Source organism: Lytechinus variegatus, chromosome 11, assembly GCF_018143015.1.
Source record: "Lytechinus variegatus isolate NC3 chromosome 11, Lvar_3.0, whole genome shotgun sequence".
Classification (NCBI taxonomy): Eukaryota; Metazoa; Echinodermata; class Echinoidea; order Temnopleuroida; family Toxopneustidae; genus Lytechinus; species Lytechinus variegatus.
Window position 1 is genome coordinate 3,485,684 of NC_054750.1, and position 126,315 is coordinate 3,611,998.

Genomic DNA, 126,315 nt, shown 5'->3' on the forward strand with positions numbered 1-126,315 from the left:
GGAGAAAGTGAAGAGGACAAAATTTAAAATGCAAGATAAAATTGCATCGGCTGTTTTTTTTAATAATTACTCATAACATTTGATTTTGCATTTTGCATTAGTAGAATGCAAAGAATAAAATCTACAATATTTCTGTTGATCGAGGGCGGGATGAAAAATGATTTTTAAAAAATACTTGTTTATCATAACGCAACAAAATAATAAATCTAAAAAAAATAATTAAAAAAAAACGTAGCAGCAGCCAGCATACACGAACGTTAATGACAATTACGAGTTTTTATGAGATTATTTTGTTTCTTCCAGGAAAATTGCGCTCAAAATAATAACTTACACCGTCATATTTACTATTTTTTTGAAATATAATATACTTGAAACAATATTCATGCATGCTGGTATAGTGTTTCTTCGTTGCTAACTTCCTTATAAGTCTGCAATGAATATTTATGATGAGCTATAGCTCCTTTAACATGTGGAATTACCATCTTTTTTTAATTTTGTGGTTCAATCAAGAGCGACTTTAGGCTTATGTTGTCAAATCTGTCAAAAAATATTGTATTATTCAAACAATGAATAACAAGAGAAATATTGAGTAAGTGACACCATCGTCTCCCTCATTTGCATAATTATGAGATATGCAAAAATAATGTATTGTAAAAAAAAACAAAGTGCAACATTAAAAATTTCATAACTTTCTCATTTTCGCACCCGATTCTGATGAAGTTTTCAGCGATATGTTTCTTTGAATTTTCTCTGGTGATTCAAATCGACCTTTTCTGGGGTCGACTTGACCTTTGTATTTAGGATGACAAATTTTGATAATAGGATGTTTTTAGTTGAGATATTCCGATGTCTGGATAATATTATTTTGATCGTTTTTAAACGTCACTGTAGTAATGATGTAGGCGGAGAAAAACTGCCGTTTAATGTCACTTTCAATTATCTTATTGATAAAAGAATGACAGCTCGCATGCCTTCTTCATTGTGACACAGAACTCTCATTTCCTGCAATGTAATTGGTTTTGAAATATAATGGGCAGAAGAAAGGGATGACTCTTATAAACTAAAAAGAAGTCAGAATAAAACAATAAGGATAAATCCTCTTGAAAATAAAGAATCACTTTTAAGGGACGCTATTCCTTTTTATTTTTTTAACTTCTGAACCCGAATTAAATATCCACCTCTAAAATAAATGATTATGAAAATAAGAATTAAAACTTGTATTTTGGGGGCTGAAATAAAGGTCCCTCTGAATTATCATCTGTTTAATGATAAGGGTAGGACTTGGAAATGAATATGTTGAATTGACCCCAAATGGGATAAGTTTTTGGTTCAGTCCTCGTCCACAGAAAAAAAAACAAAGACATATTAACATTGTGGTGGATGTTTTATTATATTTGTGATATAATAAAGCCCCTGTTAATCACCGTGGCGTTATAAATGAACTAAAAATTGAGGGGCACAAATAGTCGCGAGAGCAGGAAGAGAGCGACCTAAAAAGAACATAAAAATCAAAATTTTGAATTTTTACCAGTTCTCCCTTTCATGTTCTTTATTTTATTTTTTTTCTCAATCATGAAGCTTTTGAGTGTCTAGTGCCCCATATGGCAAGCCCCTCCCTCCCCATCTGTGCACTAGCGAAGAATTATGCAAATAGTGGCGTAATGAGCCAAAATATTTTGAGGGGCAGGACATGGCGTATATAGGGAAAATCTTATAAAAAGATGCAAGAAAGCGAAGCGAGCGAGCAAAACAAAAAATCGACATTTTTATAACAAAAATCCAATTTTGTGACAGATTTTGACATAATATTCAGCAATTAATATCATATTTTACCCTTCTGCGCCACTGCATGCAAGTTTTTACCCCTTATGATCGGTAAGTCTGTAACTGTTGAGTCACACCGATTAATGTTCTGCGTTCAAGATTCCTCTGATAAGCTATATAGGGGCCAGGGTGTGAAAATCGGAAAGAATTGGAACACTCACTCCACATGGGAACTTGTTAATCATGACTTTGAACTTCAAAAAAAAACTGACGAAGACAGGGCACGTGTACGCAAGTGTGAATTCATTTCCACTGACTAAACCCTGATACTTATTTTTTTTCTATTGGGGAGGGGTGGCACTGGAGTGTCGATAGGGGCTTGAGGTCTAAAATCCTAAAAGTTAATACGACCATGGGAAAAGGCAAAAGGTATATAGGAGAAAATAAAGAAAATGATAAAATATGATGCTTTTTCCTGAAAACTATGTAAAAATTAGATTTTCATATAACAATGTTTGCTATAGCCCCGACTGTTAATTAAGAAGTATGCCTCATAATATACGCTGGGTTTTTTTTTTTTTTTTTTTTTTGGGGGGGGCATTTATACTGCACTGAAGGGGGGGGGGTAGGGTTCGTCGCCTGAGATAATTATGACTCTTTCATTTTCATTGCTACTCACTGAAATGAAATTAATTTGATGTTTTTTTTCATTTGATATTTCTCTTCTCCTCCCCTTTCACCTTCTTCTCCTCCTCCTCCTTCTTCTTTTAATTCTTCTTCTTCTTCATCATCTTCTTCTTCTGTTTCATTTCTCCATGGACCATGATTTCTCCTTCACCCCTCTCCTCATCCCCTCCCCTCTCATCTTCCTCCTCCACCTTTTCACTTTATTACTCATCGGATACCGAGTCGGTTTGTCTGTGTTTGTTCAGGTTAAAAGTTCATATCAATTTCCTTATTCTCTAATTTATTTTTTATTCGGACAAGATCCAAGATCTTTATATGGCTGACCCGTTTGTCAAAATCATGTTTCAACAAACCTAACGAGACAGAATTTGACCCTTCCTAAAAGGGGGGCATGGATTTTGACTCACAGTTTGATATTTCCTAAAAAAAATTGTTGGAAAGATTAAACTCTTGATGCTGTAAAAACAAATACACGAATGGTGAATTAAAAGTATATCTTGGTGGGAGAAGTGGTAAATCAAGAAAAAAGCAGTGACGAAATAATATAGCAGTAGTAGTAGACAGGGGCGTCGATCTTTGTTTCGAATGTGGAGGGGTGCACTGAAGTGAAACAAATGTCAAAAAATTTCAGCTCGCTCTGCGCCCCAAATGATGTAAAATACAGAATTTCGCGCGCAAAGTGTTCCGAAAAAATGGCAATATTTTCTTATATAATCAAAATAGCAGTGCTTTCCAATGCTCTTATTTTTTTTTTAAATTGTCAAAAATCACTTCTTGCCTGAATTCCAACATATTTGTTAGCCCTTCTAAATCATATATCCCAGGAACCCGGGTGATATTTTAGCTTGATAGACATTTTCGGCGTAACTTAACGCCTCTGGCTAGACAAGTATTATGATGATTATCGGCGATACCGCAGTCGCTCATCGTTTCCGATGTCGGATGTGGGAAGGGGGTGTGCAGGGGGTGTGTCCGGGGGAGTGTGAGAGGCCTGTCCCTCAAACGTCAACACTCTGTCAATCTACAGGGTGTCTAAGAAAAAAATATCATCGGTTGGATATTTTTCGTTCAAGAAGAAACGAGGAACCCTTGATAATTACAATACTTTCCTTATAGAAAAAAGGTAAATAAAATAACATAAAATATAAACTTGAATTGAAATTAAGTTCAATTCAATTAATAACTTTCTGCAATTCTATTCAAAGATTTCAATTTTATGTAGTCGATGAGGGGGTGACGAAAATCAATAGTAAGTAATTATGACGTGACGATTCTTTTTTTTCTTCTTCGTTTTTAAAAAAATAATTTTATCTAGATAATCAGATGATTGCATTCATAATAAATAAAAATATTCAATTAAATACCCAAGCTTTCTTCTTTAATAATACTCAATTTGAAGACAAATTTGGTCCCAAAAAGAAGGGGTCATGTATGAAGACGATATAAGATGCCAGTCCTATCTCGTATATCGTGACTTTTTTTTATTCAAAGCCCTGTAGTTTTAAAGAATATCGAATTCTTCCCAGGGATAATCTGTGACATTTTGAACTTTCTTTTCCTCAAAAACCTTCTCGATGTATGAGTAATGCGCAGTTACAAGATCCAAGGGATTCAATTCGAACTCATTTTTTTTAATAGGACTAGCATTAAGCCCTTATTACTCAGTTTCCCTCCATGGTTTGTCGAAAAAGTGATTAAAGCGTATTAAAGTCGTCTCTTATGGGCGCGTGCCAAGAAATTTCATTTTCTATAATTAATATTGTCTGGGAGGTACGTCACACTGGAACGATGCCAAAACAATTTTAGTTATTATAACAAAGGCTTGACATGCATGAGAATATAACATGATGTTGACAGAAAAGGAAACAATGTCTCATCAATGTTTGCAAATTGGTAGATAGAAATTGATGCACCTGTAGACCGGTCCTGCGGTCTATTTTTGGTCTATTTAGAGGAGATCAGATAACAAACTTGGCTTCAAAATGATCAAACCAATCAATAAAATGTTCGAAATGTAGCCGCCTATCTTCTTTAATAATTGGGACAAGAACTGGTGGCTGCGAAGGACATGCAATTCAATTTAAATGTCAATATCCATGTTTACATCCGAGAGGAGGCATCTGCTCCCATCCACATCCAAATCCAAACTAAACAATATTTTGCATAACCATTGTATAACACCGCATCAGTGTCGGAATACACGATAAAACACTTCCAACAATGTTCAATTTCTGATATTAATTGCCTAAATGTTGAACATTATTTGAACTCTTTAAGAAAAAAAAAATAACGTAAGTTATTGTTAACCAGTTGGTTTAAAATTCATTCATGTTATTTTGTTTCATTTTGTTTTGCTGTCTAAGGTGCGGGGCATGTGGTTTCAGCCCTTACATATTTTTAAGAGACCACCCCCTCCCCCCAAAAAAAGGAGGAAAGGGAGAAGTAAAGAAAGGTAACAACAAAAGGATAGTACTGAAGGGGGCTGGTTCATAGAACTATATCTACCCCAAAAATTATTTTTGTTTTCATATTTTTTAACCAATTTTTATTGGTGAAAGTGAAAAAGATGAAAATTATAGAAAAATGACCAGATAGGGGAGGCCCTCTGGAATCACTCGGACCCTGCCCCATTTTTGAGGTGAGATGAATTATGTTTGAGAGCCACGTCACCTTATCACCATGGCAACATGCCATAATTTTCTATTCTCTATGGAAATGTTCGTAATCATAGCCCAGAAATTTTGAGGGGCACAACATGGCGAAGTGAAAAAAAAATAATAAGTCGCGAGAGAGCGAAAATTTTGAGAATTTTAAGATGACAAATCTAATTGTGTGATTGATTTTTTCATAATATTCAACACATAATATCATGGTTCATCTTTTCTCCTTAGCTTTCCTTTTCCAACGTTATTCATGTAGCTTCGGGTAGATAATCCAAATAGCTCAACCCCAGCTCCTATGTAACAAGATGTTTACCAGCTTATCTTTATGGAACGCTTTTCGAGAAATCGTCAATAATATTGATATTTCTTTATTATCATCATGAAGTATTAACACCTTTAGAAATTTGCACTATACGAATGATGGCACCTGTTTTGATCTAGTTTCCACGCTCTATATAGAGAATTTGATTGTTTTATGTAAGAAAATTGAAAACAACAGCATTCAAAATATCAAGCAGATTCTCTCTCAGTTTACATATTTATTTTCACTTTGTGTCCTTTGAAAAATATTTTTTTGTTGTACATTCTAGATATGTTAATAGCATCATTATTACATTTCATACTCAAAAGAACTATTTTAAAATGTCTGAGAAAAAGGGTACACCCCCCACGTGCATAAAAGCTTCATAAAATGGACGCATGATAATTGATAAACATATATTGTTAAGTGCTGACAGTGCAAATTAAATTATGACATTTTCATCTTTCCATTTCAGCACATATTTTATTCTATGGTTTAAATCGAAATATTGTTTGTCATTCATACGGGCCTCATTCAATAAACATGCTCAATCCAGCAGTATTTATATCAAGCAGTGTTGTAATCAGCCAAAAATTTTATAGAGGGCCGGTCATGGCGTTTGGGAGAATATTTATTTAAAAAAATTGCGAGAAGCGAAGCGAGCGAGCAAAAAAACAACAACATCTTTTGAATACAGGAATCCAATTTTGTGATAGATTTTTACATAATAATTCAGAAATGTAAATTATATTTTACCCTATTTCCTTTTCTTTTTCTTCATATTTTTTTTTGAAAACTTTTAGGGGGATGGGCAAAATTAATTGCCGATAGAGAAATAAGGGAGAAGAAAGCGTGTCAAGAAAGAGGAAAGATGTCTTTATTGGATCTCGACAAGACAGATGTACAAATAAATACTAGTAAAGCAAGTATCAAAGTTGTGAAGTTAGAAACCAGGTCAGGGCGTCGAGCCAGAGTTCAACGTACTTTTTGTCTCTCCTCCGTCTTAGCTTACCAATCCCAATACCTAGCTAAGAATAGATGCTATCCAATTTAGCATCTTGGCAGTGTTGCCAGTGATCTATTTAGGAGGAGGTGGTGGTGAGAGATGGGGGTAAAAGTAGGACACATCGATAGCAGGTCAAGATGGAGAACGAAAAGCTTTGTTGTGGTTGTGAGGACATGGAGGACGAGCTTGTTTTTGGACCTATCACATAATGAGATGATAGTGAAAGGCAACGATTGCACTTTCCCATGATGCAATGCATAGTCCAGATAATTTAGATTGCGATCAGGTTCATAATTATTCCGGATCCCAATCTTTGTTTAACTGATAATAATATCATCGTAACATTACAGCAACATTCTTTTCTTATTTATTTTTCCTGATGTGCGTTGAGACCTCTTAAAAGGTCTGATGTGCTGAATAAATACAGTTGTTCTTCTTTTTCCATTATTATTATTATTTTTAATCATTATCATCATCATCATCATAATCATTCTTATTATTATTATTATTCATTTATGCATTTATTATTATTATTTTGATTATTATTAGGGGGTTAAATATGATACTATTTCCTGAATATTGTGTCCAAACTCCAAACCTATCGAAAAAAAACATTTCTGTATCAATTCAAGCTCGATTTTTTTTGCTCGCTCACATCCTTTGAGAAATTTTGCTCCATATGCCATGTCTGGCCCCTTATTTTATATTATTATTATCATTATTTTTTTTTTTTGGGGGGGGCTCATTTCGCTACAGCCGTTCACATCAAACACAGTTAACCATAATCTCCTAGATATACAATCGCTCATCATCATTCTCAACTCATAACCAAAGAAACATATATGTGCATGGATTTTAGATATCATGTATAATGAATGTGGTAATGACTCAAAAATTTGCGATTAAGTCTTATCGCAAGTGGAGTAGCCACGTTGAAGCGAAAAATCTGAAGTTTGTTCTGCATTATCCGAATTCTAGGTTCTAGGTCAGGTAAAGTAGTGTCCTCGTTATTAGCCATGAATTGAGAAACCATATGGACAGCTAAAGAAAGTGACCTACTTTGTAATTAGCGAGTTTTCGCAACAATACGCAGATGCTTCCGGGGACGCAAGGAATCTATTGAAAATGCCCGTCAAATCACAGTGAACGGCTGAGAAGTCATTGTCGAAAATTGGCGAACCGGGACAGCAGATCGTCCTAAGCTTCGGAACTGACGAAAAATTGAAAATATGTCGTTTGTCCAGAGTCAGGGAATAAACACTGCTTTTTTTATTCACTGATGTTCGACAAAGACTCCTTTGTCATGAAGGGCTTTTGACACTGATAGATTTCCAACGTTCCAGAAAGCGGCTGCGTAGTGTTGCGAAATTCCCGAGAGTGATTCAAGACTCAACCCAGAAATGCAGCCATAATGCAATGCATCATGTATGAGGATATCTGCCCTATTAAAAATACACGATGGTTATTGATACAAAACAACAGCAATAGAACATTAGCATAAACATGAATCAAATCAAGCACGTTCAATGAGTAAATGGGTGGGTTTCTCATTTTATTCTTGAAAGTACAATTTTTATAATCATTAGTTCAAATTTATATAAAGTAATATTTTGGGAAATGAAAATAATTCTTTTTTTCATCGTTTTACTCACCTATTGGTTGTTATAACTAAAATCTATATAGATCAGAAACTTTTTAGGAATGCAGACATGAAGTTTGGGACAAAATTTCTGAAAAGTCTCGAGTGAGCGAAGAGAGCGAGCAAAATAATTTGACCTAATTTTTTGATATATTTTGACATAATATTCAGAACATGATATCATATTTTACCCCTCTTCTTTTCCATATCTTTCTCTCTTTTTTGAGTCTTCAAAATGCTGGCTTCCATGGCCCCTCAAGGCCACCCATCTGTACACCAATGGGAAAGAAAATGACGATTGTGATGTTAACGTTGATGATAACGATTATGATGAATAAAAAAAATCGTTATAGCAGACCTGTTTACACAAATAATCAAATGTTATGCATAATCTCTCCAACAATGACTGTTCTCGACAACCCTATAGTTTGCATGGCCTTACCTGGCATAGCAGCAAATCATATTTACAGTATGGATTCCAACTTAGTAACCGGTTTTAAGGCCTTAGCCCCGAGGAGAGCAACTTCCATAATTTTGAATAACTTAATACGAAGGCCCATTCCTTGTTCTGATTTCTGTACTTTTAAATCCCTAAATGTGATTTTTTAATTATTTATATGCTTTGAATGTGATTTTTTTTATATCTCCAAAGGAGCTAACCATAACAATCGTTGCCGTTTTGAGGAGCCACTTTCGACCTCTGCTAGTTCTTCGGTGATGGTCATCATCATGGTCGTGTAACAGGAATTTAACGAATGTACGATTCGCTTAATGAGATCGTTCTCACTTGCGACCAAGTCATCAGATCAACTTACACAGTGCATGTGAGAGGCCGCTTGTTGTTGCAGTTGATCGTGTGAACAGAAACACCAGATGACACGATACAACGAATGAATTGGTTACATCCAGTAGGTGCAGTGCGGTGCATATTTTTTTCGGGAGGGGGGGGCAAGATACGCAAGAAATTTCGAAGAAACTCGAAACCGAGGGAACGAAGCGATCGAACTATGTGGATGCTTTTGCATTAAATGAAATGATATTAAAGGATTTCGTGCACAATTTTGTGAAAATTTTCAAAAATTTTCCGCCACAGCAATTCAGGGAGACTAAAGAAATAAGTGAAGTACATTTATTTTCCAATAACAAAAGCATCAATACATTTTATAAACTTGAGCAAAACAATGGAGGTAGCAACTCAGAAAGCACAGCTTGTGATGAGTGCACCATGACATAAATAATAAGTACATGAAAGAAACTTATCTAAACGGAGTACAATACAAAACAAGGGGGAAAATGGGGGGAGGCAAGGCAACTTTATATAAAATACTAGTATGTCATTTGAAACAGTAAAATTAGTCGTCAAACCAATCATCCTACAACTAAATATATAAGGCAAATCATAGGGAGCAGACGTAAGTTTTTTTTTTCTTTTTATCTTCAAGTTATTTAAATGACCTCACTTGCTCTTGCTTTTTTTTCATGCCTTTCTTATTTTTGTTTTCTTTTTCATCTCATTTACTTTGTTCTTCAGCCATTTACAAAGTCATACTTCAAAATAATAGCTGTTCCGATGTGTCAATTTTCTAACAGCAAATGTGTGGCAGATTAGTTACTGCACGTCTTGGTTGACCCTAATGATGGCGGACCCCCAACGATGGTGACATCAAAGGAATGATGATAACGTATGGGTGCCAAACTGATGGGTGCACATCACGTTCCTTAGTCATAGTTATTAAAGAGTGCCATAGCATGATAGAAGGTGTGATTGGAATTAAGATAAGGGACGAAGTGAAAACAGAAAATCAGTGAAGAAACGCAATCATGAATATTCATTTCATTTTTATTTAATTCAATTTCATTCAATTTATTCTAATTTCATTTCATTCCATTTCGTCCCAATTCGTTCCATTTCGTGTCATTTCATTTCATTAATTCATTTTCATTTCGTTTCATTGGTTTTCGGTTCATTTCGTGTCAATTCGTTTCATGTCATTTCCTTTCACCATGCACCTTTCCATTCTCAGCATAACAACAACAATAATACAAACAAAATATACTTTCAGAATGATACCATCACATCTGAGCATTACATAAGATGTTTTTTGTACCAAGAAATGAATGTGTATTGGCATCCCCCCCCCCACTCAGTGGCATAGTAAGTCAAATATTTTGAGGAGGCCAGTCAATGTTTATCGGGAAATTATTGTTAAAAAGCTGTGAGTGAGCGGAGAGAGCGAGCGAGCTAAAATTTTGACCTTTTTATTACAAAAATTTGATTGTGTGACACTTGCAGATTTTGACGCAATATTCAGAAAATTATACCACTTGTCTCCCTTTTCTTCTTCTTCCCTTTTCTCCTTTTTTTTGGTAGTGAGAATTTGGGGGTCCATAGCTCCTAAGCTACCCCCTATCTGTACGCAAGTGCCCCCAATATTTTATTGATAATCACGAGTCACTGTCGAGAAGGAGACTTTAGCCAATTTCAGGCAATTTTGTTCATGAAGTTCCTTTTTGATTATTCATGTAGCCACAAATCATATTGGCTCTACCCTCTTACACCAACATTACCATGACTACTGCGACATTGAATTCAATCTTTTACACAAAAGAAAAAAAGATAAATTTCTACTGTTCAAATTTGGCGTTGCTATTGTGGGGCCATTGGGGTAATAACTTTTGTTCTATTTTATTCAGAGCATGATATAAACGCCCCACCGCAAGCACCCGGGACATTCAGCAATGTTCTTTTATTCCTTTTTTTTTGTTGTTGTTGAAGGAATCAGACTAATGAATGCCATTTTGGAATGAAAATAACATATCTTGTTGAGTTCAAGAAGAAAATTCGTAATATTGTAGTTTGGGGAACCTCTAAATTTCTGTTCCATCTATAATGCTTAATGTTTTTTATACGTATAACCCTATACACAAGCAGACCATCTTTGTTACCTCGCCCTGCCCCCACTCACCATCCCACCCCCCCCCCCAAAAAAAAGGAAATCAAATCAAAAATATATATTGGGGAAACAATGATACGAAGAAAGGAAAGGAGAAAATTGATATTAATTTTAAAAATGTGAAAATGACACAAAAGCACTGCCCCGAAATGTCACTCTCTACTCCAATTAGAATCATGCTAATTCTATTCATTTCTCTACGTCATTGGTGCCCCTGCCCAGTCCGCCCCCATGGGTGAAATCTCTTCGCCATTTCTACACGCCTCTGTTTACATCTATTCGAATGGTAACGTCATGGTCTACATGAACGTTGACAGACAAGCTCATATACGTCAGGGGGATACCTGCTAACATTAATTAATAAAATGCCTACCTCATCAAATAGCTCCCCGAATATCACCATCGGCATGCATATCTGGGTCATGGCAAAAAGTACAATGAACTTTTACATCTCATCACGTTATAAACATTCATCAAAGACCGTGCGTCTGCACGCCTATTTAGAAAATTAATTCTCCTTTCAATTCAAATTGCAATAAACATGACAAATTGATACGACCTTCATCATCCCGTTCTCATGAAATATTGTCAGCGCAACCTTTTAACATTTAGTATTGATGTTTACCTCGCTTTATCTCCTTCTCTTACGAAATTGAAGCTGACGATCGCAACTAGAACATCATCATCATTTAATATCTCTGCATTATTTCTATTTCATGGAAAATGTTTTTTAATTTGTGTCTTTATATTTAAATTATGAAATCAACATATCATGAATAAGAAAATAAATAAACGAATTAATAAAAATTAATCATCGCATTTACAATTAAAGTTAGGGGAGAAGTGGCTTCACATTAAAAACAAATAAAAGCATGGTTGATGGGGGCGTCGTGGTCTAGTGATTAAGAATTGCGTCTTTTAATGAGAGGATCGTGGGTTCAAATCCCAGCCATGGCATGTTTTCCTTCAGCAAGAAATTTATCCACATTATGCTGCACTCAACCCAGGTGATGTGAATAGATACCCGACAGGACTGATTCCTTTAATGCACCAAGCGCCTTTAGCAGCTAGAGCTATACAGCCGGGGTAATATATTAAATAAGCAGCTAGAGCTATACAGCCGGGGTAATATATTAAATAAGCAACTATATAAATCGGCGCCTCATAAAGACTATAAATTATTATTAAGTTTTTTTCTATAATCCGATCAGTTTGGTATATTATAACACTGTAAAAACTGCCGGGTGTTAAAACTGAGACCAATTGGTGTTAATAGAGGACCACACCCTGAGGTGTTCAAATACACTGTTAGAAAAAATAAAAGAAGTTCCTGCAGCAGAGTCTCGAGAACACCTGTAATCTTACCGAATTGCGTAATAATCATTCTGTAAATTCATAAAACAAGAATTTTTCTGCAATTTAACAGAACAGGTCTGTTTAAAAAGGGGAAAAGGGTGTTTTATTCAAGGAAATTTGTAAGATTCCATACATCAAATACCAATTTCCTGTAAGATTACGCAATTCGGTAAGATTACAGGTGTTCTCGAGACTCTGCTGCAGGAACTTCTTTTATTTTTTTCTAACAGTGTAACATGCACCCTAGAGATTGAACATAACACCAAAGAGTGTAAATGTAACAACCATAGGTGTTGTAATAACACCTATAGGTATTAAACTAACACCACCAATTTGACACCAGTGTAAAATAACTGGTGTGGTCCTCTATGCACACCAAATAACACCACAGTTTTTGCTGTGAATGTTCATGTATTTCAAACCCTGTGTATTGGTGTTATTCAGAGTGTTGCATCTACCACGCCACTAAAGGAATTTAATGATCTCACAAAGAGGAAAGACTCATACAACATAGGAGTTTATTTTTTTTTCGCTTACTTTTTTCCTTTATCTCAAACTCCAATGTCACTTATTAGAGACATTATTTCACGATTTAGGTGATAATTACATGTAGATTGGTTTTGATATCAAATTTGTAAGTGAAAACTCCGTGTCATTTAAAATCTATTTCTCTTCTCTCAGTCGTTCCTGTACAAATCAAATTAGATGAGTGCAAAACAAAGCATAGCCCCCACAATGATAATGATACTACTTCTACTACTACTAATAATAATATAACAATAATAATGATAATAATAATAATAAAAAAATCTGTTGAGATCGGAGGCATTACAGTTCTCCCACCTCTCTTTGAACTCTGATTGTGGTACATCATTGGTATACCACGTTGACTAGAAAGTATATAGAGATATATCCGACCTATAAAAGGAAAATAGTTTAAATATTTGCATTCTTTGTTTGTGTACAAACAATGAAAACTACGTCAGTGGAACGGAAACAGACAAGAGGGTTTTTTTCACACAGCAGCCGACAAAGTTTACTCCTAAAATATTGATCAACGGGGCGTATATCATAGATTGGGTTTTGGAGATGTGAAGGGGGTGGGCTGTACAACCATATTGTATTTCATTTTAAATTGAAATGAGAAATAGGCCGACACATTTGGCAAGGAAGTGGTACTTTGTAGGGCCTATATATTTTTTCCCCTATTTCAAATCTCATTCTCTCTCTCTCCCCCCCCCCCCTCTCTCTCTCTCTCTTCCCCCCCCCCTCTTTTTTAGTCTTATACTCTCTCCCTCACAATCTCTATTGTTCTATTTATCCATAATTATGTTTCCCTTTTCTCTCCCCCCCAGCTTTGCCATAATGTAACATCGCCTTCCCTGCGTGCATGATGTGGGAGAAGAAGGGGTGGAGGGCTCCTGAATATCCCCCCCCCAAAAAAAAAAAACCCTTCCAACTATACTCCTTCGTTGAACTCATTGATCGGTGTCGTCATGGAGATCGATGAATTCCAGTTACAGCTGTGTGAAGGATGGGCCGAAGAAGGTCATGGGAAAGGCGTGGTCGTTGTTTTGGTTCTGTTCGGGAATTTTCCCAGCATGTCTGTTTGTGTTATGATTTGTTCTTTTTATTCTCACGTGAATGGGAATGACAGTGTCAGGTCACCTTGTGATCCATTTTGGTTTTGCCTTCGTCCAGTACCAAGGCAAGTTTCAAACCTTAAAATAACTTTTAAGGAGAACTCCATGCTGAAAATAGAAGACTTACATGAAAAGTGTAAAATTTGACGAACACAATACCAAAATTTCATCGAAATCGTATGAAAAAATGATTAAGAACTCGAATAAGCGAACTAATTATGTACGGCCTTTCCCGTTTTTTAAAATGATTTTTGTTACGTGCATGCATGTAAAGTTATCCTCCTTAAACAAAATATATTACAGAAATGGTAGAGCACAGATAATAATGATTGAATAATAATTGAATTTATATGTAATAAAATACAAGAGATGTTGTTCGTTCATTGTAGTTGCAAGAAATATTGTCAAACTTAAAGTTCCATAGCTTCATCATTTTCATTATATATTTTCTATCCAGTTGCAATATTTTGATTTGATTTGATTTGATTTATTTCTGCACTCACATCAGTATCAGAATTACAAAATACATATACACAATATTTACAAAGGTTATACATTTTGTCAGTATTCTACTTCTTAGATTTTACTCTCTGATTTATTTATTTTTAGCCTGGAGTAGGCCTATCTATTTTTAGCATTATCATTGAACGCTATGACTATGAGTGGCGACAATGTTTTTCCTACTCCCACCCTAACCAAAACATTACTAATAATAGAACTGAAAATAGGTTCATAACTAACCATCTAACTAACTAATTAACTAAGTAGCTAACTAACTAACTAGCTTAGTAACTAAGTAAATTTAAATAAATAAATAAGAATAAATGATTAATCAATTAAGTAGATAAGCAGACAAATGAATAGATAAATAAATAAAGAAAGAAATTAATAAGATAATTGATATATTTTTAAAATAACATTTCATTATTTTTTCTATGTTTTTTTTTAAATGTCAACGTATTCTAAAATGGGAAATCTCATTCCCAGTCGACTGAGGAGCAGCAAGACCAGCAAAAATGTATGACAACTTGACTGATGTAACCATGTTATAGTAAACCTACCGGCAACATTTAACCACTTAAACATAATTCTTGGAGAAGCGGAAAACGTAAATCTTTTTTTGTCTTCAGATAGTCTCCATAAAATCGAAGGATAATATTTATTTAACAAAGGTCAACGAAAATAAAAACCTCTTTATAATCACATGAGTTTTGGAATTAGGTCTAAAATAATTTCCGATATATTGCGTGAACTTCTAAGCAAAGGACTTGTTATACGACCACAAAAGCAAAGTATACACATTAGGCGCCACGATGTACAAATTTCATAGGGGCAGAACAGTCTATTATCTATCCATTTTTTTTGTGCCGCTGCACATTACAAAATAATATATTGAAATAAAACTTAAAACCTACTGCGGTGCATGATAACAGATTTTCCTTTAGTATTTTTGGTAAATCTAAATCGGTGCACAGCAAAAACTGTGGTGTTAACCGGTGTACATAGAGGACCACACCAGTTATTTTACACCGGTGTTAAATTGGTGATGTTGGTTTTACACCTATAGGTGTAATTACAACACCTTTTGTTGTTACATTTACACTCTTTGGTGTTATGCTTAATTTGTAGGGTGTAATTTTAACACCTCGGGATGTGGTCCTCTATTAACACCAATTGGTGCCAGTTTTAACACCGCAGTTTTTACAGTGTGCCATCTATATCATATTCAAGCGCAATATCACACATCTCTTAAAAGAAGAAGGGGAACAGGAAAACAAGTCCCAAGGCATTCCTCCTCTTCAAAATTCTGTCAAAAGACTCGGTTTCTTGATTAGAAATTCTCAGAAAATTACGACACTTAAGTAGTATACAATAATACTGCCAAGAAGTAATGGATTGTATTTTGTGGTAAACACAAGCCGTTATTAGTCATAGGCATGGTTTTATACTCTCTGAAACTATTTCACAGACGACACATCTCTTTGGTCCCATCGCGAATTCCTGACCAACGAAAAATGAAAGGTCTTGTTGTCTGAAAACAAAGTATGTTTATTTTATTTTCTACGAATACTCGGGGTTATGATATATCAATAATAATATTAATAATAATGATGATAATGATAATAATAATAGTAATGATGATGATAATAATAACAATAATAATAATAATAATAAATAATAATAATAATAATAATTATTATTATGGTCCGTTTATATAGCGCAGCTTCTATATTATTGCACATATTCTACTGCGCTTGATAGTTGGGGTATCATTGTAGCTGAGCACCCATTATATGCGCTAAAGTATTGAAGGAATTAATCATACCGGATATACCCATTCACCTCACCTGGGTCGAGTGCAGCACAATGTGGGTAAATCTCTTGCTGTAGGAAAACACTCCATGGCTGGGATTCGAACCCACATATTGATTAACAACAGAATAATGAGATTGTGGCAAAGTCCCAATACTTTTCCTTCAATGTTTTTTACAAAGCTTAGAATACGTTTATGCGTGTATTATGTTTTGTAACATCATTTTTTATATCATATTTCCATCTATTTCTTTATTTATTCATTCATTTATATTCATACATTTTTTATTGTTATTATTATTTTCTTTTTTTCTGGGGGGGGGTCTTTTGGGGGGCAACCAGTCAACTTGACTATTTTTGCCATACGGAGTCAGACATACCTTGTAGACCGGTTCTTCAAGAAACTTCGATGCACATTAGTCGTATTATTTTTATTTTTAGGGGGCGGGGAATATCTACCCTCCTGACCACCCTCCCCCCCCCCCCCCCATTAAAACAAAAACAAAACTTCCCAAACAGTCTGTCTAACTGTGCCGACGTTGTCACCTTTCATTTACTTTCTTCTTTTTTTTCAATTACGACTGTAATTATTTCACTGGTAGATGGCGACATTCATTAACTTTGAAAGGACTGCATCCATTCCCGTTACCGACAAGTTACGGGTTTTGGTAGATCGGGCCGGCTTCGCCGACAAGTTTCGGGTTTTGGTAGATCGGGCTTCGCCGACAAGTTTCGGGTTTTGGTAGATCGGGCTTCGCCGACAAGTTTCGGGTTTTGATAGATCGGGCTTCGCCGACAAGTTTCGGGTTTTGGTAGATCGGGCTTCGCCGACAAGTTTCGGGTTTTGCACTGGTGTTCAGATGGGGGGATTGGGGAGGGTTCTTGCCGCCCCCCCATTTTTTCACGACCCCCCCCCCAAAAAAAAGGAAATATGAAAGAGAGAAGAGTTAATTATGATGTAATTACAAAATTTGATTTTTTAAATATAAATTTTACGTGATACGCCATATCAAGCCCCATTAAAATTTGTGGCCCAAGTTAAGTGTTTTGACAGTGCGGGCTTCACCGACAAGGAGGGCTCATGGAACAATTTTTTTTAACAGGGGTATAGGTTTAAATTGGACAAGCAAAAAAAATGTCACTAGGAAATGAATCTCAATGATTTTGTTTAAGAAAAGTATCAAAGAGTTATTGCTACAAAATGATTAAGGTAATTTTGTTTCAATATGAGATAAATAGATAGATAGATAGATAGATAAAAATGATTTATAAACAGATCATCGCAGCCGCCTAAGCTGCAGCCAAATGCCAATAATATTGTGATCAATTTTACAAACATGCAAGTTACATATAAAGTTCCCATACAAATTCAAGTATCGTAACATTTTCTCAAAGGATACGCAAACCTATTATGTAACCTATGTGATCTTAGAAAAAAAGAGTGTCAGTGGAGAAAAAGAATAATGCAGTGGAAGGTGAGCGAAAAGAAAGAAGGAAACTAAACGAAGGTAAATGGAAGTCATGAAGGTGTAAGGATATAAATGGAGAGAATGGAATAGAGAGGAGAGAAAGGGAGGAGAAACCAGAAGGAGAAAAGGTAGAGAGAGAGAAAAAAACATATCACGTTCGTCACATCTTGACCATCTTGACATGTATTATCACTGGCGGACCCGGGGGGGGGGGGCACAGTCTGCCCGTGTCCCCTCCCCGTTGAGAAGTAAAATCAAAATTTGTGGATGTCAAATGCCCCCTCTTTTGTGCCTAGTATAATTTACATATTTCAAAATCGTGTAAAGAAACTTTCAAAAGAAAAAAATATTTTCCCTCTGCTATTATAGAGGTCGATCATTGTTTTAAATATGTATCGAATATGTTTTAGGGTTCAACATGAGAATTGTTAACCATAATTGTTCAAGAATGTGACCTTAGTATCTTTAAGGTTTCTTAACTATTATCTGTAAGGGGCCCACTATAATTATTTATATCTATATATCTTTCTCTCTGAATCTCGTATCTATATTTATTTATATATATTGGATTTGTAACTTTATGTTTCACTGTAATTGTCCACATTAGTGTTTGTTTTGTAAAATTGAAAATGATCCAATATGTGTGGATTTTGATAAATAAATTTTGAAACTTGAAACTTTGAAAGTGAAGACCCACTTTTTTTTTGCTTGTCAAAATTTTCCTCCGAAAAATGTGCCCCCCCCCCCCTCTTGAATCCGCCCTGTGTAATATCCTATCAGTTAGAGATGGTAGGAGGTAAAATGCAGTGAGATTATATGAAAACAATAAAAACGTTCAATAAATATACATAGTAAAATTTTGATAGCAAATATTCATTACAATACGTAACAGTGTTCCAGGGTGTGCTGCCAATGGTGAATAATAGGCTACATGCATCACCCCCCCCCCCCCGGAAATCTTGGGGATGTTTCAGCTTCAGCACCCCGGCCACACTTCCCAGTACCATGTCGACAAGTTGCGGGTTTTGGTAAATCGGGCTTCGCCGACAAGTTACGGGTTTTGGTAAATCGGGCTTCGCCGACAAGTTTCGGGTTTTGGTAGATCGGGCCTCGCCGACAAGTTACGGGTTTTGGTAAATCGGGCTTCGCCGACAAGTTACGGGTTTTGGTAGATCGGGCTTCGCCGACAAGTTACGGGTTTTGGTAGATCGGGCTTCGCCGACAAGTTACGGGTTTTGGTAAATCGGGCTTCGCCGACAAGTTACGGGTTTTGGTAGATCGGGCTTCGCCGACAAGTTACGGGTTTTGGTAAATCGGGCTTTGCCTATGGGTTCATATTTCAGGAGCAATGTCAGAATATCAGTTTTCTGTATAGCGCCATCTAGTGATCCAATGTACATTTTTACCACAGAGATATTTTTGTATGTATCTCTATGATTTTTACATGATATAATAACGCAAACTATGAGTTTCTTTTTTTACAATCGAATGGACTCAAAACCGTCAAGGGGGGGGGGGGGGGATGTCGGGTGCGGGGACTGAAGGATCAAGGGGCGATTTACAAAATTAGCTACAAATACTAAAGTGTCTCGGTAAACTTTTTATGTATTATCACCATCGTTTTTGTTATTTTATGATGATGATGATTTATTTTTGTTATTATTGATTATTAGGCCTACTGTTATAATTTTTATATCAGTGTTATAATTTTGATATCAATGATGTTATTATTTCATCATCATTATTAATGTTATCATCTTTAGCATCATTATCATCATCCCCACTATTTTATTTACATCATCATAATTATTGTATTTTTTAAATTAAAAAAACATAGTAATTACTCTAGGACTACCTAATGAAAGTGAAGTAAAGGAGCTCGCCATGGGGTGCTTTTGCATTTTTGAAAGTAAAATTGAGAGATTTTGTGCACACTTGGTGAGTTTTGTAAACATTTGCCCATGGCTCCCCCTCCCCGCTGCGTACTGGCATGACTGAAAGTTATCTTTCCATTTTCAACTCCATGAATATTTTTTTTTAAATTAATATGTATTAATAGTGAGAGGTGAAACTTAGACTTATGTCCAAAATTTTATGCATAACTTGGTTGAAAAAAAATAATGAAAAATAGTACAGAAATAATAGACACGAATGATTACATTTTTAATAAGTGATTGTAAAATTATTGGACTAGCTGGAAATGATAGCCATAAAAGGTATCGTAATATCCACATGAATTAATAACTGAATGAACTTTATTGATCCTCCTTGAAAAAATAACATATTACAAGATACATGTACAATTATATGCTAACGCATATGTCGAAAACGTTTAAAAGCAACAAATATCAATAATTAAAGGAAAGTAATATAAAGACAAGGAAGACGAGGAGACCTTTGGAAGCCAGGCTTGTTCTACGGCCCCTCAGTATTGAAAAAATACGTTTATTTGTTTGTTTAAAGCAAAACTTGATTCTAGCTAAACTGGTTGATAATACTAAAAAAATAGGTTGTACTAAGGTTATACAAGGATATATATGTGGTTAAAAACTATTTACGGAAGAATAATGGATATGTTGGAAAAAAAGTAGGTATAAAAAAAGATAGATAGATAGACAAATATATATAACGGGGGGGGGGAGCACGTGTAATTCATTTAAAAGCAACACTATACTTGGAATGCGATAGTTTATGAAATTTATTGCACTTTTGCACTCATGAATTTGATAACGTATTATTCATGACTTCATCCGTTAAGATGTTTTTTTCGCCCAGCTCTGAGGTCCGTGCATCAAGTGGTGCTATCGGGATCCATATATCCCGATCGACACAAGCAGCGTTCCATACACAAGTGTGATTGATTGAAGAGTGGGCACATCGGGCGATTTGGATCTAGATCTAACCTTTGGAATTTTACGAAATGTGAGTAATGCATTTCATGTTTAATGTTTCAGTTATAACGCTAAATATGTAAGAATAAATGTCTTCGTATTTTGATAATAATTCATTGCATTTTATTCTTTGGATGACTGTAAATTTGTCGGGTGGTCGGTGTTATAATCACGGAGCGGGCATTCATGTGAGTGCCACGCCGAAACTCTCCGCTATAGACAAGTCAACTGCATGTTTGGGTTGGTTGCCCCCGCGCCGCATTTGTGCTTTCTCGTGTTCGTGATGACATGTGAAGAATTTTACTTGTGTCTCAACAACATCACTGTCGTGTGACGGTCGAATGACACTTCTGCTGATATGAATTGCTTAGCTTTAATAGGTGCTTATGGATGTTTGGTAGTGCAAGTGGTACCTGGCTTAGTCTTGAGTTCTTGAGGACGCATGATGATGATTTTTTTTAGATATGGCAGGGCTCCACACTACACTAACCCATTTTTTCTACTGGTCCAACCTATTCATGTCGGACCAGTAGATACCCAGTTTTTCAAATTTTTACTGGTCCGAACCTAAAATCTACTGGTCCCAAAAAATAAAGAAAACATTAAGAAAAGGCGCAAGTTTATTTTTCTAGCCTTTCGTTACCCCCCCCCCAAAAAAAATGAAGGAAAATGAAGGACAAAAAGAAAGCAAGACAGAAACGAAGGAAGGAAGGAAGGATGGAAGGAAGGAAGGAAGGAATGAAGGAAGGAAGGAAGGAAAAGAAAGAAAGAATAAAAGAAAGGAAGAAAAAAAGGTAAAGAAAGGATCTATGTGAAGGAAGAAAAAAAAGTAAAGGGGGGGGGGGGGAAATGGTTTGCTGTGAATTTGACCATTTCTGGAAAAGTTATTGGCCCAACAATGGTTTTTATTACTGGTCATGTCGAACCCTTAAATCTTGCTATTTTTGGAAAATTACTGGCCTGACAATGATATTTTTTACTGGTCATGTCGGACCAGTAAATCTTCCAATTTCTGAAAATCTACTGGCCCGACAGCGATTTTTACCGGTCTGGGACCGTCGGACCGCCGCTAGTGTCGAGCCCTGGATATGGCATATAGTATACTTCTTCATCATTGACGTCTTGACACTCTCTCCATAGTGTCTTAAGCGGAGGACCAAAACAAAGATGGATTTCCCTAAGAAATCCATCTTTTTAAACCAAAATCACAAGAATTCTATTAATTTTATTCATTCTTACACCTTCCTACGCCTAATGCATAGGAAGGTTTTAAATATTATTATATAAAAATATTAAAAAAATGAAGATTTCTTACCTAACTGATGCCGCGTAGACCCCTCGTTCCACATGTAAACAACGGGATTACAATAGTGTCGACCCTTGAACCGCTTATGCATGACGTACTGCCGGAAAGCAATGCCGTCTTAACAAACAATTTAGAGATATAAATTCTTATTTAACAAAAATTAAAATTTATTCTTTAATCATGAATAATTCATATCAATATAAATTATTTATGATCACAAATAAATGTTAATATTTGTTAAATAAGAATTTTTATCTCTAAATTGTTAAGACGGCATTGCTTTCCGGAAGTACGTCATACATAAGCGGTTCAAGGGTCGACGCTATTGTATTCCCGTTGTTTACATGTGGAACGAGGGGTCTACGCGGCATCAGTTAGGTAAGAAATCTTCATTTTTTTATATTTTCATATAATAATATTTAAAACCTTCCTACGCATTAGGCGTAGGAAGGTGTAAGAATGAATAAAATTAATAGAATTCTCGTGATTTTGGTTTAAAAAGATGGATTTCTTAGGGAAATCCATCTTTGTTTTGGTCCTTCGCTTAAGACACTATGGAGAGAGTGTCAAGACGTCAATGATGAAGAAGTATATGCCATATCTAAAAAAAATCATCATCATTGGGTCCTCAAGACTATACCTGGCTGCCCATGGCTGGAATTTTTTATTTTTCTTTCAATGATTGATTTCAGCACGAGATGGCATGCCATGGCAGTTTCACTCCGGCGGATTAACGATTTCGAGGAAATTTTCCCAGCAGTAATTGTTTTTGAATATCATATCAACTAGCAAGTCCCTCAATCACATTTCAAGGTGAATATGCCCACCGATTTGAACATGCAGCATACAAATGGTTAAGCTACCGCAGGCAAATCTGTTGGTCACGCAGCACCCCCAAGGAAAGTCTTGGAGGTGCACCGTGCTTCAGCACCCCCTGCACCCCTTCTTCCCAGGACCATGACAAGTTGGTGGTAATAGTCAAACTAACTGGTCGCTATTAATACCCAACAACAAACCAACTGTTTTTGGTACATCTGACTGCTTTTTCACTTGCCCAAGGAAATAAAGCAATTAGCGAACATGGAGGTAGAAAGCTGCATTTTATTAATTTTGTCAAACGTCAGACACCGGCATTTAAAATCACACGTACAAGATTCAAACATGGGTTCTATTGAATATAATGATCTGATATTGATGATGAGATAGTACTCATGGGTATGTAAGGTATTACAAATCAGTGTTAATGAAGATGATAAAGATGATAGTGATGATGATGATGATGATGTTGATGATGATGATGATGATGAAGATGATACTGATGCTGATGATGATAAGCAATGGGTTCATGGAGGTTATCATTAACTACCCTTTGCTATTTATGAAATGAATGATCATTTGATGATGATGGTTGTCATAATTTTACTTTAAAATATTGATACATGTACATTTAATAGCCAAGCAATGATTGTCATAATGAAAAATACTATAAGAAATATTTTAAGTACACAGTTTGATTAGAAAAATAAGAAAAGCATATTTTTTTCTTTGAAGGAATTTAAATCAATAATTAAGGATTGCATTTATGTATAAAATGAATGCATATAGGACAGTCTATTGCAATGTGCCCTTTCAAATGCTCGCTTGTCCAGTATAATGAAATGAATTTACATTTTCAGTTATACTTGTAATACAATCCTGTTTTTCTTATATGGCAACCTTAAATTTGCTATGAATGCTAAGCAATTTCTGCCAAGAACTTTAATTGGCTGAAAATTCTGTAATGTGTATGCGCAACAGAAGAAGTTTCTTTTCTGTGCAAATTCACAAATCATGAATTCATCTACATGTACTGCATGGATTGCATGATGATTTTTGCCAATGTTGCCTTTTGAACTTGAAAAGTATTTGATAGATTTTACTAAGCTCCATTCCCCTATGATAATTAAAGTATACATGTAGCCCTACATGAAGTTATCCTGAAAGGAATCCATTTGGTGTTTTCACATAAGTTGCATTAGATTAAAGAATAACTGAAGAAAATATGTGTATGTGTTAGTTTGGAAGAAAACGTGAAAATTGCAAATTTGCAATTAATTTTCCTGTTATTTTTTGTACTGTTTCGACCTTGCATTTTGTTTTTACATATCATTTATATACGACATTGCCAAACTTATTTTTCAAGCACGAGATAATAAAGAAGATTGTATTAATTAAATTTACTCTGTACTTGCAGGCCAATTTTTGACAAAAAATATTGCTTCCCCAATTAAATGTAGTAAAACAAATCGAGATCCCCCATCTTATGCAAAGCTTGCAGCACTTCTGGCACTACCCCTGATGCCTTCTTCAAGGAGATGCAGGCCTAACCTGAAACTTCCTGGATAAAGTCAGCTTTAAAAATTTGTTGGAATAGCCCCCTTGTTTTTGAAATATGGAATTACTCTATCAATAAAACAAAATGTGTTCAGCACCATCCTTTAGGTGGGCAATCTCATGACGCATTTGCCATTACAATAATTTTGCCAAATATGTAACCACATCACAGAAGTAGTATTACAAATAAGCTGCCTTATTGTACGAAGAGCATCATAGTTTTTGAAAGTACAATAGAGAGAGTCCATTCTGTATAAATTCTAGTTTTCACCCAGCCTTGACATTGTAAACAATGTTGTAATCTTCTGTCATGCTTCGAGAAGTTGAATTCCCAGCGCACTACTGTACAATTGAACAAGTCTGAGTTGATTTTCGCTCTAATTTGTAGTATAAATTCATAATTTTATATTAATAGTTTTATTATTAGTGGTGTAAAATGTCACATTCACAGGAAATGGCAAATTCCAAATAAACTAGACGTTGCTGAAATCTAATGTTTTTTTTCTATTATGGCAACTACATGTACATGTATAGGTCACATAAAAAAAGTTTTGAAAAAAAAAAAACATCCCAACAATTAACTATTTGTTAATGTCTACTCGATGAGAACACTCCCACTTAAAATTAAAGAAAAAAAATCACCACTGTCAAATTGAATGCTGTTGTGTATATTAAAGACTTCCACTTAAAAAATTTTGGGACCTTATTTTGATACTACCATATGCAAAAACTTGTTGCATCAAAGTTACATGCATTCAGCAATACCTCAGTCACATTTGCTGTACAGGGACTGTACGGCAAGTTGGAAACAGCCAATTCATTTTTGTTCAAACCACCTATTTGTAGCAGGTACAAAAAATGTTAAAACGGCCGTTTTGACTCACCGTAGAGCAAATGTGACCGAGGTATTAGTAATGAAAATGGCCCATTCAGTTCATGATATCCTGTCATGCTTGACCAGCCAAGACAGCAGACATGGATCAATTGTTCTCTTTTCAAAGCACAGGAAAACCACCAAACAATACTCAGTTTCTTTAGAGTTTGCTACATGTCAAGGCTGTGGTAAGAATGCTGTAGGCTAACCAGGAATGTAATTCATGAAAAATGAATTGTAAAGTGTAACAATTATAAATAGTTTTTTTTTCAGAGAAATAGTTTTCCCTTTATTATGTCAGTTTTGTTGTACAGGTAAGTACAGATCGTTTTTTTTTTTGGGGGGGGGTAGGAGTACAATTATTAAAGGCCTAAAAAATTGCATCAGACCTCAACCTTAACTCTGGATAACAAATGCAGAATTTGAACACATATATGTATCCAACTTATAATAATAATAATACATAAGATTTATATAGCGCACTTTCCATCTTGATTAGATGCTCAAGGCGCTGCAGAGCAGAACAACAAAAACTATTACATGTAATACATGTCTGAACAATATAAAGTCAATGTCTATCAAAAAACACTTTTATACAGGTAAGTTTTAGGTTGCCCTTGAAGGTGGTCGCTGAAGTCTGGGTTTTCAAACTGTGTGGGAGAGAATTTCACAGGCTAGGTCCTGCATGAGCAAAGGCCCGCTCCCCGCATGAATTCTTAGCAACTTTAGTGAGCTATGGATTTTATCATTATGCAAAAAATGCAACCTCTTTTCAAATACTGAATTAGATTTTAAATAAAGCAACAAATTTTTTATTATGATCTAGGTATTCTCTGTTTTCTGTCACTTTTTTTAGCTCACCAGCAGCAAATTGTCTGCTTCATTATATTTACAACTTGTATTGGACTCTATGAGTTTCAGGGGCACTTTTTATTTTTGTCAGGACCATTGGGGGCATTTGGTTGCGAATTCACCCCAACATCCCATGTAATTCTGTTAAAAGCTGTCAATGCAACAAATGAACAGTGGTACATGTAGCTAATCAATGGAAGCATAGAGAGAGAATCAGTTGCATACTGTACCTAATGTATGTATAGGATGAAACCATAGAACTCTACCATCATGAATCAAAGATTGCTGCAATCTCTGAAGAATTTAAGGGTATGATTAGGTTGAGCTTTATAACTCGACAAGAAAAGTGTTTTGCTTGGCTGGGTTTAATATACATGTATGAAAGAAAGGTATCCTGCTTCTGTATTTCATGTAGGTATACATGCAGATAAATACTGCACAGTGCTAGAAAGTTTAAACCCCACTTAAAAATGAATAGAAATTAAGTGTTCAAGTTTTAGATATTTAATTGGGATGTCAGGTGATAAAAAATTACATTTAATAAAGTTTTTTTTTCTGGGCTTGCTGAACATAATATTGTTGTCTGCCATGAAGGAGTTCATTTTGTACTGGGGTTCACTAACTTTGCACACAGCTGTAGCCTACACTGTATATATCTGGGACTACATCTCGAGATCTCTCCTTGAATTGTATAGGGCCTACTCTGTTCATGTAGTACATACAGTACCTGAAGTCCCTAGAACATGATCGCTACATGGAATGGAATTTGAGGGCAATAACTTCCAAATGGTACAGTACAATAGCTTTTAGCCTTTCTCCAGAACACGCTGCAAGTTCATAGGTCTCCCAAAGCCCCAGGGGCTTTGGATACCCTCCCTACACAATGATTACCTCAGTCAGTACCAGAATCACTGATTGCACTATTACATGTATAGCTTAATATCATGACTGATACCCCCCCTCCGCCCCCCCCCCCCCGTTGCTTAATTTCACCCCCCTCCTTGACGAAGTAATTAAGTTCGTGATCTCAGCATTTGCTTGAGGCCTCTGCTGGGATCATAGTGGATGTTGGAAGTTGTTTTGGTTGGTGCCCTGTTGGAGGAATCTCTTCACATTTTGGGTCAGCACTCAGCAGCACTGACATGTGGAACCCACATTGCAAGGTATTTCTCGGCCTCTAAGCCCCCAATCCCCACGCATTGGAAATAATTGTGTTGGTGTGAAAATTCCATCGCTGGTGATTGGGGACTCAAATGAAGCCATATTGAGCACTCTATACATGTAGCTTACTTTATACTGTTGTAATGGTTTTGACTATTGGCCTACATGTGCACCATGCTTTTGGAAATATCCAAATGAAATTTTATTGATTTAAAGGTAGAAATCACTTTCTTATGGTCGATTGATGATTTTATGGAATGATTTTCATTGCCAATGACTTGTTTAAGAAATAAAGAGCTTTTAAATTATCTGTCAGTCCACATTTAGGCCTTGAAAATTGGAGCGGCTGATCAAGGTAGCTGTGCTTAATGAAGCCAGTGTAATAGTATTCTGCGCTCTAATAGAAATAATGAATGAAGCGCTATAATCTCACATATTATCATCACCATCACCATCATCAGTAGCACTACCACCACCATCATCATTAGTTCAGTAGTAGAAGTACAGGTAGTAGTAGTATTGTTGTTGTTCAAGCCAGACCTTTTCTGTCTCTCCCATATAAATGTGACTTGAGTTTGATGCTCTATTGATCAAGTGTTACTGACTGCTCCTTTGATCATGAGGATAGTCCCATAAATCTTGTCTTAAGTCAAATCATCTTATTTTAATACCTACTTACTTGTATCATTAGGTGGTTTCAAACCACCTCGATCACAAGAATCCCCGTTAAATTACGGGAACTGTTTTCGGCTAAAAAATACCCATTGATTATTCCTGCATTCACACCGCCCCGAAACATACCCTTCGGGATAAGTTCCTGAAGTTACGAGCATGCGCATAGTGCGGTCTGATAAGCAGGCAATGCGCTAGATTCAAAATCACTAGCCCAGCAGCCACCCACGGCGCCGCGCCCAACGACACGCTGGGCTAAATGTTCCCGTAATTTGCTTTCACATCGCCAAAATACCTGCGACCTTGGAAATATCCCCGCGAAAGTTCTCGTAATTTCGCCAAGTACCTACTATATAGCGGGTATTTTCTTTTGGGGAAATTACGCGTAGTTTGCTTTCACATTACCAAAATACCTGGAACTGACAAACTTCGAAGCGGTCTGAAACCACCTATTGTTAAAAGAGATTTTTCAAGATATAATGGAAGTGGGCGTATAAAATCATACCCTACCTGTTAATACTTTTGAGTTTTGATGCATTATCGCCAGCCAGAAAATCCTTTAAGTAACGTGATTAATCGGAGTGGACATTCATATACAATCCAATAGTCTGTATTTGTATAGATGTAGTACCTTTTAATTTTAGTTACGAAGCTCTGCACACACTACTCCATGGTTGGGCAACTTAAAAACAATAATTCAACACCTTAGAGTGTTTGGATTAGTCCATGTGGTGGATGTGACAAAAGTACAAATGTGTTCTGCATGGCAATTTTTGAAATTACAAAAAAAGCTTTTCTTTAATAACTCAGTCAAAAGTTCACAATATCTTTGTACAGTCATCTGCAAATATTTGTAAATGTCTTTATTCTACCCTCCCCATGATGAACAGTTGAACACACCTATTTATGAAACAACAGACAAGGAATGGGGACGGGTGATGTAAACATACTTGTAATTACAATTATAAATTCATTTTAAATTTAGAGAAAAATATCATTACCAAGAGAAGGTGCTATATATTCTCAAAGGTAAAATTAAAGTGAACACAAAGAATGAATGGATATAAAAAGATTGTGCAGTCATAATACATGTACCTACAGTACACCAATGTATGATAGATATACTTGCAGTATAATTCACAGTTTAAACCTTTACCAAAGCCTTTAGACAGTCTTTAAAGGGGAAGTTCTCCCTGAAGAAAACTTTGTTGTAAAAATAGCAGAAAAAATATTAAAAATATTGGTGAAGGTTTGAGGAAAATCTGTTAAAGAGTAAGAAAGTTATTAGAGTTCAAAGTTTTGGATTTGTGACGTCATAAACGAGCAGCTGCCCCATGTGTTATGTAATATAAAATGCAAGAATTTCAAATTTTGTATGGTTCCTGATGACTTAATTTTGTTTTCCATTTATGATCGGGTGTGAAATGATTGGTCTATTGATATACAAAAGGTACAGTGAAAACCATTTTCAATTTTCTGAGAAAATGACATTTCATTGATTTTTTACCATTCGCTATGTAGGAATGCTGCTCGCATATGACGTCACAAATCAAATAATTGAAATTCTAATAACTTTTTAATTATTTGATGAATTTTTCTCAAACCTTCAGCAATATTTTTTTTTATTTTTTCTGCTATTTTTACAATAAACTTTTTGTCAGGGTGAACTTCCCCTTTAAAGTGAAAGTTGGTCATTGGTAGGCTCAACAAGTTTTCAAGGACCTCCTTTATGTGACCATTCCAATGCTCTTTTCATCATTCTTATACCATGGTCACATTGTTCTACGGCGGCCGTACGGCGAGTCGAAAACAGCCGTTTTATCAATTTTGATTCAAACCACCTATATGTAGTTGGACAAAAAATGTTAAAACGGCTGTTTTCGACTCGCCGAAAGGCCGCCGTAGAACAAATGTGACCATGGCATTAGTTACTCTCTCTTTTCTTCCCATTCTTAATTGTATGATGAAAACATCTATTCTACTGTGGAATGCTGCAATTTTTTTCATCAGAATGAAGATATATGGGCACTTTTGATTTCAAACTCTAATACATGTACATCAGGCCTGCCTATGTAGGCCTACATCCATGTAGCATACATATCCATGGAATGTACATGCACAGTCAAAACACTGTTTAATTTTTTTTACAGTTCAAGTATTAGAAATTAAACTTTGTTGTTTAATGTTTTATACACTTGTTTGAACTGTTTGAACAACTACTGTATAAATGTCCATATAATGAAAAGCATTATATACTAATTTTAAACAGTTTTTTTTTACTGTGTGTGCTGGCCTACATATAATGTCCGTTGTGATAATAATTAATTATAGTCAGCTTTTAGACCTACATGTATATGTTGTGCTTTATAGGCAAATTCTGAAGGCTGTATAGCTCCTTGATCTTTGCCAGATTAATTTGTTTTTTTGAAATATTTTTTGAATGTTAGATAATTCTATTCCAATTACTTGAGGCCTGAGGGATATTTATATATACTTTGATATAGTTTATTTGTCAAGATACAGATAACTTTGAAAATGAATGAAGAAGAAACAGATACAAATACAAGGGGAAAAAGGGATAGAAATGGTTATCAGAACACCTCTTGAACTGAAGGTAAATTCAAATAATAAGAATTTAGAGTAAGGGCAAGCAAGAAGATGTATTGAGGGTACAATCCATTTAGAACTTAAACCTGGAAAAAAATGATATTTTTCTCCCAAGGGTAAATCTTGTACATTTAGTCAATTGATCAAGTAAAAGTTTATTGCATTGAAAATAATAGTCAAGGACAATTGTGATTACCATGTCAAGAAGTTTACATGTATAATGAAATAACCACTATCAATTTTGGGATACTCTGGGTTTAACCTATTAAAAGTACCAAAACAGTTCTAAGTTGTCATTTAAATTAAATGACATTGAACTTTAGCATCTGAAATGAAATGAACAGCCTTTATATTTGTCGGAAAAGTGGTCTCTATGCATAGTACAATTTAAACAAAACTGTGGGAAGTTTGGAATTTTTTATTTGTTTGGGGACATAAATATCGAGGGAATTAAGTATTTACCAACTTGGCATATCTTGAGCATGATGTCATGGAAACAATTGGCTTGTTATATGAAGTAATTCCCCATGATGGCAAGAGAGAAAGGAAATTGATCGGTCGAGCACACATTGGTGACATTAATGGAAGAAAAATTGATTCCAATTGACTGGAATTTTAGTAACAGTGGTTTATTTCTTTTGCTGATGTACAGAATATTCAGACACAAAGCAAAGGGTCATGAAATAATAAAATTTTCATTTTGTTGCTGGTGTATGGCAAGCCATTCAAACATACCCTTTGGCCAATAAGATAAAAAAATATTGTGTAGATTAGCAATTTTCCTCTGAGTATGTGATATGGTAGTCTATCTAGGAGAAGGCTGTAGCTGCATGTACATTGCACAATAACATTAATGAGGTACTCCAGGCTGAAAATATTATTTGAACAGATAAAGAAAACTCAGATAAAGAAAACACTGAAAATCTTATAAAAATCAGACAAGGAACATCAAAGTTATGACATTTATAAAATTTGCATTACCGGTATTTTGGTAAAGCAGTTCTATGTAGGTTTACATGAATATTCAATGAGCAAATTGATAATTGTCATACATGTATCTCCACATGTTCTTTTATTTTATTGCATTAATTTTTGTCCTCCATATACATGTACTAAAGAAATTGGATTGAAAACTGATCGTTACTTATGTTTATTTTTTTTTATAAGGGAATCATTATTCAGACACAAACTGATCAGTGTCTTGGGGCTGTTTATGAAGTAATATCTCAGATATGAGTTGATTTTCTCATGGTTGTCATAGGGGTTATGCATGAGGGAGGTTGATCACTTACAGCTGTTAACATGGCAGCTTCTTGAATGCTACCAAATACCAACCAGAATAATTTAGACTACCGTATTCATCATCATGTAGGACCTACATGCGAAGTGATATCCCAGAGCGAGTATGAACATGTACCCCACTTAACGTACTTGTACATTCTCACTGATAACATCTCCCTTCATCTACATTTTGTCTGACCCACCAGAGGTGAAGGCAAGACTTACGGATCCAAATGTCGTCCCGTCTGTCACAAACCTTATGACACATAAGTCACTTTTCAACCAAACTGGGATGGTAGATGGACCTGCATCTTATGCTGCAGTTGGAGGTCACTTTGTAAGGTTAAAGGTCATTTTCAGGTCAACGTTAAAGTTTACATGCAAGACTCTCTTATGATACCTAACTTCGCAACCATAAGTCACTTTTCAACCAAACTTGAATGGTAGATGGACTTGGGGGACCTGCATGTTATGCTGCAGTCTGAGGTCACATGGTAAGGTCAAAGGTCATTTTCAGGTCAACGTTAAAGTTAACATGCAAGACTCTCTTATGACACCTAACTTCGCAACCTTAAGTCACTTTCAACCAAACTTGAATGGTAGATGGACTTTGGGGATCAATTTCACCTGTAGTACCCATTTTCCCAGAATGGGCCACATTTATAGATGTGTGAGTTCACTGACCCTGGTATCATCAGTCATCACATTAGGCTGACCCCCAGATGGTATCACCAAAGGAGGTAATAAATGTTCCTATTGATCAATACATTTACCCCTCTCTGTGTTCCGGAATCATTCATAGGGGATCGATCAATAGGGGAGATTATCCCCTCTTAAGGGGCTAATTATTGTTTTGTCATCTCTAACTCTGAGGTGATGATATTCTTGCGGGTATTATTATGAGGAACCGAGGATGGCACACAAAGGACGAACATAGAATCGTGTCATAAAATAAATCCTGGGAAATCTTCTGTCATCATGATGAACATTGAAAAGGATTTGGCCTCCTTTTTTATCCAGTGGTTGTATAATGGACATCAGTGATTATTGCGCATAAAAAAATTCAAGGGATGAGTGATTGTTGGAAACTTTGAATTACACACCCCAAATTTCTTTGACCCGTTACACAGAGATATTTTGATTATTACCCTACCCATTTGTAGGCCACTCAAACTGCTGTGAAATAAGATAATGCATTTTATGTGGGAGTATTATCCAGAGTTACCAAATAAATAGCATTTTGATGAAAACTAGTTTCTTTCATTGATAAAAATGTGGGTGGCAAATAAAGACAAAAATTTTGGGTTTTCATTTGATTTTACATGTACATGTGACCAACTTGCTGTTTTGTAGCTGATGTTATCTCTTTTTTTGGTATAGCTATCGTTTAGCCAGTAAAAAAACCCCAGAAAATGGCAAATTACATGTATGTCTATTCAGACTTTGTAAGGATTGGTCAGTGCATGAAATGGCTACAAAAACTGATTTTTCTTTTTTTCAATTTTCAAAGCTTGGTTCACATATCGTATTGCATTATGCTCATTTTTCATTTCACTGTCTTTTATAGGCCTACATGTACTCAAAATATCTATATATCTCTCTCTCTCTATATATATATATAGGTATATACAGATGGTAGAAAATATTGTTGCTAGTGTCATGTCAGATTAATGAAGTATGAATTCAGGTAGGAAAAAGCAGAAAAGATCTTCAAATCAATTCAATAGCCCCTATTGATTTACAGAAGGGGGGGATTATACCCCCTTCTTTCTATGAAGAAGGTATTTGGTAGCCAATCCCCCCTTTGATAGTTCTTCTGATCCCTTTTGTTATGCAATCTATTGTCACTCTGCCTCACAAATAATGAGTCACTTGACCAGAGCATAGGTGAGACCAATGAATGACTATTTTTGTCTCACCTGCATGGTTTAGTAGTAATACTGGACAGGTGACATGCTAAATTCAGCAGCAGTGCAAGAGTGGTGATGGTGCTGATTTTGCATTTAAATTTATGTAAAAATGTGTAGGCCTATCAAACGTTCTTAACTTCATTTCTTTATTATGGTATTATACATATGTATAATGCTCCAACAAGGGATGAAAAATGAAGTTTCATTAATCATCTTCCATATGAAATTGAAGTTTCTCGAAACTATTTTCATAGAACAACTTAACAGGATTGCAAGAGAGTGTACTTTCTCAAGGATAATGTGGATCTATGGGTTAGCAGATTACAAGGCTACTTAATAAGGAATTTTCGTATGTACATTAAATTGTTTAAATCTCTAGAATCGAAGCAGTTTAATAAGCACCCTTCTTGGGTGATTTCGCCTAAAACAGATTTTAAATTTAAATGTTATTTCAATTAATATCCTTTGTATGGTTTCATTATATACAGAGACTCATTTTGCAGGCATTATATACAGAGACTCATTATCGAGGCATTGGATCATTGTTCACTCTGGGCTCACTGTCAAATTAGTGTTACATTGTACTTCTGTCAGGTAAGAAATTATTAAAATACATGCAATAGAGCAGTGTACATGTACATGTACTTGTAACAGAGACTGAACAGGCATGGGCCACCCTGTTTTCAAAGGTATTCTTCTAGGGGAAGTTCACCCTGGCAAAAAGTTTATTGCAAAAATAGCAGAAAAAAATAAAAGGAAAGTTATTAGAATTTTAATTATTTGATTTCCTACATATTGTATGGTAAAAAATCAATGAAATGTCATTTTCTCTGAAAATTGAAAATGGTCTTCACTGTACCTTCAGTATCAATAGTCAAATCATTTCACACCTGTTTGTATCACCACTTACCATTAAAAAATTGAAAATTTGCTAATTTTTTATTACATAACCATGTAGGCGGCTTGTCGTTTATGACATCGCAAATCCAAAACTTAAAAGTCTAAAAACTTTTTTTATTCTTTGATGGATTTTTCTCAACCCCTCGCTAATATCTTAGAAATTCTTTTTGCTAATTTTACGACAATCTTCTTCAGGGTGAACTTTCCCCTTAAGCTTAAAGGACAAGTCCACCCCAACAAAAACTTGATTTGAATAAAAAGAGAAAAATTCAACAAGCATAACATTGAAAATTTCATCAAAATCGGATGTAAAATAAGACAGCTTTGGCATTTTAAAGTTTCGCTTATTTTCAACAAAATAGTTATATGAACGAGCCAGTTACATCCAAATGAGAGAGTTGATGACATCACTCACTATTTCTTTTGTATTTTATTATATGAAATATGAAATTTTTTTATTTTCTCGTCATTGTCATGTGAAATGAAGTTTCATTCCTCCCTGAACACGTGGAATTCCATTATTATAACATTTTGTGCTTCAGGCAATGAGGTCCTAATCGTCAAATTCGTAAAAATTGAAATATTGTATAATTCAAACAATAAAAAACAAAAGAAATAGTGAGTGAGTGATGTCATTGACTCTCTCATTTGGATGTAACTGGCTCGTTCATATAACTATTTTGTTGAAAATAAGCGAAACTTTGAAATGTCATAACTTTCTTATTTTACATCCGATTTTGATGAAATTTTCAGCATTGTGCTTGTCTGATTTTTCTCTATTGATTCAAATCAACATTTTTCTGAGGTGGACTTGACCTTTAAAGGAAACCAAAACCCAAGAAGAGAAGCAATCTAATCTAAGCGTGCATGCCAATTGTGCGGCCTTACCACACGGTTGATGTACCTTCCCCCAATCCAGCCATATGATCTCACAAGATATTGTAATTTTCTCAATATAATAACACTTAACACTGTACATTTCCATAATTATTAAAATTTAATATTAAGAACATGTACTAATTATGCATTCATAAAGTTGTGTTAAGTTGTACTTAACTTTAATGAACGGCTTTATGAAACACTACCGGAAAACCTTGTGTGTTTTTGATAAGATCAATACATATATCTGCAATGTATTTGCAAGCTTGGTTTGTATTTTAAGGCCACTGCACTGTAACAAACAATATTTTTATTTAAAAATATCGCCTCTAGGACACTTAAATCATAATGGAGAGGAGATAGCAATTACATTTATTCATTTCCCTGGCCATCTATCATTGTATGACAATACTGCGATCAAAAGGCATCTACACACAAAACACTATACAGCAGTTGTAAACTAAATATTTTCTCATAGTGGTACGCTCGCTCTCGGTGGAAATGCGCCTCATTGCTTCTCAAAGCGATGGTTTAAATGGCTTAAATGCCCCTTTTGACTGAAAGAACATTGTATTTACTCACAACTTGGGCCTACAATGTGGTATTTGTAAATGAAACTTTAAAGAGAAATTCCAGTAGTTGTAGTAAACACTGATTTCATGAGTAAGTCTGTAAAACAAGGCTTAATTGTCAGTATATCATCTAGGATCTGGTACAGTTACATTAACTGAACTTTGTGAAATCTTGAAATCTACGCTGAAAAATGTTCACACCGAAGATCCCCAACACAGATAAGCGCACATGGGACAATGTATAATTATTGCTTAGAGCGTCGGGCCCGACGCTCTACCCGAATCCTGTGCTTATTTGCTGATTTCTCAGCAATTACACAATTTCTTCCAGAATCCTTTGGCACATGCGTAATACAAACAGACACTTTGGTGGTAATTTCATTGGATTCTGTACGAACTCATTTTGATACTCGTTACCAAAACTAGCATTTACCTTTAAAGTTGATCCGTTGTGACTACTTGTACACATACATGTACTTCCAATTGGTCTAATGCCAATTCATCAAATTACCAACTCATCTGCTATCATTTGGTCTACCATCAGTTCATCCAATATCCACAGGGTCTAATTGCCATTTTGTCCTCTCACCATTTGGTCCAATAGCCATTTAGTCCATGATATACCATTTGGTCTCATTAGACTATTAATTGGGCGAAATAAATGAAAAGAAAATGGGTACATGTACATGTATTTGTTTATTCGACCAACTGGTCATGAGATGAAATGGTCATAGACGAAGTGGTTATTAGACAAAGTGATTATTGGACCAAATGGTTATTGGACCAAATGGTTATTGGACTAATTGGTAGCCCAACGAAATGTTGATGGACTGAATGACATTAGACAAAATTAAGGTAGACCATGTGATGAGTGCTCGAGTTGGCAATCTGACAATTTTATACCCACGTTTAATGGCAGATATGTATATATCATCAATTGGTTACACGTATCTATTTCATCGATTGGTTACATATATCTGTGCTGTTGTGGATTTTTTTATGAGACATTCACAAAACATACCCTGCCCAATATGTCTGTTTAAACAGTGATAAAATAAATGCCACAGGTTCAGACTAAATAATCCCTATTGATTAGATAAAGAAACAAGGGGTTACTAGGCTAATCATCAGCTAAATTGGGCCATTAGGTGCTTCCATTTTGAGCAGTATTTTTACACTTATGACAAATAGATTCAGAACCAATGGTGTCATGCACATTATTTTCTGAATTAGCAAATTTTCGAAATGTCATAATTTTTTTATTTTACATCCAAGTTGGAAAAAATGTTCAGTGTCTTGCATCTCTTATTTTCTCCTTTTGATCAACTTATTTTTGAGGGCTATCTCCACCAGCCCGAGTTTTCAAATTAGCCCGCTATTTCTGATCTGGCAAATTATCCCAATCTGAACAATCTCAAGATTAGTGAAAATGGAGACACAATCATTGGGATAGTTCGCTGGATTAATATCGAGATCGCAATCCCAACTCCACTGGTGGAGATGGGGTTTCTTGAATCTCTAGATTAATCACGAAGAGGAATGATCGGGCTAAAATCTCAAGATTGGGCAAACTCGGGCTGGTGGAGCACCGTATTTGGAGTGGACTTGGACTTCAAATCCTTGTACTTTCGGTCAGAATAGCCTTTAGAATTGAAATTGTATTTCTGATAATGGGTTTTTGAAGAAAACTGAGAATTTCTTGATCAGAAGGAGCATGGACCTATAAGGAGAAGGCCAGGTGGTGGGGGGAGGGGCACAGTAGTTATTCTGATACGAGTCGATTGGTTAATATCCTACATCTAGCATCGCGCTATTCAGGGCCCTGTTGTACAAAGAGTTACATTTGATCCGATCAATCGTAACTATGGAAATCCATCAGTGTCATAATTTTTTTCTACAGGAAATTTGCAAAATGTCCTTTGTAATCAAAGGAGAACACTCCAAATTGTCAAGAAATCAATGAATTTATGGATATGGATTCATATCTAGATTTTTTTTTGAACAAACATGCATTTCATATGTTGACTTTGCTGGCTTTCCATAGTTGCGAGTGATTGGATCAATCGTAACTCTTTGTACAACGGGGCCCAGAAATTTCTGTAGACACATTTGTTTCTCTATTGGGATGGAGGGGGAACTGACTTTTTCACCCACGTACCACAACAGTTAAAATGTCAATACCTTCCATTTCCTTCATCACTGTGGCCTTTCCAGTCCGAACGATACACGTTTCTTTCGGTGCACTTTCGATGCTATTACCTAGCGAGACTTTAATTGTATTGATGTAACGGGAGCACAGACCATGGGTGTAGCAATGATGGGGCGAATAGAATGGATTATCGCCCCTGGGTCTTCCCTGCATTACCCCCTTTAATAAACAACCCCCCTTTCACTGCTCCTATTCATGCTATTTCGAGCTACACATTGACCGTCTTCTGGAGAGTGGTAAATAAGGAAATTCGAGCGAAGAAGTTGGAAAAAAGTTGAGAGAGAAAAACAGCTAAGATATGCAGAGAAACTCGAATTAGATATCTGACAAATTCAATAAATAGGCCTTGAAAAAATAAACATTTTAAAGCGTATTAAAGCTATTTTTCCAAAATATTTCTAAGGAAAACAGAAATTTCAGTTTCTTTGAATTGTTAAAATTTAATACATGTAATGTTACTCTGAAACTTGAAGCTTTTTTTTAGATGAGAGGGCAAACATTTTATACCTTGAAGAACTTTTTCCATTGTGCAAGTAGACCTAATGGTTTGAAGTTACTTTGAACATACATCCCTAATGTTTTATTCAGAGTGCATAAACTTCAAGGTCTGTATTTACATTTGACCCATTTAGATAAGAATTTGGAATATGAATATAAACTATTCAAGAAGTGCGACCCACATCTGTGGGGGTTACTCAATCTTAATGTTGATATTAAAGTTTAATGTATTGATAATATCCACTGAAATATACTGGTCATATTTATATAACAGCATCCAAATACAATCTAAAAGTATTTTGATTTAATGTTGATATCATTTCTTAAGAAAGAACAGTTCCTTATTCATTATGTTTACTTGTTGTGCAGAATAATTTTTAAATAAGACATAAATCCTGAGTCTGCCTCAGCATATTGTTCAAAGTTTGTGTCATAATGGGTCTGTATGATAGTAGACTACATGTACACCTGTGACATTGGATTGGAACAGACCAAATCTCACCTGAAGCCAGGTCAAAGGTCATGTTGAATTACTGTATTTGAAAGGTCATGCAATCTCATACTACTAGCAAGGTAAATTATTTGCGTCATCAGGTCAGTTTAGACCCACTCGATACAAACGAAAATGCCTGTATTAAAAGTCACAATCATTTTTAGGCCTAAAAACTACTGGATAATTATTTTTCATCCATCCAAACTAAACCCTTTAGACTTTATACGAGGCTCATGTTTTACTTGAGTTTTGAAAGTTTTTCCAAGCATCTTTAAGTTGATTTCTTAAAGCTCAGAAGTGTATGCAGCTTGTTGTGAGTATTAGTTCCAGGGGGAAAATTACATGGGGGCTTAATTTGGGGGCGATTTTGCGGTCGAAGTGCTCGCAGCAGCCCTGATACTGTATGTAAAAAAAGAGCTGCTAAAAATGACATATCATTGCAATATTAAAGCTTGTCCAATGTTGCAGATTTTGGCATTTGGTTGTGGAAAGTAGCCCTGGAAGATAAACAAATGCAGAATACACTTGAGATCTTTTCTGAAGTTTCATCAAGCTTCTCTGTTTTATCAAGTACATGATCATTCTTCATCTCACGTGATAGTACTTGAAGATTAAAATTTGTGAGAGGAGGAAGGGTGCTGTCATATAAAGATGTGTCGGGGTCTGAAGCACTGCCTTTCTGGTTCTCTCAGGAAGATTTATAGGATATTGATCCATCATCGGAAGGATCCAGAACACTCCATAGTAATGATTTCTCCCATATCTTGGTGGATTATGGCTCTGATTGGGTTACATCTGCCCCAGATATTAGGACAAGAAATGTGCAAAGAATGCTTAGCATCCTGGGCCCCCATTTTACTAATACCGTGTTTACACAGTGACACGGCTCGGGGGTTCGACACGCGAGCCGTGCTCAACACGGCAATTTTATGCTGTGTAAACGCGATCAGAGTGATCCGCGAGCTGTGTCGAACACGGCTTTTTTGATCCGCCAAAATCGTAGGTTTCAACCCGCGAGCCGAGTCAGACTCGGCAATTTTTTCGTGTGTAAATAGAAAGCCGTGTCGAACTCTCTTGACCAGGTCACTGCGCGCGCTTTCACTTTTGGCATTGTTGTTGTTCGCACGGACAAGATTCGATTCCGGCGGTGAATTTCCCACGTTTAATTTGCGACGTCATAATTCTTCTTCCGTTCGAGATCCGCGAGCCGTGTTGAACTCGCCTTTTTATATGTACGTATAAACGCGATCTCTGATCCCTTCTTCGCAGTGTTCAACCCGGCTCGCGGATTCAACACCCGAGCCGAGTCAATATGTAAACACAGTAAAAGAGTTACAATTGATCCGATCAACATCACCTGTATGGAAATCCATCTATGTCATAATTTTTTCCTACTGGAATTTTGCACAACGTCCTTTGTATTAAAGCAAAGAGGAGCATACCGTATTGTCAAGAAACAGTAAATATTTGAGTACACATCATAATTAGGAAACAGTTTGTGAACAAACATGCATTTCAGTTTTCAGGTGTCAGCATCGTTGGCTTTCCATAGTTGTGGTTGATTGGATCAATCGTGACTCTTTGTGAGATGGGGTCCTGGTGTTCTTTGGATGTTTCCATGAGAACGGATCGATGCAGAGGATGAAACCGTACACTGTTCCACTTGTTTCATGAATTCTTCCGCAGACTGACTGGTATGTTTTTCATCTTGATGAATGTTTTGCCCTTTACTACATGTAGCTCTGCCAAATTGTCCACATGGAAATTGTCTTGTCGGCCTGTATATCACTTACTGACAATTTACTCTTTTATTCAATAAATATCACTCTTTCGTGACAAGTAAATTGCACCATTTCTCTTGATAAACAAGCTTGAGTTTGCACCAGTTTGACAGTTTACATGTTTGGTCAGACATGTGGGTTTTCCACCGTAATATCAAAGAAATACTTGTATAAACATGTTTGGAAACAGAAAGGAAGTAATATTTCTTCATTTGAGTTTTTACAGACATGTATGTCGATGACATGAAGTCATTATCATGCTAATTTTGTCTAGGACTGACCTTAAAAATCTGTATAGTCCATGGTTCTGTACAAGGTACAATTGAAACCTCCTTTGAGAATATGGGCCTATATGATGATGTGATATACATGCACATGTATTGGAAAGCAAGGGCACATTGTTCATGTCCTACATGAAGGAAGAGCGTGAGATTGAATCATGTTCGATTTTGGTAGTGGACGAAGGAGAAGATGAATTGAACATGTGCCAGTTCTACCAGATCATTAACAGATTTTTACATGACATAGAGGTACATATAGGCCTCCATGTATCATCTGAACAATAATTACGTTAGCCTTCAAGACGATACCCATCATGTTATAAGACCAAGGTCGAGCGTAGAGGTGTGATCCTCAGCGAATCATGTCACAAGCCGCAACAAGAAACCATTGGTGACATCATGGTTTGCGTGGCCGTGATTGATGTCTTCATGGTCATTACTGATTCAGTTAATGAGTCTTAGAGTAGCATGGTGGATGACATTAAGATCACGTTCCAGTCTTAAGTGTTTTTACATGCTTCTGTGCCTCTGCCACGCTTTAAAGGGAGGAAAATATTAATTACAGATAATTTTCTTAGATTAGACCCGTAATATCTTGAATATTATCTGATTCCCATAATTTATGCATTTAGATGAAAGTAAAAGCAACTGTTGATTTTCACACACATAAAAATGTTGTGTGTGTGTGTATAATTTTTCAAAGTTTCAAGTTAGGTTTATTGAGTATTTAAAAAATCTGAAATTTGCAAAACATTTGATCTGTGTTCTGTAGATATCTAATCAGCATTAGGCTATGTATTAGTTATCATTGGTGTGTGTATTTTATGAAATGAATATACTGAATAAATCTCTTTCTTTCTAATTGTAGGCCTAGATGCCTTTTCAGCTGCATATGTAGGCTATATTAGAGGTAGATATTTATGATATGTATATTTTTTTTTTTGTTTTGCTCATTTAAAATACATGTAGAAACATTTTTTAAGGTTATAATTGTCTAAATATAAACGCAGCAAAGAAATTTCACCCAATCTAATACTATATTAATATCTTAATAAGATTATTATTTTCATCAGAGTACTTCATCTTGGCGTTTAAAGTCTGTATTGCAAGGCTGGGATGACATTTATATACTGAGTGGTTGCAGATTATCAAGTGCATGCTTGACGATGGAGCATGCCCCCTCACTTGATTTATCTTCCACATACGTTCTGTGAGGGGGACTGGAGGGGAACTGGAGGAGGACTGGAGGAGGGCTGGAGGGGGACTGGAGGAGGACTGGAGGACTGGAGGAGGGCTGGAGGAGGACTGGAGGGGGACTGGAGGAGGACTGGAGGAGGGCTGGAGGGGGACTGGAGGAGGGCTGGAGGGGGACTGGAGGAGGACTGGAGGGAGACTGGAGGAGGAATGGAGCGGGATTGGAGGGGTACTGACTGAAGGGATGCTGATGGGGGACTGAAGGGGCAACTGTAGAAAAAATGTTTGACCCAAAGCATTCAATTTTTGGGATTTTAGGGGTAATAGGAAGAGAGTAGACAATGGGGTGTGTAAAATTAATGTACATGTACTAATAGATAACTCTGAAGGTCCTCTTATAGCCACTTCTAAATTCAACCACTTGATGTACAAAGCTGAATGAAATAAGTTTTTTTTAATGAAGTTATATACGTATGTATGTTTGGAATGTTTAAAAATTAGAATTGGATTGAAGGGCTTCTTTTTTAACTTACCAGCCCCATTTGCCACATGCCATTGTAGAGTTTTCTGTAAACCATAAAGACAGGGATATGATTCCTGACATGGTATCTATGCCCTTAAGCAAGGCATTTTGTCCTCATTGTTCTTTCATGAAAGTTTCATCATACATCAAATTAAAAAAAAGTACTATCTAACATGTATGAATACCAAAATGTGCACATGTTTCAATATAAAATGTACTGAAAGAGCTGTTATTTTTATTTACAGATTTTTTTCGTGAATCATGGGGGTTTCCAACATATTCGAATGTTAAATTTGCAGCCGTTTGACAGTTCGCAAATTCCCCAAAATAATACCCTTGCGAAAGTAACAGTTTCTACGGTAAATGTCATAAATAGGTATTAGTTTCTGTTTTAGTGTATTTTTTGATCTATTTACATGTAGATTTAATTTTCACAAGTATGAAAAATGAAAAGCTTTGATTGCATGCTTTGTTATAAGAAAACACACCTGTGCATCACTAACCCTGTCTCCATCATCGAAAGAAGAGCGATTCCTCCTCGAGTGAGGCATCGATGCATTATGGTCTGACGCTGTGAATAAATAATCCCGAGTGCATCTGCACCTACGAATTAGCGCGATACTTCGTAAAATAGCGCGCTATTTTGCAAATAATCCCAAGTTGACCTGGGATTGCAATCTCGAGATTAATCCTACAAACTAGCGCGATAATTGCGTCTCCATTGCAAAAAATCTCGAGATTGTTCAGATCGAGATAATTTGCTGGATAAGAAATAGTGCGCTAATTTGAAAATTCAGGATGGTGCAGATGGCCCTACTTATTGCAGAAAGCTACAGGTTTACCCCCCCCTCCCCACCCTTGTCATGAAAACGATTTGCACATTAAACTCGGCTTTGCACTGGCTCTATCTCTTTATCTCCTACAGACAGAGCATGAAATTTAAAGTACCACAAACCTGTACAAATGGTAATGAAATATTGATTGTTTGTGGAGCGGTGATGAAAAATGGATTTTTCAATTACTGTGCCCTCTTTTTGATCTGTAGTTCCTGGGAATATAAAGGGGGTTGTGATTCATTGCGGGTTTGATTTGGACACCCTTGTACCTGGCTATACTGGTAGTTTTTCTAATATACATACATTGCATGCCTTTGCGATTAGTTATTCAATATTGTGCGGTAGATGTAAATGTTTATGCTGTAGCAGCCGTAGGTTTGAAGAGTAGGCCTACTTGTTTTAGGCCGTGTTTATGCTTCCACTTTTCAGGCCAGAATCAGAGTTTCCAAACGTGATTAGTCCAAAAAACGGTGGCATCCATGCTTACTTTCATTTAAACGCTGTTTCAAAACGCCGATCGTAAACTCACAAAAAGGTGCGTTTGTAAACGTTGTTTGACCAGAATCAGGCTTTCTGGGGAAGTATAAACAGAACCATGATCGTAAACGTGTTTAAATGACGTCATTTGGTACATGCTTCCGGTGAGATGAAAATCCGTGGGCAAAGACAGTCGTATTGCTCCATGTTATCTCCACGTAATAACAACAATCGGAAAAAACTTTCGAAAAAAGGCGCGCCCAAATGATTTGACCCCAATTTACGATGCGAAGCCAGCTGGAGATCATGATTTGCTCTGAAAAGTTAAGCTAACAGCACTCCCAGAACCATGTTTACGATCAGCGTTTTGAATCAACGTTTGAAATCGCTGATTCTTTCCTCGCAATGGAAGCATAAACACACCCTTAGTCCAATGCAGAGTTTTCATTTTCTGTGTACATATATGTACATATACATGTTCTTTTATTATTTTTAATGGGGAAATACTCTATAATGAGCCAAAATTGCTCAAAATGCACAAACTGACTGGGCATTTTTTAGTCCCTGTGATTATCATAGGGAGTATCAGGGAGTACTAATCAAGGATTTGCAGACTTCAAATCTGTAACCATCAGTATTGGCATCTTGAAAATGATGTTGAAGGAAATATGTAGATAGGCTATGTTTGGAAAAAAGTAAGTCATTTCTGACAGGTCTTTAAAAACCGAATTTGAAGCAAAGGAATCTTCTCTGTGTTTTTATGTCAAAACATGCTTGTCATTAGTGGGAATTTGTAATATACAGATGCACATTTGGCAACAACATCAGTAGAGACAGCGATCCACCCTGTCCTGTGCTGTGGAAACACTGTTCAAGGGTGGTCACATGGCTCACGTTCAATAGCCAAGGATGACTTGAAATCATACTAATTTAAACCCTCGCAAAGAAAGTTTTTGCTTTCACAGAGGTGAAATAACATCGCAATGTGTCAATGATAATACTTGACCCTGGAAACATTTTGCTTTGAATGTTCCATTATAGAATACCAGCCCATTAAAACTGTAGCCATTGTTACATGGGATTGTTTGTTCCTTTGATGTGGACAATGTCTTTCTATCAATTAACAATACTGTTACCTTGGCCTTTGTTGTTGGATACAATGCACGTTTAACATCATGACCTATTAAAAATACACTGGAAGCTATCGTTTGCATTGAATATACAGAGAGTTAGTGCATTAGCTTCCCATAGAGCCTACATGGCTGACCTAGGAGTGGGTAACTTGCCAATTCGTCCACTGCCAACTCGTCTACTCACCACATAGTCTACCTTTAATAGTCTAATGCCATACCGTCCAACATTTCATCTAACAACCATTTGGTCCAACAGCCATTTGGTCCAATCATCATTTGGTGTCCACTCCCAACTCGTCTACTCCTCACATGGTCTACCCTTATTTAGTCTAATGCCATTTTGTCCATCAACATTTTGTCTAACAACCATTTGGTCCAACAGCCATTTGGTCCAATGACCATTTGGTCCAATCATCAATTCGTCTGATCACCAGTTGGTCTATGACAATTCTGTCTCATAACCAGTTGGTCTAATATTTGCTTTATTTTTATTCATTTTGCCCAGTTAACACTTTAGTCTAATTAGACCAAATGGTATATGGACTGAACGGTATATGGACTAAATGGCTATTGGACAAACTGGTCATTAGACAAAATGGTGAGCGGACGAAATGGCAGTTAGACCATGTGGATAGTGGACGAACTGATGGTAGACCAAATGATAGTAGACAAGTTGGCAAATGGACAAATTGGCATTGGACCAAATGAAAATAAACCCATGAGTATCCCCTATCATAGAAAAAACCTTGCAAACATGACTTGGTGATGACACTACTCTACAAAACATTTCTACCAATGTTTTCTGAAAGGAATTTAGCTTTCTTTCATCTTTTTCTTTTCTTTTTTCCCATCACGTCTATTTCAAATTAGCGATGACTGTTGCTTCAACATTGGGAGTCCATTGTAAGCAGGAGACTTTTAGCATATCAGTTGTTTCAATATTTATAGAACCATGTGTCATGGACCTAATCTGGAGAGATGTCAACAGAGATGGAAGTTTGTTTTTGTGATGTAATGCATCCAGATAATTGCTAGACAGACTTTCAATAAGCAGGGTTTGGGATAGTGTGAACGATGGAGGAAGAATGGAAAGAGGGATTGATGAAAGACAAAGGATGGAGATGAAAAAGAAGACATAAAACAGGATGAAACAAATTTATAAGAACAAACAAACAACACAAACATTGCTGTGAAATATCTATAGGCCAGCAGACATTGTAAATGCCATCAAACAATATTTTCTTGGAATATTGATATTCATCTTTGCTGTCCTTGACAAAAAAGTCACCAGACATGTTATTTCATGTACACATTGCATGAGTGAAAGTCTGTCAGTCATCATAAACTATTAAAAATTGGAAATTTCATAAGAAGTTATAACCCATGGCAACAGGGAAAAGATAATACAGGGGCCTTAGGGCAATGTCAATGTTGAACTGCTCAAAAGAGCCCTCAAATATCCCCAGTCATTGCAATTTGTACAGCTTTTCAAATGTTGGAGATGAAGGTAGTAATATGTCAAAAGTAGCCCCATATTAAAACAATGGTAAATTTTTTTGCCTGCATGGCGATTATGATGCCTAAATGTATATGACAGCACAAAATTGAAAGTTAAAATAATGTCATAATTCTGATATTTTTTGATAGAATCTCATTCAACCTTCACTGATACGTTTGTTTTATTCTGTTTTCACAAGTCAGGATGAACCTTCCCCTGTTTTACAGAGGCTTTATGATGCCTCAAGTTATGGCCATGAGCATTCCAACAACTCACAATATATGCAACACCTTTTATAGACTTGTTCAGTGTTCACAACCTGAAGCTAAACTTCAAAGGATTGATCCTTTACCTAATGGTCCATTTACAGCCATTGTCAATATTGACTTCTGGACCTTTTTATTCACCCACTCAAATACCTTTTCTTTTCTCTCTTAACTGCCATCTATTTACGAACCACCATGGCTTAATTTATTACAAAAGAAAGGCCCATAGCATTGTAGTGACTCTTATCTCAGACAATTAATACCACTAGGAATGGAGACTTGATGAGGAAGAAGTGTTCCATTTTTGAGAGGATGTTTTGGACTTGCTTCTGTTCCTTGATTGGGCCACACAGGCTTACTATAGATTTGACAGGTGAGAAAAGCTCTTTAGAGATTAAACATTATCAAAAACTTGAGAAAGATTTCCTCCATTTTTTGGTGAGTATACATGTAGACATATTTACATTTTGAGGGACTTCAGAAAGAAAGAAATGCACTGGAATCTTTCAGGTTCAATATTGGTACCTCGAGTTTTAACATGAGAAAATGTGGGCTTTGGTTTAAGTCACCACAGTAAATTTCAGCTTTATTATAAAGAAAAATGTGTAATTTCTGCTTTTATAAAGGGGCTTCATGAGAGTATGTGAAAAAATTGCATTTCACACATTGGAACATCGGACACATCTTGTGAAAATGGGGGGGGGGGGGGGTGAATATAGCATGCAACCTGAATGGAAATTTTCAATGCAAATTGCAGAAATGTTTGTTTTGCATTGAGATATTTTTTGATGTATCAGCAGTTACTGCAAATTGTACAGTTCAATCAGGTCAAAAAATATCCAAATAGTTATATTTTACAAAATACAAACAAATGTTTATCAGATTTTGTCACTGCACTTTTCAGTATTTATCTTGTTTTATAATATTGGGCCACGTCTTCTGATGTTTGGGAAATGCCAACGATCACCTGAATATAGGTAGGGCATCCAGTAGATGGAAGCAGTCAATAAAGGAATAGACCCCTGAGGCTGTGCGTTCTTCACAACCCAGATACTATTGTCTTGACGGGATGTTTCACACCCATCAGAACAGGAAAAACTTCTATAATTTACAAGAGCTTTGTAAACAAATTTTCGGCATTACTCCTTTGTGTTTTAAGATCGCATGCTCGATCTGTAATGAAAATCACAATTTCTGACTTGTGATTTTCATTAGAAATCGAGCATGCGATCCTACAACACGTAGGAGTAATGCCGAAAATTTGTTTACAAATTATAATTCCCTCCTGTTAAAGCCTCTTATTTATTACAAGAGCTTATTTCATACCCGAGTAAACTTCTTTTTAATTGCTTTCTGTAAGAAAAATATGTATCCATAACATCTTTCTCTGTGCACAGCAATTAATGCACAAGACGCAAGCTTCTCAAAACACCATGAACAAACAACAACAACAACTACAATATTTGCTGATCATTTTTGCATATTTTTACCAGCCCATTTGCTTAGATACTAATGTATTTTGCTGAGATAGATTTAGTATCTCTTACGGAATACTTAAAAAGCAATTAGTGAAAAAAATGTTTTTTCCAATCCCCGAAAATATTCATTTGGAAACATTTATCTTTCTATTCATTTGCTTTCAAAATGCCATTAGCATGTGAAAGTTTTGTTATATTTTCCAAAGGACCTATTTTAGAAGTATGCTGTTTTGTACCTAGTTGTTTTATAGAATCATGTGGTAATATACCTTATGCATTGACGTCATCGTGTCTCCGCTGCCATCTTAGAAGCCTATGCCATTGCCTTGCATGTATTGGTGATCTGCAGCTGGGTAACTCTGACAACTCTGTACTTGTGTATTCCTATATATACTCTGAGGGAGGGCGCTATTTAATTATGACATCACATGTACAAAGTCTATACCAGGGCCCCATCTTACAAACAGTTACAATTGATCCAATCAATCTCAACTACAGTATATGGAAATCCACCAATGCCATCATTTTTTTCTGACAGGAAATTTGCACAATGTCCTTTGTAAGCAAAGAAAAGCAGACTGAATTTTCAAGAAAACAATGAATCTATGAATATATACGTTATTTTGAACAAATATGCATTGTAGATGCCAACATTGTTGACTTTCCATCGTTGTGGTTGATTGGATCAATTGTCACTCTTTGTAAGGCGGGCCCTGATCTTAAAAAAGGTATTTTCTAGATGGAAGGAGGTGTGAAAGTGGTGATGGGTAATTCTCCATCTATTCTGATCTATTTGGAGTTCTTCCCTCAGAGGATACATCTGTTGCTAAAGCTTTATTATTCCAGCACGATACCCTGCATGGAGGGTGTATGGAGATAAATAGTGAAGGTGATGAAAGAAGGAAGGGGCAATTGGAGAGGAAGGCAGGGAGGTAAAGGTGGAGAAGGGGGAGGGCAGAGGGGGGGGGGGGGGGGCGAGAAGTAGAGAAATAGAAGGGCTACTTCTTTTAACTTACCAGTCCCATTTGCCACAAAATATTACAAGTTTATATTGGACCTGATGGGGATTTCAAATTTTAGGGACTCTTTTTTTCAGTTTTCTGGGACTTTGGGATACAGTGGCAAATCCCCCCAAGCTCCAGTGTAATTCTTTTCCTTTTAAAAATGTACTCATTTAGAAAAAATGGCCAAAATTATTATATGCATTAAATTTCAAATTGACTTTAATAGCCTTTTGGGTCTTTATTTTTAATACCCCCTCTCCCCCCAATTCCAGATGTTCCAGCAAATAGCCAACCTGTACTATAAAAACACAACACAATCACCATTTCCATTAATGGACATAATAGCATTCTTACAGTCCCGGAAGTCATTGCCTGATTTAGCGCCCATCTGACGTCCCTACAGTTGACAATATACTTCTATGTACATTTGTAACAGCTGGTAGTTTCATTTAATTTGCGTTGTTCAACATGGGGGGGGGGGGGGAGCCTGTGGCGTAGGCAATGACAGTTATTGTGTAGTTACAAGAGTCAGGTCATCCCATGTCAAATGGCTTGTCAACGTATTGAATTAGAGATCCGTGTAAATCTGACTTGATGGATGTACAGGGCTTCGATTACAACTGTTTGAATAGGAAAAGAGATTATGATGTCCATGACACAATAAAGACCTATGTGCATTTTATGATCTCGTATTCTTCAGATTGAACAAGATTAGTGTATAGTGGTCAAATCTGTCTCTAGCAACTTCTAAAAATGCAACATCTTTTTTCTCTTGTTCAATTTTAGTGGACTTTAAAGCAAATCTACATATAGGTACTGTTGACTCTCCATTAAAAAAATCTATTTCATCATGTATATTGAAGAGCATTGTTTTGGTATTGCATATTCCTTTCCTGCTGATTATAAGATTCATGCTAATAGTATTTAAATCCTCTCATTTTTAAAAACTGAAAAACCACATGTGAAAATTAAATTTTATATAATAATAGCAAGAAAGTGTATTTTTCAAAACTGTATTCATAGGATTTTTATTATTTTCATTAATTATGAAAACCAATACAGCTTTTAAAAATGTATTTTATGCTATATTTAATTTGCAAATATATTAGATATGAATTATGATAAAATTAAGTTTGTAAATCTATGGGAAATCTTTGAATGTAAAACTGTCGTAATATAATGAATACTTTGATTATGGGCATTGAAAGAATAGCAGATGCCTCCTTTTGTCTAATTCAACTCAAAACCATTTTCCATTGTGGTTTGTAATGACCTTTAAAAAATGGCCATTCCGTAGGTGTTTTTGGCTCTGGACACAGTGCAAGGGGATATTCATTTAACGGAAGCCAGAGCGATAAATGGAGGAGCAGTTACAGATGAGTTTCAAATTTGCGATTCAGATGATGCCGCAGCATCAGAGATGGTAGCGGTTGTGAGTTTATAGAGCGAGATCGTAGCTCGGAGACAAAATTGAATTGAAATTCATGAATTGTGGCTCAAATTTATCAACCTGACACTTGGACGTCCGCATTCCATCTTTCTCCATCGGAGGAAAGGATCGAGTTAAAGTCGTTGTCAGAATTTGTTTTTAGTGGAAGTTTACACCAGGCCTTTTTGGATTTATATTTTTTCTTTTGAAGGTGATCGATTGTATAATGGGGTGTCCAAACTTCGCAAAGTATGGACACACATGAAATTTGGACTCACTGCCATACTCAATCATATTGCAGACATCTGAACCATTCTTAGAAAGAATTTGACTCTTTGTCTATTCTGAACTATTGTTCCATACAATTGTTTTCTCAATATTTTTTCTGCATTATTTGAAAAATAACTTTGTTCCCTTTTTTTTAAAAACAGAATCCTTATTTTCCAGGTTGGGAGTTCTGACATTGGACTATTTATAAAATCAAACTGAAAAAAAAAACGTTTATGATAGGCTTTATCATTGCCACATTAAACAACATTTGTGTTCATTTATTTCTCCTATCAGTATATAAATTAATGTAGCTTTTGAACAATGGGTACCTGGCAGGAATTCATTCCTTGATATGCCATTGTGCTGTAAAAGGCTGTGCTAAAGCCAGGGTAATAATATCCAGGTCATTTGGAAGTGCCCCTGCTGAAACAGAATTAAAAAAAAGTAAATTTATACAAAAAGTTATACTTCAAATACTTTCATCTTCTGCTTTACTTTTATTGTATAAAAGGTTGGTTTGGGGGTTTGATAGAATAGTATAAGAAAGGGGAAATTGGTGCTTGATGCTTTGCAGATGAGAGAAACCACCAAACAATGTTGGAATGAAAGGGGAGATTGGATGTGGTATAAAATGAAGTAAAGAAAACCTTTTGGTCAATATTCTTGGCCAGATGTACCGGTATTGTGGTCTAATAATGTTGGGTTTGACGACATGTAATGTATAGCCACGTCTAGCCAAGCAGTATTTATGATCTTGGGAATAAAAGTTGTGACAGTGATGATGCATTTTTCCTTTCAAACTACATTGCTCATCATTGTAAAGTTGATAGATGGGAAGTTATATTTTCTCATATAAAGTACAACAAGGTTAAACCTCATTTGAATATTACAGAGTGGAAGAAATTTCAATGTTTAATTAACTGCCACTAGACAAATCTTATTTCTGTTCATTTTTTAATATCTTCTCATTTTCATTTTTTTAATTATATATATTGGTAATTCCTTTTATAAATAGGGTGGGTCCAAAATTGACAAGATGTCCATGTTGCTTCACTGTGGAGATCAATTCAGATGTGGCAATGTGTGGAAGTTCTCTAACCACAGAAATTCATGTTCAATTTTGACATCTTTTCTGGATTTATTTTTATGGTTCAAATCAGCTCTTCATAACCAGCGTTACATGGATATCACTATTAAATCATGTATCATTGGCAGTAGAAAGAATATCAGGTCTGAAATTGCAATATATCATGATTGTTCGTTGGAAACCTTAGTGGGACACCAAGCTTTTGCAGAAGTGATCAACGGAAGATATTTGTTTTTTTTAATGTTCTGGTGGGTGTTTCATAAAGCTGTTCGTAAGTTAAGAGAGACTTTAAGAACAACTGGTGATCCTTTCATTTGGTAAATGGTTAATATTCATTGATGATGATGGTGAAGCGCATTAGAAAGGTTCACCAGTCATTCTTAAAGTTGCTCTTAATTTACAAACAGCCTTATGAAATGCCCCCCATGGAATGATCCATGTGTAGATTGTATCAGGGTAGATGCTATTCATTAATAGTTCCCCTTTAAGAAGCATCTGAGATGGAAGGGGAGGGGGGGATGAGGTTTCTCTCAAATGACTAACAACCGAGGATGGGCAAGGAAAACCCATCACACATAACCAGATCAGACATACGGTCTGCTGGGACATGCTTCCAGTACAATTCCACCTCTGTCAGCCACCACTACCCACCTCCATTCTTAATAGTGTGGGACCAAGGGAATTGAAACTTCAGGATTCATATCATATCACTGGGTACTACTTTCATATGCCTTTCATTTACGACTGGGAACTGCTGCCCTCTGGGAGATCCGTACTTGACCTTTGACCTTCGGCAGAATCAAGAGGGTAGAAACAGTAAAAAAAGGTTCAAGGTCCATTGGATCTGGCAGTAAATCAACTGGAAGCTTCATATCCATTCTGGAAGAAGTTATCTCTCTAATGGAAGATGAATATCACCCAAGTGGAGGATAAAACTTAAAATGTGTGTGTATTCTTATTGAACAATGTAAATTTAAAGTTTCATCGACTGAGAAGGGAAGACATTAGTCTACAGGCACAGACCCTGATTGAGACTCTGATCAACAAGTGTGTCTCCATGCAAAGACTAGCACATACAAAACTTGCTGTTTCAATTCAGGGGCCTTCAGTATGTAAGGCATGAGTAGGCTGCAATTCAGACACTTAACTTGAGTAAAGGGTTTGCACAGCAGACTAGGAAGACATGGGTGTGGGCTTGAGTTGGTTTGTTGGCCTTTGTAGTAGTTACAATAGCACCCCCTCTCTATAAAATTTATTTTCAAATGAACAGAAGTTGGAGAAATAAATAGCCCTCCTCCTACAAAGAATATTTGATTTTCTAGGCTGGGATGGGGCCCAGCAAACAACTCGACCCCCCCCCAAAAGACCCACACCCAGGTTACATCTTCACTTCATCTCGAGGCCTATCCGGTTATACACAAGGTATAAGACCCTTTTTTTTCTTGTGTGAAAAATGAAACAAAATGATGTAGACACAATCTGACCTGGGTCAAAATAAAAAAAACACATCAACAATGCTTACAAATTATTTTGCCTTCAGTTGAAGCCTCACATTATATGATTGGAAGTCCTTTTTTATGAGTTCATTTTCATTGTATAGCTCGATCCTCAGGAAGTCATTACAGATAATTTCAAATTCAGCATTGAATTTTAAAATCCTTCTGTCCTTGCGTCAGGTAAAGCTCCAATTTATCCCAGTTTCATAAAATGCCCATTAGTTAGCTAAATGGTATAACGTCTAATTATCTTCTGACCGTTTATCCAAGAGCAATTAGCCGTTGCCCAGTTTAGGGGGAATAGTAATTATTATGACCCTGATTATCCAATGTTCATCTTTCCATTCACTGAATCTCAATCAAATCTAATGGTATTAATAGATACCATGGAATAGGTCAGTTTATATGGGACATTCTTTATTAAAACCAGGATAATATCATTGGTTCTGCATGGAGCTAGAGGGGTTACATATATTCTTTATTATTGGCCCATATCTGTTTGCTCAACTATGAAGTGCCAAATGCAGCAAATATTTTAACAGAATATATGTATTTTTTTTAATTCAGCAATTTTAGCATTCAAACTTGAAACTGTATGGCATAGAATAAAAAATGCAGATCTATACAAGGGAAATTACATTATTTGTACAATAATTTATTGTGGAGATTTACAGAATTATGTTTGTATTCTGTCAGGCTATCATTGTTTAATCATAATTCATCTGCTTTTTTACACATAAATCACAATTTTTGAGTATCGGATTGGGGTGGCTTTGGGAATAATAAGTTGCTGATGCATTTATTGAGGCCAGTGAGTAAGCTAGATTGAAATACAACGATAAATGCACCTTTTACTCTCAGAAAATAAACCTAGAAACAGGATAGATTCATTCTCACTTCACGGCACAGAGGGAGTTGGAAAATTACTTGCTTGTAAGTTTTCAGGACATTTAACCGAAAATGGCATTTTTTTTGCTCGTAAGAACTTTGCCGGTTGTATGTCTTGGGATGGAGCCGTTGTTATGAGTATAAATAGCCAAAAGGTACAGTGTAATTGGAAAGACAGGAAAGTGTTATTTGCATTGTGCTTCAAAAATTATGCATGCTGTTGCTCTCAAATGCCGTGGAAACCGGTAGTTTGCAAAGTTCTGTTCAATTCAGGTTTATGAAGCACGTATCTATTTTTTTGTTTGCCTGATTTAATTTTTTTTAGATATGAAATACTATATGATCATGATATACTTCTCTTATAATGATTAGGAATGAGAAATGTCACGAATTGGTATTTCATGAAATTCAGAATTAATAATCACTAAACCTGACAAATAAGATTGATTGAGATGAAAGATGATGAAAGTATGAATTATTCATTGGAGTATGGTTTACTGTTCGAAATGATGACAATTAATATATTCTTCTTATTCCCCAAAGAATTATGCCTAGTCTAGGTACCAGATTGCTAGCTTCCTTGACGTCATTAAAATATTAATAGATTATGTTGCTTTTATTCAGGGCAATTGTAAGTTTGATAATACACTAATGGGGTGTTGCAAGAAACTTGCGATCAATTGCAAGTCAATTTTTGGTCCCTATATCAACCATATGTCTTGCAGTTAATTGCAAATTAGTGATTGATTGCTCATTTGCTCCATGAAACAAGTTTAATATGATTTGCTACAGCTAACGTCGATCTATCAGTTGTAAATTTGCAACAGAATATTTGCAATTGATCGCAAATATTTTCTTGCAACACCCCCTGAGTCTCCTGGAAACTGTATATACTGTAGTACTAGTACACATTCAGGTCTATGCATTTGCACAAGTTAAAGAGAAATTCCAGTAGTTGCAGTAAACACTGATTTCATGAGAAAGCCTGTAAAACCAGGCTTAATTGTCAGTATATCATCGAGGATCTAGATCTGGTACAATTACATAAACTGAACTTTGTGAAATCTTGAAACCTACGCTGAAAAATGATCACACTGAAGATCACCAACACAGATAGGCACACGTGGGACAGTGTATTAATATTGCTGGAATAAAGACCCGACGGAAGTGACCGAATCCGCACTTATTTTGCTTATTTCTCAGCAATTACACAATTTCTTCCAGAATCCTTTGGCACATATTTTTTATTCATACAAACAGACACTTGGGTGGTCATTATATTAGATTCTGTAAAAAGTCATTTTGAGATAGTTACCAAAACTGGAATTTATCTTTAAGCAGTTTACCCCCCCATTAAAAAAAGCAAGTCTCTACTCTGATTACAGATATTTGAAACAGTGACAAGAAAATTAGCTTTTACCTTGCGAAGTGAAAAACAAGGCACACAATTTAACGACCTGAGAGAGAAATTCAAATATGCTTTCAATAATTGTTTTGCACACCCTGTGTGCCTACTTTACAATTCTTGCCATTATTTTCTGTCATTTCAATTTCAGTAGGGTTCTTTTGAAATTTCTCTGACCTTGTGTAAACAATATGCAATTAATTTTCCCAGTGAATTTGTCAGAATTTGTCTCAGTCTGTTCGGGAGTAGCGTTGTAGCATTGTTGGAATTTGTTCAAGCGTTGGTTTGTGTCAACCAGAACATAATAGTCTGTGAAAACTGACACAAACTGACTGCTTTCACATAGAATTTTTAGCATTCTAATGATGCGTTCTCATTTCTGAAGTCTGCAAATTTGCAGAGTTTGGGGATTTCATGAATTAAAAGCATGCATCAGCAACTGTTCTTAAAGCTTGTGTATAGTTTTGGTAAATCCACCAAAATGCACCTATCACTATTCCAATTCATTGCTAGCTAATATGAATGGATATGCCCTATAACAGTTATGATGTGGAGGATATGAAATGAAAATGTGTTTTACAGGAGAAATTTTGCGATTTTACATGGAAATTTGACTTGGTCGGGTCACCCGATCAAATTAAAATATCTGTGTGTTTTTGTCTTTCAATTAAATCCTATTCCAAATCATGGTATGGGCTGAAACTTTCAAGATATGTTCTTTGTCTGTAACTTTTGGATATCTAATCACTAAATTTATAAGATAAGTGCTTGAATGCCCATTTTTTTTATTTAAAACAAGCATCGCCGAGAGAGGGCGCTATATATCCAAGATTTGAATATTTGAAATTTTCTCAGAGAAATGCAGTTGGAAAAATATATAACGGTCTATACGCTTCAGTACGACTATCATATTAGATGATATTCGATTATCAATCACATTATTGACCCTTTACCAAAGCTATCCACAGGCTTTAAACACCTTTCAGACAGTGATTTGGAGGTGTTTTCTTTGTAATTGTTGCTTGACAATCATCTCAAAACACTCGTCTGAAAAGCCCTATCCCGTTTTTCACTCATTTATCAGATCATACTCAGCTGAGAAATATTTTAATTGCCTCTGTGTTTACTTTAAAAAAAGATAGTTTTGCCATAGTGGGTCATTTCATGTTTCTGTTCACACAAAGCAGGCCACCCATAGTCTCTATTATCAATTGCACTGTGTCTGTACTTTTAGAATTTGTTGTGCATGGATGCAGGCGCGTACGCAAGGGGGGGGGGGTTAGGGGGTTCAAACCCCCCTTTTCGTTTCCTTCTTTTTTTTGTTTTGTTTTTTGCTTGTCTCCCCAGAGGTCGGTCTGGTCAAGGAGTTATCGGGCAAGCGCCTGATAACTCCTTGGTCTGGTTACGGACAGTTCCCCTACCCAATAATGTATATGACAGCAATAATGAACAGAAACACAGAAAAATTTTTATTTCCGCATGTCGCCGACATGATCACGGTATCGCCATTAACAAGGCCATACATGATTATCATGATGTATACTTATGAATACACGTGAACCAAGACAAAGACATACGTTTTCTTACAAAATATGTTTTACCAATATGAAAACCAAAATGAAGGAAAACGCTAAAATGTCGGTTAGCTCGCTCTGCTCGCTCGTAATAATTTATGAAATTCCATAAGTATCTAGTCTCCTGTTCAAGGCCGTATTATGAGTGTTACGAATAGAAGGACATGTAGCATCGACTAATACTTGATTTACTAACAAACTATTGACAAGAAATGTATGTTTTGACGGGAAAACGCGAAAATTTCGGCTCGCTCACCCCGCTCGCTCGTAATCATTTATGAAATTTCTTAAGTTTCTAGTCTCTTGATCAAGGCCATATCATGAGACTTACGAGCAGAAGGACATGTATCATCAACTAATATGTAATCATTACCAACAAGCTATTGAGAAGAATTGTATGTTTTGACGGAAAAACGCAAACATTTCGGCTCGCTCGCTCCGCTCGCTCGTAATTATTCATGACATTTCTCAAGTTTCTAGTGTTCTGATCAAGGCCATATTATGAGTGCTACGATCCGAAGGACATGTAGCATCGACTATGATACCAACAAACTATTGACAAAAAGGTTATGTTTTCAACGCAAAAACGAGAACATTTCTGCTCGCTCGCGGGTCATGACCGCACTGTTACATACCCCATCCCCACTTAAATGTTATTGTCTTATTTGCAGCGCTGAAAAAAAAAAGAAAAAAAAAATCATCACCTCCCCCCGCTCATCACTTTTTAGAGACTGGGCGGGAGATTTAAAAAAAAAAAAATCAGCTTGAAAACCCCCCCCCCCTTTCAAAAATCCTGCGTACGCGCCTGCATGGATGTTGTTATGATGTTCATGTTCAACTTGGTAAAACTGTCATATAAATGATTTGGTATTAGATCACATGTGGGATGTGAACAGCTGTGAGAAATTAAATAGGTGCTCGAGGCTGAAATAACATGATTTAAAAGGAACACAGCAAAAACTGTGGTGTTAACCAGTGTACATGGAGGACCACACCAGTTATTTTACACCGATGTTAAATTGGTGGTGTTAGTTTTACACCTATAGGTGTTATTACAACACCTTTGGTTGTTACACTTACACTCTTTGGTGTTATGTTTAATCTCCAGGGTGTAACTTTAACACCTCAGGGTGTGGTCCTCTATTAACACCAATTGGTGTCAGTTTTAACACCGCAGTTTTTACTTGAATATCGGGAAATTACAGAAAAACAAAACATTGAAACTATCACCACTTTCGTATTTCACATCAGAGTTTGATGAAATTTCCAGCATTCAGCTTGTTTTTGTTTATTAAATAAAAATACTTGTTTTGTTGAGGTGGACTTGGCCTTAATCCTTTAGTCATCAACACCAAGTACTTTAGCTTGTAAGAAAAGTCAACAAAAACAACAGCAACATAATATTGCATCATATGTAAATTATGTGTAATGGAAACATTAAAAAAATGCTGTATTGTGTTCTTATATGTTAATAATAATAATGTTGAAATCAATTGACTTATTTTTACCAATATTTATCAAAGAAACTTCCTAGAATAATGGTACTATTTTTCATTTTAAACAATCTTTATTCAGACAAACACTGACTGCAGCTCAGAAACGAAAGACTATCAATAGTGAATGTTGGATTTTCTTTCAGGTAAGATGCATTTACTTTAGTTTTCTTCATTTAGACAATGGTTTAAGCTTTTTTCAGTTTTAGATTTCTTGTATAATTTGTTGTTCATCTTATTTTCTTCTATTACTTTTGATCACTATTTTAAATTTCTTAGACCAAATTAAATTCAATCTAAGTGCTTGGTATTATAGATGACACCACGATCAGATCAAGATTTTCTTATCAATAAGATTGATTTTCCACGTTATAAAATCTAGAGTTTGAATCTAATTGTGGCTATATATTGAGTTACTTTGTGAGATGTCATTTAATGGTTAAAATTCAAACACTGTTAAGTCATCATTTGGAACATTTAACATATTACTTAATAGTAAATTTCAATTACTTGTAAATATTGTGATTGTACACAAATAAATACTAATAAATCACAAAACATGATTAATAAAAAAAGAAAAAAATTAAGCATATTGCAGCAGTCAAGAACTTCTTCAAAAACACCTCAGCTTATGCCTGCCCTAATCTCCTTCAGAAGCAGAATTGATGGAGCTGTTATTCGCAAATCTTCCTATTTTGGGCTGACATGGGGTGGACAAAAGTCTTCTTCTAAATATTGACATTAGTCCCAGGCAAGCATTGTACATGTAAATGTAGGTGGACCTCAATTTATACAGGACAGCGGGGAATCAGTGTCACCCGAGTGCCAAAATCTATGCACATACCAGGCTCAATATAGATGATGATGATTGTTGACAAACAACCCAGGAAACTACAAACTTGTCTGGTAAAATACTTCCGAGTCAGTCTGTGTGAACTCGTATGTCAAATGAAATAAATGCACTTCTTGTTTGGGCTTTCAAAGCAATCAAATTATTTCATATGTTTATGTGCATGCATATCCCTGCAACAGTATGAATTTCAGAATGCAAATCAGTTATTTTCAAAAATTTGTACTGGATTTTCCTTTATTTATTGATTCATAAATTTATTCAATTTTAAATTGAAATCTATTTTGATTTTCACATTGCATTATTAGTACTGCTTTATTTTTCTTGGGGCTATAATCACCCCTCCTTGCTTCTCTGCATTTGCTCCTGAAAGTATATTATCTGTTTATTTTGGACCCCCATCTTTATTTTTCAATCTTTTTTGGGGCGGAGGGCTCCAAAGGAGAAACAGGAGAGGAACCACACAGGCCCAGCTTTTAAATCGCTTTTTACCTCTCGCACATTCTCGTGTAAACATGAAATCAGTTTGATAAACAGAGTCTCTTCATACCAACAAAAAGAGAATCTCCTTTGTCAAACATCTCATGAATGTAGAAAACAGAAAGGCCTTCCAGCTTCTGTACATCAGCAAACGTCTTGAGAAACTGGATCGTTTGTGTTGCATCAAAACAAGTTGACTTCTTTGTTAGATTTTCTACTCAGTCAGTGAGAGCTCTTTGAGCTTGAGACACATGTTCAAACATTGATCTATTGTGGATTAAACGAACACCCCTAAAACTGATTCTTGGAGCATCTTAAGATCTTAACAAGGATAAATGATGGCAATGCTTTGAATTGTTAGCTTAACATTGATGAATCCAGTGAGAGGAGATTGATTTAATAAGCTTTCAATGAAATGATTTATAATGTATGATGGTTGAATGTTCAGGGAAGCCCTTTAAGGTACTTTGATGTGGGTTAAGAAGGCCAAAGTTTAAATCAGATCATTTTTCCCCTTCAAAATCTAGTGTAAATGATAAAAATAGCATAAACCAGAAACGGAAAACATGCAAGCTTTTACAGAGCTGTCAAATAGTATTGATTTTCAGTATTTAGTACTGAAATGCAAAGAATGCTGATGGTTTCATGCACAATACTGATTTCTAAAGTTTCATGTTGTGCTATGGTATTTTTTGTTGACAATACTGTTTTCCTCACCAAAATACTGATTTTCAGCTTTTAACATACTGAAATGTTCCTGTTCATGTTGGCAGCTCTGGTCATAGACTTTTAATTTGATCTAATTTGAATTGACTCTCAAAAGGTTTATACTGGTAATAAAGATGTTAATAACTCTTAATAAATCAGACAAAGCACCTTAAGTTTTGCTCTGTACTCTAGGCTACCAGTACATTTTCAAATTGTGTTGACTTGTTTATTTAGATACCTTTAATTGAAACCAAGAGAATATTTCCTTTACTTTTACTCCATTTCTCATTTTCGAAATAAAATTCAGAGATATCAGACCATTAATACTATTCATGAGCCTCTTCCCCCAAATTAAATGTAAAAGAAAAAAAAATATGTTCTCATTTTGCAGGACAATTATTTTCAGAAAAGTGTGAAGTCTGTCCATATTGAAGGCTGAATTTGCATCATTGAGATGATGAGCTACTCTCAAATTGAATATTCACACAGTAATAGCATGGACCTGTTGGTAATAGAAAGCCTCTTATGTTAGTCATCCCTTATGTGTGAAAATCTGTAATTTATGTTAATAGGGTAATTTTATCTGTTACTCATCTGGTATATTTTTTAAACAGTAATGGGAATGGACATTCTATGTAGGAAGCCTCTTAAATATACTTTTGTAGGCTTCAGTTCTAAATTGTTGATTTCATTTAATAGTTGGAGAAAGGACGTTTATCAATAACGACGGCCACAGAGTACAAAATGTAGTCTTGAATCAAATAAAGGACAAATGGGGAATGATTATTAAACCTGAAGAGTAGAATTTTAGAGGAGAAAATAAGGGGAAAGAAAAGGAAAAGAAGCGAGGAAGAGGGAGAAACACTGAGAGAAAGAGAGAGAAAGGCAGAGCAGAGGGAGGAGTGGAAGAGGGGATAAGGAGGGGGGGGGGGGGGGTCTGCAGGATCCTCATGCTAAAAACTTAATTGTTATGAGAAATTGAAAGGTTGGAGGAAACACTACCTTTTTCCAATGTTGCATTTATTACTTTAAATGGTTCTATCCAACACTTCATATGTTGAATTTCGCTTTATACAAGCTTGAATGTGACATTTGGAAAAGGTAGTTGCTCCTTCAACCTTTTAATTACTGGTTTAACGTTTCTGTTTTAAACATGCAGGGGAGGAGGAACAAAACGAATAAAAAAAACATGAAGTGATATAGTAAAAAGCAAGAAAATTTGAAAAACAGGGATAACAGTACCAAAAAATATGTACTTTAACAACCTCTCTTGAACTTGCTTGTCAATTATTTATAGACTCCAAACCCTGTAGCATTCCCTGCTTTGAAAATATTGTGTTGATACAATTCCAAGCCATTAAAAGACTTACAAGAAAACTTGATAGGAAAGCATTAAAGCAGGTCTTGGACTCCTGGCTTGTTAAAAGTCAAACCACGCTCAAGAACTCGAGATGGCGGCCTAGTCCGCCGCCAGGAGCACCTCACTTTGCAATTTCCGAAGTATTTCACACGACTGATTATGATTTTGCATGTCGTTGAACAATCGTGTCCTCGGGGTAATTAACGATTTTTGGTTTGGCACGCATGTCTTCTTTGTGTCGTTGAAGGGGATTTTGAAGTGCTGTGTTGTGTTAAGGATAGAAAAATCATGCTCACATAATAGGTGATAAGAATGGAACGTGAATGAGTTATTATATCTTGTTAAGGTATATCGTTTTGTAGGCTTCAGATACATGTACATGTAGGAGTCTCTGATGGAAGTTTTGAAGCCTTCATAAAAATGCAGGGTTTATATCTTGATTATGTATTTTTTTCATTGCCAGGAATGCAATAGCAAAGCTCAATACACTGTATAATCTAAATTATGATCAAAGATTTTGCAATATAGGAGAGTAAGAAAGCTCAAACATTTGCTTTTTCTGATATCATCGATATTTGGCATGCAACAAATATGCTACATTATAAAAGCAGAAATGAGCACACTTTCTATGTAGGTATTAAGAAAAAATCCTTATAGGCTTTGTATAATGGTTTCTAGCCCAACTGCAACTGTGAAATCATTACATTAGTAATATTTAAATTGACAAAAATACTTGTGTACCTCCTGCAGTAGAGAGTCTTCACATATTATTGTGTAGATAGACTACATTTCGCTTAGGAGTCAGTGGTAATGCCTATAGGACTCGGAAAGACTTAGGACAGGAGGACGTGGTAATCGGCTTAATAATTCTTTCAGGATATGAAGGCAATAGACAATATGGATGTATTATCTGGATTAAAGCATTTGAAAGCAAGGATATAAACTACAAGATGTTTTATGCTTTGGTGCTATCAACTCCAAACTCCCTGGTAGTATCTATGCAAAATTCTGCATGTTATTTACTGTGATGTAAGGTTTCGTATAAGCATATTTTTAATCCTTCAATTGGCTCAAGAGTTATAATGATCATAGATAATAAAAAAAAACTTGACTTCTACACTTTCGAGGGTTCACAAATTACTTTCATTGTGTTTCGTACTGTCAATTGGTCTTCCCAGGGAATTTTCTAAACCACTTACACTCGGTAAAATGAATTTCAATTGTCCTACTGATTTTTCTCTCGTGGCAATAATTTTAAAATGTGATTGCGAACAAATTAAAGTAGCCTCTCCAGAGAGAGAAAGGTGTAGTGTGAGGCTTTCCTTTTCATGCAAGACATTCTTGATATTCCCTATTGTTGTTAGAAAGCAAAATTATTATCATTCATTGTTTAAAATATATGAGAAAATAATGTAAGGTTTCATATATCGGCCTATATTCACAATAAGAAACTCAGATATCATTTGCTGTTGGTGACCTGGGGCCAATTGCACGAAAGGGTCTTTGCAAGGACCGTCTTTCGTGTCGCCCATCTTTTATGATCGCCATGTGAATCTCATTTTAAATAAATCATCTGCAAACATACTTCATTCGTCCGTTAAAATAAACAAAATATGTGTTTATAAAATGATGTGATATATCAAGAAATTGTATAAATTTGATTTAAAAGCAAGCTAACGAATCTTATTCTTCATCATAAATTTCAGAAACACCCCGCTTATAGCGTATGATAAAAGATGGGCGACATGAAAGACGGTCCTTGGAAAGACCCTTTCGTGCAATCGGCCCCTGGGTAATTCAAAGATTTTTCTTTGAAATCATTAACCTTTACTAGACTTTTAATGAAAATGCTAAAACTTACAGAGAATTATGACTTATTCCACAAAGTTGCATGTAACTACTAATTACTTGTTCACGGAGTAATTGATCTTGCATAAACATTTGCCTTGGTTTCACGTTTAGTTTGCTTCAAATGTAATTGGAGTATTAAAGTGCTCAAAATCTTTGCCATAAACAGATGTTAGTAGTATACATTACTCTTGTAGAAAATAATTTTAGAAGTTCTAATTTAGAAATTCGTGTAATTGTCAGAATAAAAAACCCAGACATTTGACAATTGGGTATAAGCCTAAGAAACGATTCACCCAAGTTTCATCCTTGAAGGCTTAGTTACACCGAAACCCAATCATTTGCGAACTCATCAGAGTACACATATTTGAGTGGTTTCGGGAGTTTTCTGTTCTCCCTCTGCGAATGCAAGAAAATTGAGGAAGGATTCGGGAACATTCAAATCCACCGAAACCATTCAAATTTGGCCAAATTCGGCTAGAATTGGTCCGAATTTATTTCGGAGAATTCAGTGTTGGTGTAACCCTGGCTTTACTGATTTAAAGATATTGAACATTACCTTTAGTATTCTCATCAATAAATTAATCTTCGCTTTCATGTGAATTGAGGTCTAGTTTCCTGAATGCAGTCCATCCCCAGAGCTTTCTGAACAGCCCAGCCCTGATACCTTGAAATATTTATGCCGCTGTAATTCACAACAAAACCCTGGCGTTCACCTTCAATTAACTCTTTACAAACGCAACTGCATCTTTCATGAGCAGTTCGATGAACTTGATTAAGTGGAATGCAATTTTCATATGGCCGCGATCGCCGTCATTGGGTATAAATGAAAATGTGGAAATAATCATTACATTCATGCCTTAAAAGAACTAGGTCACTTGCTGTATGGACTACACAGTACTCATTATATCTAGCATCACCGCATCTTTAATGAAATAAAAAAAAGAATATATCTCTTGAATGTCAGTAGAAATTTACTGATGTTTGAGATGTATATGGGTATAAACTTTGGAAAAGATTAAATATTCCAGTCTTGGGTTTCTTTATATCTGATAATGTAATTTCAATGCAATTGTATGAATATGAAGTAAAATATTGCTCATAATGGGGCATATTCATACCCGCCCAGGTAGAAAATAGCTGTATAAGTAACAGTTAATTTTTTTGGCTCCAAGACATTTGCTCCGCCATAAATTCGACATACTAATTGACTAGCTTCAACCCAGGGTTTAACACTTTACCCTTCACAAAAACTCAACCCTAAACATAACTTAAATTTGTTACGATACTGCAACAAATAACAATCACGATGTAATTTAAATTTTCCTTTTTTTTATTACAGGAAATAATTATACATAAATAAAACAAATAATGATCTTACATAAATCTCTTGAAGTGTCCGATGTAAAATCCCGAAGTGATGATACTATATCCAAGTAATAATCCAAATGATAAAATCCCAGTTGACTGGCGAAAATTCACAATGATGGCGATGATGAAACTGATGTTGAAGTCCGATGAATAATAAGAGTCACTGCAACGAGTTGAAATGTCCGTGAAGACGATGTTGATGATGATTAACAGTCAATTTCAGCAATCCATGGGTTGAAGCGTGTTCATTGAACAGGTTGATGATGTTGATGATCTCGATGAGAACTGATAATTCTCAAAATAACTGCAAACAGTTCATTGATGCATAAACTGCTCTGATCTGATCTGGTGAAGTGATCTCATATGATGTGATGTGATCTCCTGCTCTCATATGATGTGATGGTGTGATCAAGCGATCTAATATGATGTGGTGATCATCTTGAAAAATCTGCAGCTTTTATACTAATTACAAGTGTTCTAGATCATTCTCAAATTTCGACTAATCTACAAGCTTCTAGAATTGTCTTCCAAAAGAACTTTCTCCTTTCAGGAGCAGTCAAAATCCAGAACACTCTTGAATGACCTCATTGAAATCAACAGTGTAAACAAAATACCTAAGCCTATTCATTTCCACTACCAATACAATTCTATTGTTTGGCTTTTCCTTATTCAACAATAAAACTCCTTGGCCTTTAAATAGGCAAGGCCTGCATAATAAAAAGACATCCTGGAATGTTCTTTACAATTCTTGGCTATCCTTAAAGGGAAATAACTAATAGATAAATGTAATTGCTTTTAAAATTCTTTTACAATTATTCATATATGCTGTCCGGATAACAAATTGATATTCTAACCCTACATCTTAGATGAAATTAAGCCCGGAGCAATCGTCTAAGGAGCAAATGTCGTATCCTCACTTTTTGAGGCTTCGAAATACGACATATCTTGCGCCCCCACACTGACCCGAACAAGAAAAAAATCTGGAAACTATAAAAGCCTACAGTATATCCAAATATCTTTGGCGCAAATATTCACTACTGAATGACATGCGCCGTATAAGCTAAAAAAACAAGAACAACAACAGCAACATCTAAATATAAGTGTATTTTGACCATATGAATGAACTTTGAGACAGTATCTCGGACATTGTTCTACATTATTGATTTATGATTCATGTAAACAACTCTTTTGTAGTTGGCAGCTGGACTCTGCAGTGCAAGGATGTCCAATGCTGGAAAAGCACCAGGGGGACTCCAGCAGAAAGTGTTAGCTAAACTTTTAACAATCAACCATAATAAAATTCTTCAGACTGGAAAAGATAAGGCCTATAGATTATCATTTCATTCTATTCATGCAGTATATCATATAGTCTAGGAAAAAATAAACTTGTGGGTGCTTGGGACGTTTGTGCCTCCAAAATGCTGGAAATTGAAAAACGAGCCCTTGAAAAGTCCTGTGTTGCACCAGTATAATGTTGTGGAAAATAGCCCCAAAAACTGAAAAAAAAGAGTTGGGGGGGGGGGGGGGGGCAGAAGATACTATTTTGATAACAGTTTATGTGGAATTATTGTGTATGCCATGTGCATTTTTACCTTTGTATGTATATTTCATTATGTTTTTTATGTAAATATTTTTATGTGAATGCAGGGCTCTCTGGGAGAGCAGGTCCAGAAATGGACTTGAAATGAGACCACCCTGTTGAAATAAAACTGAAATAAAATAAATAATATAATATGTGAGCACCTCCTCCCAAGTAGAAAGATCCTTTGGGGTGTTTTCATACTGAAGGCGAAGTGGAGTTACTCCTGTGTAACTCCGGATTGAGTTGATGTGCTTGTACTGCGGACCGACATTACACCCCCTGTCAAACTGGCAAGCTCCACAATGGTGGTGTATCGGCAGTCATTTCTGTGGTTTCCAAGCGAGTTTTCGCCATATGTGTGGCTCGCAGAATCTCCCCCATGCGGAAATTAATGAAGTTAATACTGTATGCGCGAGAAGGCGATACTGCATTTCCGGTGCGGACTAACTCCATTTGGAACCCTCATCTCAAAGTGGGTTGAGTACTCCGCTTTGAATCCGGATTTAAACAGTCCTAGAATTTTCATACTGCCCTCCAAAGTGGAGTATTAACTCCTTCTGGACTCCGGAGTGACTCCACTTTGGCTGTCAGTATGAAAGTGGTATTCGTGATTTATACTTAGACTACCCGAGGTGAATGAAAATTGTGTACTCCAGCTTTTCAGCAAATTAGAACTGGTACTAGACACCCATAAATGCTGTTTTTTAATGCTAAATAGGGTCTGTCAGTTTTAAACTAGTTTTAACAAATAAGTATTGTTCTTTCTGGTTGTAAATTGAATGATTCATCAACAGAACTAATAAAGGCAATCATGTATATATTTTGGGGAAAGAAGGGGGGGGGGGGTGGTTTGAAGGGGTCACTTCCATGGCATCCCTTCAAGTACACTGCTCCTGCCCATGGCAGGTTGTTCATTCCTAGATAGCTTCTCAACTTCCTGGTGTCCGACCACAAACTTTCCTGACATGGAACATTCATGATGTCTCCTCCAGCAGTTGACCCACTGTGTGACTTTTGTTTATACTGTAATAGAGTGGTGTCTCCTTTTTTCAACCATAGAGACACATTCATAAACAAATCGAAGCATCTCCTCCTCTTGGGCTTATTCAAGTTCATTACCCCAAGGGAGAGAAAAGCGGTATTGATTGCTTGCCTAGTTCAATGAACTCATTAGGAGAAATACAAGGGTGAAATTACCTGTGCGTGTACATGCAGACTATTAATGCCTCCTCCATAAAATCAAATACAAGATGAAATACAGTGAAAATGCAGTCAATTAACTCATGATTAGAATAACAAATTTGATTTATTTCTTTGCATAAAGGTGTGGTTTTTTTATCTTAGTTTTAATATTGATTTGGGACTTAAAAGGTATATCCTCTTTTTTTTTTATATGAAGAAAACATGAATAATTAATAAATTTTGATATTTATGTTCATCTTTCCATTTTAGAGGATAAACTTGAGATTGTATTAAAATGTCACAAATCTGGTTTGTACTCGAGAAAATGTTTCCTTTTCAGTTTTTTAAAATTGCCAACAGTTCCTAAATGTTGTGTATTAAAAAAAGTTGTTACTTTTAATTAAATACTTGATCTTATAATATAATATGATATGATATGACATATTATTACCTGAATGAGGCATTTTGGAGACATGATATAAACGCGTATTTATCTGTCTAACTGATTAACTCAACATAAACTACGTCACAATGGCTCGGTCAGCGATCAGCTGAATGACGAGTGACCATAATATTCGTACACCCCTCCTTCCCGAAAAGAGCAATTTTCTTACTGCACCTACGTACAATAATTAGCAGTCCATAATATCCGTATTCCGAGCTCATCAATCCCCAGCGCATTTGTGGATGCGTATAAAGAGATACGCTTCATAAGGATCCGCGCACCAATACACAATATACGTCATAATAGACAACGCGGGATCCGAGCGCTTGTAAGTACGTCATAATGGTAAAGTGCAGAATTGACACTAGAGGCTTGACCAAGGTAAGTCCAACAATTTAGATATATAATCTATAAATATGTGAATTTTATGTACCAAAAAGAGGTAACAGGTGATAATAATAATATTGACTGGTGTTACTTTCGGGAGATACCAAAAATATTTCCCTCACTAGACCCATATTGCCCTTGTCTTCGACTCGGGGCAATATGAGACTAGTTTGGGAAATATATTTGGTATCTCCCTCAAGGCCAGTCAATATTATATAAATATATAATGCCAATGTAGTACACAGGAACATTCCCCTTATAGCTTACTTGCGTCTCCAAATCAGTAGCTTGTACTCTTCTTGACATTACTTTGAAGTAACTAGTAAGATTTACACAATTCATGAATTATAATGTTTGCTATTTTTGAAGAGGAGCTTAGCCATCATAGGGAAGAGGGAGGAGGGGGGGGGGGGTGCAGTGATAATATCTGTTAGGTCTTCTTGCCAACTTGTTCGGACAAGGACCAATTTTTAATGATTTATCCCTATTTCTAGTTTTTAGCCAAAAAGTTTGTAATAAGGCATCTAGTGTGTGAGTTTGAGTACCATGTTGTTGGTAGATAGGTAGTCAGTACACCTGTATACCATATTACACATCCCTTGCTCCAAACTCTAAATATAGTTTACATTGACAGGCAATAAACTAGGTACTGGGATTACATCAGAGGCTGTTTATGATGGTGTTGTAATGTTTATAAGGGTTTATTAGGTTTGCTTTTTTGATCATGGATGTGGAAACTAGGTTAGGAAAATGATCAAGACCTGCTCGTATAAATGGAGGAGTTCATACAGCATTGTAGGGGAGAGGCGAAGATGGGGGGGGGGGGGAGACTATTATGGATGGAAAGAGAAAGATGTAAATAAGACTACTAAAATTTTATCAGCAATATGAACAAATTGATTAGTTATGAATATTCATCAGGAAATGCAGCCTGTTAAAATAAATTACACTTCTCCCAGATTTTGCAATAATTTAATGATTTATATTAGAACCAACACTGTGGTGTTTACCGGTGTACATAGAGGACCACACCAGTTATTTTACACCAGTGTTAAATTGGTGGTGTTAGTTTTACACCTGTAGGTGTTATTACAACACCTATGGTTGTTACATTTACTCTCTTTGGTGTTATGTTCAATCTCTAAGGTGTTATTTTAACACCTCAGGGTGTGGTCCTCTATTAAAACCAGTTGGTGTCAGTTTTAACACCACAGTTTTTACAGTGAATGTATGGTTCATTGTAGTACTAGTAGAATACATGCTGCCAGAACTTTCTGAATTCAAATATTTACAAATATTGTAAAAAAAATGTACAGTTTTTGACAACTATATTAACACTATCATGGTCATTTATGCTTTGACTTGAAGTCCATCCATTTTTTTTCACATTCTGTTGAGACACACACAAAAAAACATGGTGTTTGTCACATCTTGTTTGAAATGTTCTAACTTCAATATATTTGCATACATTTTTGTTGTTTGTATTGTTTACTATTTTAATAAGAAATTTAAATCATTTTATTCTGTGTCTGATAATGGAATAGTACTAGTGGGGCAGTGGACACATGATCTACTGAAGTGGACACTGGGCAGTAAATGGAAGGGGATTGGATGTAAACTGATATGGTTCCATATCCTTGGGTCATTGAACTATTCAGTGTATTACAGATTATTGATCCGGTAATCAAGTCTAGCTCGGACATGCAGGTGGAAGAAACAAGATAGGATGATCACCAGTGATAATTACTAAAGAATGGAGGACACTTTCTCTGCCCAGTGTAGGAAGTACATGAAGGTGATTGACAAATTTTCCCCATCACAGCCCAAATCGCCAATAAAATTCCCAACATGGCATGCTTTGGGGACCTCCATCTTTTCAAGAGACACCCGACTTGCCACAAAAATGGTATTCAAGAATTAAAAAAAAGATCAATATTCTACATACTTGTGATATGGTATATTTGATTTGATTTACCAATATAAAAACAATACATATAAAATTACAATATAATGTAATACATGATAAAATAACATTGGATGGATCGCCCTACTCAGCTGAGCCATTACAGCACAACTGTTCTCCCGAGGGGTCCAGCCATATTGAATAAACAAGAAATTCATATTACAAAAATAAATTCATTATTGAAAATGTATGGAATCAATATTTGCATTTATTGCATAATTGCTGGTTGCACTAAAAAGTAACACTTTAAATGAAAGAAGTAGCCCCCAAATTATATTTCTCAATTGTGTAAAAAAAAAGCACCTGAAATATTTGTATTATTTCTTTACCCGAGTTTAACGAAGGGGGGATGATGCTTCAGGATTACAGAGAGATACATTGCATGATACCCTTTTCACCGAAAGCAATAACAACCTTGTGCCCCAAGTTGGAAAAGACGGATAGATTAATATAAAGACTGCTGGTTCCGAATCTGACTTGTTTTTGAAGGCATTCCTTATTATAGCAAGCTTTCCTTACTGGCCCTAAGCTAAAACAGGGCTGTAGTTCTCAAATTCATAGCCGAAGTAAACGATTGAACTTTTAGCCTGGTCATGCGATCACTGTTTTTTATTGGACGTTGAATACTTTGGTATTTGGAAATCGGTTTGGGAGGGGGTAACGTAATTGAAAATAGTCACAAATTAAGAATGCTGAAGACAGGAAATGTCCAGTGTCCAAAATAGATGAGAAAAATAAGACAATTGGAAGACAGTAATGGAGAATGGAGGAACTGGGATGCTCTTCTGTTGCTTTAGAGATCAAGCCTGGCTCACACATTTTGGGCTTGTGTTCAGTAGCGTGTTGCCTTAGTGCAGACTATCGCAGCGAAATGAAACGTAACACCCTTTTTTCAGCTAACGCAGCAATACACAACTTAAAATGCAAAGGTATGAGCAAGAGCACTGATAGAAAAGCATCAAAGACATTAAAAGGAAGTCATCCCTGCATATTACTCACAGGGACCAAGATTAATATCCATGTTAATTACATGATAAACATTTGTTTGAAAATTCTGATGGAAACTCTGATCTTGGAATGAAAGAATTCATGGAAAGATAAAAAAAACTCTCCGAAAACTCTTGTCACGATCTCAACCTTCGTGTCATGACAGACAACACTGGTAGGAACTTAGGATGATCAGGAATGTGAAGTGGGACCTTCTGAAGAAGACAGGAGGATGAAAGCGATACCACTCTTCATCCCGAGGTCATTGACCTATTTGGTAAGGTGATATCGATCCTGAGAATACTCCTGCTTTGTACATGCAGCTGGATAGCTGTTGGGTTGTGTTTTGTTTGGCACTATAATGAGAACGGGGAGGAAAGTTAGCAAGACAGGTCTTTGAATCAGTGTACTTTGTTCTGTAATTGAAATTGGCTTGAAACATTGAGGAAGAGAGTTTATTTTGCTGCTGGATAAGGCAAGGTCACCGCCATCCATGATATTGTGTTGATATCTTTTGATTGAACCAGAAAGGCAAAGACAATGATTATTCATCAAAGTTTGAGCAGTTTCCAAAATTTTAGAAATTTTACTATTAAGCTTAGAGCAAGATATGAAGTTCAGGAATTGGAGTCATTGACAAATTTAATTGATATCTGTGGTCACTCAGTTCTAGAAACAATATTCAATTATCTTTGTAGCCATAATGCTTTATTTTCTCATATTTTTCAATCTGAATGGTCAAGGAGAAATCTCTAGCTTTTCCTTTACATGTAGCTCAGAGACAAAATTTGGATGCATTATTGATGGGGCCCAGATGTTTTCATAATAATTTGTTTTAATAGTGCCTTCTCCCATGAAATTGGTGCTGGAATAGAGAGCTATTCACATCCACGTTTGATATATATTTGCCCTCATACACAAATCGCATATTTTCTCTTCGGTTTTAAGTATTCTAAGAGACAATTATGAACGGTCGGCAATGATGATAATATCTGGGGCAAGTAACCCGGCTTAGTAATTGTCGTACACATTTTTTTAGACAATTGATTGCATTGACTAAAAAGTACAATGAATTTTGAAAATCAGGTGTACAATTAATTGCTTACCTTTGTGTTACACAACCCCGGATACTGTCTCCTGCCCTCTGATTAATAAATGCGAATAGAACACTATTCATTGGCTTTGACAGCAACCTACTACATTGTCTTTGTTCAGTTCACATGCTAAATTGTGTGTCATTAGATCGGTATACAAAGATACAGACTCTGATTTGGAAGGTAAATTTCAGAGATTGCCCTCGATATCAATTACTAAGCAACCACCAGTAAACATAGGCATCCCTATCTGTTTGACCCATCTTTGTCATTGATGAGCTCTAGTCTCTCTTGCAATTTGATACAATAAGAATTGACTCGATTTGTTTTCTCTGTGTTCAAAATTGACCCTTTTTAGTGAAAACAAATTAGTTTTCTCCTGAAAAATATCTCTTTCATTTTAATAATCTGAGTTCATAACATTTGAACATGAAATAACTAATGCTGTAACCGATTTTTATTCCAATTCCCGATCCGATCCGATTTTCCCCTTTTTTCTACATTTTTCCGAACTCCGATTTTTGACCAGTGGGGAAAAAATCGGATCGGAAAAACCAAAACATAACAAGACAAAAAAAACACGTGGCGACATGTTTGCCGTCAAAATGCGCTGGTGATTTGTTTTGATCTCAGACAAAAGCGGTGGAAGGAAAAGAAGATAAAGGGGAAGAAAATTATGATTTGTTTTTATCTCCGATATTAGCGGAAAGGCAAGTGGAGAAGAAGATTATGATTTGTTTTGATCTCCGACATAATCGGGGAAGAACAAAACGATGATGATGATAACTGGTGATAATTTGTTTTGATCTCCGACAAAAATGGAGGAAGAAAAAACAACGAAAAGACGATATGTTTTGATCTTAAGCGGAGGCAAATAAGATTTAGTTGAACATGCTGACATGCGCGGTAATATTTACGACTATCTGACTCTACGTCCTCTAAGAGTTTACGATTACCTCCGCTATCACTACGATGTTGTAGAGGTGAATATCATGGTAAACAACTCTGGATAATAATGCGTCTTTTTCGGGAGGTCAGGCGACCTTTAAGAGTTTACGATTACCTCCGCCATCACTACGATGTTGTAGAGAAGGTGAATATCACGGTAAACAACTCTGGATAATAATGCGTCTTTTTCGGGAGGTCATGCGACCTTTATGAGATTACGATTACCTCCGCCATCACTACGATGTTGTAGAGAAGGTGAATATCACGGTAAACAACTCTGGATAATAATGCGTCTTTTTCGGGAGGTCATGCGACCTTTATGAGATTACGATTACCTCCGCCATCACTACGATGTTGTAGAGAAGGTGAATATCATGGTAAACAACTCTGGACAATAATGCGTCTTTTTCGGGAGGTCATGCGACCTTTAAGAGTTTACGATTACCTCCGCCATCACTACGATGTTGTAGAGAAGGTGAATATCATGAATAACCACTCTGGATAATAATGCGTCTTTTTCGGGAGGTCATGCGACCTTTAAGTGTTTACGATTACCTCCGCCATCACTACGATGTTGTAGAGAAGGTGAATATCATGGTAAACAACTCTGGATAATAATGCGTCCTTTTCGGGAGGTCATGCGACCTCTAAGAGTTTACCATCACCTCCGCCATCACTACGATGTTGTAGAGAAGGTGAATATCATGGTAAACTACTTTGGATAATAATGCGTCTTTTTCGGGAGGTCATGCGACCTCTAAGAGTTTACGATTACCTCCGCTATCACTACGATGTTGTAGAGAAGGTGAATATCATGGTAAACAACTCTGGACAATAATGCGTCTTTTTCGGGAGGTCATGCGACCTTTAAGAGTTTACGATTACCTCCGCCATCACTACGATGTTGTAGAGAAGGTGAATATCATGGTAAACAACTCTGGACGATAATGCGTCTTTTTCGGGAGGTCATGCGACCTTTATGAGATTACGATTACCTCCGCCATCACTACGATGTTGTAGAGAAGGTGAATATCACGGTAAACAACTCTGGATAATAATGCGTCTTTTTCGGGAGGTCATGCGACCTTTATGAGATTACGATTACCTCCGCCATCACTACGATGTTGTAGAGAAGGTGAATATCACGGTAAACAACTCTGGATAATAATGCGTCTTTTTCGGGAGGTCATGCGACCTTTAAGAGTTTACGATTACCTCCGCCATCACTACGATGTTGTAGAGAAGGTGAATATCATGGTAAACAACTCTGGACAATAATGCGTCTTTTTCGGGAGGTCATGCGACCTTTATGAGATTACGATTACCTCCGCCATCACTACGATGTTGTAGAGAAGGTGAATATCATGGTAAACAACTCTGGATAATAATGCGTCCTTTTCGGGAGGTCATGCGACCTCTAAGAGTTTACCATCACCTCCGCCATCACTACGATGTTGTAGAGAAGGTGAATATCATGGTAAACTACTTTGGATAATAATGCGTCTTTTTCGGGAGGTCATGCGACCTTTATGAGATTACGATTACCTCCGCCATCACTACGATGTTGTAGAGAAGGTGAATATCATGGTAAACAACTCTGGACGATAATGCGTCTTTTTCGGGAGGTCATGCGACCTTTATGAGATTACGATTACCTCCGCCATCACTACGATGTTGTAGAGAAGGTGAATATCACGGTAAACAACTCTGGATAATAATGCGTCTTTTTCGGGAGGTCATGCGACCTTTATGAGATTACGATTACCTCCGCCATCACTACGATGTTGTAGAGAAGGTGAATATCACGGTAAACAACTCTGGATAATAATGCGTCTTTTTCGGGAGGTCATGCGACCTTTAAGAGTTTACGATTACCTCCGCCATCACTACGATGTTGTAGAGAAGGTGAATATCATGGTAAACAACTCTGGACAATAATGCGTCTTTTTCGGGAGGTCATGCGACCTTTATGAGATTACGATTACCTCCGCCATCACTACGATGTTGTAGAGAAGGTGAATATCATGGTAAACAACTCTGGATAATAATGCGTCCTTTTCGGGAGGTCATGCGACCTCTAAGAGTTTACCATCACCTCCGCCATCACTACGATGTTGTAGAGAAGGTGAATATCATGGTAAACTACTTTGGATAATAATGCGTCTTTTTCGGGAGGTCATGCGACCTTTATGAGTTTACGATTACCTCCGCCATCACTACGATGTTGTAGAGAAGGTGAATATCATGGTAAACAACTCTGGACAATAATGCGTCTTTTTCGGGAGGTCATGCGACCTTTAAGAGTTTACGATTACCTCCGCCATCACTACGATGTTGTAGAGAAGGTGAATATCATGGTTAACCACTCTGGATAATAATGCGTCTTTTTCGGGAGGTCATGCGGCCTCTAAAAGTTCACGACGGACTCCGCCATCACCACGATGTTGTAGAGAAGGTGAATATCATGGTAAACAACTCTGGATAATAATGCGTCCTTTTCGGGAGGTCATGCGACCTCTAAGAGTTTACCATCACCTCCGCCATCACTACGATGTTGTAGAGAAGGTGAATATCATGGTAAACTACTTTGGATAATAATGCGTCTTTTTCGGGAGGTCATGCGACCTCTAAGAGTTTACGATTACCTCCGCCATCACTACGATATTGTAGAGAAGGTGAATATCATCGTAAACAACTTTGGATAATAGTGCGTCTTTTTCGGTAAGTTATGCGGCCTCTAAAAGTTCACGACGGACTCCGCCATCACCACGATGTTGTAGAGAAGAGGCCTATCGTTGATCGGCGGTAGTGTCGCGTGCTGGAACGTCATTATCTTATTTTCCTTCCTCCGATTATGTCGGAGATCAAAACAACTCATCATCTTCTTCCTCCGCTTTTGTTGGAGATCAAAACAAATTCTGCCATCAGTGTAGCGTGCCGCATTTGTCCACGCGCCGGCCACATACAAATTTTAATGTATTTGTTTGTTTTTGAATATCTTCCGATCCGATATCCGAACCGATTCCGATTTTAGGAGCAAAACTTCCGAACCGAACTCCGATCCCGTAATTGCTCTAACTTACAACATTAGAAATAACCCCTCTTGCGGAATCAGGGAGGGTCTATTTTCAGTATCTTTTTATTTTTTTCTTGAAGGAGCCATAAAAATTATTTTGTTATAAATTTGGATACACATGTAGGTATAGAATTAAATTAAGTATTATGCTTGAAATATTTTCAATTTTTTGGGTAATGCAAGCAAATTACACATGTGTATATAAATTATTGCCCTGTAATTTTCAACATCTAGTAGATTACAATTCTAGCACCCTCTTACCTCAGCAAAGCAATACCTTGTTCTCTATGTAACAATTTTTCTACTTGTTCTGATATATTTCATAAAACCCAAACACATCAAGAACAGTTTTTGTTATTATTTATTTGACCAATATAAAACAAGCAAATACAATACATCAGAAAACAATCACAATTTTACAAACATGCAAAGAAATATGGGAGCGACAAGTGGGTCAGGGGGCGCAAAAGTGAAATTCGGCACTGCTGCCCTGAGGCATGTGCCCCTACACATGCCGCTCCCATGACATATATCAAGGATATAATCTCCTACACAAAATATTGCACATTAACAAGTAGGAATGCAGGGGGGGGGGCACAAAAAATCAAAGGAAATAGATATGTATGGGGAATATGAATAAATAGTATCATTGTAAAAGCTGCAGAAATATATATAACAAGTAAATAAAAAAGCATCTTGGTGCTTAACGGTAATATGATAATCATTGCATTGTTGAGTTATATAAAAAATAAATTATTACAATAGGTATCATTCTGGTCAAGAATTTAATCAAGAAAGGCAAGTATACAAGGCATATAACATAATTGACGATATCAAAGAAGCATTCTAAACAAACTGAAATATCTGTTTAGAAAACCCTGTTGAATAAGGTCTGGTGAAACTGGAATATAAAAAAAGGGGAGAAGTTGGAATTAAAAATATCAAAAACCTTAAAAACAATTTCATGATGTAACAAAATGGAATATATAATAACGCTACACAAATTATACATTGTACAGGGAGGAAGCACGATATCGTTATGACTCAAGATTTGACGGTATTGAGTTTAATGGAAAAGAGTGTCTTCACCCGTAGACTATTTATATCTGACCATAATTACGATATATCTCCCTTGCCTTTTCCCCAGTGCTGTTGGGCAGATGCGAGGAATATTAGACTTGATGAGATGCAAAATGCAATTTGTCCTAGCTGTTGGATTAAATCAACATGATAATGAATACTGCTGAGGCTAATGGAAAGAGCTTTTCTCAGATTGACGGCTTACTTTAGCTTCATCAGCGGCCTTTGTTTCATAGGATCGCTGCCGTTAACGAAGGAGCGTCGAAAACAAGATTTGAGATATCTTAAGTTTCTGGGATTAATCGAAGAAAGGGAAATGGATTATTGTCCAGGCTCCATTTGTCACTAATTCTGCTTTCTGCACTCCAGTTTTCTGATGAATTGAAGATGATTTTCTCAAGCCCGCCATAAAAAATCCTCTGTCTTTTATGAGTCAGTGACCAATTAATTTTTCGAAAATTAGCCCTGTGCAGTTGTATGAAAACAATCATTTTTATCATGATTCATGTATGTGGATTTACAGGATTTGTAGACATTTCTGTTCTTTTATGAATATTCACAATGTGAGGGGGATGGGGGTTATGATAGGGAGGGAGTGCTAAGGGAGTATCTTTCACTTTCATTATTGGTTTCCTGCATACAAGTGGGGTCTAAGTTTTTCTTCAAGGCAGAGCACATCGCGCCCTTGCCCTTTTGTGTCATGCATACTCAAGTGAATACCCTTTTTTTGCTTGTCAATTGGGAGTGAAGACCTTTTTTTTTTTTAGGGGGGGGGCTTGTTGATTTTTTTCTGTACAAAAGTACCCATGCCCCTTTTGGGAAATCCTGGATCCGCCTCTGCCTCGAGAGTGTTAACACCCCCCACCTTTTTGCATTACAGGTACAATACATGAAGGGAAAGGGTGGGGGGGGGGGGGTATAAGGAGAATGGGGCCTGAAGCAGATATCCTTCAATAATGTGTGCATACAGTACATTTAAGCTTTTTCTCGAATTTATACCCCCGAGTGACAAAAATCCCCCTTTCTGCATTACTGATTCATGGATGGAGGGGGGGGGGGGTGGATATGACATAGGATGAGGATAGGGTGCTAAGCAAGTATTCTTCTATTTCATCTTTAGATCGCTATTGTAAGCTTTTTCTCAAGTCTATACATGAGAGGGGGACAAATCATTTCCTTTCTCCATAACACAGATATGTGTATGAAGGGGGGGGGGGGGGTGTGAGGGAGGGGGAGGGGGTGCCTTAGAAGCAAGTATCGTTCATTTTCATCAATACATTGCCTTGCGGATCTCGAATTGAGAATCGTGCACAATTGGAAATAGTAACCTAATCCACCGAGGGTGATATTGATCAATCCGTTGTTTTAAGGCAAACACAATTTGTAAATTTGCAGAGGGTTCAGGTGAACTAACACGATGGTTCGATCACGAGAGAAGACGGAAGTTTGGTAAACTTTGGAAACGGTGTGCATTCATTCCGCCACTGATACATCATCAGTGGTGCCTCCATCTGCTGAAGTATCAAGGGCTCTTATGCAAGCAGCTGTGTGGAAATATCATCAGAATAATAATGATTTTAATACTTTTATCTTTTACCAATCAAGTAGTTTTAGAGATATTGCGATGGTTTACACATAATCATCATTTTTAATCAAGATTTTGCTCAAACATCAAAGGACTTTTCCTTGATTTTTTTCTTTAAATAATTCCTAGAAGAAAATAAGTTGGAATGTGAAGGTTCATTTCATAAGTATAGGCCCTATTGATAATTATTCTTTAAATAGAATAATGATTACCAATTGTCCAGTGATGAATTGATAGCTGGGAATAAATATATATTTTATTTATGATATTGGTATCAAATTATTAGTGTGCAGTAGCAGTATTAGCTGTAGTAGCCGTAGTTTTACCCTGTACAATTGTCCTCTATTAGCTTTCTTCTATTGTATGCCGCTGCAAAGGCACAAAGACTTCTCGGGTGACTTGTCTAAAAATATGCATATTAATTAGACTTCCCCTTCATGAATAATGCATGATGATAGTAGAGCGTGTTAAATGTAGAGTGATAAAGAGTGTTTGATAGGATCGCAGCTTGGCCGAGCTGGTTGATGTGGTTTTAAGACAAGCAGTAGGTGGTTTCAGACCGCCTCAAAGTGTGTCGGTTCCAGGTTTTTCTGATCTGGAAATCTGCCCTGATCTACCCCAATCAGGAAATACCCGCTAAATAGTAGATACTTGTCAAAATAACAAGAAATTTCACAGGGATTTTCCAAGGTCGCAGGTATTTTGGCAGTGTGAAAGCAAATTACAGGAACTATCTTAGCCCAATGTGTAGTTGGGCGCCACGGGTGGCTGCTGAGCTAGTGATTTTGAATCTCATGCCTTGCCTGTTTATCAGTCTACACCGTGCATGTTTGTAACTTCAAGAACTCTCCCTGAAGGGGAGGTTTTGGGGGTGGTGTGAATGTGGGCATAATTATTGGGTATATTTTAGCCTGAACAATATCTTGTAATTTAATGGGGATTCTTGTGATCGAGGCGGTTTGAAACCTCCTGATGACAACTGAGGTACAAACATAAGAGGTTTCATGCTCCTGTAAGCAGTCTGATGCTGTGGTTGAGATGCTATCCATTCGGGAGACAGCATCATCGATAGCAGAGATGGTGAACTTTCTTGAAAGAAGACAAGACCTAGTTGTTTTGTCCCACATACATACAATGAAGTCACGGTTGACTAAACAATGTTTACATGATGTTCTAGAACATCAGCAGAAGAGAGAGAAGGGGGGGGGGGGGGGGGGGGGTGACACTTTCATTTAAAATGTAAAGGATGATAGAGTGGGGAAGTCTTTGAGCACTATTTCTTGTATGAGACTGATTGAAATTTGTCCATTGTAAATGGAAGAAAATGAAACCAATTGTCAATGGAATTACAGTTTGATAACTGTAGATTATTATTCTCCACATTGAGGCTAACAGGATAGGAAATAATTTGAACTTTATAGGGGCTATCCATTTTCCACATTGGGGAGTTTGCAGAATTTTGGAGGCTATTTCTCTCATTTTAAGGGCTACTTTTTATTATTTTACCATAGTTAGAATATTGATTTTCTAAATAATCTTAAATATGGTCTGTGACAAATCTTGGGGCTGGGCAACTTTAGAAAGAATAGTCACCTCAAATACATTTTGGGGGAATTTTAGGGGCGATTTTTGTCTGTCATGAGGGCAAAATTTCCGTCGTCCTCGTGTACTTGTTATGCTGGAGGCTAAGCATTGAAAGCAATCCTCATCCATAGAAAGCCTATTCCATTTAATTGCAGTTTCTTCAACTCTTTTCCTTTGTAGAGTTTTATCCTGTAGGTCTCTATGTTCTGTCCAGTCTACCATCGTCTCCATCTTAACCTTCCTTTCATTATGCCTCCCTCCCCTATCTTTCTTATGCACAGCCACAAAGTGCAACAACCCATCAACCTCAAACAAGAATAATTCATATTTTTCTGTTATTCTCCGTACTTCAGCCCATAACAAGCCCATAACTTTGTGATGATATATTGTTGACTGTGGTTAACCTCAGCTTTTACACAAATATTCAACATTTGTTCTCCACAAACATTTTGATATTTTTCCCAACCATATGGTCCTGTGATAGATTACTTGTAAAACCAACCCCAGAACAGATACCAACATGATAACATTGATCACACACCTGTTCATGAATACCTTGGTCACATTTGCTCTACGGCGGCCGTACGGCGAGTCGAAAACAGCCGTTTTATTCATTTTAATTCAAACCACCTTATGTAGTTGGACAAAAAAATGTTAAAACGGCTGTTTTCGACTCGCCGTAGAGCAAATGTGACCGAGGTATCACTCTTTATTCTTTGTTTTGGCTAAAAATGAAGAATAATGCAAAAACCTCATTTGTATTCGGGCAGAAATATAAACCTCAAACTAAGTAAAAATTTGCTAGTTCCAAGCGATGGATTGATAAATGTCCCAAAAGAGCTTTTTGCTATAAAGAGATTGGTGTGAGATCTGGGATATGTCCTGGTATTAAGTAGATTCCATAATACCGTGAATTTGTGAAACACACTTGTTTCAATGTTTTGTTACTAAATCAAATATGACTTTCTAAATAAATGCAAGTTAACAAACATGCTAAATGTTCAATGCAATCCAGTCCAATCGGTAATGGTTTTGAAATGCAAAAACATGGACATGAAGGCTTTGAACATAGGGATAATGTAATTTACTTCAATAACTCCATACATCTACTTGATTTGCTAGTTCAGCCCTCTGGACTGCCATACCCGAAAAGAACTCCCAAGAATTTAAAAAGCGCGAGCGCGCCCTCTCCCGTTCAGGCTTACTACCCATGATCACCGCGCAATTAGCGTCCATCTTCCTCTTTTGCTTTCGGGAAGCCACCTGTCAAGACGTGCTCAGATAAGTCTCCTAAGAGCTCAAATCTTTTTTGAGCTTTGGTATATTATTTTTGCTTATCTGTTGTGCATTCTCCCTTTTAAATTCAATCTTTCCGTTTGTGTGTAAGATTGTGTTCAGAATTTACACCTGGCACGACTTTTTAGCGTGTTTTTGGTGACACTTAAATTGTTTTTCTAACGTTTGAGTTCTCGTCGCGCCGCATCGCTAGCGCGTTCGCGAGGCACCGGGCTTGGCCTGCCTACGTGGCAGCAAGCCTTCACCACCTGCCATGGTTATTGTTCTTCACGTTCAAAGTGTGGTGGTTTTTGGTGCCGTTTTTGAATTAAATTCTAGACAGCCTTTACACTTTGTTGTCGAGGGTGTTATTGTTAATTCTTTTTGCAGGTTGGGATCTCCAACTCTGTTCCTTCCTTGTTTTCCGGAATTGATTTATTAAGATTTATTGATTGATTAATTCTTCAATTCTCTTTCCTTTCTGTTCTGAATAAATTTCTTGATTGATATTTTATTCACAGGCGGATCTTAAAGCTCAATTCCTTTTCCTTCTGTTCTGAATGAATTTCTTGATTGATATTTTATTCACAGGCGGATCTTAAAGCTCAATTCCTTTTCCTTCTGTTCTGAATAAATTTCTTGATTGATATTTTATTCACAGGCGGATCTTAAAGCTCAATTCCTTTTTCCTTTCTGTTCTGAATAAAATTCTTGATTGATATTTTATTCACAGGCGGATCTTAAAGCTCAATTCCTTTTTCCTTTCTGTTCTGAATAAAATTCTTGATTAATATTTTATTCACAGACGCTTCGGGGATTGTTTAATTCGGCTTACGCAATTATACCTTGATTGATTGGTTATTCAATCCCCCCCCCCAAAAAAAAAAAAAAAAATTTTTTTGTTCTTTACAGGTGGGGTCTCCTTCCTGTTAGAAATTTTTTTGACCTTTCCCGGAATTGTTTTCTTCGTTCAATTCCCTCTTCCCTCCTAGTCTTATATTTTTTACTTCGACAGGCGGGCTCTACGATTTCTTTTTGAGGATTTACTGTGTCGTTCTTCCTCTTGGAATCGTTACTAGAGACGTTCCTCCTTCCTCCTGTTCTGAAATTCTTTACCTTTCCACAGGAGGTTACATTTTTCCTCTTGGAAATTATCGTAAAATTTCTCTTATCTGGAATTGTTTGTCTCTCAATCCCTTTTCTTCCTGCTCTGAAATTCTTGTTTTTGTGTTTCTTCGCAGGTGGAAACTTCGTTCTCTTCTGAACTTGCATTCATTTTTGAATTTTTGTTTCGAATTTTTCCTTCGGGCACAAAAAAAAAAAAAAAGAGAATATAAGACAGGAACCTTGTAGGAGTTTCTTTTTTCAAAGTCTCCGACCTCCTTTCTATTTTCTTACAGGCAGATACCTAAACTATTCTTAGGTTCTTCTTCCTCCCTACCCCTCCCCTCTTGATTTGTTCTGTTTGCTAAAACAAATTTCTTATAGGAGGAGGGAAAGACCACTCCGGTCTCCACTTTTAATCTAAGCGAGATCTTTGTAATAAAAAAAAAAAAAGAAAAGAAAAATTCTTGTTTTTCTTTTTTCAGGGTAGAGAGAGGTACCGATGAATGGGACTAACACAGCCCCAGAGGACATGGTGCCCTCCACGGGGACCGTCCCGATTGCAAGTTTACAGAAGTCGGCCGCCTCCAGGCGAGTAGGAGGGACGCCGTGGTGAGCGCCCGGCGGCGGTGAGTATGAGGGTGCGTCGATCAGCATTCCGAATTTGCGGTCGGATGCTAAGAGAAGGAAGGCCGAGACTGTGGTGCCACGGTCTCGGACAAAGAAAAAGTGGTAGCCAAGGCTTCCAAGCCTAAACTAGGTCCTGCCGCCGCAGCACCCATAGGGCTATGCGACCCACCGGCTACCGGGTCACCAGAAGTCCGGAGGGAGAGTGCGGTTCTCTCCCCCCGGCACAGGTCAGGATCTCTGTCGTATAAGTCGTCCTCCGTTGACAGCATCGGGAGAGATCGCCCAGCCCCTGACCGCGAGAGGCGTCACACATCAGACTGTAACCACAATCTGACCGTGACCACAATCTGACCCCGTCAGATTCGGGTGAAGTTTCGTTGTTGGCGGCCGCCCTGCCAGGGGCGGCAAATCGTAAGAGATCACCCGTGCCTCTTGTGCCTTCTTCTGCTCCGGCCACGCCGGCGGAGCCCGCAGAAAGAGAAGAAGAAGAAGAGGTCGAAGGAGAGGTTGGCCAGCCCTGCTGCCATGGGCGTTCCTCCTTCAGACCCTTGTGTCGGTGGTCAGATGTTACAGCTATTCATGCTGCTACATTCTGCTACCGCGAGAGGCGTCACACATCAGACTGTGACCACAATCTGACCCCGTCAGATTCGGGTGAAGTTTCGTTGTTGGCGGCCGCCCTGCCAGGGGCGGCAAATCGTAAGAAATCACCCGTGCCTCTTGTGCCTTCTTCTGCCCCGGCCACGCCGGCGGAGCCCGCGAAGAAGAAGAGGTCGAAGGAGAGGTCGGCCAGCCCTGTTGCCATGGGCGTTCCTCCTTCAGACCCTCGTGTCGGTGGTCAGATGTCACAGCTATTCATGCTGCTACATTCTGCTTTCGAGCAGTGCGGGTTCACCCCACCCTCGACGTCTACTCACCCCGCTGATGCCCCTGAGCATCAAGCGAGACAAGTGGGCAATAACCACCAGACACCCGGGAAATCCTCGAGCGATTCTGTTAAATCGCCAGCCAGTGCACCGGCTAACCGGGTACCTCAAGATCGCGTGTGCTTTCCAGCATTTTCGTCGATCTCAGAGCACGTGTCCCAGCCGACACGCGGGGCCACCCCGGCGCTTACTGGACTCCCTTGCCTTCATGAGAGCCGACCGAGAGGCCGTACGGCTCCCGCGGCTCCCGGAGCTCCTCCAGGGGAGGAAACTTGTCATGGGGACAACCTCCCGGTTCAGTCCATGGAGCGAGACTCCCTTTACGAGGAGTCTCTCGAAGGCGGCCAGTGCGAGGACAACCCCTATCCCGCGGTCGACTCTTCAGTAAGCGCTCAGGCGCTGCTTGACAAGTATCTACCTCACATCTACCCTCCGAGCGGGGGTATTGATGAAGCAGGGGAGTCCTTATTTTTTCGCCCCGCCTCTTCAGGCGCTCCGAGCTCAATCGGCCGAATTGGGGGTCTCGGAGAGTGACGGGGTCGCCCTAGACGAGGCGGCTCCTACGACGAGGAAGCCGCCAGCTCCGAGGGTGCAAACCCACCCCCGCTCTGCTGCTGCCCGGAAGCGCCAGGCTCCGGCACCGCCGTCTCGAAACTTTCAAGCCTCTCGAGGCTAGCGAGAAGGCAGAGGCAGGGGAAGGGGGGGGGGGGGCGATTATTATGCAGGTACTCCCGAATTCGCCCTCTACGTCAAGCTCACATACGGCGACGACTCCTTCAGCGGTAACTCTCTCCATTCTTCCCCCTAAGCGGGCCCGTAGATTGGAGGTATGAATCTCTTACATACCGCATGCCGCACTTCTCTCGTGAGAATGTTTGGCTGCTTTGAGAGGGCAACCTATCACGTCCGCGGACCGTCCGCCCAGGCGACGGGACCGTCGTTTTCTGGCCTGAACCTCACTTTCTATTCGAAAGTAAGGGTGCCCTGTCTTACTTAGCTCCTACCCTTGCAAGGCCAGAGTCAGGGCTAGTACAGACACCCGTTCTCCAGCGATCGCCGCTGAAGAGAGGACGACTCTGATATGAGCACCATCACCGCTCAGCGGTATGTCTCACTATCTCATAGCTCTCCGAGCTTATGAGTATGTATATCGGATCTGAATGTCACGGCGATTAAAAGTTCTCCTGTGCTTAATAATCGCTATGCCTTCACCACCCGGTGCATTATGGTTATGTTAACCTATTTGTCTCGTATTCGGGCGGCTCGTACGAGCCCTGCCCGAGCTGCCATCACCGGTCGTCCCCCCGGACACCGCCGGCAGCACCCGCACCGAATACGTGGAAGGAATCAGCTTTTCATATGCTAGATATCCCTCCTGTTGACATTCACAGCTGTTCCCCGAGTCTTTCCCGGTTGGGTAAACATCATCTCGGAGGAAAGTAACCGCCGTACATCTCATGAGATTGTTGGCTATGTACGTGCGTTCAAGCTTGTTTAAAGCCCCAGGATTCTCTGTCGGCATTCTATGCCTACTTTCTGGGCACACCCACCGTACCGGGTCGGCGAGTTCACACCAAACTGTACACCGCCAGACCATCGGTCGAGCTCTAACTGTCTATCTTATAGACTGCCCTCTATGTGGGTCAAACTTGCGGGCGTCTCCGCCATTCCCTCCTTGTGCGGAGTGGTCTACGGTGGATGTCTTTACCGTACCCGTTTGTCGAATCGTCTTCTTACTTAGAAATTTTTTCACTCGACACACTCGAGTCGCCTCGCATGCTGCTTTCATCCTCCTTCCATGCAATGCATGTGGCCAGGGTCACCGCGCGACCGAGGATGATGTAACCGTGGATGGATGTATGCTTATGCCTTCCTAACCACGATCACTACGACCCGCCTTCTCTCGGGCCGACTGTGGATGAGTCTCTCCATGTAAGTGATTTACTTCACTGGAGTTCTTCTTTTAGAAACTTAGATTCTCATCCCCCGCTGCTTAGGGCGTCATTTTTGCCGCCCCCCGCAGCTTTTTGGAGCTCCCTATCTTACCGATATCGGTCTGTTCCACGCTGCCGCAACCGGCGCCGGCGGTGCTTGCTCTTACGATCACCTGAGAAACAGGCCTTGTGACTGTTTTCATAAACAACTGGTTCTCACCGCAGACTGATGGAAATTTTTGTGATTACTTCCTCAAGTCTCCTTCGCTTGTTTCTTCAAGCGAAGACTTCGACACTCTTAGCCAGTTTCCGTCCCTAACTTGATAGGACAGGGCCGTTGCTACCTCATTCGATTCCGTTGGGAATGTAACGGTTGAGGTATCATATCTGGCGATGTCTGTTCGTTTAGTGCATCTTTTGATTGTCGTTTACACGTAATATCGTGACAGATTTTTTTTCGCCAGCTCCCTCTGACGTACGCTTGCGGCTGCTAGGGATTCCCCCACCCAGCGGACAGCCATCGCAGCCTAGCCTCACGGGCTCTCTCGGCGATGGTGGCTTGAGCCAAGCCACCTCTTCCACCGCGGGCACTGCACCCTCAGATGGGTGCTTCAATCAGTATGGGAGAAAGGGGATCCTGAGTTCTCTCTCGATCACTCGGTCTAACACACTTTTGTCGTGATGTGTACCGCGCTGTTTATCTGACACGCCCAGTTGAGCTGTTTTGACCAGACTGCTCTATTCTACATAGGCAGCAGGTCCGCGGCATTCCTTATTAACAGGATGGCACTCAGTCGCTTTCTCGACCCTTGACTGCCTTACGAGTGGTTTTCTTCTTAAATCCCTACTCTCCGTCGTTCCTGGTCCCCTTCGGACCGCTAGTAACTTTTTGCCACAGCTCTCTATCAGAATTCTGCAGATTTTCTGCCCTCACGCATTTGAGACAGATATCGAATTCTGGGCGCTTTCTCCCACGCGGAGGCTTCTGAGACATCTCGCCTTCTCAGATTGGTCGATTGATCACTTACTGAGCCTTAAAAGCTTCAGTCTTCCGATCACGATTCTTGTTGAAATTTTCAACAAATTCCGAATCTTACGCTCTAGTCAGCAGGTGATGTTGTTCTCCTGACACTAGGCCGAGGGCCCATGATACTGAGTATTCCTGAGTATACAGGGCATTCCTCTTGAGGACATTTTGAGGGCCGCCTTTTGGCGCTCAACTAACTCCTTCACTTCATTCTACTTGAAGGACATCCCGTCCAGCGAGGCGAGATTTGCGGCTTCGGCGCTTAAAGCAGCTGCGGCTTTTTCCCCCTCTCCCTAAAATTTCGTTGTTTTTGTTTTTGTTTTTTAAATTTTCTTAGGCTTACAATTGAAAACATGCCTCCCTACGGTTTGAGTCCGTGTTGGTCTAGCAAATCAAGTAGATGTATGGAGTTATTGAAGTAAATTATGAAAATACTTACCTGATTTTCTTATTTACGAGATAACTCATACATCTACTTGATACCCTCCCACCGACCCTCCGCCTTGCGTAGCAACATGTTTCAACGTATGGGCTTGCGAAAGTCGAGGAAGATGGACGCTAATTGCGCGGTGATCATGGGTAGTAAGCCTGAACGGGAGAGGGCGCGCTCGCGCTTTTTAAATTCTTGGGAGTTCTTTTCGGGTATGGCAGTCCAGAGGGCTGAACTAGCAAATCAAGTAGATGTATGAGTTATCTCGTAAATAAGAAAATCAGGTAAGTATTTTCATAATTGTCTCCATGTAATTTAAACATAATGGCCTGTATTCTCAACTTGGGTTTAAATTAAACCCTGGTTTAAAGTTGTGGTTTAACTGTGGAGAGCCAATTAAGGCCCAAATTCCAACAGTACAAATCCACTTTATTAACTCATGTGGCACTCAAATTGTTCATAATTGTCTGGAAATGACAACTGAGATATTTTTCTTCACTATGAAAGCAAAAGGAAACAAAATAGTAAACATAAGATATATACAATATAAACAGAGGTTTTGAAATTTTAGCTCCCTATAATTTTAGCACAGAGTTAGACCATGGTCTGAGTTGAGTTAAACCTGACTTTAGAATATGGGCCTATATGTTTAGTATACTTGGTGACAATTTACGTTACAGACAACAATCTTTGCTCGAGATACTGCCATGAAATCATATATCTTTGTTGTTGAATGAGGACAATACTTTGAGATCCCTCATGCATGGGGAAACCACAACAAAATGGTAAGACATCCGTTCAATTCCTGGTGGTCAAATTTAGCCCATTGTTTCATTTGGTTTCACATATAGAATGAATAGAATCACATTTTTGGTGGTTTCTCCTTCAGGAAGAGAAGTAAAGGTTTATCTAATTTTTTTTGTTGCAAAAGATCCTGTCTGGATGCTGATGATTTATTTCTATGTGGAAGAGCTTACATAAACATGGATATCAACTTGATTAAAATATTTGTTATGTTTAACAATGAATGGCAAATATGAGTATTAAAACATAGGGGGCCAATAGTCATCAAAGCTCATAACATCTTTTTAATTGTATGCAGTCAATTTGACAGTCTGGCCAAGAACTTGGTCTGGCAGTGTTATCCCTGAAGTTGAAAGGCAGCTTGCATCCATCATTTTCCACTGGAGTTGTCCTTATTTTAAGGTCACGGAGCTCTGATCAGTATAGACAGCTTGTGGCTTATCTTCACAACTTTTCTAGGGTCACTACTACTGTTTAGAGGCCTGGGGGGTATCAGGGTCAAAGACTTTTCAGTCCAGACTCCCTTCATCCTTAGAGCTAGAGATCAAGATGGGAGATTATTTGCAGAGTTTGGACAGTCTTTCTTCATCTTAAGTTTCTTTATCTTGGTCTGTTGCTGAGGATTGAACTTGTCAAGTGCCAACGAACAATAGGGGTTGCTGAAAGTAGTCATAGTCAACTTACCTTGCTTCAAAATATAGTATCAGGGACTTAGGTTGGTATTTGGCAGTTGAAGATTCCAGAAGATGGATAGAATCCAGAGAAGACGACTTCTGTCTCATCTTTTGGAAAATCCCTTCTGGAATGTAGTTTTGCCCAATTTAGATTCTTGCTGATCACCCATTTTCATATCTGTATCAATACATAGATTGAACATTAAACAAAAATCTCACTGATGTTGCTCCATTTGTTGTAGTGTACATCATGCCTCCATAACTGGCCTTACAGAAGAAAAGCTGGACATGAGACAAAAACATGGATTATTGTTTTCATTATTAAAGATACTACATAAATGTTGTTTGAAAGATACTACATAAATATTATTTGAACCCCAAACCATGTGACCTTTGGACTGATGAGTTGCTTTTCCACAGGGCTGCAGAGTTTCTAATTGAATACAAATGACAAACTTTGGCATCATGTGAACACGTTCAGACCCTGAACTAGATTTTGTCCTGCTCCGGCTGACAATCCCCACCAATTATCCTGAATAATGGAGGCTGCTAGCTAGCTCACTGTCCAAAGAGGATGAGTGGAATAAAGCCCAAGAGGAAGAGATCCATTTTTGTCATCAATGGTAATGAATTTTAAGATGGGTTAGGAGAAGGTTTGTGCCTCCAGCTGTGTCTGGCATTACAACTTGAAGGAGCGGGTTTAGATTGAAGTCCCTTGTTATCCGTTTTCTAAAATACAAATTCAGAATTCTTAATTCTGTGTTAAAGGTGGTATATACCTATGATAAAGCAATTAGAGAACTTGAAAATATCAAAACATGTAAGTTTCCACTAAATACTTGCACCGAAGTATGCAAACAAAGTAGGGCCAAGTCAAAATATTAAAACGCTGGTCAAACGACTGTTAAAGGCGCAAATATTTTCCTTTTTTGACAATGTTGAACCATATGGAAGTTTTCAGATTATCAGTTTTATTTGGTAATATTGCATTTTTTTATTAATCCCAAAAGGTAATATCACAACCGTCAAAAGTTTTCTTTCGAATATATTTTATCCAAAATAATGGATGGCTTTCTATAGAAATAGTACAATAGAGTTTATAGAGGTCAGGCTTGATTTTCTTTCGGAAATATGAGTATGGACGTCGAATTAAGCTACCTTTCTCCATTTCTGGACTCTTAGCGCCAGCTTACCTCAAATAAACCATGCCTATTTAGGAAATCCTATTTTTCAATTTGGAGGAGGCGGAGAAGCGAGGGGAAGACCTGAGGCAAGGTGAGGTCGGACATGGAACTTTCAAGGGGTCACCGTATTCCCGGTAATCCCCCTACTTACTGGTAACCCTCTGTAAAAAGCTAGGGAGGAGGGGTATAACACGTCCCCTAATACCATAAAGCAGGAGGGTCCATAAATACGCCTCAGGTTGAGCTTGGACTTGCTGGGATTACACAGTCAACTTTGATCAGCGATTCATCTATCAGAAAAATATGGTCAGGATGGTCTTCGATCACAGACCCTGTAGGTGTGATCAATGTTTTTGTGACAAGTTTGTTTTTATTTCTTGAAATTGGGGTAAAACTATGTATTTTGAAATTTTGGAGTTAATTTTTTCAATGTATAATTTTCCCCTAGAAAATGAGGATATTAATTTGGAGAGAGAGAATCATGGTAAACATGATTAAAAAAGAAGGCAGAAAAGAAGTAGGCCTAGTAGGTCGTAAAGACTGACAGTGGGGGGGGGGGGGGGCTGGTGAAAGAAAGAAAGAAAGAGAAAGAAAGGGAGATAGAAAGGAAGAGAGAGAGAGCAATGCAGATGGGGGATAAGTATAATTACAAAAAGAAAAAAAGGTGAAGAGGAGACTAAAAAGTAGAGGTTGAGAAAGAATGGAATGGTTGCCAAATTCATATAGATAATAATGCAACGTACTTGCTAAATTTATGTAAGAAATAGTTGTATTAACACAGTTCTTGTATTGCGCATATCACATATGAAATGACACTTGTGGTAATAAAAGACAAAAATTGTAGGGAAAAAAATTATTTGAAAGAGGAAGCTGTATCTCATGTTCGGAATTTATTTGACCTATAAAATAGGTTAACATTGACTCTCCTACAGGCAACATGACATGTTGTCACCTCCTCACTCACATACATATAACTGTCGGACACAGCTGATGGAATGTTCATTGCTCCCAGCTTGCATCCACAATTATTTGACATACCGGTCCCCTCTACAAACTCTCCCCTTCTCCCTGGATACAAACTATATCCATCAAAAGTCGTCCCTCGTTCTATTTGCCTACCCTCTGAAAACCAAAGAGGCTGGTTTCTCAATCGACTTATTGCCTCCCGATGGAGTCCGTGGGGACGACCGGCCGTGGCTTATGTTTGTGCTTCCTGAGTACGCATTTCGGCACACGCAAAGCCGCAAACCTAATTCACCGGTCATGCCTTTCGCCGCCAACTAACGCGGCATAAGAGATATCCAAAAGTGTTGTTGGTGTTTCTTGTGTTAGGTGGAAAGGCTCTTTTGTGGAAATAAAGAGGTGTTATCAAATTTTCCTCTATTTACATTTCAACATCTTTTAAAAGGGCAAGCAGTGGGTGAATATTTGCTTCTACCTTGAGCGCAAGCTTGCCTGGAATCACAGGTCAAAGTGGGTTTGGACAAGCCGGCCAGTAATAGTTGCACTGCTCAATATTGGCACGGAGGGAGCTTTTACATTTTGAGAGAGGGAGAAAAAATGTCTTTGAGATTCGATTAACAAAACGATAATGTTTAGCCTCAGTTTTCACGTAATATTGACTTGATAAATCTCAGCTATTTATGTATAAACTATAATTGCTGTCTGGAATAATTAAATGATTAAACTTTTCTTCAAAACAATTTTCTTGGAAGAAGAGCACTCAATAATAGATTTTGTTATTTCTTACCTTATGAATGGAAAATAACTGAAAGACTTGAAATCCATGATTACACAACTTGTTTTCTAATTCTTAGAAGCAATAATAGCACACAAAATTCATCTGTAAAATAAAACTGTTGATTTTTTTCCCTTGGTTGACTTTACACTTTTCGTCATAGGTTTTAAGGTTATTCAGAATTTTCCCAAGGTTTTAATGGTATTTCTTATTTTCACAAATTTTAAATGGGTCTTTTTTAATCTTCTCAAAGGTGTGTGTGTGTGTCTGTCAGTCAGATGTGTAACCCATTCATCACATAAAAGAACACTTACTAGGTCACGTCGGACTTATTTTCGGTAATTTTTTCCACCTCAATCCGCGACCTTGGGATGAATGAAATCTTTGTATAACTTCTGCTTTGATAAAAAGATAGATTCAATTTCTCCTGCTGCATGTATGTGGCACTAATGTGTCTGAATTCGAAGGCAGACTCAAATTGAGCCCCCTTCTTTCCCAGACTTCGTTCACATTTATAGAATGATGTGGAGAACAGTTAGTATGAAGTAACTTCCTTGTAGTGATAAGAGAAGAAATGGAACATATTTTTTTTAATGAAACACATGTTTATACGCCAAGTACTTTTAAGTTTCAATTTGATTCAATGCATCAGTAACAGAACAAAAATGATTGAAATATATTTACAATTAATTCAACTGCCCTACTTGTTGGCCTACCCCTAAAATCCCCTCATCATTTATATAGTTTTATCATGGAGCTTATATAGAGTTCTATGGTTTATCTTCCTGAGACAAATGTTTGTCGGTCAATGGCATTTTCATACTAACATCAACAACATCAACACTGATAATGATGATACTGATATGCATGATAATTATGATGATGTTGTTGGAGATGAGTATGCTGCTGGTGATAATGGCGGCGGTGCTGGTGGTGATGTTGATGGTGATGATTATGGTGGTGATGATGATGATATCGATGATGAAATAATGATGATGATAACCATCATCCACAATTGATTCTCCTAAATTTAGCCTAACATGTTCAAGTATTAAAATCAGTTGCCCTCGTTACACACACATGGCATCTGCATGTAGAATCTTATTTTCAGATGTGATCGGGAGTATAGCTCATCAAAAACATGGACAGTTGGCCACCTATTTGGATATTCTGGGCATTTGTGAGACAGGAGGAAGAGAACAAAGGACTGCTTTCACAACATTTATCCAGAAGATGTGAAGAAAATGCGGCCGGATTTTAGTGGAATTGAGGAGATGACAGCCTCATGTCTTGAGCTCTGTGCTTGAATATGAAGAATGGTATCCTTGGTCCATGCTGCCAGTAAATGCATGTGTCCTTCAGATCTGGACGGTTGCAAGGAGGCTATGATGGTGGTCATCTTGGACCCATTTCAGGATATACAGTCAGGACTTGGTGCGGACCAGATTAGTCCGTACCTGGAAATAAAAATTGGAGTATTTCGGAGGAATGTCATACCAAGTACCATGAATTTAGAAATATCCACATTATTCTTGAATTCAGAGATGGGATTGAGTGCGGATCATGTGAAAATTGAGCCCCCCCCCTCCTGAATAGCAGCACTCAGATACGCCAGATTATTCTGGTTCGGGTTCTTTCATGAATAGACATAAGCTGCATCTTGTCTGCATCCGGTTTGCGTCTGTTCCGCATCCACAATAAAAAAGGGGGTATTAAATGAATGGATTTTGCATTTTTCACATTCATTATTACAATAGTTTATGCCTATCATATATGATTAGTGCATCTGATATCTCAAATGCCAGCCAAGATTATAATATGTTCTTGAGGACTATATAACTTGAGATTCTACCATTTTATTTGAGTCTAAACATATGAATTAGAAAGCAAAGCTAGTCATCAGGCATTATAAATAGGCCTACTGTTTGTAGAAGAATTATCATAATTCTATGTTTGAATTTACGTTCTTATTAAGACAAAAATCATCACTGATCAAGATATTTACAAATGGTTCATGACTATAACACAGAATCTTGGAATATAAAAAGAAATTTAAAAAGGCAGAATATGAGAACTAACAAAATTATTTTTTAACGATTGAAGCTCGGAGATGGGAAGTAAGGCTGACAGAGAAGACCGAACTGCCCGAATTATTATCATAATTCAATAAGCCTATTCAAAGGTTTCTTTTGAAATTATGTACAAGACTACCTGAGTTTCTTCAACAAATTAGGTCTGGTGTAAATGGGTTTTACCCTCCAAATATAGCGTTTAGCATTGTGAAAATGAACTAAATCTTACCATACAAATCTAAATGAGTTTTGGCCTTGTGTGAATGGGTTATATCAATCTTGAAGGTTCTGCCTTGTGTAAAAGCACCAGCTGAGGATACCCATTTCAGTTCAGGTTTATATTCTTCTTCCAGAAGCCAAGATGGGTCTTTAGTGACCCATCGGTGACCTTAAAATGTTTTGATGCCAAACAAACCACAATGAAAGCACTGTAAACATGAAATATAAAGGATGACATCATTATTCAGGCATGAGTAGTGCTATTGTACTACTTTTAGATTGCAAATTAGAATTTTGTGATTGTAGGAATATTTATAGGCTTGGGCTATATTATAGTTATGTTGTGTAAAGCCCAAAGAATGTCTTGCAGCTATTGCATTTGTGTGTGGTACCATTTGTACGCTGTCAAATGAAGCTTTTTTTGTCAATATCAAACAAGTGAATATGTGGTCTACTTTCCAGTCATTACAAAATAATTGGGGAAAACTCTCATTGAATTCGCTTTCATTTTGCCATGAAACGATGCATCTCATATCATTTGTAAACAACATCTTCGACGTTGGAAGAAGATTATTGAATTTGTCAATGGAAAGATCATTCAATCAGATGCCTATTAAATAGAATGAAAACAAATCTAGGTCCCCTCATAAAGGGTCTGTTGCATAGACTAGCAGGCCCCAGTAACAATTTCATTGGTATTACTCTATTTGCGATGCTATAAACCCCACGGCCCTGGCTGATGCGTTAGTCATTCATGAGGGGAGAGCTGGTGAGAAAGGGTACATGTGTTGAGGGAAGACCCGCACGACAAGACGGACAGACGCTGAGAGGCTGGTGCTATATATCACAGTGTTAGTCAATAACCATCGAATAAAGCCAGCGCACTCTCCATCTCCAAGACGTCTTATTAAAACTCCAAGCGGATGCATGGACTGGGGAATCCGTAGGATCCTTCTTCCAGATTCCATCACCAGATACCCAGTTTCCGAGACGGGAGTCGGGAGCACCTTGTCCCTCATCTGATGGAATTATTATCACTGCGATTGGATTATAACGCCCGTTGGACAATTTGCTAGGTCTAGGGGGCAGGGAGAGGTTAAATTCTCATCTTCTTCGGTCTGTTTGTTATCACGTTCTGAATTGCTTCCTCCGTAGTAACTCCCATGATTCTTCCTGGATCTTATATTACCCATGATGATTTTGGATTAGTAAAGCGGAAAGAAACTGTCAGTGCAAGTGATTGTGCTTTGTTAAGATTTCAAAGTAAGTTGGTTTAGTTTATTATAAATTTTTGTTAGGTCTGTAATGTAAATGCTGTCACTGATGGCAGGTTGATTGGATAATTTGCATTACCGTACCTGTTTTCCATATTTTTTTTTTGTAGGCGTATATTGTGTGTACACAAGCTTTTATTCATATTTTTATTCCTTTATTGTACAGGATGGTACCTGTAAAGTGGCTTGATTAAAAAAAAAATGTTTTATGTGTGTGTGGCTCAAAGTTACGTAAAGCTTATTTTATGTACCGGTATCAGAGTGGTGTGTTGGGGGGGGGGGGGGGTTATTTATGAACCCCATTCATATTCCATGTCTCTTTCCTGGTTACCAGGATTTAAGGATGGATGTACTCTGATTAAAATTCAATACCAGTTGAGATCTTTAGGTGTTTCACCAGTTTTTACTAGGAAAATGTATATACAGGGCTAAGGGCAATTTGCCCATCATATGATTAACGAAATATTAGAAATAGCCCCGTGAAATATATTGCAAACGAGCCCCTGTGAAATGACATTGGGGTTAATATAATACAATATGATTTGGAATATAAGGAGTAGGAAACTATGGCCTCGTACAGGATTGTCACCTGATATGGTGATCAATGATGTTGAAAACTAAAGTCATAGGGCCTACATACAAAAACTTTGTAATATGCTAGATATTTTAAAAATTAATTTAAAGCACCTTTGACTTAGGTCTTTATTGCATTGAAACCTTCACGATATTTTCAATGAGAGGAGGGAGAACTGTGACTCGGGGAAAGTTAGAAATAGAGGGGACAATGGGTATTTTGTGTTTCGTGTAATGAGAGAAGGAACTATTTCTGACCAGAGCTTGTTGTATAGGAAACCTATCTGAAGTTTTGATTGATAAGTTTTCTCCACAAACTTCAGGAATTCAATCCCAGCAATCTGATGATCTGTTTTGTATTGAGCAATGAAGGTCTGGCTGGATGAATTCATGGGCCCGGGGGGGGGGGGGGGGGGGGGACTCGACCAAAAATGTGGTGGGGGTGTGCCGCGGGCGAGACAAAAAACGGGGGCCTTGGAGCGGGCTTAATGTAAAAAGGAGGGTCCTCGGAACGGGCTTCGGAACGACAAATGTTTGTGAAAACGGGGGTCCTTGGAACGGATCGCCAGCGTGTGAGTGCGTATGCATCCCTATGGAACGGTCATGCGTGCATGATGCAGCTAGCGCGGCCTCCGCCGGGAGCGCTCTGCGGCCGCTTTCACCAAAATTCGACTCATTCAATGCGATCGGAGCAGCGTGACGAAAAATATGCGAAGCTTTGGAGCGGATTTCCCTCTTCTTTTTTCTCGATAAGAAGAAAATGCTATGCCTTGGAGCGACTTTCTTTGTTCTTTTTCTCAACAAGGCAAAAATGCTATGCCTTGGAACGGAAATTTGAGTGTGAAAATGGGGGTCCCCTCCGCGGCACATACCCACTATGCATTATATACTGAGTGCCCCCCAAGGGTCATGGGTTCACCGTAAATGTCCTGTTAATTGAAATCCAATGAAATTGAGTTTTCTAAAATAATGATGAAATAAAAATGAGGAAAGATTAGTTCTTTTTTTTTTGGGGGGGGGGAATCTCTGGAAGTTTTACATCAAGTGTAGGCTGATTTTTGAAAAAAAATTGGTGGAAAACTTTGAATTTTAAACAAAAAATTGTCATGGTCATTATTTCAGATGATCCCTGACCATCTGCAAGGATCATAGTTAAGCTAACAATTGAAATTAAGATCATCATTGAAATTCAGATCATCATGGTTAGTATGTTTGTGTAATGTTATTGTTTTTCTGATGTAGGCCTACTGTATTTGTACTTTTTCATATTGGTCAAATAATGCTAATTGCATTGATGGGGGCAGATTTAGGAAATCCCTTCATGAAAGGTAGATATTGCAATGATCCAATAATGTAGACTGATTTCTTTAAAGAGAAATGCCAGTAGTTGCAGTAAACACTGATTTCATGAGAAAGTCTGCAAAACCAGGCTTAATTGTCAGTATATCATCGAGGATCTCGATCTGGTACAATTACATAAACTGAACTTGGTGAAATCTTGAAATCTACGCTGAAAAATGTTCACACTGAAGATCACTAACACAGATAGGCACACGTGGGACAATGTATTATTATTGCTGGAATAAAGATGCGACGGAAGTGACCGAATCTGTGCTTATTTTGCTTATTTCTCAGCAATTAAACAATTTCTTCCAGAATCCTTTGGCACATATTTTTTATTCATACAGACACTTTGGGGGTCATTATATTAGATTCTGTAAAAAGTCATTTTGAGATCGTTACCAGAACTGGAATTTATCTTTAAATGGCAAATTAATTTCTCTGAATCTTGGCTCTTGTCTCGGAGTCTAACCTTGCAGATGCTAGTAGGGACATGATGAATTCCATGCTATAACCCACCACTCATAGATGCATTTAGCATCAGTGTATGGCCAGGAGGTGTCCATATCATCACGCCAAGGTGCAAACCGATCGAAGGTATCGCTGAATTGATTGCGTCTTTGGAGGCGCGCTACGTGGCCTATGTCGGGAGAGACCTATTACCGTGGTCGGGGCCCCCATGTGTACATTTCACCCTCCAATATCAATATTCAAACGCAAACTATGAACATTGTGAATTCTTTGTAGTGAAGCAAATGTAAACAATGCATCAGGATAGATTCTCCCACAAACGAAGACCGTATCGAATCATTCATCAATACCGCCAATATTATTCCATCGCTGTATGCAACATTTCAATATATTATATATGCCTGGTATCGGTATACACTTCAATTATCCTCGAGTCCCCATCGTCGTGACTCGAGTGTTGGTTTTTCTGAAATGAGAGAAACCTCTCACCAGGGAGATGGATAATATAGTTATGATTTTTATCGAAAGTAAACTGTGTTTGAACTGTAATGGTGTACCCAAATGAACAAACCGAGAACCGTTCTTGTGTACCATCACTGTATTTTAGAGGTCAAGGATGAAAGTCGTCACTTTGCTAATGTGTTTGATTGTTTGGAAAAGTGCAGAGTGATGTGGACATGAGTTATTATTGTGAGTCGATACAGTGTAGAATTTCTATGTGGCAGTTAACCAAACTGTTGTTTTACTTGCTGCATTATATGCCGGAATATGGGAGATAAAGTTCGGTTTTGGGATTTGTGTGCGAGCTTATGTTCCAAGGTCAAAAGAAACTCTGTTGAATTTCAAGAAATATGTTAAATGTTGAACTTTAAATATACTAAGGAAAAAAATAGACTGCTTCTTACATGTTGGAAGCATATTTTTTGATGTGCATGCATGCTACAAGCAAAGTTATATAGATTGAATGAGCTGCCTAGAACATAGATGTAGATGAGTAAATTTAACATGCTATCTTTGAGTAACAGCTATCCAAGAAACTGAATTATATTTCATCATTAGAGGTCCTAATCTTATAATGATCGTCTTTTCAACAACCCTCCAAGTTTTTTCTCACTATATTTCTTTGAGTTCATGAATTTAATTCAATTTGTAACAGATCTGACAGGTATCGATCACTTTGTATGAAAAAAATTATTTTGCAAAATCCAAAAAATTGTATAACAAAACCTGAAGCAGACAAAAAGGAAGAGTGTTTATTCAAGGACTCTTGTATCCTGACATTCAGACCACAATTCTTGACAGGTGTCATTTTTTGTTTTTATAGTATATCTACTGTATGATCTAGCGTTACTTGTGTTTGAAGGAAAATGAGTGAGATCCCGTAGACATTAGTTATTGTGGAATTGTTCTCTTTCCCTTTCTCTTTGAACAAAAGAGGAAATATCCCTTTCTGTTTGACATGTGTAACATCACAGACCAGTCCTATGCTTGTAACAATGCATGTGTTATTGTTATTCTGCTGTATTATAATGTTGTATTGAACATATATGGTAGTAATTGCAATGCTGAAAAGTTGATGACATTGTCGTGGCCAATTAACTAGCAAGCGATTTGTATCATGTTTTTTGTAGTTAAAAATCCTTTTACAAGGAGCAAAAATGCTTGGACAGAGGTTGAAACAAAGGATACAGCATACAGCCTATATTATGAATGTTGTTGTTTTATTTCCCTAAGATTTAAAATAAAATCATATAAAATTACAAATTGAATGTATACAAATCAGGTAGAAGTTATGACTGGTAGCCCATTTTCAGCTGCAACTGATTAATTATCTTCTGTTTGGTTTGAATATGAAGAAAGAGAGCATAAAAATGAATACATCATGAAGAGGATATCGAGGGAGGGAGTGAAATAGATGAAAGGAAGAGGAGGAAGATATTCATTAAAATTAAAGAGATATAGGTCTACATGCTTATTCACATATATATATTTTATTTCATTGTTACATCAGGTTAGAGTGAAACATAGTCAGTTCCTTTTATTTCAAGACCCCCCTCCGAATTTCTTCAAAGAAGACAGGGAACATTAAAACTGCTAAAATGATGGAAGCCCAGAATTAGGCTGTAATACTGTCAGGCATTTAAAGCGCAGCCCAACGCTACGCTCATACGCCTGTGCAGTAATCCACATAAGGCATGCCACGCTTGTCAGCGTAAATAATTTGTCGACGGAACTTGGAAGGCCTTATCCAATTTGTGTAATGTGCCTTGTTTATGCTATAAAGCTAAAGTAGAATAGATAAGATTCTCTATTGATTTTGACTCGATTGAGATGAAGAAAGAAGGGGGAGATTTCAGCAGAGTTTTGTAAATGCCAGGGATGTAAAATATTGTTGAACCAGCTCAAATAGCTCTGTCGTAACTCTGCTTTGGCATATTTATTTCTCAAGAAGTTCTCATGGAAACTTTTAAAGCTGATGAGTGGATGATTTCAAGAGGTTTTATCTTCTAAAGAGAAACACAAGGGAAACATTTTATTGTATTTTCTGTTTATCTTGCCATAACTAATTTGATCTTGGGTAGTTATTACATTCATTTGTGTTTTCAGTTTAAAGATCAAGTGTGATCTTACCGACTACTCCTTTCATTTTGTTTAAAATCAATGTACACTGTACAGTGCAGTGGCAATCAAAGATCTTGTCTGAAACAGACCTTATCCCTTTAAAAGTAAATTGTTGCAAGTGGATTTTCCTGTGTCTTTGACATTTAAATTATAAACTTCTTTGCCTAGATGTTTTTTTTTTGTTTTTTTTTCTTCTTCAACTTTTTTTCAGAGGAAGTGCATCTATCTATATCGTGGAGTGAAGTATACATGTATGTTAGTCCTGTATGACAATGATAAAAAATCATATGTACATATATGATTCTTTGTTTTCAGCTCTAAATCAATTTCATAATGTATACATCATGTATCTGCTCTCCTGCGTTTCTATTGCTGTTATATATTATATATTTAGTAGATTAAGAGCAATGTAACAACACTTTCCATTTCACCTTTTCTCTTTCTCACACAGATATGGTAGGATTCCTTTAGATCCAGCCCATTTTTGGGAGCATCACCCTCCCGCCATCACTTACACCGCCTTGACTTGATTCCCATCTACCACGCCCAAACCCTGAGAGAGTTTGAGGGACACCTGTCATCATGGACACCTGGCGGCCCAACCCAAGGGCCCAGCCATTCGTGCCCAAGCGCCATTTCTCACCGGGGAACGTCAGGGGTACCTTCTCTTACCACCGCACTCCAACGAGACGGCTCCTCTCCAAGATCTTCCAGGTAGGAGAGTTGAAAAATGTATAATGGGTGGGGCACGGCAGTGCTGCGTAATGGGTGGGTGTGGCAGAACTGCATTGAGGGTGGGCGTGGCAGTGCCGCATAATGTATGTGTGCCGCACTGCTAGATACAAGGTGGTTTTCCTTATTAAGCCCTCTTCATTCTTGTTTTGGTATAAATTCCTAGGTAAAATGACAGGGTACTGGCTAATGGAGATGGGCATTTGGAGTTATCTATCTCTAGACAAATGTGCCCACTAGTTTTCTTAGTGTGGTGAATATTCTTTTGCTTTTTGTTTTTCCAACTGAGAAGTATTCACCATATTGTGCCAACCTTGAACTCAACCACAATCTTTTTATTAAAAACATGAAGAACATCAGGTATTGTAGCTTGTTACAAAACAATAGAGATTTATTCATTATTTGCACCTACAGAGATCGTGCAGCATGAATGAATTGGCTATCGCTCAAGAATTTTTGTAATATTCCAGATTACATTTTGAAAATCATGGTCTACTACATTTGCCATTTGATTTTTGGTCATTTCCTTTGTACAATGAAGTATGATATTAATTGCTGTGGTTTGAAACTGAATGATTTTCTACCCTTACATTTGTCACAAGGTAATGATTTGCTTGTTCAACAAAGAAATGCAGCAATCAATGGGTGATCGCTATTTTCTGGTCAATTTCATTTGGTAGTTTTGGGGGAAACCTTGACCTTGAATAATTTCGCGATTTACCAGGTACTGGTATAGCAATAACATGTAATTGCAAAAGGGACATTAATGTCAAGAAAACAAAAGTATAGGCATGCAGTAATATATTTTCTCAGTTTCAAACCACTGATTGAATTGCAAATTTTAGATTTTTTCCATGTATTTTGTGATTTCGCAAATCACCATCATCAGACTTCCATTCTCCTCGCCCACTCACAACCTTTCATCCTTCTTTGCCTCTCAGGTTATTTCCATACTAATGAAAAATTCAACGAGGATTTGATCGCACTTTAATGAAAATGAATAACATGTCAATTTCCAGTCATTACAAAAAATGTAATGACTTTCAGTCTTTCGAGAGAGGTATTTTTTTTAGTCTTTACATAGAAGTATAAAGACTTGAGGAAATTTTTAATGCATAAATTGTGAAAATTTCCATTAGTGATTATCCTTATACACATCAAAGAGATAATTTGGGTATTGATCCCAAAGAAAATTGAAACTTGAAAGAGCATGAGGGGGTTGATAACCTCGTAATTTTTTCATGACAGATTCTCATCATACTTTGTAGTTAATGATACCTGACGTCCGCTGAAAAATTGGAATCTTGTCCCATGCACCTTGTTGCATTTGCCTGGATCATCAGCGGGTAATACGGCAGATAATTGCCGCCACTCGGTGGAGATGCCGGGCATAATTTGTAACAAGATAGCTGAGAAATTATTTCTGAAAAGGTGGAGGGGTAAGCGACATTCTGCGCCTTGTCTTTGCGCGAGGGATGAGAAGAGTCTGTTCTGATTTTCTCGGGTGGACGGAGTCATGCTCGATGCGCTGGATTGACAGAGATAATTCATTTCTATGAAATGATTTCTGATACATTATCCATGTAAAAGACTTGATAGAGATATGAATATGATGGGGGATATGGCTAATGTCATTAAGTTTTGTGTGATAAGAGATGTTAGACTTCAGGATATGGTGCATTAAGTAGAAAGGAAGTTTATTATTAATAATTTATTGAAGATGGGATGAAGCCACTGAACTTTTGATGTTAAAATGGTTTGTGAACATAAGGAAAGTAAGATTGATATTTAGAACTAATGATGCAGTGAGAGAAAGAGAGATGATGCAGATTAATTCATGAAAATAACATTGAAAAGGTGTACCGGTTGGAGTTGTTCATCTCTTAAGCCATTGGCTCCTAAATTCGGGATTCATATAGGCTTTGTACATGGATGGCCCGATTCCAAGTAAGCAATTGGATAAATCCGCTAGGCCAAATTACAATGATGAGCTGAATGCAAATTGAACAGCGTTAAGTTAGGAAACAAACTGCATAAAAAAATTAAGGGTCTAATCGCTGCCTTGTACCTTAGTCAAATTTCCCCTACATGTACAGCGGCCGTACGGCAAGTTTAAAACAGTCATTTTAACATTTTTTTGTATGCCAGCTACATATGGCTGGTTTTTAACTCACCATACAGTCGCCCCTAGGGGATATGTGACTAAGGTATTAATGTTAGCTTAGTTTTACTGAATGAATGATTCACTGAGGAGGCAATGAAATATGGAAAGATACGATGCATGAAAATGATTGGTCTAACATTTGACTGCACAATGGAAAAAATTAGGGGTTCAGAGCGATTTTGCAGCTTTGCCCCCCCCCAAAGCTTAAATGATCCTTGGAAAAATTGATTTAAAAAAAGAGCTGTAGAAAATCCCCATTCATTGGAATGTTAAAAGCTTCTTCAGTATTGCAGATTTAGCCACTAGGTTTTGGAAAGTAGCTCTCGAAAAAAAAAATTGTTTGCTTGCTGCATAATATCACAAAAGTATATTGATTACAGCACAAGTGAAAACATTCAGGAGATGCAGCATGTTATGAAAAAAGTGTAATTTAATTGGTTTAATTAGAGACTTCTAATATGAAAATATCCCTGTATGGTTTGAGTGATAAACCTCAAATCTGTTCAAGTCTCATTATGTACAGGCCTGTAATTGAATCACGCAAATTTTCAATCAAACGGCAAATAAACTGCATGGCCGTGAATATTAATTACCAGAGTAATCTGTTGTGGGTCCGATAAAGGTTAAATTGAGCCTCCATAGATGCTATCTGATTAATTCTGCCTTATAGCAAAAGATCAGATATAGGATGGGGATGGGGATGGATCGATGTCTTAATTAAAGTGCCATTTGAACAAGTAATCAAGGTAATTAAAAGATAATGATTTGTGCTGTCCATGTGTTAAACTGCCTGGTCGCTGCAGGAATGAAAATACTTTGATGTAGAAATGGATTAAATAATGGCTACCATGGTCAAATTGGATTCCCAATGAATTTGTCCATGGATCTTGTCTAGTATTAATATTCAAACTATACAGGCCTTGAATATATCCCTTAAAAATAAAGTTTTGGATAAGATAGTCATTTAAATAAAACTCATAAACAATGCAGCATGATAGGAAATGATTTTGATTTTCAAGGGGCTATTTTTTTACATTGGGATTTTAGGACAAAATTTGCTTATTATTTCTATTTTGTTTCGTTTATTGATATTTATTTATTTATTATTTTTTGGGGGTATTTCTTTCATTTTTTTGAAGGATTATTTTTTTTTGCACAACAAGCGATTATTCGGTAAACGTAAATTCAGACTGATGTAGATCTGTAGAATATTGATTTTTCAAGATGTTCTTGATTATTGTTTGTGACAGATATTCGAAGCAACTCATTTGGGGAATTTTAGGATTGATTTGTGTTCTGATGATGGGGTTTTTGTTATTGTTGCCTGCGAAGCTTCAAGCTGGCATATTCCCTACAGGCCTACACTGCTGTGCATGTATGATTTGATGTAATTGAATAAAAATGTCAGCAGTTCATCACTTTCTTTGCCCTTTATGTCCTGATACAGAAAATACCAAAAAGAAGTTTTTTTCTGGTCACTACTCTGCAAAGCCATCTTTCATAGCATCTATTTTGGTGATCATACCACAATGATATCTCGGTAATCATGCCCATCAATTAACAAAAGGAAATGAAAATAGGCTGCTTTGTACCTTCCCCGATTGATTAGTTGTAACTTTATATGGTAGATTACGAGATGACCATGGTCGTAAAGTGTTGTCAGTACTTTGTTAGGACCCCTCCGCCAGCGGCCCTTTCAGACAGAAAAAATAGAAATCAACAAAACAATTTTTATGCATGTAAGGAATCATACATTCCAAACAGTGGCTTTTGTTTTGTAATAAAGTTGAGTAATCTGTGTGCTTTTTATGATATTGGTTGTGTCATTGATGATACGGTCACTTCAAGTATACCTTAACAGGTTTTATTGTATACTGACATAGCAGCTCGCCCATATTGTAAAACCTATTCAATTATTAATGTTTGTGATTAATGTTCAACTGGTCATTTTGGCAATGTTAGATAATTTTCAATTTAGTTTTGATGTCATTAATTACCAGTATGTGAGTAGGATCCAGTATTTATCCCTGCCCATGAATTCATCCTTTTCATATGATATATCAACATCATCACTAATTTAATCAAGTTTATATTGACTTGCTGCTATATTCTTCTATATTATACAACATTATAGTTATGAGGTGGAAATTAATTGTTGTTAAACATTACAATTGCAATGTCTTTGGCCAGTCTGAACAGGGTAAGCCTATATCAGATGTGTCCAGTTTCGTTCGGCACAAGGGTTGCGTCGTTCCGACAAACACGCCTCTCAGATTTCATTCCGCTGTAATTAGACTGATGAGTGCACTCTCTGGAGAATAGTGTTCAAAATATGAACAAGATGAATTATCTTAGATGTTTTATTCCAAGAAACTGTGAAAGGAGACAGGTTTGTTAATTACATCACCTGCTTCTACCCAACAAATAAAAAAGGCCATATATGTCATATCGTTATAGGTTTTAGTCTTTTTTCTAATTATTGATATTTTTTCTTATAAGCTTTCTCTCATTTTTTCAATTATTATATAAATCATGGAGTGGTTAGCCACTGAACATTGTGTTCTTGAATTCTCGTAGGTGAATTTTTCAATCCAAGTTATGAATTCCTGCAATTCTGAATTTAACATTTCGGTATTAATACTATGTCACACATTACCATTACTTTGAACTTCTCCCCATTTGCCATTTCTTTTCATATTTGAAAAACTTTCGCAAGAATACAGTCGATCCATATCAACAAAAAAATTTACTTCATAGAAATTCATTGAAGAGGGGGGGGGTTAGAACTAATGATAGCAAATGATCTATACTTCTGTGATGAAATGTGAAGGAAAGTTTTGCTTTGAAGGATAGATGAGAACCTTGAAAAAATGAAGAACTATCAATCCTAGAGAGAGACTTGGTGATGGAAAGAAACTCTTCTAAGTGAACAGATTTATTTATTTGGTATTATTTATCCAGGGTAACCCCTTCAGTAGTCAGATACTGTACTTGGGGGCCCTGTATAACATAAAACACAACAAAATACAAGCATATATACAATACAAATGGAAAATACAAATTCTGAACATAAACATGGAAATTTCAGGTATAAATTTAATAACAGAAAACTGTGTATGAAATTGAGAACAATAATTTAAACCAGAGCTACGAGTAGAAAGTGATAGGGGAAAGAAAGATAGAAGGTTAGGATGATTTGAGGTAAAAAGAACATGGCAGAGAGCTAGAGCAGGAGAAGAAGGCACATCACCATTTACACTATAATGCAATATTATAATAATATCAGTTCCAAACAGATCAAAGTATGAGGGATATATCTGAAGAAGATGACTGGCAAAAGGATAAAGATTTATAACTTGGTTACCCTTCGATCAGATTGATCAGGATGCAGGGAAAGACTATTCCACCTAATCCATCATATCTTGAGAGACGATAATTCAAACTCATATCGCCCACAAATTAAAATGCAAATGAGCGCCTCATCCTCGGCTTGATAACTGAGGAATATTAGAAGTGAAAAAGAAGACATCTTTCGCCTGAAAATAATCATCTCGAAGGAGTGAAGATGGCACTGTTCCCCAGGGAAGGAGGATTACGTGAGAGGAATATTCATGGGTTTGCGTGGGAAAAGGAGGTGGAAGCATAAATATTGAACACTGTTTTGTCAGGGAGTAGCAACAGGAGACCAGCGTGTTTCAGTTTCTGTATCTTTGCTCCGTGTTTCCCCTTCTCTTATTCCAGCCCCTATCTATTTCTCCCCTCATCAAATGGTTGGGATACATTTTAAAAGGATATTTTGTTATCAGGGGAAGATATGAACAGAGCAGGTGCCCAATTGTTAACTGGGAAATGACAGAGACTTTTAAAGTTTTTTTAAAGTAGAAGAAAATTAACTCACTTTCTCTCTCTTTTCCGTGTTATCTCATTATTTTCTCAGATTTGTCTTCTTTTATTAAAATAAACTTATCATCAGTGATGGATTCCCACCTAGTCAGAAGTGTAATTCTTGTGAGGTGCAAACATAGAATGTGAAAAAAAGATTTGTTTCAAAAGGTAGCTCAGCAGAACTACAAATTTTTAAATTCTATTGAACTAAACAACGATCTAAATCATGTTTCTGCATGGGCCATCTGTAAGGTGGTGAAAGACATTTTTCAAATGTGTTTGAATCAATTAAATCCAACTCGCCTTGTGAAAGTTGGATTATCGGGTCACCTAGGTTGAACCATCGTAGCGATATATGATTCAGAACGATACATCACGCTCATGATATTGATGTGTTTTTTCTTCTCTGTCCGCAATAAACACGATCGATCGACAGTGTTTCTTATCCATCATTCTATTTTTTCTCTCGTCATTACAAGACGTTGATGATTCTCATGAGTGATCTGATTGCTTAGGTTACCACGGCAATGCCACATTCATCCTGTTTTTCTTGTAATAGATATAAGAAAAAGAAAGTTTGGATATTGGAAGATTGTGGTATCACTGTCATTGTAAATCCATTGATTGATGTCTTTATTTTACATTTGTCTGAAAAATTGTAATGATACATGGGCCTTCGTGATTGTACTGTTGATAGGAAAGAGGGAAGGAGTGAGAGAATTCAAAAGAAAGGAAGAGGAGAATTAAATAGATGTTGTTCGAAGACACAAGGGGGGTGTTTCACAAAGATTTAAGTATGACTTAGGTCGCTCTTAAATGTCGACGCGTACATGATATGCAACGCGCAATCTTATTGATCAATACGCAGTAGTGCGCGTCCTCTTGGCATGATCTGACAAATGCTGTCATGCCTTTTATACTGCGCGCAACTAGACATTCAAATGCGACTCTAAGTCATACTTAAATCTTTGTGAAACACCCCCCAGGTGTTTTCAGTGACTGATTCTGTCATTGCTTCTTCTTTAAACTCTGTGCAATCTCTTTTTTTTTTAAATTCAATTCTCCCCCCTTTTATTCTCATAATCTTAGATTATTTTATGTGAAATTAGCCTTGCCTGTTATGTATACACTATATGGCCTACACCAGGGGAGCGTTTCATGAAAGGACTTGTCGGATGTTTTATCCAACAAGTACCATTTTACCCAACAGTTACCATAGTAACTCTGCCTCTCAGCCAATCAGAATCAAGGAAAGATGTCAGATCTGACAACTTGTCAGACAAAAATGTTGATGAAACGGTCCCCTGGAAGATCCCCATTCACTGCAAAGTTAAAACTTATCCAATGTAGCAGATTCAGGTGAAAGGTACCCCCCAAAGATCTTCTCACCCCTTCCAAAGCCCACTTTCAGATCCTATCATATTTTCCATCTTCATCCTGTAGCCCCCACCCCTTCTGTTATCCCACTCTTCCTCCCTGTGTGCCTCTTACCCACTTTTCTCCTCCACTTTCTCCCTAATCCCATCTTCATTTTCAGCTTTTGCCACATCTCAATGTCATCGAGGGCTCATTAAGGCTGACCCTTTTTTCCTCCCCGGTGACGATCTGGAAGAGCTCCCTGGAGGGTTTTCGCCAAGTCATTAGCTCCGTGCATGCATCATTAGGCAAGACCGGGCTTGATCTTCCGACCCTCATTTTTACGTTCAATGTCATCCCCATCCTTTGCCATATATACATGCATCCGTCAGTCATGAGATATTTCTCGAGTTGTCTTAATTAATATACGTCGTCCTCCCGACCGGGCGCCCGCTTCAGCATTCAAAATACAAATACATACTCCATCTACATGTATGTGATCATCATCATCATTATTGATGCGTGACTTGTAATGTTATTGACTCTGTCTTGGTATATTCCACATACCGTCCATTGGGTTTGACATCAGTCTATGTGCATTTCATGATCATCTATATCTCAGAAGGATAGTGTACATTCCACACGTACACTCTTGACATACTCATTTGGATATTGGACAAATGATGACATACTATGATAATCATTGTCCATAGCTCTGTCATCGTCATTGTTATCATCATCATCATCATCATAATCATCATCAACATCATCATCTCTTCTTGTCATTATAATCAATTATAGTAATTATAGCTCCATCTTCGTCATCATCATCGTCATCATTTTCATTGTCATTATAATCATTGTCATCAATTCATCGTCGTCGTCATCATCATCACATTGTCATTATAATTATAATCATAATCGTCATCAATTCATCATCATCACCTTCATCATCATCACCATCATCATTATCATCATCACTATCATCATCATCACCATCATCATCATCATCATCATCATCATCATCATCATCATCATCATCATCACCTTCATCATCATCATCATCATCATCATCTTCATCATCATCATTATCATTGTCATCATCATAATCATCATTGTCATCATCATCATCATCATCATTGTCATCATCATTATCATCATCATCTTCATCATCATCATCTTCATCATCATCATCATCATCACCCTCCTCCCTAGAAACATAACAACCATGGTAAAACCAAATAACTGATAAGTGAGTCTCTAGAAACTGCAAGTGAGGCATGACGATAAATCCATACTATATTTCTTTTCCAAATCATGTACATTACACAGCGAAACAAGATGCGAGGAAAGACATCACAATAACTTGTCTCGGGCAATATGATGATGTCACAATGATTAAAGTCAATAACCTCACAGAAAAATGATATGCCACCACAACCCATATCCATGCCGGGGATCATGTTTGGTACATATTCTTCGCACCCTCACCCAATCAGCCTTGGAATGTGTGACGATGTCTAAGGTCAAGCTTTGATAGGATGGAATCAATCAATTAGAAGGTGATGAGAAAATAGACCCTCTGATGAGAGTCACAAGGGAGTTTTCGCAATTGAATAGACCAGTTCGTAGTTACTTCATGGGCAATTTTGGTCAAATGACCTTTCATTTCTTTCATCATGATAGGCAGATTTCAAAGCAAGATATTACGTAAGCTTGCCTTACATAGCAGGATGAAGAAATTGAATAGACCAGGTGACTAGAATAGCACACCAATGAACACTTGATGAAGGTATTTGTTGCATTTCTACTTTGAATGCATATCTTAGCATGTTGCACAGTGTACTTAACAAACTGTGAAATACCAGTTGTTCGTGGAAGCATTGTTGTTTTTTGTGGATGTACATAAATACGACAATTCAAAAGAATATATGAATAATCAAGACATCAAAGTTGGTGCTTATCTCATTAGATTTTAAAGCACCGTGTCACTTTAGTACAAATGACCTTCTTCTGATCATGCGTAGAATCTTTTGATCATGCGCAGAAAGGAACTACGAACTGGCTTATTGCAACAGGGACAGATTGTAGAACCTAGTGAATGTAATGAAAATGCCTGTTGAATGACAATGAACAGCTCTGAGGCCTTTGTCGAAAGTTGGTTAACCCCAACATCAGTTTAGTTTTAAGTTTCGGAACTGACAAATAATTGCAAATATGTCGCTTGTCCAGAGTTGGCCATGAAACTGTTTTGATTCACCAATTTTTGACAATAGATTATGTTCTTTAGGCATCGTGGGCGGTTGAAGCGAAAACTCTCTGTTGATGGATGCTAATGTACCTAGTTCTGAGTTCTTTCATATGTGATCATAGCCCAAGCAACATTTGCCACCAATTTACTTTGAGCATTGGACGCCAGGCCCAGGGTCCTGTTGTAGAAATAGCAACTTTGCTAACTTTCAAAGAATCCCTGATTTTGATTGGCTGTGAAGTCACGTCACCATGGTAGCTCCCATTAGATGGTGGTTTTCAAGACAGCTTTGCTGCGTTAAACTGGTTTAAGCCTAGGTGAGGACTGAGGACACAGCAGTTCTTTGTGGAGTGATCTTCACCTGTAATTATGAGAGTGTGTGTATGTTTGGTATGCTCCTCAGTTCTCACTGTGTGTCGTATCATACGTTTATGCTCTGGTTCGGAATATGGTGCGAAACATGCGAGCCCACTGAGAGCATTCCTATATGGCAACAAGACCACCTTACGTGAAGGGATCCTGGAAACCAGTTCAGGAGATGGTGATGAAATCGCTAGTGAAGCCATTTTCTAAACTGGTTTCCTGAACTAGTTTCAGGTAAACCAGTTCAAGAAACTAGATGTAAACCGGGTCCAAGATATTGGAAACCCTCATCTTGTTTAGCCCCTTTTTATACTAAGAACATGTTATTAAATGCAAACGATACATATCCTTTGATTAATTAAAGAAGCAAATGGGTCGATTATTCGACTCGGTTTTTAATCTAGCCTAAGTTATCGGCTGTAGACAACCAACCTATTATCTGACGCCGAACCGAAAAATAGATTATTGTCTCGGAGGGCGGTCGCAAGATTACGCTGCCCTAGATCATCAAATTTCATGTTCTCCCAATTGGACATGATACAACTGTAGATCTTATGGAATTAAAGTGAAATTCTATCAGAATTTGAAGAAACACCCCTTTGACTGCTGTTACGTTCACATGGCATTTCTTAACTTTTAATTTTAAATAATGTGATATAACTCCTTAAAAAATGATGAATGCTCTAGTCTTGGTCAACAACAAAAAAAGATAAAAGAAAAGAAATCTGATACCTACATAGTATGACAATGGTACACAGCAAAAACTGTGGTGATAACCAGTGTACATAGAGGACCACACCAGTTATTTTACACCGGTGTTAAATTGGTGGTGTTAGTTTTACACCTATATGTGTTATTACAACACCTTTGGTTGTTACATTTACACTCTTTGGTGTTATGTTCAATCTTTAGGGTGTAATTTTAACACCTCAGGGTGTGGTCCTCTATTAACACCAATTGGTGTCAGTTTTAACACCACAGTTTTTACAGTGTACTGTTATGATAAATACAAATTTTAGCAATTGTGAATGTTGCTAGAGCTTGTTACATTATTTTGGCTTGGTGTTATTTACCATTTAGAAAAATCAAAATAAAGTACAATGTATACAAAACTGAAAAAAACTACGAATGAGACTTTGATCATAATGAGTACTTGAAACGGATACAGATGGATCACTCTGTTTCGAGCCATTGGTATGATGTCTTTCTTCATCCTAGTGGTCAATGAATGCACTTGCCAGCCTTAGCTAGTGAATATTAGAAAGTGACATCATAGACAGAGCAATCATTTTTGAAGCCTTAAAAAATAAAATGAATTGAACTACCATGATTTTATGTGAACAATAGTGTAGATATTATAGGTATTAGGATCTGCATGTTTATAGTGTCACTTTTGTCCATGGTTTCAATTGAAAGGGGGCGGGTCTGTAATGATGTGTGGGTATGTGCCAAGCCTCGGGCATCGTGGAACAAGTCCGTGCCATGTTTCCAAACATAAGAAGACTTTAGGGCTAACGTTTCGCCTCATTTGAGGTAAACTTTCGACTGATCTGATCAAGATTCCTTACGTTGACCTGTTTATTTCATTGGATTGAGGTATAAAATGACCCCTCCCCCAAGGGTTATATCAGGATGAAAGATGGGAGCCCAGAGACCGCTTTATATTTAGATCCAAACTCATTAAAAGCATTTACCAAATACTTTGCATTTAAAGGTGCCATTTACCTTCTCACTGTCCAGGCCTGTAGGATTGAGTGGCAGTGTTTTTTTTACAATTTTTGTTCAGCACAAACAGAAATATTATTTCCCTCTGCCTAAGCTGGGTGATTGATTGGTCGATTTGGGTGCCGTAATCTTATCATTATACCCGCCTCACTGTGGATGGGTTGAATCTAATTTCTTTGCCTAGAATTATAAACAAGAATAAATCAAGCAAAAAACAAGCAAACATGCAACATTGTATGTTTGAGAGAGCATTTTTAATAACTCTTTTCTCCCTCTTTCTTTTAGAAGACCACCCACTGCATAAGAATCATGAAAATGATGGAGGCTCCCTCCCCTTTATTGTCAAATTTTGTATGGATAGGAGAGCTTTCCTCCAAATAATGTAATAAAGTTTATTTTTTCCTTCAGTTTTTTGCATTCACCATGGGATGTTCCAATCAAGAATGAATTGTATGCTTTGATCATTCCAATTAGAAATGATCTTACAGAGGAATAAAAGACAATTAATGGCAACCTTGAAATTGATTTGAGAGAACTACATTCCTTGAATACTGCCTGTATGCAAGTTGAATATGGTATTATAGTTCATGTACATCATACTCATCATAATTATTCATGTCCATAGACATTCTGTAATTGGGTCCTATAGGTCAATCTAGTGGGATAAATTCAATTAAGAATCATTTTCTCTTCTGCCAGTGATGAATTATTGATAAAAGGCAATATACTATCCCTTTTAGCCATGGGGGGGGGGGATGAGTATGGACTACATGTACATGAACATGTTACTCATTTAATGTACAAGTTAACTCAGTGCAGACAAAATGACAAGGGACTGGACTGAAATTCTCCCTGTGCAAACAAAAAATTGCTGAAAAGTGATTGGATAGCTTATACAAGTCAAAGAAGAAACAATACAAAAAAAAAACATCACAAAATGAATTAATAGATAATAATCAAGGAATTGTCTGTCCTATATAATTAGCTACTAACTTAATTGCCTTCTCTGCTATAAACTATTTAATTATGTTCTCTTTTACTACCAATTAATTTGAGTATTGATTCATGGTCATGAATTAATTCATTTCCAACTGGAATTAATGGAGATGTATAGGAGCGGGACATTTATTAAAGTTGAATTGCTTCTACGTATATATATTTACATTTTTTAATGAACAGATTTTATATGAAATTTTTCAGTATTCAGTGAGTGTCATACATACTTGAATTGATTTTTGATAGTTCCATAAAATAATTTTTATGTTGTAACAGATTGCATAGGGAATAACGACCTAGTCTAGTGCACTTATACCCTTTTCATAAACCCATCCTCCAATTAGCCGCCTAAGAGTAATGCGGATAATTCAATAAAAATTGCGTTCACAAACTCCGAAAATAAGCCGCATTATTTTTACGAGCGCCCGTCCTGAAAAAGGCGGATAATCGTCATGACAACTGGACACGCCCCCTCTGATGCGGTTGTGTTGGAAAAGGCTGACCTTGTGACCGCACCATGGCAATTATCCGCATTACTTTGGAAAGCATTCATAAAGTCAAAAGCTGGTCCCGATGCTGCTATTACGCAGATAATAGCAGCATCAAAATAATGCGGATAACTCTGGTCCTCCTCCAATTTTACGACCAAATTATGCTGCTATTAGCCGCATAATTGGGTTTATGAAAGGGGTATTACTCTACAGCTTCTTGGAGCGTAGGCATCACAGCACTGAACTGATGAATTGATAATTAGCACACTTCATCAGTTTATGCACAGGGTCAACCTCCTTCATAGGGTGTCATTTATAATGAATAAATCAAGATATTCAATTTCAATTCAATGTCTATATTTAAAAAAAAATACAAATTTACAACACATAAGATCATATAAATGCATTTCAAATCATTATAAATATAAGTAGATGATAAATGAATTCCATAAATCATTCATGTACAATAAAGTAGAGAGGGAACTATGAAGCAAAGCTTTTAGATATTGAAAGATATTACTCTTGAAAAAAAAATCATGTTTGGACAAATAGTGTTGACTTTAACTGATTGTTATGAGACATTACAATGTTGTTTGGATAAAAAGAAGCTAGCAAACTCCTTTAAACAGTTAAGTGTAATTAATTTAGCAAAAATTACATACCCCAAAGTTTAATAATCAGGCCATAGCTATATCTCTACGTGTTCATTATTGAAGGTCTATTGATTTTCAAAGTCTTTTATATATATATATATATATATATATATATATATATATATATATATATACTATCATAAGATATATCCATGAATGCTTATTGCATGTCCACAGAATTCTTCATGATTTGGTTGAATTTCAACACCATCACAGTATATCCTCATTAAAAACAAAAAAGTATCCTGTTTGCCCCACAATTCTTTCTTTAGAATAATAATTTTTTTTGAAAATAATAAAATGATAATACAGGATTTGTAAAGCACACGTATCCACCTTGCTAGGTGCTCAAGGGACGGGTGCACACAGCTCTTTGAGGAATAACTTCCTGTCAGTACCCATTTACCTCACCTGGGTAGAATGCGGCATAGTGTGGATAAATTTCTTGCTGAAGGAAAACATTATAGGAACTTGATAAACATCATGCAATCTATCATATAGACTACTTTCATAGCTTGCCCTTTATAGAATCAATTTAGAATACCTGTTGAATCTTTTAATAGCCGTGCCTGTAAGCCATTGTCATTACAGTTTAGTAAGTGAAACCCATGTAATTATTCTATATTGGGAGCCATGCAGTGATATTAATAATGCAAAATATTGCTCAAAATTTAATCGGAAGAGCAATTAGTCTGTGAACCGATCGTCAAGGACGCAATTTGGCCGACAAGTTCCGCCAAATGCAGTTGTCGAATGGATAGAGGCTCAGAATGAAGCTTTTTGTGTTCGTGCTTCCAGAAATAGTCAATATTTATGAATTTTGAATGAATTTTTTTTATCTTGGGATTTTCCACCTATGTTATGCAGTTATGCACCCTTTGCTAAGTGTTATGATTGGCTTATGATGCATGCATGTCTAGTATTAGTATTCTCCATGCAACATAATGTACATGAGGGAGAATACTTGTTTTGAATATAATTTCATATCCATAGTTGTTATATTCATTTAGTGTTTGTATGCATGCCGCATTAATGTTTTTGGAGCATTTAAATACAAGGTGCAAGGACTTTGGTAGCTTATAACAATAGTCCATGAAAATAACCAACATTTGTTTTGTGAAATACCCTGCTACCCCACCCCCCGTAAGCTGCCTAGTATTCAGTGTTATGTTGAAATTGACAAGGTTTATGGATTAGTTTACAGAGGCAAAATGTGTGCACGGCTGTCGGCAGCATTTGAGACTCGTCTTTCACGTCTTTCACAAGCTCAAGGTGTATTTACTTTGGAATAAAATCAAATCCGATACTGATGGATCTAGCAGCTTGTTTTGCCGCAGGAATGAAGATGAGCCTTTGCTCGAAAGTTGATACGTCCAAGTGCGGCGGGCGAAGAAAAGTGCATGGGTGTGTGCGTCTTCCTTGAATGTCTTGAATGACTACTTTTTATTGAGTATATCATATCATATCTTATCTTAACATATCTTATCAGGTCATTCACAGTATTTCAAAGTTTCCATTCACATTCTTTTACTGTTGTGGATTTCTAAATTGTCTACGCCTAAAAAACACCAACACCTGAAGGTGTTGGTTCAAATCATGCCATGGCAATACTGTTCTTTTGATTGACATTGACCCAGGTGTACATATGGTTACGTGTAGGATATACTCCTAGGATAGAAATGTCATCTCTTCTTATCACTCAGTAATTATGCCATAGCTTGGACCTACATTTAGATAAAAGTTTCATTCATTTTAGTTTTGGTATAACATTTAAAATCATTTTTAATATAAATTTTGAGGTATGTTGGCAGTGTATCTTACTATAGTTCATTTTTAAGGCTACTTTATAAACCAAAGTGACTGATAAGGCATTGAAATGCAATATTTCCTAAAACATATGCTTCTGAAAGGCATAACGCCAGGTGCCCGAGCACTGGATATCTTGGCATTGTCTATCTTGTACAGAGGCCCACTGAAGTACGTCTGAAATGATGCTCTTCAGTGGTAACGTGAGCTTCCTTGCATTGATAAGATGGGAGAGAAGGCCCTTCTATTCTTCCTATATCATCAGGCATGAAGCCTTGGTGGTGATGAGGATGATAGAGTGATGGTCAATACTGAATGGAGCGATTGGCGGAAGGAGCGGTCGTAATGGCACATGCATAGGATGGTCAGATAGTACAAAAGAGAGAATGAAGTAAAGAAAGAAACAGAAAAGGGGAAGAAAAGTAGGTATGTAGGTACACTCTAAATTCCAAGGATTTAAAATAACTCCAGATCGACTGTGAATAGTGACCAGCCAAACATTAGATTTAGTTTAAAATTTGAATTTAAATCTTTTGAGATATGAAAGTTAATCCTAAAAATTTAAAATAAATCTGACATTTGGCCACTATCCACATGGATTTGGATTTAGTCTAAATCACTGGAATTTAGAGTGTAGGTATAGATTGATGGATGGATGGATGGATAGATAGATAAATAGATTGGTGGATAGACAGAGGATAGAAAGAATTAGGATGGATGGAGTTGATAGCAAGAGGAGAGACCGAACAAGAAACAGAATATGAAGGAAAGAAATCAATACAGAGAGATTGATGGACAGTTTATAAAAAGAAAATAATGGTGAGAGTGAAAAGAAGAGAAAGAAAAGAATAAAGAGTGTAGCAACTTGGTTAGATGTAGGCTAGGAAGAAGGGAAAAAGTGAAAGACAGAAAAATTGAACATCCAATTCTCCTGTTTTCTTATACTAAGAAACACAGGAGTAAAAGTATTAGGAGTACCCTATCATTTATATTTTAAGATAATTATTTTTCTTCTTGTTGATATGTCGATTTGTTTGGTTGAAATGGCAAATATACCCCAAATGACCTTTATCCTAATATCAATTCCCCTATTAAAGTGGCGCATTCAGTAATCCTGTTAAGGTTGACAGGCGATTGATGAAGTGGGCCCGTGAAATATGATTAAACGAAAAAAATTGTGTGAATTTTGGAACTGGTTGCAAATTTGATTAGATTCTGGGATTTGCTCCATGGCTTGAATTATGAAGTGATTTTGATCAGGTGTGAAGTAAGATCATGATTGGCTTGTTAGTAATCAGACAGTATTTCTGTATTGCCAACAGATGAGCTACGATTCGATTAAAGTGAAGTTATGCCTGTACACTCATACATATCCTATGATTCTAGAAATGTAGTTTTCTGCTATTCTCTGAATTATGCTAAGAGGTAAAAGTCGAATTTATCTAAATAGTGCTATTAAAGTGTAGTATTTTCTAAAAAAATGTCAGCATTCCAGTATTCAAAACTTTCAGGACCCAAGCACTTTATTTTTGTTATTCTTAAGTACTGATCAGCAGAAAGAATATTAACAAAAAATGACAATTTCTTTAAGGTGGAGTTGATGTATTTTTTTTCTGAGCAAATTGTTATTGTTTTGCTAAAAAACAATGCTACTTCCTGCTATTCTGTAAGTTTATTGTAGAGAAAAGGGACCTGAAGGCCTCTTGTATAATTTGCAAATTTTGTTGATAAATATGGATTACAGGATTAAAGATATCCAGGGTTTATTTGATTGTATAAGTCTTATTCAAGGTTAGACATGGAATGCATCTACTTTCAACTCAAAGGGAACATGAGGTGACATATCAAATTCATTAAAAATCATTTTCTGGAATATCTGTAGAACTTTGTATACCCTGGCAGTATAAATATTTTCTGTCTTTTACCTGAAAAATATATTTACTGGAAAGTTAGAGAGGGTGCTAATTCTGTAGAAGTTCTTATGCAGGCACCCCCTTCTGTATTAATGCTAATAAAATTGTGCGGAGTTCACTTAGAAAAAGAAATCAGTTTGCCTTTTGAAGTTGGAGCCCCTGCACTAATTAGATTGTTTAATGTTAGAATAAGATAGAAGCAAGCTTGGAAGCAAAAGGATCTATGAACTCAATATAGGACCATATTTGGCATGTCTTTTTTGCATTGACCTAATGGTATTTACTGCTCAAGTTAATGCACGTTGAAAAGGGATTGATTCCAGTTGGCATTCTATACACTTACCACAACCACCAAGTTTAGGTGATGGGAGACATTGTGGAGCGTAATAAAAGCTGAAAATCAATGTCACTCAAGTAGTTGTTATTCTAACGAATTGCTTTACTGGAATTGGTTTTGGGTAGGCTAGGGATGGTTGTAAAATGAGGGACGGAATGGAGGGAAGGTTGGAGAGATGGAGAGAGAAGGACAGAAGGAAGGAAGAAAGGAAAAAAGGAAGGAAGGAAGAAAGAAAGAGATGAAGGAAAGAAAGGGAGGGAGGAAGGATGAAGAGAAGAAAGGGAGGAAGGATGAAGGAAGGAAAGAAAGAAAGACCGTTTATAAAAGCAGCAAACACAGACAGTGAGAGAGAGGGTGGGGAGGAGGACAAGAAGAAGAAGAAGAAGAAGAAGTGTAAGTGGAAGAGGAAAAAGAAGAAGAAGAGGAAAGGAAGAAGAAGGGGAGGAGGAAGGAAGAATGAATGAAGGAAAGAAAGACTGGAAGAAAGAAAAAGAAGTAGGAGGAGAAGTAGTAAATGATTGAGGAGGATGAGAAGAGGGGAAAAAGAAAGAGATAAAGAAAGAGAGAGAGCGAGCAAGCAGTACAAGGTGGAATGGTGGTGTTATGAAAATTTGATTATTTTGTTCTTTTATTTTTATTATTAAGTTATTGTTCCCACCTCACCTGATAGCACTGTTTGATCCTATTTAGTTCATATCTTCCTTAGATAGCAAATTATATAATCTACATGTAAGATAAGAGGATTAATCAAATCTTCTGAGATTTTCTAGTGTGACACCAACATCTCATAAGACAAACTTATCAGATTTGAAGAGATACCATGAAAGATGTACACTTTTATAGAATTTCTCTTTAAAAAAATTCCAGATTTATTGTCAAAATTAACAGACCTTTAAAAAAAAATCACAGTATCCTTGTCACTTTTCAAATTCTTCATTTTATAGGCCTATAGAAATCCTTATTTAGTGCCCCTTTGAAAATATATCCCTTCAAATTTGATTAGATCGGTTTGAGGGTGTGTAAAGAGTACTGTGCAAGTATGTTCATTAAATAGACAAGTTGGGGGATATAGTTGTAAAATAGTACAATGATTTACTCGGAACTTTTGAGTCCTTTTTTTTGATATGCCTTACTTTGCTTGAGGTTTTCCTTAACAGAATCAAATGTAGCACAGCTGTGTTATCAGTGAACTGGTACTCACTTTTCAGTCATAAGCACTTAACGTCATGCTATAGAGCACATGCATTAATGCCTTTCTAGCACCAAGACATAGCCTTGTTTAGTAACATCTATGCATTTGTTATCTCTTTTGTGTGATTGCGGCTACAACCTGTCTGCTTCAATTTACTAGGACACGGCCAACAGACCTATCAATCAATTTCCGGATTTCTTTTTTCCAGATAATTCTAGATATGACTGTGAAGCATGTCAATTTATCTTAAAAGCTCGCAATATATCTAGGGACTTGGATTGCAATCTACTTAAAAACATCCATTGATTGGCCTATTTCATACTCTTATGATTGAAGTATGGATAGCAAGTGGAGATTACTGTCTCTTGGTTGTTTCTTTAAGTTTTCAAAATATTTAAGTATTGTTATCTCCCCAGATTAAGAACCTCTTCCAGGTAAGTATTTCTGTCAAAGTTCGCTGGTAGAGTGCATTTCATTATTTTCCAATTGATTTCGGAAATGATAAAACCCAACTTCAAGTTATCTGCTTTTAGTGAAATCGCTGCTTCTATACTTCTTTCATTTTGTTGTATTTCATGTGTTCTGTAGCTTTATAGGCTTGACCAAATTTACAACTCTGTTTTGTTGTTTGTCAGTACAATTAATATTGACCTTGATCAAATTCAGAAGACCTATATCAAGATGTACTAGGCATGCATATGAAGTAGTCAACTTTCGCCTTGTTTGATAAAACCCATAATCACCAGCACTTTCTACCCTGTTAAATGCTATTTTTTTTCTTAAACCATACACCTTAAAGCATCTAAAGGTCAGTGATTTAAAATTCAAGGTACATGTAAAGCCTAATGGCGAGGGTGATTTTTAAGAGAGGCTTTAAAACGAGAGGAAGAGGTAAATCGTCTCTTTTCATCTACCAGTTTTCTTGAAGAATTACTGACATTTTAGATCTGAAAATATGATTGGAAGATACTTCAATGGTTTATTAAAATGGTTTGAGGAAAAGTGACAGAAAGAGAGATAAAAGAGAGGGAGAGAGCTGGAAGGGGGGGGGGGAGATGGAGAGAAAGGGAGAGAGAGACAGAGACAGAGAAACAAACTGTGAAGAGATATAGAGAGAGGAAGCCAGAGAGAAGGGAGTGAAGAGGAAAATTAAATAATGAGAGAAAAAAATGGAAGACAAATAGGCAAAACAGAAAGAATGTGATACAGCTGTTTGAAAGAAATATTTGCAATCAAACAAAATGTGGAGGAAAGGATAGGGAGAAAAGAAAGAGAAGAGAGAGAAAGAAAAAGAAGAGAGAGAGAGAGAGAGATTGTTTCAGTAACTCAAAAGTGAAGACTGGCAAGCAATTTTGGTGATTGTATATTTGTCTCGTTTAGTAGCCTGCAGCCCGGTATATTTATTGAGTACGTAATAAAAGAGCGTAGGAGTGAAAAAGAAACATCATTTAGATAAGAACGTACATATCCGCCCTCCGATAGGGTTGAGATTATTTATCACCCCAAGGTAGGAGGATGAGGAGATTGAAAAGGCTCTAAAATTTCAAAATTAAACTTTGGGGTATATTGTTTCTCATAAAAGTTCATTAACTTTGTCACAATTGCAGTAGTGGAAAAAAATATGATATTGATTTATCATACAATAATAATAGAGGTAGAAGTAGGAATAATAATAATGAAAATTAATGTCATCTTCTTAAATTATTAAAGGACAAGTCCGCCCCAACAAAAAGTTGATGTGAATAAAAAGAGAAAAATCCAACAAGCATAACACTGAAAATTTCATCAAAATCGGATGTAAAATAAGAATGTTATGACATTTTAAAATTTCGCTTAATTTCACACAACAGTTATATGCACATCCTGGTTGGTATGCAAATGAGGAGACAGATGACGTCATCCACTCACTATATCTTTTGTTTCTTATTATATGAAATATTCCAATTTTCTCCTTATTGTCAACCATGAAACCATGATTGATTTCGCCCTGAACATTTGGAATTAGCTTTGTTCAATACTATATGGTTCAGTCAACTTGGATTGTCAAATCTGTAAAAAATTATATTGTATAATTCAAATATTAAAAACAAAAGAAATAGTGAGTGAGGGACATCATCAATCGTTTAATTTGCATGTCACTCAGTTGTGCCTATCACTGTTTTGTAGAAAAATATGCAAAACTTTAAAATATCATAACTTTATTATTTTACATCCGATTTTGATGAATGTTTCAGCATTATGCTAGTTTGATTTTTCACTATTATTATTTAAATCAACATTTTTCTGGGGTGAAATCGACCTTTAATTTACAATGATTTAAAGCTTCCAGTGTTTATTTGCTTTCTGTGTAGACAGCTGCTCCCATCCCTCTATTTTTCATACTTTATCACTCCCCCTTTTTTTAAACAGAAGTTCAGAATGCTGCAAGTTTGTTTAAAAGCTACTCCAAAGTCCAAATTATTCCCTTAATTTTTTTCGAACATGTTTTCCAGTATTGCATAAAAGCCAGGTGCCGGGCTATTTTCTTTCTCACTTATTATGATGGAAGAGCAGATATCCTGTTTTGCACTATTCGAGTAGTTCATATGGATTTCTTTACAGGTTCAGCCTAACTGGAATTGCAATGCAATCTTATAATGTCATTTTGAACTGCTATTTGAATTGATTAACTTATCAATTGCAAGTTTGCATTTCAAGAAAATTTGCAGGAATTGATTACAGTTTGAAATTAGTTGCTTTTGCAAGTAATAGCACTTGTTTTTTAAGACATGTTTTTTTTTTCAGTTTGAAACCATTAATTGTTTTACTGAATTTTGGTTGATCTTAATTCATTTTCCAGAATTTTTGTACAATTGTGTGTCTTTGAAATTGCTCAATCTGGGTTGTATAGACATAGATTTAGAGAGGCAGGGTAATAAGATATTTTGCATGTTATTTAAATATCATACTCCTATGTCTTTCTCTTATGAAAAAGTAAAAATTATTCATTAACACATCAAAATTTTGGCAATGTATATTGTGACCGACTGCGAAAAAGAACTAAGAAGTAGAAGAACAGAGAAAGAATGATCTTCAGATAGAGAGATCAGATCAAAACAAGATGTTTTTCTTCACTTCTATAGCGGTTGATACAGATATCCCTGGAGAGAAGTTGAGTAATATTGAGAAATCTTGTCTTCTTGTAGAAGGAATATTGGATGGAGAAGGTAAGGTGATCCAATGTGAAATGTCAACGTCCAAGAGTGACTGAAATGATTTCATAAAGCATGGAATAAGAGATTCAGTGAGTGGGAGATAGGGAAACTCGGCATCTTGATAATGTAATTAGCCGATACAGGTCTCTTTTCTATACTGAAAAGAAACGTGAATGGGGGTGTATATTGCCCAGGGGTTGGTCGGGCACCACAGTTAGAAGCACAAAGACATTGATTTGGTAATTCATACCATTTTACATGGAGTTAAGACCTTCTTGACTCTGAAAGTAAATTTAGAGATTTAACCAAAGTAGATGACTTTTAATGGATGTATATGAAATCGACTTTTGTTTTTGTGACTTAACCTAGTAGTTCAAATAAAAAAGAATCAGGCAATTTATTTTTGGAGGGTGGATTTAAGATTTTTTTTACTGTTGAAATACCGTAACTAAGGGGGTGTTGCAAGAAAATAGTTGCAATCAATCGCAAATATTCTGTTGCAAATTTACAATTGATTGATCACTTTTAACTTTAGCAAATCAGATAACACTCCTTTTTTCATGAAGCAGATTAGCAATCAATGGCAAATTTGCAACTAATTGCACGGCATATATGCTTGATTTTGGGAAAGAAAATAGACTTGCAATTGATCACAAGTTTCTTGCAATGCCCCATTAGACTTTTTATCAAAGTAGATGACTTGTGATGGATGTTTATGTTGGAGTGAATCAACTTCTATTTTTTGCGACCTATCCAAATAGTTGAAATATACAATTATTCAGGAAATTCTTTTTTTCAGGGTGGAGTTCAGAGATTTTTACTCTAAAAAGTAAATCTGTTTTTTTAACCAAAGTATATAACTTGTGTTAGATGTTTATGTTGGAGTAAAATCAACTTTTATTTTTGTGATTTAATCCAAATAATTCAAAAATAAAGAATTAGGAAATTTATTTTTGAAGCTGGAGCAACTGAAATAAAAGGCAATTAGCGATTAATAAATATTCCTTGATATCAAGTAATTGAAGTGAGATGTAAATATTGCA

The 126,315-nt window shown here is 36.9% G+C and overlaps 1 long non-coding RNA gene across 2 annotated transcripts; it reads left to right on the plus strand.

Annotated features, from left to right (window-relative positions):
• Positions 1-20,535: 20,535 nt before the first annotated feature.
• LOC121424352 lies at positions 20,536-59,906 on the plus strand. Of its 2 annotated transcripts, XR_005971364.1 has the most exons (4): positions 20,536-20,717; positions 34,211-34,316; positions 40,793-40,967; positions 59,469-59,906. It is a non-coding gene; the product is annotated as an uncharacterized LOC121424352 (long non-coding RNA). The 2 variants fall into 2 exon arrangements; XR_005971363.1 differs by lacking the exon at positions 40,793-40,967 and having other exon boundaries at positions 20,550-20,717.
• Positions 59,907-126,315: the final 66,409 nt, after the last annotated feature.